General features: G+C 42.2%; 1 protein-coding gene across 5 annotated transcripts; it reads left to right on the forward strand.

Moving 5' to 3' along the window:
* Nucleotides 1-3,189: 3,189 nt before the first annotated feature.
* Nucleotides 3,190-121,324, forward strand: NPNT (nephronectin). 5 transcript variants are annotated; one of them, XM_040418254.1, is made up of 15 exons: nt 3,190-3,487; nt 15,432-15,532; nt 31,701-31,754; nt 61,299-61,391; nt 66,487-66,576; nt 71,595-71,714; nt 76,078-76,197; nt 78,197-78,331; nt 78,921-79,043; nt 85,565-85,615; nt 85,745-86,140; nt 113,787-113,873; nt 117,485-117,583; nt 118,857-119,116; nt 119,692-121,324. In XM_040418254.1, exons 1-15 carry the CDS (start codon nt 3,417-3,419, stop codon nt 119,782-119,784), a joined length of 1,893 nt encoding a protein of 630 aa, XP_040274188.1. In that variant the 5' UTR covers nt 3,190-3,416; the 3' UTR covers nt 119,785-121,324. The 5 variants fall into 5 exon arrangements, with proteins under 5 accessions (XP_040274188.1, XP_040274185.1, XP_040274187.1 ...); XM_040418251.1 differs by having other exon boundaries at nt 85,565-86,140; XM_040418253.1 differs by lacking the exon at nt 66,487-66,576 and having other exon boundaries at nt 3,191-3,487; nt 85,565-86,140.
* Nucleotides 121,325-144,179: the final 22,855 nt, after the last annotated feature.

The following is a 144,179-nucleotide window of genomic DNA, read 5'->3' on the forward strand; positions in this document are numbered from 1 at the left end:
TATTTAAACTTTTTAAATTACAAAGACTTTGAAAATACTTAGATGACCCTGACCGCCGCGTGCTCCCCGACTTCCTCTGGCAGAGGCTCGTCGACCTCTCTGAGAGGCAACGGGACGTGATGGCTGCAAAATACAAAAATAAATTATAATTTAAGAAGTTATAATAACATGTATCTTTGCAATCCTCCACCCCCGACTTCCTCCTCTGTCGAATAATGACACAATATTACAGTTGGGAATGCTACCCAACTTGACATACCGTATCATGTCTGCGACGTCGCCTGCCTATAGAAAAAAAAAAATATTATATTTGCACTTTTACAGAAGACAACAGACCCACTAAAATATTACTTACTTGTCATTTTTAGAAAAAAAAATAAGGCGGACGGCCAAAATAAAATTGGGGAAGGCTGGCAGGCGGGCAGGCTGACTGTCGCATTTAATTTTTTTTTTCTTCTAAAAAATTCATAAAAGGAGAGGTAGTCATAATCTTGTATCTAAGACTACTACTCCTGTCATCCACTATGTACTTATACTATACTACCTGCAGACCCTATGCAAAAGTACATAGGGAATGCAGGTAGTACAAGTACATAATGGATGCTAGGAGTAGCAGTACCTAGTACTACTCCTAGCATCCACTATGTATTTATACCACCTGCAGTCCCTATGCAAAAGTACATAGGGACTGTAGGTAGTACAAGTACATAATGGATGCTAGGAGTAGTAATACCAAGGACTACTACTCCTAGCATCCACTATGTACTTATGCTACCTGCAGTCCCTATGTACTTTTGTATAGGGTCTGCAGGTAGTATAAGTACATAGGTGATGCTAGGAGTAGTAGTACCTAGGTACTACTACTCCTAGCATCACCTACCGTATTTTTCGCCCCATAAGACGCACTTTTTCCTCCCCAAAAATGGGAGGAAAATGCCCCTGCGTCTTATGGGGCGAATGCTGACAGTTTAACATTGCTGGATGCGATGTACGGAGCGGGGGCCGGGGGAGGGACTGGGAGGAGGAGCTGGGGGCCGGCAATAGCGGTGGGGCGGTGCGGTCACTGTACTATAGCCCCGCCCCACCGCTCCGGTATTCTAATATAGAATGTATTATTGAATTAAAAGTTATTAAACATGCCCCCCTCACTCCTAATTAGTACCGTATATCCTAATTGCTTCTGTATAATGCCGGCAGGCAGGACGGGCGGGCGGCAGCGTAACTCCCTGATGTCACGTGCCTCCGCCGCCTCCTTTATGAATAAAGCAGGCGGCGCAGGCAAGTGACGTCAGTGAGTGACGCGCCGGCCGCCTGGCCTGCCTGCCGGCATTATACAATTAGGATATACGGTACTATTAGGAGTGAGGGGGGCATGTTTAATAACTTTTAATTCAATAATACATTTTATATTTGTATACTGGGGGGGGGGCACACGGAATCTGTGGATGGCACAGTTAAGGGGTGGGGGTCTGTGGATGGCACTGTTATGGGCTGGGGGGGGTCTGTGGGTGGCACTGTTATGGGGTGGGGGGTCTGTGGATGGCACATATATAACAGTGCCATCCACAGATCCCCCCCTGTAACAGTGCCAGCCACAGATCCCCCCCGTAACAGTGTCCGTCATCCACAGATCCCCCCCCCATAAGTGTCCGTCATCCACAGATCCCCCCATAAGTGTCCGTCATCCACAGATCCCCCCATAAGTGTCCGTCATCCACAGATCCCCCCATAAGTGTCCGTCATCCACAGAGCCCCCATAAGTGTCCATCATCCACAGATCCCCCCATAAGTGTCCGTCATCCACAGATCCCCCCCATAAGTGTCCGTCATCCACAGATCCCCCCATAAGTGTCCGTCATCCACAGATCCCCCCATAAGTGTCCGTCATCCACAGATCCCCCCATAAGTGTCCGTCATCCACAGATCCCCCCATAAGTGTCCGTCATCCACAGATCCCCCCATAAGTGTCCGTCATCCACAGATCCCCCATAACAGTGTCCGTCATCCACAGATCCCCCCCATAACAGTGTCCGTCATCCACAGACCACCATTAGTTCCAAACCCACCAAAAGCACACCTTTTGGTTAAAAAATTATTTTTTCTTATTTTCCTCCCCAAAAACCTAGGTGCGTCTTATGGGCCGGTGCGTCTTATAGGGCGAAAAATACGGTATATACTTACAACATACAGCTCCTATGTATAAGTACATAGGGGCTGCTTATATAAAATTTTTCTATTGTTGCAACAAGAAAAAACAACAACTTTATACTCCCCTTCAATGGCGTGCTTCTATCTCCCTCGCAGGCTGGAGCAAAGAGACAAACAGGAAGCTGCGCCACCAGCTCCTCCTATATCCCGGCACAGGTGCAGACTGGAAAACCGGTCCGGGGATGCGGCAATTTCCGGAACTAATGCATTTCAATGGAAATTAATGCCGGATCTGGCATTCTGGCAAGTGTTACGGAATTTTGGCCGTAGAAAAAATGTCCGTAAAGGGACGGAACTGAAGACATCCTGATGCAACCTGAACGCTCTCCATTCAGAATGCATTCGGATAAAACTGATCAGTTTTTTTCCGGTATTGAGCCCCTAGGACGGAACTCAATACCGGAAAAGAATAACGCTAGTACCCTTAGCCGTTTTAGGACCTGTGATGATGTCATCACAGGTCCTTGAGCTTCCAGGCCTCTGGACTGCACTGATGATGCAGGGTTTTAATCTTGTGAGGCAGCCCCGACAGACCAGCCCACTGGGTACTTCAATATCAGATCGGTGGAGGTCCAGCACCATGCTGAGCTGCAGTATGCTGGAGTTGGAGAATACATTATAGACAGAGTCTTCCATCCAAAGTGTAGTTATTGGTGCTGGGGGCTGCCTGAAACAGCTGATTGGAGGGTGTCGGTTGTCAGACCCACACCTATCTTTAATATAGATGACCCATCCTGTGTATTTGCATCAATAGCTACATTTTGTAGAGCCCCCCGCTGGTCCAACCTTCCCATCTGGCTCCTGAATGATACCCTGCCCCTATCACTGTATAAAGGTGGGTGACAACCCAAAGGTTCTGTACTGAGGGCCATATCTGTTGTCAGAAAGCTTTTCTATTGCTATAGCTCCATGATAAGAGCTGACAGAAGGGCACAGCTCTAATATGTGCAGGGAGGAGTGTGCATGTCGTGCATGGTGAGTGAGGAGAGCGGGGGTCACGGAGGGAGGCTGAGGAGAAAGTGAAGGTGACGTGCGGCGGCTCCTCCTCACACAGCCCGGGGAGGGAGCGGAGTTGGGCAAGTGTCAGAGTGCTGCTCCCTGCAGGGATCCGCAAGGACGCACAGGCTGCACCGGACTCCTGCACCTCACTGCCCGCCACACTTGGCCCAGCACGGACTCCTACTGGACCTCTCCTCCCTCACCTAGCCATGGAAGTAGCTGTAAAGTTTATGGTCGCCTGCTCCCTGTGCCTGTATGCTGCCGGGGACTATGATGGAAGGTAAGCCCGTGCCATCACCTGTGTGGGACTACAACTCCAAGCCTGATAGATGTTGTAGTACAGCTTCAGATGACCTTGATCTGCAGGTCTGTAATGCTTGGTGGGTGCTGTCCTTATGGGTGTATGCAAAGTTTAAAGGACTTGGGCACCTACCCACCTCCATGCAGTAGATGTACTGTATAGAGAGATGGGGCAAAGTGTATGTTCTCTGGATCTCCAGGTTGCTAGAGGATTGTATGTTTATAGATGTTTCCAGGTATTCTGATGTTGGGTCATTCTTCTGTAGCCCTTATTTCTAGCTCTTCTTAAATCACTTCAACCCAAGTGATCAGAGCAGCTTTATTTTACCCACAGCCTAGAAGTTAGCTTGGGAGAAAGCCTCTGAGGACCTCACTGCCCCTTCGTCACCAGCCAGGTGACCACCTTGTATTGTCCAGGACACATGGTCCCATAGAAGAGATGACACCTTTAGTAAGTGGCCAGTACGTCATGGAGGAAGGAAAAGGCTGAGGGCTGAAAGGTGTGTCAGTCCTCCCGGCAGATGTGCGTGTGGAATGAGGCGTGCAGATGTGATGACAGATAGGACACCTGCAGGTTGTAGTAGTCATTAAGGAACAACAGCTCCTCCCGGATAGATTCCTATGGGCTTTCTTATGTTCTCAGTCCTATCAATGTTTTTTTCTTTTTTGTTCAGATGATTTTAGCTTAGTCTCTTACATGGAGAAGTGATGACTACTACTAAGACACTACTACTTCTGGCAATGAAGTGGAACAGCTAATGCTAGAAGAAAGTATAAATAAGTGGTAGCTGTGGTTACCATGGATGTGCACCCATGCCTGTAACTATACCTTATCATTAAAGTACAAGTCCGTCCAAACTTGGAAGGTCAGGGTGACTAAAATCCACCCTGCACTAATCTTCAGTAGAGGAGACCTATCCCAAAACTGTAAAGTGTCCAGACTTGTTCATCTCTATTCTGTCACTGGAAATCTCTAACCCAACAATCTATAAAAAGTGTCCTCCTAAGATTTGCTTAAACTATTAAGCAAAGAGGAATGGCCACAGCTTCCCACCCCTCATTCTAAAAACTGATGGACCTTAAGTGAAATATGTTACATAAATGTGCTTCATACACAAAAATCTAAATGTGTATCAGTGGAAGCTCTTCTGTAAGGAAAAAACTGTCAGGAATGATCTTCTCACGTTTCAGAGATCAGTGTTCCCCTAACTGCGTCATCTGGATAGTAGTAGATCAAGTAGATGTGGCATAAATGTCTGAATAGTAGGGGTCTGGCTGTTTGACCCCCCTGTTATTGCTTAGAACAACTCAACACAGCTTTGCACGTGACACTGTATTGGAAGGGGTCACAGCACTTTCAAGGGCCACATTCTCTTCATTCTAGGAATCACTGGGGGTTTTAGCCGTTAGATGGACTTACTGAACCCAAAAACGCTACGTATGTAGCCCTCACGATATTCTATCAATTTTTTTTTTTTTAACCAAACGCAGTAAAAACACCATGAAAATGCTGTGTTTGAATTCAGCCTTAACATGTTTTGTCATTTCCCTTTTCTTGTCAATTACTATTCATGGAACTCCCGGAAGTTAAGATCTATCCTGCTGTTTGTAGAGTCCTTATACTTTGACTGTCTGTGATATGAAGGAAGAAATTAAGTAAATTTCTAGATCAACAGAATAGTATGTGTAATGTCTCCTCTGTTCTTCAGCCTCATATTTTTGTTAAAAAATTGTCCCTCCTTTCTGTACACCAAGAAGGTAGTAAAGCTGATCTTCCTGATCTCAGCTCCCTTGACCCTGTCAACATGACCTGGGGAGAGAGAATCTGGTTATCTCCAGCCAAACCAGTTGTCGAGTACCCAGAATATGAAGACATACGGACTATATGTGCACATATACTGGTAGATAACGGCTGATGTGTTAAACATGCGTGATGATATGGAACCCATGGGGGTCAGTTACAAAATGTGGAAAAATGTTTTTAGGCATGCAAGAGTAAGAAAATTGCGCGCAAATGGCATTTTGTGCAAAATTTGAGACTTTTTGAATTTCTATGTGGCTCTCGCCACTTTAGAATGAGTGGGCCTGGCCACCACAACCTGATACATTTGCTATAATTTACTACAGAAGACTGGGTTACATCTTAGTAGGCCTAGCTGGTCTAGATTTCAGTTTTTGGTTCACGGTCATCACTGATGCAGCAAATTTATTAAGAAAAATGCACCTTTTAATAAACTGGCCACATCTTACTCCTGTGGTCTTTTTACTAAGACTGGCGCGTTAAGAAGCCTTCACACGCTATGGATTTTGTTGCAGAATTTTCTGTGGCTGAAAATAATTTCCATTCACTTAAGTGGGGCTTACGAAAATCTATATGCCTGCCTCCCCGTGGAAAATTCTGCAACAAAATATGTAGTGTGTGACGGCACCCTTAAAAGGACCTTTATTAAATGTCCCCCCTTGTGGGTAGATCAGAAGACTTACTGTTGTTCACTTCCTACTACTATGAGCTGGTTCCTGGATTGTTTTTTCCTTCCCTAAACTTTGTAAAGTTGACACTTATGATCATGGCTAGGGTTATATAGTCACAGATATAAAGGGTACATTTGTTAGGAAGCAGTTTGTGTCTGGTTCAGGAGCGTTGTCTGAGCAATAAGCCTCTCGGTTTGCCTTGGCTTAGGATATTGTTACAGTGTTCATCCGTAATGAGGACAGTATATTGTTTGCTGTCAGTCAAGTGTAAACCCAGAAAACGGAAATTAGCTAAAAATGATGGAGCATGAGATAGGAAGGATTTTCTGCTTTTTAGTAACAGCATCACATTCAGTTGGACATTCTGCACTCTTGTCTGGATTATCTATGCTAGACATCTTGGTCTACAACTTGTGGTGACCACAAATGCAAGTCCCTGATATGAAAATTGCAAAATCAATTCTGTATCGAATAAAGTGCATCGGAGAACCAATTCATGTAGTCTGGTGGTGTCAGTAGCTAAAGTAACATGGTGCCATTGGTTTTGCTTTGGTTTTAGATGTTGAGAAACATAACGTAAGCCACAATGACTTGAAACCTTATACCATCTGTAATGACGTAGTGCTGACACCTTACTTTATGATAATAATGTGACTCATCTGTAATAGCTGTTCACCTGAAACAAGTTCATTCAGGGGACACCCTGCCAATAATGGGCCAAGGAGCCATCAAATTCCATCATTCTGTCCACCCATCCAGCATCCTTCCTGCATATGCTTGTACACTGAGCATTTTCCAACCAAAGTGAACCATTTGCTTTAGATCGCAAGTTATTTTTATGATTTCCTTGCTGGGTGTTTAAGTTGGCTTCGAGTTTTTGAACTGGGCCAATAAAAAAAAAATCCAGGATATCCAGTGGATGAGCTCTGACAGCCAAATAATAAGTATTGATTGAAAAGGCAAAAATAGATCATATATATCTATTTGATTTGCTATTTGTGCTTGACAAGACTTTTTCCTACGTAGCTATACAGTATGTATAGGGGTTCGTTTGAGGTACCTACTAGACATCTGTGTTCTGTACTGTGATGATATGGTGGTCTTATTATCATTAAGTCTAATGGATTTTGATGGAGCTCTGAAACAGGTTTTGCACTTTTGGTGGGCACAGTTCCAGTGCTTCGGCAGCAGGCACGGGCCCTGGTGTCTGATGTGTCTTTTAGGGTGCAAGGGTCAAATGCTCCTTTCGTTCTGTGTGTAGTGGCTTCTGCTATATATGTTGTACTGTTTGTCTCATGCTCTGCCTGAGTAATAGGTTTACTAGCTTGCTAAATCGTGCAAAGGTGCTATAATCTGTTTGTCTTCCTGTATACCAAGTTCTGTCTGATTCCTGGTTTCTGACCCTCTGCCACCTGACCTGACCTGTGCCTGATTACTGTACTAACCCTTTGCTGCCTGCCCTGACCTCTGGACTGTTTCTTGGATTTGCATGAACTCTGCCTGCTCTGACCTTGGCCTGTTTCTGACCACGAGTTTTGCCTGTCCATCGGTGCTTTGAACCAGTGTCTCTGGCCTCTATAGGTTAGCTGTCAACCACACCGGGCCTTCTCCAGGAGGTAGTGACCTGGTGGCTCCCCTGCAGTGAAGTTTAGATCCCTGTTTAGCAGTTAAAGAATGAAAGCCAGGGTACTTCTAGGATCCTGCCCTTAGGATTAGCCCAAAGTCAAACCGCTTGGTTGATTAAGTGGTTGCACACCCACTGAACATAACAGTACCCTAAAAAGGTCAAAGTGAATCTAAAAAGGTGATAAATTAGTGGTATCAGATCCATCATAACCAGAACAAGGACTGAATGAGTATTTTCTTATACTCTTGAACAGCCATATGTTAAGTCAGTGGGTTTGCACCAAGTGGCATGTCACTGGGTCACACTGCTTGTGGGACACATCACCACTCCAGCCAGTCATTGGCAGCTACTGCACATATGACCACTGACGCACTACCATGCCAGAAGTTGACGAATGGGTACTGGAGCACTGGCAGGATCTGGGAGAGAGTGGCAGGGAGCAGGTAAGTATGTTTCCCTCCACAGGTCCGGCTGGGAGGAGGGAGGACCCAATTTTTTTTTTAAAAGGTGGAGAAACTTGTTAAGTCCATGCACTTTATCAGTTGTATACCTGAGGAACCTGATATGCTGAGGTAACTAGTTCCAGAGTATGGGGGATGATGACTGTTTGAGGACCGACAGGAGGGCAAAGAAGTGGAGTAGATATCAGGAGAGTAGGTCAAAGATGTATGGAGGGGGCAGGTTGTGGATAGCTTTATATGTCATGGTTAGTTTTTTTAACTGAAGTCGCTGGACAATGGGTAGTCAGTGAAGGGATTGGTGGAGGTGGCTTAACCTGGCATCACATTTGAGCAGAACCAAATCAAATGTTATCTCAAGGCAGCAGACTTGTGAGGGTGGGAATGTGTGGAGCCATTAACGATAATTAATAAGTGGGGGGACTGAGTGAGATGGAGAAAGATGATACATTCAGTATTCTCTATGTTAAGTTTGAAATCGGGATGGAAACTCCTGGAGAAAATGTGGTCTATGACAAGACCGCTTTTTTTCTAATTTTTTTTTATTTATGAGACCCATATTGTCTACTGAATACAGTTGATCAGTTCCATGGGAAGAATATGCTGCAAACATGCCTTGGTAAACAGAAATCATGCCCCTAAACTATACAACAAATCAGTTTTCTCCTTCAAATATATACGGTATATTATTATTAAAAAATATTATAAATAATAAGAAGAATAGCCATGCTAATGGATTTTACACCAACAGGAATACCATTTTGTATTCCACTGATAGTTTAATCATATGATGCAAATACTTGTAGATTTAACTTGTATTAGGCAGCGATAAAGATAACCTGGAGCCTTCTGATTCATTCTTTTCCATGTAAAGAAAACCTTTGGAGGTCATGAACCTGCACATACTTGTCATCTGAGCTTCCCAGGAGATACTATGGAATACTCTACGTATAACTAATGTACGTGAAGCCGAGAGTCATTGACATGTAAGTGACTGTGTAAGATAAGAGTCGCAGTCATGTTGAGACAGGTATAACAGAGACTACTAGACATGGCGGAAGCCTGGAATGCAGGTCCTGTGGAAATAGACTTTTATTCACGCCTCTTGAGTGGCGGCACTGGAATTGTTGGCGTTCAGGTTCTGCAAAATGTGTCGGACCTTTTACAGGTTTCGTTTAAGGATTGTGTAGCCGCCAGAAACAATGACCACATCTGGCCGTTTGCTGACAGTGTATTTAGATATGACGTGAGTGACTCCACTGAACTGTTCTACATATAATGTGGTTCATGATATGGAGAGGGTCTTTATTATCTACCTTGCAGTTTCTATGACTATGTGGCTTCTATGACTAGAGGAATATGCGGTCTTCATTGATTTACATTCTGACTGGCTAGGGATGTGTTCCGCATTGTATTTCATGGCTTGAAACTTTTATGGCAGAATGGTTCCACATGTTTTCACTGGAGATTATCTTTGCCATCATTCATACATGTGTGTGGTTGTTTCCTAGCTCATGCCTCTTGTTCTCAGCATGTGGACCATGAAAACTTCATCTGAGTTTGAGTTTATGCTGTTTCAGCAAGCAGCTACCCTCATGTGCCCATACACATTAGGTAAATGGCAAGCAAATCCACTGACCAGCTGATCTGCGGGGGGGGGGGGGGGGTGCTGGAAGTCATACCTCCACCAATCAGATACTGTGGATAGGGAATCAATATAGATCTCTTGGAAAACCACCCGAAGAGCCATTACACTGGCCTGTGTGCACTCCCACAGTGCAGGCCGCCAAAAGGGCCAGCGCTTTTTCCTATAGTGTGCGAGCACAACCACCACTGATGGATTGCAGGGTGGGTGTAACCACCCTGCAATCGTTCATAGGGTAATCGGCGTCACCTTTACACTGGCAGATCATCACCAACAAACGTTCCTACGAATGCTAGTTAACGATTATCTGACCGATTCTCAACCTGTGTAAAGGGACCTTTAGAGAGCTCAATAATCAATTTGTTTTCCTCCCTAGGCACCTTTCCACTCCATAAAGTTAAAACTCGGGCAGCCCCTGTACATGTAGAAGATATGCTCACCCCTTTTCTCCCCTGCTTCTTACTCTGCTCTGGTCTTCCCTGCCACTGTCTGTTTTCCTGATTGCAGTGGTGACACCCTATACACCTGTAAAGGGAAGATTACCTACCTGCTTCCTGGCGTTCCTCCATCTCCAGGCCTGCGATGCTCCATTGTGCTCTTTTGATCTAAACATCCAGTTTGACATCACCACAGCCAATCACTCACCTCGGCCGAGACCAGATCCCCTTGTGTCATGTGACCATTTGTCATGATGTAAGGTGGTGAGTGATTGGCTGCGGTGATGTCAAACTGGAAGTTTTTATTGAAAGTGCCCAGCGGAGCATCGCAGCCCTGGAGAAGGAGTGGGGAGCCAGCATCGGGAATAAGGTAAGTGATCAGCCCTTTACAGGTCTGGTAAAGTCAGGAGGTGTTTTTTTTTTTTTTTTTGCCAAACCGCCCATTCTTGCACATCTCCTATAAGGGCTTGTTGGGGGTTGTAGATTTCGCAAAATCTTTTGGACCATTTGGGGGTGGGTTTAAAGGCATGGCTTAACAAAAAAAATAAAAAATTCTGCAGTGGAATGCGCATGATATGTCCATATGTCCCTATTTGTCCCTAAGTTGGGCAGAATGAAAGTATATCAGCAGTTTGCAGAACTATTAGTTATACAATAATTAATCTTTACGCACATAAACCAGGGAACCCCATGTACCAGTTACTTGTATGTACATTAGAGTGATCCACAGTTTTATTTCTAGACTGTGACCACAATTGGATTTTATGTAGAGATTGGACCAAAATGCCATCGATAGAGAATGATGCATTTATGATTAAATCAGGGTCGAACTACTGAGCCCCACATTATATTGTGTGCCCACTGGTATGTTATAAATGTGAGAGTACACCAAACAAGTCCATTATGTTCATGCACATTATTATTAATGGAATGTTCCTCAATGGAGGATGTGCAGTACTTCCTCCGTAGCTTCTTACTCCCACTTTAGTTCCAGCAGCTGCTTCTCCATGATCTGTTCTGTATTTTAGGAGGAAAAAGATCCAAGCTCTATTAATATTCACAGCTATCATCTGCTGTGTACTGCGGTATACGTTCCTGATTGCTGGGACATAACCCTTAACACCGCAATAGTTTATTGGGGTTTTACAGTTTTTATGGGTTTTATTTTTTATTAAATCCTTTTCCATGCTGAGACCACATATAACATGTTATGCTTTATATATATATATATATATATATATTTATATATATATATATATATATATATATATATATATAATATATCAGCATCCACAGCCTCACAATTGTCCATCAAAATGCATTGTCCTCTTAAAATGAAGTAAGGTCGATAGTGTTGTTTGAGATTTCCTACCTGTAGCAGTGGTGGTCAGCATTACTTAGCTAAGTATGAGATCTAGCTCTCCTTCATAGTCTGTGATAAATAAGGAAGCATTGAAGGTTGGACCATGCTATTGGTATAGTGAGGTTCCATAGTACTCAGACAGGACGCTGCTACCACCAGTAGGCTTTGCTCAACTGTGTAGATAAAAGTATGTGCGACACAGTGAAGTTCTGTATGTGGGCAAAAATACTGGGACACACCAAACCTCCTCTGGTATAAACATCAGCACAAAAACTATGTGCCGGCCCCTTCATAGCATGGGTTTCCATGGTCGGGCAGCTGCATGTGAGCCTTACATCACCAATCAGAATGCCAAGTGTTGGATGGAGTGGTGTAAAGCATGCCGCCACTGTACTCGTCTGGAGCAATGGAAGCTTGTTCTATGGAGTGATGGATCGCGCTTCTCTATCTGGTAGTCTGATAGCGGAGTCTGGGTTTGGGGAACATTACCTGCCTGACTCCATTGTGCCAACTGTAAAATTTGTTGGAGGAGGGATAATGCTATGGGGTTGTTTTTCAGGGGTTGGTCTAGATCCCTTAATTCCAGTGAAGGGATATTTTAATTCTTTAGCATAGCAAGACATTTGGGACAATTGTGTGCCAGGGACATTTGGGACATTTTATAGAGGTCAACAGTGAGGATATCAGATCCTGTTACTATACTTTAAGGGGTTATCCCATCAATAATGTAAAAAAAAATCTGACATCATATAGTACATGATAACCTCTTTCTAACAAAGCTGGAACCAGCCCTGTACCTCACATGGATCCAGAGATCTCCCCAGTCATTGCTCTGTGGGTATACTATGTTTTTAATTGCAACTACAAAAGTATTCAGATCCAGGTTAGAATATTTTTTGTGAGACAACCCTTTTAATGATGTCCTGGTGTATCATTCTAGTATTGCAATTCTGCCTTTCATCACTGAAGGGGAAGTATTACAATATGTCCCCTGATTCTCCTATACTTTTGCTTTCTACCGCTTCACTGGCTTCCTATTTTTTATCTATATTACCCTATAGGAATGGTGTCCTCTCCTTTTCAGCTCTCCTCCCTTAACTGACTCTTCCCTTAAGGTCTCATGCGCATGACCGTATGTATGTTGTAGTCTGCAAATTATGGATCTGCAAAATAGATACCATACGTAGGGGCGTAACTACCATAGCGGCAGACCAGGCGACTGCTATGGGGCCCAGGGCAAGAAGGGGCCCAGTCTTAGTTGGGACTATCTGCTCTACTACTGGAGGTGAAAACTTGGTCAGGACTCTACCCTCTAAAGGAACAACTTTTAGCAAATTAGGCAGTGGAAAAAATGGTCCAAGGTTTATTAAAAGGGTTTTAGGCGGAAACCCTTCTGTCCTGCGTGTGTGTGTCTGTGGGGGGGGGGGGGGCTTGTTTGATCCTTGCTATGGGGCCCTTACTTCTCTATGTACGCCACTGTTGCATCAGACATTTTTACCTTCAGTGGGTCTGTGGTTTGCATTTTGTGGCCAAGGACATGTTCCATTTTTTTGTGGAATGGTCCGTGTGCTTTCCACATCCATATGTCCATTCTGCAAAAAAAATAGAATATGTCTGCAAAATGCAGACAACAGGCCCATTGAAGTTAAAGGGTCTGCAAAAAAAACCACAGCATATAAACCCCATTTGTATTTTGCAGTTCCGCGGTTTGCGGACCGCAAAAAGGACACGGATGTGTGCATAAGGCCTAACTTGTCTGTTTTGACCCCTGGACACCTCAGTGTCCTATGCATGTCTTCCCTTCACACTACATTTGCTTTCAACTTCTTATGGAGCGATGGTGAGTGTTAGAAATGCCTGTACTCTGGAGGACACCATTTGTAGTCCTTAACATAGTACATGTCAGGATAACAGTGTACACACACGCTGTGACCCAATTTTCAAATATGCCTCCTAATGGGGACGTCCATGTCCCCTCTCAACCTCCCCTGCTGTGCTCCACTGTTCCTAACATATGGTAATTATCAAAATAAATGATTGCAATGAATTGTATAATTACAAATATCAACTATGTATGTATTTAACCAACAGCATGGACTTGTATAAGTATTAGAGCATTGATTTGTCGTGTTTTACTCATATTTATTACTCTTTATATAAAAACTCAGGCAACCCCGGTAAAGAGCCTAAAATAACCAAATGGATGAATACTCATCCGTTTTGTCCTCTGCTTCTTCCTGCTCTGAGAAAGGGCAGGGATGTAAATGACTAAAATGCAAGTTTTATGGAATCATTTTCAGGAAAGCTATATATGAATCTGCTCAGCTCCTCCTGCCCAGGCGCGGTGTTCAGCATGATGGTTCCCTTTAACCTGGGAAATGATAAAGTGTTAATGTTGTGTATCCAGCATATAACATGATGATATAATTGTGTCTGTCTATCTACATGAATGTATGCACATGGTATACAGGCGCCCCCGCTCTCACTATTTCTGTGCTGGAGAGACCAGTAATTAGGCATTAGCATTCCATTTGGTGCAGTAACTCTACGCTGTGTGTGCCAGTCCCATAGGCAAAGGTTAACCGCCCTGCAATTGGTTAATAAGCATTTTCCAGACCTGTTTATGTAGATGAGAACTGCTGCATAGCAAAACACGTGCCTTCTTGTAATTTGTCATCTCTTTATTTTTGGTGCTACCCTGACAAAGGGTTAAATGCATTCCAGTCAACTGGATTACTGCTTTTTTTGAAAGAAAAAAAAAAAAAGTCTATTCCACATTTCCAGGAGCTTTATTGTGTAGCCTGAAACGTCTTAATGGATTTTTAGAGATATGTGAGTCTCCTCGATTTGCTTGTGCTCCAAAAATACTTTCTGCCATAAAGTGATGGCCTTCCGAATGCACATGCTGCTATATGGGTCTAGGACCTTTGGACTGTAGAAATAACGATATCATTATAATAATAAAATAGCAATCTGCAATGAAGGTCCAGATGCATGGTACCAGTTAGAGGGGGGCACAGTCTGACACTGACAGAACTGATTGGTTAATGTCAGACTAGACTATGCAGGGCACACTTCCCAACTGGTTACACCCATCTGGACCTTCATTGCAGACTGCTAGCAGTTTATCCATAACTTCAAGAAGAAATAATAAAGGAATGGCATAACATAGAGCCATAACAATAGATGCCCCAGAATTGTTACTACATGGGGAATGCATATAGTTACTAAAACATGCCAGGAGACATTAGACGTCAGCTAGGACAAGGGATAAGTCGCGGCTAGCCTCTTCACCAAGAATGAGCATGGCATTGCCTGTAGGCACCCATAGACATTAGATCATGAATGGATCAGCTGACAATGAAAATGCGTAATGGGCGCCTTAACTGTAGTAAAGCGGGGTAGTGTATATCGGGCGGTCAATGCAAACACTCAACAAACCTCCTCAGATAAATGGCCTGCTCTGGTCAACGGCATAAGATATATCAGGTTCCAATCAATCTGGTCCACAGCTCTGATGCAAAGGCTTCTAACTATAGCCATAGCAGTTGCATAGCAGGGCCGAGGACACGAGGGGGCCCACTCCGCTGTGTATAAATGCACATTGAAGAATTCCTGTTATCTAGCATTACTGTGTAGATTTCCCTTTGCACGGAAGATCTGATATATGACATGACACCACTACTAGTCTTTTGGTTTCTGCACAAGTAATAGTAGTTGTGGTGCTGTTTTCATTACTGTAGTTCTTTTTTACTGCCAACATAGCGGAAGTGGAGCTACAGCCTCCATAGATGTTACCGCACTGGATACCTAGACATCTGATGTTGGATGTATAGAGCTAATGTACGGTATATAAGGCCATGCTTAGAGTGAATCCCAAGTATGTTCTGGTGTCAAAATAATGGCATATCTCTTCTCACAGGTGGCCCACACAAGTTGCCTCTTCTACAGGACTCTGCCGATACGGCAACAGGATTGATTGCTGCTGGGGATGGGCACGACAGTCATGGGGCCAATGTCAACGTGAGTATTAAAATGGCTGGGGCTTTTGCGATTTAGGTGGGGCTTCTACAGATCTAATCATAGCTTCCATACATCATAGCAGGGCTTAATCCTGGGGGCTTCTGCACGTGCAGCCTTAATACGGTGACTCTAATTCACCCATATAATTACCAGAAATGCTCTATGAATCATTTATAACAGAATACATCTGAGGAACGTAGACTCTAAATACATGAATTAACAGGACATTTCCCATTGCTGAAGCTTCATGTTGTAGGTTTGCCCTTTAGTGCAGTAGCATGGCCTAGAAGTTCTTTCTGAAGGACCAGTAGACTTTAGATACTTGCTGCCTTCACTATAAAACAGTCACAAATACATGACTGTAGATTTAGTCTAGAAGTGAGCTACTGGTATTCTTCTCGTATATGTTCAGTTCAGCAGAGTAACATCTATCATTAGAGGACCACCTATGTATGGCGGCATGTATCTTATGGTATGTGGTACTTTTCACCTCTGTTGGCAAAGGGCATGTGGTGTATACTTCTGCTTAGTGTTCTGTGACTAATTCCTTTAATTCAAGGCCTTTTTAGGGTTGATAAAGCACCCAGTATTTTTGCAGTTTCTGACCCACTAGTTACACACCGGGTGCTCGTGTAATTAGCAGTTGTATTTGCACACTATAGAGAAAAGCACCAGTGGTCCTGGCCACCAGAGAGGCTGGCGCTTTTTCTATAGTGTGCAAGCACGACCACCACTAATGGATTGCACGGTGGTCGTAACCATGGAAACATGCGGTGTATAATGTGATGGAAAAATGAATGCAGCCAGCAAAGTAGGCAATATGGACAAGCATAATACAATTGCCTTGTATTAACTTTGTCTACATGATAAATGCTATTTGCTGAAGTGACAGGGGACTTTCACACTAGCGTTATTCTTTTCCGGTATTGAGTTCCGTCACAGGAGCTCAATACCAGAAAAAAACTGATCAGTTTTATCCTAATGCATTCTGAATGGAGAGCAATCCGTTCAGGAGGCATCAGTTCAGTCCCTCTTAAGTTTTTTGGATGGAGAAAATACCACAGCATGCTGCAGTTTTCTCTCCGGCCAAAAATACTGATCACTTGCTGGATTTTCCATTGAAATGTATTAGTGCCGGATCCGGCATTAGGTGTTCCGGCAAAACAGATCCGGCATGCGCAGACATATAAAAATGCAAAAAAAATTAAAAATACCGGATCCGTTTTTCCGGATGACACCGGAGAGACGGATCCGGTATTTCAATGCATTTGTCAGACGGATCCGCATCCGGATCTGTCTGACAAATGCCATCCGTTTGCGTCCGGATTGCCGGATCCGGCAGGCAGTTCCGGCGACGGAACTGCCTGCCGGAATCCTCTGCCGCAAGTGTGAAAGTACCCTAATGCATTCAGAGTGAACTGCCAACGATGCTGGACAGTTTAATCTCCATAAACTTTTAATTGGTTCAGTAAGGCAAGAGTGAGGTGTCCAGGAGGTTTTCAGATTGCAGTCCTAGTCTTACAGCCATAGATGACACCTTGTATAGACAATTTTCCCGTTGACCTGTATAGCAGTCATGACTTATTGTTCCTGGTATATTACTTATTCTACCAGGCATATTAGTAGAAGCCTCATGTTTTATTACCTCCTACTTTCTAACCAGTGTATGACTGCTTGTATGGCACAATACAGTCTATAATTCAATATACCCAACACTTCACTAAGGCCTCATGCACACGAACGTATTTTCTTTCCGTGTCCGTTGCGTTTTTTTTGCGGGTCATTTCAATGGGTCTGCAAAAAAAAAACACGGAAGGTACTACGTGTGCATTCCGTTTCCGTATGTCCGTATTTCCATTCCACAAAAAAATAGAACATGTCCTGTTATTGTCCGCATTACGGACAAGGATAGTATTGTTCTATTAGGGGCCAGCTGTTCCGTTCCGCAAAATACATATTTTTTGTGGATCCGTTTTTTGTGGACCGCAAAATACATATGTCGTGTGCATGAAGCCTAAGGCTCATGACCTAAGAAAATATTGGACACGATGGAAAGTATTTTGGATAATTCCGTTTTTTGTGTTGCTTTTGAAGTGGACAGTGGCTTTCAAGCATGGTAATTGGCAATAGGCAATTTTTCTATGAATGTACTAAATTACTTTTCATTTATAAAAAGCAGAAATATTAGCCAGTGTTTTTAGGGCACTCTTCTCCTATCTGGGATGAATCCTCTGCCTGGGCTTTGTTCCCCCTTTAGAAGGTTAAGGTCTGTTGTACATCACCTTTGCCGCCTGGACTGTTACTTTTTGGTTGTTTTTGTAATTGCTCGGAGTAACATATCATACTGGTAAGGATATTAACCAAATAAGTAGCCAGTCTAGACATGGGAATAATACAGCTGTCATGGTGGTCATCTATAACTGCTGGATTATGCCTGCTACAAATAGATAGGTGTATGGTATTCACCCTATAAAATGTACATTTAGAGAGGACTGCCATTGCGTTCCATAATATTACTATATCTGTCCATCGGTAGTAAAAGGGCTAAATGAAATACTGAGGGAACCAGAATGACTCTGTGCATTTTATTACCTGGCAGCACAGAACATGTATGCCATACTAAGGCAGCGTTGTGTACCACTAATAATAAAACACATGGGGTAATATGACCCAGAGATTCCAGTCATTTGAGGACTCTCCTTTCACTATAACATATGACAATATGTTGACCTATTTATGCTGACTTAATTTCAGGATGAGATCAACCCTCTTTTAATTGATGGTGTGAAATCCTGCAGAGGACATAACTTTTGAAGGCGAGTCCTATAAAAAGTAATGCACATGACTTGTTGCTTTCATATTGACTTGACTTCATAGTACTGAGGCCAAGCTAAACAATACAACAATGCCACACAGTTGAGTTACATTATTATGACCACCAGCTAATATCCAGAGTAACCGCTGTGTGCAGCATAGACCGCTGCTGGAGGGTGCATGAGGGAGGATCCATAGAGCAAACATGATGATCGAGGTGGTCCACAGATGCTCAATTGGGTTCAAGTCTGGGGAATTAGGAAGTCTTGGTCATGCTCTTTCAACCAAAGTTGGACGTTTCTAGCTGTGTGACTTGTTGCGTTGTCTTGCTGAAAGATCCTATTTGCCCCAGGAAAGACAGTCAGCATGTATAGGTGTACGTGATCTCCAAGGATGGATTCATACCCAAATTGGTTGAAAGTGCCTTACACATGGATGAGTGGGCCCAGAGAATGCCACAAAGACATTCCCCAGGCCATAACACTGCCACCACCAGCTTGTATTTTTCCAGGGTGTTTGTTGTCTGATGTTTCTCCCCTGACACGCCAACGTCCATCCGTTAGATGAAGCCGAAAACATGACTCATTAGAGAAGGCAGCGAAGGCCCAATTCTGATACTGCCGTGAAAATGGAAGCCTTTTATGCTGATACAACTTCATTAGGAGAGGTGCAGTGACCATCATTGTGCTTTCAGAGCCCAATATTCAGTAGAGTTTTCTGAACTATTGTTTTAGACACATGTCTGGTAGCCCCCTGGTTCATTTTGGAGATGAGCTGCTCTACTGGAACATATCGGTCCGCTCTTGAACACCTTCATAGCCAACATTCACCTCTCACATTGATGGCACATGGTGCTCCACATTTTATACATCACTTATTCGCAATGGTGCTATTTGTCCACTCTCTATACACTTTCACCACAGCAGCACCTAAACAGTTCAAAAACTGCACAGTTTCAGAAATACGGCCACCCTTGGTGCAAAAGTCAATAATCTCTTTTTGCAACTCTGATAAATCGCTCCTTTTACCCATGACAGCAACGAGGGATATGTGTGCAGTCAGCCTATCACACACCTTATATACCCACCAAGCCAGCTCACCACATGTGACTTCCTTCGTGAGCTACACATTACCAACGTAGAAAGTGGTCATAATAACGTGACTCAACTGTGTACATCAGGGATGTCCAACCTGCGGGTCTCCAGCTGTTGCAAAACTACAACTCCCAGCATGCCCAGGCTGTCTACAGCTATCAGCCTACAGCAAGGCATGGTGTGGGAATTGTAGTTTTGCAACAGCTGGAGAACTGCAAGTTGGCCATCCCTGGTGTAGATTTACACTTATACTATCTAACCACCCTAATTTTGGTCATAGGACCTTTAAAAAAAATTGCAGTCTTTCACTATAATATGCTACTCTCTGTATGAATGTCCTCTCTAGGACCTAATATGTAGTCCTGTAGCACTGCTCCTTCAGATAAGGAGTGTGTTACCAAAACATTATATTAGGAAACTGCAGTGAGCTAAAAAAAAATTCTTTAAAGGGACTTTAAAATGGAGCTTGCGTTTACGGTAACTCAGTAGTTGCTTATACCGTACATATATCATGAAGATATGTCACCTCCAAACAGCAATACACTTGTGATTATTTATCTGACCCTCGATTTAAAATCTGAAACATAAACTGAAGCATTCTTGGCCACAAATAGCTTGCAGAACATGGATCCAGCTGACACGAGAGCTGTGCTATAGTCCTCTCCTCGGTGGATGGCAGACACATATATGGACTCTATACCAATCAAGAATAAAAGATAAATGGAAACACGTTCTTCTGCCAAACTCTGCAGCACTTTGCCAAATGCAGTTTCACAAATGAGTCTAGGCTATGCACAGGAGAAATGGGGGAGCTCTGTTCTATCAGTGTATAAGCACAGCACACATATATCATTTAGCACTCACTGCAATATTACGTCTACGTTGAGAAATGGCCATGGATTAAACAGAATTACATTATCACTCTGCATTCTCACCTCCCTATGTGGCTGAGAAATTTCTCTGGAAAGTTTAATGACACCAGTAAACATTGAGATTCCAGTATTCGGTCAGGTTTAGACTCAGCTTTAATCTTATAGTAGTGATTTAGTGCACTTGTGAGAGCCTTCTTGAGCCCAATGTCAGTGGGTTCTGCACCTATACTTTTTCTCTCTATTTGGGATGAGCGAACCCGGTGAAGTTCGGGTTCTCCCGAACTTCAGGTCAAAGTTCGGTTTCTCCCGAACTTCAGGTCAAAGTTTGGGTTCTCCCGAACTTCAGGTCAAAGTTTGGGTTCTCCCGAACTTCAGGTCAAAGTTTGGGTTCTCCCGAACTTCAGGTCAAAGTTTGGGTTCTCCCGAACTTCAGGTCAAAGTTTGGGTTCTCCCGAACTTCAGGTCAAAGTTTGGGTTCTCCCGAACTTCAGGTCAAAGTTCGGGTTCGCCCGAAATTCAGGTCAAAGTTCGGGTTCGAGACCCGAACTTGAACCCGAACCCGGACCCTATTAAAGTCAATGGGGACCCGGACTTCACTTTATTATTTTCCGTTATAACATGGTCTTAACGGAAAATAATAGCATTCTTAAAACAGAATGCTAAATAAAATGGACATTGAGGGATTAAAAATAATAAAAAAACTCACCTCATCCACTTGATCGCGCAACCCTGACGTCACCGCAGGTCCTTTTGCAGGTCCTGAAGAAAGAAGACGTGCGCGATCAAGGCTGCGCGATCAAGTGGATGAGTTTTTTTTATTATTTTTAACCCCTCAATGTCCATTTTATTTAGCATTCTGTCTAAAGAATGCTATTATTTTCCGTTATAACCATGTTATAACGGAAAATAATTAAATCACTCGAACCCCGAACCTGAACTTCAGTGGATAAGTCCAGGTTCGGATCCGGGTACCCGAACTCGCAAAGTTCGGTAGGAACCCGAACTTTGCAGTTCGGGTTCGCTCAACCCTACTCTCTATCAATCTGGATTTGAGATGAACTGTCTGACAGTCCAATTTCTCTGGATACACAGTCACAGTCTATTCAGTGCTGTTGTCATGAAGCCTGTCCCTAGTGACCAGTCAGTCTCAGATCACTCAGGTCATCAGCTCAGGGAAAAATGACCACTTAAATTGCCAAATGAACTGATGGGCAGATCGGAGACTAAAAGGCTTGTAAGGCATAAGCTAAAGGCCCCTTTACACGGGCCGATCATCAGGCCAACATTTGGGAATAAACGTTCATCCAAACGCTAATTTCCGTTAATTAGCCTATGTGAACAAAGAAGCAAATGCTTGTTCTTTGGGTGATAGTATCATTGATGCGGACACCAGGATGATAATTTCTGTGCAGCAGAATGTCCTGTGTAAACAAGGATCTGCTACCCAGAAACAATGAATCTTTATGGGGATGAGCGAACTCAGTTGTGGAGGTGATTGTTGCATGTAAATGTAGCTCTCACCTCCACTCAGGATCAGGCAGTTATCAGGAACAAACTGTGTATTCCCAATAATTGCCTGCATATTGGCCCGAGTAAAGGGGCCTGACGGGTTCTCCTTTGCTCTTACTGCAGCCATGTTTCATAAGTGGTTTAGTATGTCATCAAAAACTATGATCTCCTGTCCCAAAGATAAGACAGACTATTAAAGGGCATCTGTCAGCAGATTTGTACCTATGAAACTGGCTGACCTGTTCCAACTGGCAGCTGAAGACATCTGTGTTGGTCCCATGTTCATATGTGTCCGCATTGCTGAGAAAAATGTTATTTTCATTTATGCAAATGAGCCTCTAGGTGCAATGGGGGTGTTGACGTTACACCTAGAGGCTCTGCTCTCTCTGCATCTGCCACACTCTTTTCACTTTGATTGACAGGGCTAGGTGTGATCATTTAAAAGATTATATATTATACCTAGAGGCTCACACAGAGACCAAATGGAGAGTGGGGGGGGTTCACTATCTACTGGGTCACCCAGTCCCAGTACGTAAAGTATGTGATGTGATAAAAAGTCGAATAGGCACTCCCCCATCTTGTTTGAATATTTTGAAGTCAATCATGCCAATTTTTATGTATTTTTATTTGTGATTTTCATTTTTATATTTTTTATCAATACATTTATTTATCCTATATACAAACCAGAAGGGGGGGTGCCTATCCGACTTTTTATCCCATCACTAGGTGTGATCATGTTTACACTGCCTGGCCCTGTCAATGAAAGTGCAGAGGGTTCGGTAGTAGCAGAGAGAGCTGAGCCTCTAGATGTAACGGCAGCGCCCCCATTGGACCTAGAGGCTCGTCTGCATTTATTAAAACTAAATTTTCCCATGTGCACAGAGCGTGTATACTGGTTCACATCTTCACTACTGGTCTTATAAACTCTTTACAGACCACTAGGTAGGTACCCACGCGTCAACCTATAGTGCATCTGTATTCCCCATTAGGATGCAATGCTTCTATGGGCCAGTAGCTGTGTATTTCAGCTGGTCACAATTGAATCCATATCAATCTGTGAGAAAGACCTATAATGTCAGAGGCATAAGGGAGTACAGTTTAGGCCCATAAGACAACAAATACTGGTAAATATAAGGTTCGTACACCTCCTATAGGGGGTTGTCACCCAGACAACTCTTACTAGTTTTTCCATTGATAAGTAAGCAATGGATATATAGCTACCATATTACAGTACCTTTCATTTTAGTAGTGATCCAGAAACATGCATAAGAGGCGATAACACAAATTGTAGGTAATTATCATTTTATCGGCAGAAATGCCAATCCGTTTTCAGGCACAACACAGTAATTCCTAGAAATGGGGTGGTCATAGTAAAGATTACATTCATTCACACCATTTACACTGCTCGATGATTGATGATGAACTCGCTTGGCATCAGGCTGTTACTAAGCAAAGCACAGTGCCTTGAAAAAGTATTCATACCCCTTGAATTGCCAAAAATTACAACCGCTAGATGTAAAAATCTGGTAGATTCATACCCCAAAGACTTGCAGCTGTGAATACAAAGGCATGCCACACTTTCCAGATATTTATTTATTAAAAATTTTGAAAACCATGTTTCATTTTCTTTTCACTTCACACGCACTTGCCACTTTGTGTTGGTCTATCACATAAAATCCCTATATAATACATTTAAAGGGAACCTGTCACCTGAAAAACGCATATTAAACCGACCACAGTACCTTACAGTATCCCCCAGTGTGTTGCTAATCATATTTTTCTTTGCTCTTTGCGTTTCTTCATACTTGTTAAAAACATTGTTTTAATGTCGGTTGACGCTGTCTCCGAGTCAGGCTTGAAGTCAAGGGGGCAGCGGCCTTCTTCTAGCGCATGCGCGGTACGCTGCCTGTTACAGCGCGATCCTCACTCACCCGCCTACATTTTGCTGACTGCGGATGCTCCGGACAGTTTGATTGTGCGCGCGCCCGGCCGTCATGCTGTAACAGGCAGCGTACCGCGCATGCGCTAGATAAGCGCGATCCCGGCAGCATGTCCATCTAATTGTAGAGGAGGGGTAAGGGGCGGGCTTAGCTTTACTTTAAACAAGGAGGCCGCTGCCCCCTTGACTTCAAGCCTGACTCGTAGACAGCGCCAACCGACATTAAAACAACGTTTTTAACAAGTATGAAGAAACACAAAGAGGAAAGAAAAACATGATTAGCAACACACTGGGGGATACTGTAAGGTACTGTGGTCGGTTTCATATGCGTTTTGCAGGTGACAGGTTCCCTTTAAGGTTATTTTCACACTGGCGTTTCTGGGTCCGCATGTAAGATCCGTTTCAGGGCCTCACAAGCGGCCCAAAATGAATCAGTTCAGCCCCAATGCATTCTGAGTGGATAAGGATCCGTTCAGAATGCATCAGTTTGGCTGCGTTTGGTCTCCGTTGCGTTTTTTAGACGGTCACTAAAACGCAGCTTGCAGCATTTTTCTGACCGTCTGACTATGCGGAGCCTAACGGATCCATCTAGACTCTAGACTTACAATGTAAGTCAGGGGGGATGGATCCGTTTTTCACTGACACAATATGGTGCAATTGAAAACTGATCCGTCCCCCATTGACTTTCAATGTAAGTCAAGACGGATCCGTTTTGACTTAGACTTTTATTTAATGAATAATGCAAACGGATCCGTTATTAACAGATACAAGCGTTTGCATTATTCGTGCAGATCCATCTGTGCAGATAAAAGGGCGGACCAGCACAAAACGCGAGTGTGAAAGTAGCCTAAGTTTGTGAGTATAATGTGACAAAATGTGGAAAAGTTCAAGGGGTGTGAATACTTTTTCAAGGCACTGTTTGTGGGGGAGGAACAATTGCTGCCATGATTTTTCCTCCCCCATCACCATATGCCTGATTACCCGTGCAGTTTAATAGGGCCTTAAAGAGTCTCTGAGTTTTCAGAAAACTTTTGGTATGTCATAGAGACTTATCAAAAGTTTTAAATGTTGGGGCCCTAAGTGCTGAGACTCTCCCCAGTCACAAGAATTAGGAGAGAGAAGTCCCACATAGCATGTTCTCTCTCGCACTCACATGAGAAAAGGGGAGGGAGACTCAGTAGAAGTCTATGTCTCTCTTCCATCTCCAGTGGTGAGGAGCGAGAGTGCTCTATACGAGTGCTTCTCTTTTCTCCTTCTAGTGATCGGTGGGGGTCTCAGTGCTCGGACCCCCATGGATCAAAACCTTTGATACGTCTCTATGACATTTCAAACATTTTCTGAAACCTCAGTGACCCTATAAGGCTCATAATTGCTGATGTAAGTAAGTGTATGACGATCCCATGACTTGAATGTATATGGTACAGAAATTGTGTATTTTTCATGCTGGTGATCATTTCAGTTGTCTCCTTTGTTTCAATTCTAAACGGCGGGCAGATGTCTGTTCATACAGGTGGGTGTATGTCAGCATATAAGATGTGAATGACAGCAAACAATCTCCTTTTTGTTTGAGATTGATGAAACAGGCGATTATCGCCCCCATGTCACCCGCCTGTGAGTGTTATCTTATATTTTAAATTGTGCCTGTACTTTGGGAACAATATTATTTCACAGTGACATATCTAAAGTTTCGATCAGTGGGGGACCAAGGGCTGAGCACCCCACAAGGAGAGAGAAACGCTTACATATCATGCTCTCTTCCTTGCTGTAGATTACAGAAGCGAGGACAGACTCAATCAAAAGACTACGGGCTGTCTATGTGAATGCTTCTCTCTCCTCATTCCAGCAATTGGTGGGGTCTCAGAGCTTGGACCAGCACCAATAAAAACTTTTTTGATATGTCACTGTCAAAAGTTTTCCCAAAGTATACTGCCACTTTAAGTGTTATGTTGGATCTTCTTAAGCCATTTATGACCCATAATAATGGAAAGATCATGTGCGGGATTACAGTAAAAGTTTTATTGTTGCATTTTACACTTTTGGAAATATTTTTGGTATTGGCATGATGGCTAAACCACATTGTGTGTTATTTGAGGGCACCGCTTGTGTAAGCCTACCGAAAGTCACAGACATGTCACACAGTATAGGCAAAGGCATCAGAGTGACCAAAAAGCACAGACGGTGTGCGGGCCATATAAGCGGGGCTTAGATTGCTGCATGCGACTGCTGGCTTCTCCATGTAAAGTTATTAAGATGCTTTTGCTGCTGTTTTGATATGCATATCACATACTGTGCACCTTTTCATTTACAGGCACTTTCACGCTTTCAATGGTACTCTACTAAATCCAATGGCATAGCACTGCTTGTTCTGGCAATACAGTGGCATCAAAGTACTGTACTTATATCTGCTGCTCTCCTATATTCAAAAAATTGCTTGCCTTCTGGCAAGTTCTCATTGATCTCTTTAGCGTAAAAAGGGCCATGTCTATCAGGTCAATGTGAGACTGATTCATCCTGCAAAATGGACTGTTCTACATGGATGTTCTTGCCAGCCTGGAGAATGTGATATCCCCCCCCCCCCCCCCCCCCTTCTTCCAAGGAACCAATTTTGCACATACCACAAAAATGTTTATAAAAATGGGTTGTCATTAGCCGGTTAAAATTATCGTTCATAGTCTGATTTCACCTGATGAATGATCGTTTTAGTATGCCACTGATCGTGAAATGAATGATCGTTTAGTATGCCACCGTTTTTTTCAGCAATTTGTATTTGATTTTTGGTGTGGATTTTCGATAGATCTCACTGTTCCATTAAAATCTGCACAAGAAAAAAACGGAACAATAATTGACATGTTGGAGATTTCCAAATCCACACAGCAGGATAATTTCCGCACCTAAGAAAAAGATTTGTCTAATCTCGTACACTTTGCTGGTACTGTATTACACTGCGTTTTTTCGCACAGAAATCAGCGTGAAAAAACCCTGCATGTAATCCACATCTTGTGCAAGCACCTAAATCTTGAGTAATGTTTATTTTTATTTTTATACAAATAAGGTTTTCGGTGCATCATGACGCAGGGGGAAGACAGGTGCAATGAACGGAGTGGCCTCGTCTTCAGTGCAGCGAAAACCTTATCTGCAAAAAAAAATAAAAAGAAGCATTTTTCAGGATTAGAGGTCCATATTTTCACAAGAAACGTAAGATTATGTTTCAGGGCACCTACCCTTTACTTTGAAACAGATTTTGGAGGTGACAGACTTCTTTTAAATTTGTGTTAAAATGTGGCCGAAGCTGTGATCCTGTGAACTATAGAAGGAGGACACCATTGTTTGTGCGATGTGTAGTCGTACCCTTAGAATTGAATTGATGATTGCTGGTCCTCCAGGAAAGTGGACTTTTCAAGAATGTCCACTACATTTTCTGATCTCTCTTGTCTTAAAGGAAATGTGTCACCAACATTTTGACATCTGAGCTGTTCTTAAGAGCATTTAGAAAATATTTAAAAAATTGCTTTACGGCAGCCACATGGGCCATAGACTCAATGGACTGAATGGGAACTTGATTGACTTCTATGGGAGCGTTTTCTAGTCATGCTCTGTGACCTGTGCAGAGGTCATTGTACAAGGAAAGACTAGATAAGCTCTGCCAATCATCTATTGTGAATGGTGGATCCTGTGTTATTTATACCTAGAGGTGATGCCATTCTAAAAGTGGATTTACATGTCCTGATTGTCAGGCAGATTATCGGGAACGAACGTTCCTATGAACACTCGTTCCCGTCAATCTGCCCATTTTAATGTGCCGCAAAATGCTCATTCATCGGGTGATCCTGTCATTCATGCAAGCACATCAATCATCGTTTCTGGGCAGCAGATTGTGCTGTCTAAACAGTGGTCTTCTGCCTAGAAACAGTCCAGCTCTATGAGGACGAGCGATCGCAATGGCGATTCCTCGTCCTTATACTGTGAAGTAGATCCGCTGCATGTAAATGCAGCAGTCTCCTTCACTGAACGAACAGCCAACTGTCGGGAAGGAACACATGCTTCCTGACAATCAGCTGTTGGATCGGAGCGTCTAAACCTGCCTTTAACCTTCCTGTAAAGATAATCAGGTAACTGCAGTAAAGTGATCTGTAAAGACCTATTATAAGGCTGTGTGCAACAGTATTTGTACAGCTGTTTCTCTGCATATTTGTCAGATCGTGGCCGGATCACCATCGGACCTTATCTTACTGATAAGAATGTGGCTTAAAGAAGTATTTATGACCTCTTAGTAGTTTATAGATAAGGTTTATTAGATGACCAGCACAAAGTGAAAGTACCAGTCACACAGCTAGAAAAACAGTTAACCCTTTGTGACAGAATGGCTCAATATTTTTAATAAAGGCCAATTGAAAATATGATTGTTTGCCAAAAATGAGTAAAATGAAATTGTAAATAAAAATTTCCTGCAAAGGTGTACATAGCCTTTAAGCTGGCTTGGCGATAAGCTGATAGTTGCAGATCTGGCTACAGACACTCATGGTAATCAGCAGACATCGCTAGGGGAACTTGAGCCGTTCATAGATAAGTGGCCAACCATCTAACATTGACAGAATGGTTATGTCAGATTAGGGGACTCTGTGAGCACCTCTCAGCTCTGGCTACTATCCTCTCTGTGACATCCATATGCCCTTAAACAACCCTTCCAGTTTATACATTATAGACCAGGCATGCTCAACCTGCGGCCTTCCAGCTGTTGCAAAACTACAACTCCCAGCATGCCTGAACAGCCTACAGCTATCAGCCTACAGCAGAGCATTGTGGGAGTTGTAGTTTTACAACAGCTGGAGGGCCTCAGGGTGAGCATGCCTGTTATAGACTATATGATGGTCAGAACAATTGATTGAAGACTCTGGTCACGAGTGGCATTGATGTCTATACAGCATATACATTGTGAGACATTTCATATCAGTTCCCAAGTCTGGTGGTTAAAGGGATTCCGTCATCAGATTTAACCCCTCTAACCTAAACATATGCTCATGTCCAGACTAATAAGAAGAATCCTAACCTGGCATTATTAAACCTCACTGTTGCTCTATTTGCCCAAAAAACAGGTTTTTATAACCTGTCAATCACTTACTTAAGGTGCCCAAGGAGAGGTCCGTTAATACAGGGTGCCCGGCCGCACCCCTCGCCGTCCGGTGCCCAATGCCGCCTTCCCTGTTTTCAGCGCCGCCTTCCCTGTCTTCAGCGCCGCCTTCCCTGTCTTCAGCGTCACCTTCTACAGCTCAGCGCCGCCTCCGCAATCCTCCCCGTCCCTCTGCCAGATCCCGCGCCTGCGCACTAGGCTCAGCCTTATGCGCCTGTGCGGACTTCTGGCAGCGGCTTCGTTGATCGAAGTGCGCATGCGCCGGCCTGATGCGAAGCCGCTGCCAGGAGTCCGCACGGGCGCATCAGGCTGAGTCTAGTGCGCAAGCGCGGGATCTGTCAGAGGGACGGGGAGGATTGCGGAGGCGGCGCTGAGCTGTAGAAGGTGGCGCTGAAGACAGGGAAGGCGGCACTGAAGACAGGGAAGGCGGCGCTGAAGACAGGGAAGGCAGCGCTGGGCACCGGACGGCGAGGGGTGCGGCCGGACACCCTGTATTAACGGACCTCCCCTTGGGCACCTTAAGTAAGTGATTGACAGGTTATAAAAACCAGTTTTTTTGGGCAAATAGAGCCACAGTGAGGTTTAATAAGGCCAGCTTAGGATTCTTCTTATAAGTCTGGACATGAGCATATGTTTAGGTTAGAGGGGTTAAATCTTTAAATTCTCTTTACCTTGTACTGGATCACAGAATGAAGTCAATATCCCTGGTTGTACATACTATCACAAAGAAAAACTCTGTTCACACTAGAATCATGGTAATGATATTCTACTGAGTAGTATAGCCTAGCAGATTATGCAACTTTGGCTGATAAGGACATTGGAAACTCAATCTAATGTAGAACATGAGTAAAGCTTGCCGGATACAATGAACTCCAGCAGGCTGTTCCTCTGCCGAAACAGCCTGCCTGATATTTTTAACGCTATTGTGAATGTGTGTGGGGAGCACCCGATTCTCTCCCGACAGATGACATCAAGGGAGACAAGGATCAGACAAAATGAATATTTTCAACCAGTAGCGTGCCTAGGTTGTTTGGCACCTGGGGCGGGTCATTTCTCTGACAACCCCCCCTCAATACTTCCAAAATCGTACCCTCTCACAGTAGTATTGCCCTCATTGTACAACCTTCACAGTAGTTTTGTATAGATATGTGCCTGCTAACAGTAAATATGCCCACCTTGTGCCCCCTTAAAGTACTTATCCCTTCACTGTGCCCCCTTCACAGTAGTTATGCCCTCTGTTCCTCTTTCACAGTAGTAATGCCCTATATGTGCCCCTTCACAGTTGTAATGCCCACTTTGTGCCCCTTTCACAGTAATATTCCCAATTGTGCCCCCTTCACAGTAATAATGCCCTCTGTGCCCCCTCCATAATAGAAATTCCCTTTGTGCCCCCTTAATAGTAGTAATGCCCTTTGTACTAGTAATGCCCATTGTGCTCCCTTCACAGTAATAATGCCCTCTGTGCCCCCATCATAGTAGTAATCCCCTGTGGGCATTTCTACTTTGTAGGGGGAAAGTGCACATTGTGCCCGCTTCACATTAGCAATGCCCTCTGTGCCTCCTCCAGAGTAGAAATGCCCATTGTACCCCCTCCATAGTAGAAATGCCCATTGTGCCCCCTTCACATTACCAATGCCTATTGTGCCCCCTCCAGAGTAGAAATGCCCATTGTGCCCCCTCCAGAGTAGAAATGTCCATTGTGCCCCCTCCAGAGTAGAAATGTTAATTGTGCCCCCCTCCAGAGTAGAAATGCCCATGGTGCCCCCTCCAGAGTAGAAATGTCCATTGTGCCCCCTCCAGAGTAGAAATGTCCATTGTGCCCCCTCCAGAGTAAAAATGTTAATTGTGCCCCCCTCTAGAGTAGAAATGCCCATGGTGCCCCCTCCAGAGTAGAAATGTCCATTTTGCCCCCTCCAGAGTAGAAATGCCCATTGTGCCCCCTCTGTGGGGAGCTGAGCGGTTAATGACAGGACCCAGCTCCCTGCGCTCCAGCAATGAGCGCTTCCATCTGTATTGATGAAAGTGCTCATTTCTTCTGGACTCTGGCACCCTCTGAGAGCCGGCACCTGTGGCTTCTCTTAGACTGGTAAAAATTTCCTATAGTTAAAGGGCACATGTTTTTTTTAAGTGAACCTACAAAATGGTCGTTGACAGTGAGCAAGAGAATGACCCTCAATTTTTGGTAATTTAATATAAAACAACTGCGGCTCACATAGCAGTGTGGTTTTTGGCTCACCGGCTGCCCATATGGTCCTACCTTACACAAAGACCCTGGTCAAGCGGAAAGCATATATAACCAGTCTGCATTATGAAGGATCCATTGAAATGATCAGGTACTCGCTGATTTCAGTAGACTACTGTTATCCAGGATGGTGAGGCAGTTTAACTTGGCTGATGAGATTACATGGTGCTTATCTGTGAGTATGGAAATAAAGTCCATGAATGGAATAAAGTACGTTCTGTCTGCAGCCCTGGGAAAGAGAGACACCGTCAGCAGTTTGCACCATGATGGTTCTGTTTGAAATGAGATGCAGCAGTGCTATGCCATGTACAGTACCATGCTACTAACTGCTTTTACCTTTCAGCATGCATTGTGCATTACAATAACCATCTTGTTTTGTGCCATTACTTTAATTTTAAATCTGTCCCAGATTTTTTTTTCTTCTTGCAGACTTTCTCTGAAAGTTGAATGTGTTTAAGGCTGCCGGAATGTAGCATGTTGATTAAGACCCAAGTCCAGCCTACCCAAAAGGAACAAAAAAATAATAAAAATAAAGATCTACAATTCCTTTTTTGGACATTTGTTTTGCAGCTTTCTACTACGTCTTAAGGCAGAGAATAGCCAGCGTAAGGTGCCGTACACAAGGTTAGCTAAACATGTTTCTTACAAATCATTTTGGCAGAATACCGTGTGTGTCTGGGAAGAACAGACTCTAGATAGAATCCGAAATTAACTCCTTTTCAATGCTTTTCACTGACCAGTATAATTACTTTAAATTGTACCTATCACCAAGACATTCACTGTTCCATCCAGACTTCCATTACTCATGAGGTGCAAAGTACACTCCCCAAAGTCCTAAAATTGATCTGCAGGCTAAATTGGGGCTGAAAATGGGTCACTGCATGTTGCGTGTTTCTGTATGACCTAAGCCTTGTCTTGTCTTTTCTTATTATGTCTGAATTGGCATGTTTTACTTTATATGCATGCAGGTGTCTGGTAATATTACCTGTGCCTCCGAGGAGGTGTACAGTGTTTTATTGTCCCCTAAGGATACTGTATATTATACCTATGACACAGAATAGCTGGAATTCCAAGGTGTCACACGTCAACTGTATTCTCACGTCACACAGGTGGCCCAAGCACTAAAAGTGAGAGTACAGTTCTAAAGGTCCCTTGTGTTTTACTACGTGTCTCACTGTTATCAGCCACCAGATTATAGCGCTTAGTTCACATTTTATTGTTACTCTGTTAAATGAAGTCATGAAGAATCCTGTTCCTGCCTCAAGAGGGATTGGTGGGCACGAAACGCTGTGTTGTCTTTAGGCTGAAAACATACAGTATATGCAGTTTTTGATGCAGTTTTAGGTGCATTGATGCCACTTTTTGACCCCCAGTCAGAAGTAAATCCAGCAGGAAGGGGAAGTATAAGTCCAGCCTTTATATTCCCCTAATCCCTTTTGAATTTACTCCTGGCTCTAGCTCTAAAAAATGCTCTTCAAACTGCAACAAAACTGTATGTGTGATTCCACCCTTAGGCTATGTTCACATCGACATTGAAGGCTCAGCTAGGGGCCTCTGTCACAGATTTTGTTAAAGCTGAACCCGGACATAAGCTCCCGTTACACACATTTAGCTTGTATCAGTAGAGCATCGGAGCATTTCTAGCTCCCATGCTCCCCCTTGCCCTGCGCTGCATAGCGCAAGACAGGGGCTGTTTGTTTACTGCCGGTGACGTACCCGATTTTTCTCAGTATGCTAGTCAGAGGCTTCTACTTAGAAGTGTTCCCAGTGATGTTACCGACACAAATGGGTGGTCTTTAGTGCTGCCCTAGCCTGTAAAACAGCCTAGGGCAGCGCTAAAGACCGCCCATTTGTGCCAGTGATGTCACTGGGCTCACTGCTAGGTGGAAGTCTCCGCCTAGCATACTCATGTGAATCTCGGTACATCACCAGTAGTGAAAAAAAAAAATCCTTTGTCCTGCGCCATTCATTTCTAGCACCGATGCTCCACTCAGACATGGTAAATGAGTGAAGGGGAGCTTATGTCCAAGTTCAGCTCTGAACCCGAACAACCGCATGATGGACTAAATAGAGCAGGATGCTGCACTATATTGTCTAGTAAAATGACGTACACCAACGGAAACCCGACAGACCCTATTGTAGTCAATGGGGTCCATTAGGTTCCGTTTGTATACCTCATAAATCAGGTCTGGCACTTCTGTTACGTTCATTGTTCTGTTTCTGTAAAGAAGCAGAACAAAAGAATTTAAAAAATGCTGATTTAAAGGATAACTGTCATTTTTTGATTTTTATTTGCTAGTTTATTAGAGCTAGGCATGTATACCTGAGTTAGTCTGTCAATGATTGCCAAAAGATCTGTAATTACCTTATAATAGCAGCTTTCATTAATGCTCCTTTAAAAGAACGTTGCTATGGCTCATCAGTCTCCGGCTAGGAAGACAAAGAGGCGGTCCTTCACACTGCATGCCTGCATTAGGCTTCAGAGTGAGGAGGTGTGTCTCTCAGTAATCCAATCTGATTGGCTGGCAGGAAGCTGCTGGCTACAGCAAGTTTGTATGTGACCTGAGGGAATGCAGTTTTGGCCTCAGAGAACTGGCAGAGGAGCCATCTTGAGAAGATCCTCATAATGTAGGATTCAAAACAGATGTAACTAAGGGGAAAACTCAAGGAAAACAGTGGTAAGTGAAGAAACTAAAGATTGCTTTATGCACAATGCTGCTGCAGCAGTAACATATGCTAAAATAGATTTTTTTTTTAATGAAAATATGATAGTTATCCTTTAAACCAAGCCTTGAGGGTAGTTTCACACTTCTGTATAACTGATCCAGTAGACTGTTCTGGCAGAAAACAGCCTGCTAGAGTTCATCAGATCCAGCCTAGAAGGATACTACCGTTCAGTGCCAGACCACATTGGCTATAATGGGATGCAGCAGGGATCCAGCGGCTTTCTGGCATGAGTGTCAGGTTTTAGCCGCACAAAAAACGCTGCATGCGGTTATAGTCAGTAGGGTCTGGCTAGGCCGGATCCGGTGAACTGCTGGATCAGTAAAATGGAGACGTGAACCTACCCTAAGGTCTGCCTGCATTGTAAAAGAACTTTTTAATATTACAGCGAAAATATCAAAGGTTTTGATAGTTGGGAGTCTGGGTGCTGAGAATGCTAGACTGAGGATAGAGAAGCGCTCACATAGCACACTCTCCTCGCTGCAGGAGACAAATCAGAACAGCCTCAAAAGGGGAGATTTATCAAAACTGGTGTAAAGAAAAACTGACTTAGGTGCCCATAGCAACCTATCAGATCCCATCTTTCATTTTCCAAAGGAGCTCTGAAAAATAAAAAGTGGAATCTGATTGGTCGCTATGGGAAACTATGCCAGTTTTCCTTTACACCAGTTTTAATAACTATTCCCCAAAGACTTTCTGTTGAGTCAGTCTCCTACAGCGAGGAGAGACAACATGCTATATGAGGACTTTTATCTCCTCGTTCTAGCAATCGGTGAAGGTCTCAGGACTCAGATTCCCACAAATCAAAACCCTTGATATGTCACTATGACTTTTTTACAGTGACATTTTAAGGCGTTGGATAGAATAAAGGATCAAAGCACCACTATTACCCATGGGTCGTAGTATTGCATCCTGGCCACATTCTTTTGAATAAGGCTTAGCTGCACTATTAGCCCACGGACAAGATTTACACCGTATCCAGATAAAAGGGACATTTTTCTCAAAGATCCCCTATAATTATTATATGACAGTTATTTTTATTGCCATTATCTTAGAACAGGAGTGCACCACCTGTGGCCCAGGAGCCACATACGGCCCTCAATGCCATGCCGTGTGGCCCAACTATTTACACACAGAAAAGCATGTCTGCCTGTGGCTACTCACATGTAGTTTCCATGTCAAAGATGAGTAGCACACAGGAGGGACAGGCAAGTACTATGGTGTACTGTGTATCCATCTTTGGGACCCTCATATATGGGGAAAAGGGGGATCCATCAGGCATTTATGCCATATACTTTTGATATTATAGAATTTATCAGATGGTGATGCCCCTTGGATTCAGTGAAGCGTTGCATGGGAGTCGCAATGTGACCTACTGTGACACGATCGTCACAAACATCCAACATTGTCGTTCCAGTCCTTTTGCGACCCTTGGGAGTGGTTCAGTAGGGCAGTGTGGCCCTCAGACTAGAGAAGGTTGCGCATCCCTGTCATGTTTTAAACAAAGGGGGTCATTTATCATTCTGAAATACGCCTAAATCAGGCGCAGATCTGTGACTTTGCCCCGCTAACGCAAGGTCTAAACACGTGGGCGGTGAGGGGACAAGTAGGCCTGTCTCATTCACCATTTTCAACGCCTGTTTCAGGTGTATAAAAAGGTCTAAATGTAAGACAGCTCGGAAGCTGTGTTACATTTAGAATTGGCGCTGGATGCGCCTAAGTTATGGAGAGGCCTGCGCCTCTTCATACCTTTGACGATCCACCGCCAGCGATGGGGCTTTATTATCTAAAACTCCAGTCTTAATAAATGTGCCACAAAATGTCTATTTCTGTTGGCTTATCAGATGAAAATCTTTCTTTTTGTGACCAGTCTTACAGTAACACAAACTATTGGCACTCAGCCCTGGCCAATACTGACGGCACCAACTTTTAGTTTATCCAACCAAGCTTCTAGTATCTACGGACACTTGATGTTATGTTAAACTGCCCTCATATTGTGGTTGCCAATCATACAAATGTAATTTTCACATTATCGATAGGTAGATGGGCTTGTGGCTTCATTACCATTTGATGAAAACTGTCCATGACCAGTTCTGTACTTGCATATCTGTGCTTCTTCTGCTATTTTACAATGCATGTGACCGCTCCCCAACCATACCGTGCTTAGGGCAAAAGCAAAAACGTGTGCAGCTCCCTGGAATCCACTTGAAAGCTTAAAATGACATGGCAGGCCATGGAATCCGTGTTTTGTGGCCAGTCGTGCTGAATGCGTGATGAGAGATGTCACTTCTGCAGATAAAAAGAAGCGCAAAAGTGCTAATCTCCGTCCATCAGTCAGTTTATGATCTGTATAATGCAGCTTATCAAATCGCATTCTGCATCACAGAGAAAACATCTGTTCCAGCACAGAAATAGTTCTTTAGATTCCTCTTTGTCTCCATTTCTTTGTAATCGTGCCAGTATAACCGGACTGATGACAGCTGGACTACAGCACTGTAGTTTTGAACCACAAATGGCAAACAAGTGACCCCTGTACTATGTGTCCCAGATATCCTGAAATGTCACATCAAGCTTGTACGTTGTCATATCCTTATTCTAGGATGAAATCTGGCTCCACAAATGGAAGAGCACATGTTTTTCTGTATTAAAGTACCGTGGAATAATTTGGGCTACTAATTTTTATTTAGTTGTATATCTTACGGGGTCCAAGAGTGTAAAGTATTTGTTTAAAATACAAACTACTATTAAAAAGACAGCTTCCAACACGTCATCCTCATTCTTTACATTGCTAAGCAGCTCACTGCAGGTGAGACCAAAGGCCCCTATACCCTTTAAAGGGAATTTATCAACAAAATTGTTTTCTGCCAGTTAAAAACACATCCTTTTTTTCTAATCTGTTTTTATTTTCTGATTGTAGATTTTTTTATTTTATTTCCTAAAGATGGTTATTGGGGCGGCCATCCCAGGAGGGAGTAGATAAGCTGTGATATCACCTATGGTGGATCCACCGTTGTGTATATATAGGTGATATTAGTCATTCTAGTCCTGCCTGTGATGATAAGCAGATAACTGTAATAAAGTGATCTGTACAGACCAATAAGTGGTGCCTATTTATTAGGCTCAGTGACCAGGAAGAAAACCGCAGGATTTTATATATATTTTCAAAATATAGATATTGACATGGAAAATTAAAAATAACATAATCAAAAATTCTTTAAAAATATGTTTTATGTTAATCAGTAATTTTCTGGTGACACATTCCCTTTAAACTATTGTCAGCCGAACCCACAGTTTTTGGCAGGACTAGTCGACAGTTGAATGTGTATGGAGAATTCCCAGTACTCTTTCTACAGATGGTGTCAGGTAGAGGAGGATTGGACAAGCTGAATTTCACTGCCAATCCTTTTTTTCTACCAGGATATAAACCGTCGCTAGAGATATCTGGCAGCGGCTTTCTCCATTCTGAAAACACACACATACAAACATGTATGGGTGTGGGGGGACTGGGAAGAAATAGCTTTTGACTGTAAATGACACAGTTCTCTGCTTTGTCCACACGTGACTGAAATGCTGAGGATTTGCCTTTGCGGATTTTCATGCAAAAGATTCACAATGTTGTACAGTACCAGAAAAGTGGATGAGATTTTAAGAAACAAATTGCAGATTATACCCTTTGCAATGGATGAAATTCACTGCCGTTTCCTTGGCAAATACTGCACGTAATACGTGTGACTTTTTTGCAGAATTTTCAGACATGTACCCTAAGGAATGCCACTGCATTTTTTGATGCAAATTTCTGCTCCAAAGTCACTTATGGTTTTGCTTAAAAAAAACGACATGAGGACTGCTACAAATCTGCAGCGTTTTAAAAAAAAAAAACGCTGCATGTGACACCACTTAGTAGGTGAATTCACATGTAGCAGATTTTTCAGACTATAAGATACACTGGACTATAAGACGCACCCAGGATTTGGAGAAAAATAAGAAAAAAAAATTTCATCAGACCTCAGATCAGACCCCTAATGCTTATTAGACTCCCAAATCAGACCCTTATTCTTCATCAGACATCATATCAGACCCCAAAATCAGACCCCAAGCTCCATCAGACCTCAGATTAGACCATCCTCAGACCCCGAGCTCCATCAGCCTCAGATCAGACTCTCAAACCCCCAAGCTCATAGCCTCAGATCACACCCTTAGACCCCCAAGCTCCATCAAATCAGATCCCCATCAGACCTCAGATCAGACTCCCATCAGCCTCAGATCAGAACCTATCAGCCTCAGATCGGACCCCCAACAGACCTCAGATCAAACATTAAAAAAAGTAAATGAACTTACCCTGCTTGCTCTGGATGACACTGCCACTCACACTGCTCCCTGGTCTTCTTCCAGCCATCGCTGCACTGTGACCTGACAAAGCATCAGGTCATAGTGCGCGCCTACTGTACGTGCAGTACATCCTGACACTGTATGCAGTCAGGACCAGTGATGGCCAGTTCGCATTGTTCGCCCGCGAACACATGCGGGCTGCCATCTTTTCTGACAAGTCCGGCGAGGCACGGGTAAGCCCTTACCTGTGCCTGTGCGTGGGCCGGTCTGAAATCAAATGCGGTCACCGGGAGCAGGCATTTCCGAGAACAGCCGCCGGGGCCCTTCATCGGGCTGTTCTCGAAACTGCCTGCTCCCGCTGACTGCATTTGTTTCAGACCGGCTCGCGGCACAGGCACAGGTAAGGACTTACCTGCGCCTCGCCGGACTTGTGAGAAAAGATGGCAGCCCGCAGGTGTTCGCCGGCGAACAATGTGAACTGGCCATCACTGGTCAGGACACAGTGCAGAGCAGAACCCGGAAGAAGACCAGAGAGGGTGAGTACCCTCCAATTGCATGCTGATTACTACTTTCATAATGGACTATAAGACACACAGACACTTTTGAAAAAAATTATGCATCTTCTGTTGTCCATGTGCCAGAACTGAATTCTGCTCCAGTTAAACGAGTTGGGTCTTAAAGGTCCTGTCCACAGAGAGCCTCCTGCTTCTCAAGCTCCGGCCCTATTAAAAAGACTGAAGAGACTCAGGGAGGGACCCCTCCCCCTCACACTTATTGACAGTGTGCAGGTGTATAGGTGGCAGAGGGGAGACCCTTTAGTTAGTTTAGTGATGTGGAGAGCTCCCTTAATAAGTGTATGGGTGGTGGTGGGGTGACATTATTTTACCCATTGTTGGGAGCCCTAACCCATAAATTGTCAGAAATCATCAATGTGATCACAGTTGATGATGTCACAGTTGCAATAGTTTTTCTCCTGTCTGAGCTTCCACAGGTCACACAGCCAGCACTAACTTGCATGCTGTGTTGCACTGACCTGACAGCAGAGGGCCTGACCCAGAAAAAAAAAAGAAAAAAAAAAAAGACTAGCATTGATTAGTTGAGGCTCAACCAACCAGCATTAGGCTCATTTATTACAAGTGAGCTGCAAGCTACATATGGCTCACAAGCTTCAGGTTAGGGATCCCTGCCCTAAAGAACAGCATTTGTGAATGCAATGTTCTCTCAGAAACACAGTCATTTTCTGTTTGTTACCTCTAGGCTAAGTTCACACAGTGCAGTTTTGGAGCATGCCAAAATTGGGATTGGATCCCTGAGGGATTAGAAGTACTATGGTTTCTATCTTTCTTCTCCCTTAAAGTGAATGCCCACCTTTTAACACTATTTTATATTTAGGTCCAACATTGTATTATAAATATGGGGTATAATAATCAAGAGCTCTGTTTTTCAGTTACAGAAGTCAAAGTTCCTTGCTCCCCTTTATACAGTTAATGAAGTTGAATGATAATATTCTGTCTGCCTGCAGCCACCACTAGGGGGAGCTTATGATCTTGTTGCATGCATTATTATTATTATGCAGTAGTCTGTAGACACCTCTAAAATGTTATCATTTAGCTCAGTATTTTTCAGTATTTTTAATGCTCCGTGCTTCTGCAGTCTGCATCAGGTCTTGGCTGTCATTCATGAAGCGGATGTCACGCACGGCATCCGCTCGTGTGAAACAGCCCTAAGGCCCCTTTCACACGAGCCTGACGGATTAGGTCCGGATGCTTTCAGGGTATGTTCAGTGAAACTTGCAATATTTTGCAAGCAAGTTCAGTCAGTTTTGTCTGCGATTGCGTTCAGTTGTTCATTTTTTTTCTGCGCGGGTACAATGCGTTTTGATGCGTTTTTCACACACGTGATAAAAAAACGGAAGGTTTACAAACAACATCTCTTAGCAACCATCAGTAAAAAACGCATCGCACCCGCACTTGCTTCCGGATGCGATGCATTTTTCACGCAGCCCCATTCACTTCTATGGGGCCAGGGATGCATGGAAAACGCAGAATATAGAACATGCTGCGATTTTCACGCAACGCTGAACTGATGTGTGAAAAACAACGCTCATGTACACAGACCCATTGAAATGAATGGGTCAGGATTCAGTGCGGGTGCTATGCGTTCACGTCACGCATTGCACCCGCGCGGAAAACTCGCTCGTGTGAAAGGGGCCTAAGGGCACGTTCACATATGGTAGATACATTGCAGATTTACCATCACATATTTTTGTGTGGCAAGTCTACAACATTGTGCTCTATCAGCAAAGTGGATGAGATTTTAAGAAGTTTCATCCACATGCTGTGTAAAAAGTCAGCAGAGTAAATTGACATGTGGTGCAGATTTTAAATCGGCAGCATGTCAACTTATGGCTCATGCACACGACCGTTGTAGTTTCGCTGTCTGTTTTTAACGGATCCGTTGTTCCGTATCCGAGGTTTATTTTTTTCTGTTTTGTGGCCGCATCCCTTCCGTTATGCCAGAAAACATATCCGTGTGTTTTCCATATGCGATCCGTTTTTTGCGGATCGCAAACGGAAACAGGAAGTTTGTTATCATTACTGTAATGTACTGTAATGTTTGCAAACAGTAAACACATGAGCAAAGTGGGCATGGATCCGCAAAATACGGATGACATACGGATGTGTTCCCTATGCATTCCGTATTTTTTGTGGACCCATTGACTTAAATGGAGCCACGGACCGTGATTTGCGGACAATAATAGGACATGCGCTACTTTTTTGTGGAACGGCCAAGCGGACATACGGAAACGGAATGCAGACGGAGTCATTTCCGTTGTTTTTGCGGACCCATTGAAGTGAATAGTTCAGCATACAGTCAGCAAAAAAAACGGAACGGACACAGAAATAAAATACGTTCGTGTGCATGAGCCCTCATACTGAGATTGTCCACTGTGGATTTCACTCTTTGCAATTGTGAGGGTGAATCCACAGCCGTTTAAGTCATGCAGTTTTTGTTGTGTTATTAGCTGCGTTTCTTATGGCAAAATCCACAGTACATCTTTCTGCCGTATTTGACGTCTGGTGGGGATGTACCCTGATGTTCACATGTAATGGATACTGTTTAAATTTTCTGTCGAAGAATTGTGTGCAGAAAACCTTGCAGCGTTTTACAGTACCATAAAAGGGAAGTACCAAGGGAAGTACCCTTATCCTCGCGCAGCGAGTCCGCATCACAGCTCCCGGCCTGACCTCACAGCACTGACGGGATTCACATAGCATTATATTGATTTATGTAACCCTTAGGCCTCTTTCACACAGGCATCGCATGTGAGGGCCGGATAGAATGCAGGTGCTTTGCGGGAAAATGCGCGATTTTTCCGCGCGAGTGCAAAACGTTTTAATGCGTTTTGCACGCGCGTGAGAAAAATTGTCATGTTTGGTACCCAGACCCGAACCCAGACTTCTTCACAGAAGTTTGGGTTAGGTGTTGTGTAGATTTTATTATTTTCCCTTATAACATGGTTATAAGGGAAAATACAGGGAGTGCAGAATTATTAGGCAAATGAGTATTTTGACCACATCATCCTCTTTATGCATGTTGTCTTACTCCAAGCTGTATAGGCTCGAAAGCCTACTACCAATTAAGCATATTAGGTGATGTGCATCTCTGTAATGAGAAGGGGTGTGGTCTAATGACATCAACACCCTATATCAGGTGTGCATAATTATTAGGCAACTTCCTTTCCTTTGGCAAAATGGGTCAAAAGAAGGACTTGACAGGCTCAGAAAAGTCAAAAATAGTGAGATATCTTTCAGAGGGATGCAGCACTCTTAAAATTGCAAAGCTTCTGAAGCGTGATCATCGAACAATCAAGCGTTTCATTCAAAATAGTCAACAGGGTCGCAAGAAGCGTGTGGAAAAACCAAGGTGCAAAATAACTGCCCATGAACTGAGAAAAGTCAAGCGTGCAGCTGCCAAGATGCCACTTGCCACCAGTTTGGCCATATTTCAGAGCTGCAACATCACTGGAGTGCCCAAAAGCACAAGGTGTGCAATACTCAGAGACATGGCCAAGGTAAGAAAGGCTGAAAGACGACCACCACTGAACAAGACACACAAGCTGAAACGTCAAGACTGGGCCAAGAAATATCTCAAGACTGATTTTTCTAAGGTTTTATGGACTGATGAAATGAGAGTGAGTCTTGATGGGCCAGATGGATGGGCCCGTGGCTGGATTGGTAAAGGGCAGAGAGCTCCAGTCCGACTCAGACGCCAGCAAGGTGGAGGTGGAGTACTGGTTTGGGCTGGTATCATCAAAGATGAGCTTGTGGGGCCTTTTCGGGTTGAGGATGGAGTCAAGCTCAACTCCCAGTCCTACTGCCAGTTTCTGGAAGACACCTTCTTCAAGCAGTGGTACAGGAAGAAGTCTGCATCCTTCAAGAAAAACATGATTTTCATGCAGGACAATGCTCCATCACACGCGTCCAAGTACTCCACAGCGTGGCTGGCAAGAAAGGGTATAAAAGAAGAAAATCTAATGACATGGCCTCCTTGTTCACCTGATCTGAACCCCATTGAGAACCTGTGGTCCATCATCAAATGTGAGATTTACAAGGAGGGAAAACAATACACCTCTCTGAACAGTGTCTGGGAGGCTGTGGTTGCTGCTGCACGCAATGTTGATGGTGAACAGATCAAAACACTGACAGAATCCATGAATGGCAGGCTTTTGAGTGTCCTTGCAAAGAAAGGTGGCTATATTGGTCACTGATTTGTTTTTGTTTTGTTTTTGAATGTCAGAAATGTATATTTGTGAATGTTGAGATGTTATATTGGTTTCACTGGTAAAAATAAATAATTGAAATGGGTATATATTTGTTTTTTGTTAAGTTGCCTAATAATTATGCACAGTAATAGTCACCTGCACACACAGATATCCCCCTAAAATAGCTAAAACTAAAAACAAACTAAAAACTACTTCCAAAAATATTCAGCTTTGATATTAATGAGTTTTTTTGGGTTCATTGAGAACATGGTTGTTGTTCAATAATAAAATTAATCCTCAAAAATACAACTTGCCTAATAATTCTGCACTCCCTGTAATAGCATTCTTAATACAGAATACTTAGTAAAATAGGGCTGGAGGGGTAAAAAATAATAAACAAATAAATTAAACTCACCTCATCCACTTGTTCGCGCAGCCCGGCTTCTCTTCTGTCTGGTGATGGATCATGTGATGGACCATGTGATGGACCATGTGATGAGCGCAGTGACGTCACCACAGGTCCTTTTCCTCCCAGGTCATCAAAGAAGAAGAAAGAAGAGATGCCGGCTGCACGAACAAGGATGAGGCTATTTAATTAATAATTATTTTTTTTTAACCTCTCCGTCCCTATTTTACTAAGCATTCTGTATTAAGAATGCTATTATTTTCCCTTATAACCATGAAAATAATAAAGATCGGGTCCCTATCCCGATAGTCACCTAGCAACCATGCGTGAAAAACACACCGCATCCGCACTTGCTTGCGGATGCTTTAGATTTTCACGCAGCCCCATTCACTTCTATGGGGCCTGCGTTGTGTGAAAAACGCACAATATAGAGCTTGCTGCGATTTTCACGCAACGCACAAGTGATGTGTGAAAATCACTGCTCATGTGCACAGCCCCATAGAAATGAATAGGTCCGGATTCAGTGCGGGTGCAATGCGTTCACCTCACACATCGCACCCGCAGGGAAAACTCGCCTGTGTGAAAGAGGCCTTACAGTTCTGGAATGTATTGCATAACACTGGCAGCATTATGCCAGTGTTATCCAATACATTCCAGAACTGTAAGGGTTACATAGCATCATAAATCAATATAATGCTATGTGACCCCCAGCAGCGCTGGGAGGTCATGCCGCGAGCTGCGTTGAGGACTCTCTGCGGGAGGAACGCTCGTCTGCAAGGGGCTTTAGGGTACATGCACATGGGATGGATTGTGAATTTGCTGCAAATTTTGTTTGGCGGATTTGCAGCAGATTTGATCCTATGCATTGGATGAAATCTGTGGTGAAAATCTACATCAAGGACTGACATGCTGCTGATTTAAAATCTTCCCCTCATCAAACCAACAAGACCACACGTATAGTACAAATCCATTCTTTATTACATTATATCAATAAGACATACAATACAATAAAACGTTGTAATTGATAGCTGTGCACGTTGAATGATACTGCCCCTACCGGGCTCCAGGTCTGCCTCATAAATAGTCCCAATATGTACATAATAGTAGACCATTAATAATCGAGGTATGAGTATATCGCTCACTCCTTCAAGTGCTACACCTTAAGTAGACTCCCTGTTGTGGCCACATCATCATGTGTAATAAATGTGCTGTATTTTGCCATCAGATGAAAACATACAAAGTGCCTTGCAAAAGTATTCACCCCCTTGACTTTTTTCGTATTTTGGTGCCTCACAACCTGGAATTAACATGGATTGTTTGAGGATTTGCATCATTTAATTTACAGAACATGCCCGTAACTTTGAAGATGTTTTTTATTTTTTATTTTTATTTTTTTTTTATTGTGAAGCAAACAACAAATAGGACAAAATAACAGGAAAAGTCAATGTACATAACTATTCACCCCCCTAAAGTCAATAGTTTCTAGAGCCACCTTTTGCTGCAATCACAGCTCCAAGTCGCTTTGGATAAGTCTCTATGGGCTTGCCACATCTTACCACTGGGATTTTTGCCCTTTCCTCCTTGCAAAACTGCTCCAGCTCCTTCAAGTTGGATGGTTTGCGCTTGTAAACAGCAATCGTTAAGTCTGACCACAGATTTTCTATTGGATCGAGATCTGGGCTTTGACTAGGCCATTCCAACACATTTACATGTTTCCCCTTAAACCAGTCAAGTGTTACTTTAGCAGTGTGTTTGGGGTAATTGTCCTGCTGGAAGGTGAACCTCCGTCCTAGCCTCAGATCACGCACAGAGTGATACAGGTTTTGCTCAAGAATATGCCTGTATTTAGCACCATCCATCTTTCCCTCAACTCTGACCGGTTTCCCAGTCCCGGCTGCTGAAAAACATCCCCACAGCATGATGCTGCCACCGCCATATTTCACTGTGGGAATGGTGTTCTTGGGTTGATGTGATGTGTTGGGTTTGCGCCAGACATAGTGTTTTCTTTGATGGCCAAAAAGTTCAATTTTAGTCTCATCAGACCAGAGCACCTTCCTTCATACATTTTGGGAGTCTCTCACATGTCTTTTCACAAACTCACAACGTGCCTTTTTGTTTTTTGCTGAAAGTAATGGCTTTCTTCTGGCCACTCTGCCATAAAGCCCAACTCTATGGAGCGTACGACTTATTGTCGTCCTATGTACAGATACTTCAGTCTCTGCTGTGGAACTCTGCAGCTCCTCCAGGGTTACCTTAGGTCTCTTTGCTGCCTCTCTGATTAATGCCCTCCTTGCCAGGTCCGTGAATTTTGGTGGGCGGCCGTCTCTCGGCAGGTTTGCTGTTGTGCCATGTTCTTTCCATTTGGTTATGATAGATTTGATGGTGCTCCTGGGGATCATCAAAGATTTGGATATTTTTTATAACCTAACCCTGACTTGTACTTCTCAACAACATTGTCCCTACTTGTTTGGAGAGTTCCTTGGTCTTCATGGCAGTGTTTGGTTAGTGATGCCTCTTACTTAGGTGTTGCAGCCTCTGGGGCCTTTCAAAAAAGGTATGTATATGTAATGACAGATCATGTGACACTTAGATTGCACACAGGTGACATCAGTTCACTAATTATGTGACTTCTGAAGGTAACTGTTTGCAGCAGAGCTTTCCGCACATGCCAATTTTCTGTTTTCTATTTCTAAACAATAGTTTTATTTATATATTTTTCTCATTTCACTTCACCAACTTAGACTATTGTGTTCTGATCCATCACATAAAATTCAGATTAACAAAACATTGAACTTAAGGCTGTAATGTAACAAACACGAAAAAAAAGTCAATGGGGGTGAATACTTTTGCAAGGCACTGTATAGAGATGTGGTCAAGCAGGGATACAGCTGTTACAACATTAAGGCATATAAACCAAACTTAATAAACCAAATAATAACAAAAAAGCACTGGGTGAGTCAAACATACAGACCCAGAGCCAAGAAGTGCTAGAAACCCCGACGTACGTTTCGCCTCGCTTTCCCCTCTATTTTACTATTTTTCTTGTTGGGTTTTCTGATTTAAAATCTTACTGCATATCAGCTTACGGGTAGATATTTTTCCGCGGAATGTGTGGGTGACTCGATGGAAAATCCAGAGCATTTCTGCAATGTGTGGAGTACAGTATAATCCTCATAAAGATATGTTGTGCAACTAATCAACACCGATTAAACAAAAAAAACAAGACAATGTGGTGCTGTATAGAGGAATTCACTTTCAGGATTCATTTCTGGTGTTGGCTACAATAAACCAAACTACTCAAGCCTTAATCCTGTGACTGGCTCCTCTTTGATGTAATGGAGAGGAAGGTGCCAGAAAATGTTGTTTTTGTGTGTTGTTTTAGAGACTGGATCTGTGCCATGTTGGCCTATATTTATAACTCTGTGCTATTTGATGGAAATTAGCTGTATACCTTTCTTCAGAGTGTTTTCAGCAAATCCAGTTACGGCATTGAGGCTGTTCTGTAAAATGGTTTATTAAAATAGCCATAGAAACAATAGATTCAGTTATTCAGTAAGGTTTGAGCCTTCCATTGGTATATATCTGACCAGTGGGGCCCTATGACACATTCATTAACTGTCCCAGCACTTTTTAAGATCATGTGGGGTCATTTATCAAACTGGTATAAAGTAGAACTGGCTCAGTTGCCCATAGCAACCAATCAGATTCCACCTTTCATTTTTGACAACTCCTTTGGAAAATGAAAGGTGGAATCTGATTGGTTGCTATGGGCAACTAAGCCAGTTCTACTTTACACCAGTTTAATAAATGACCCCAATAGTCTTAAATGCAATCTTATGTTTAGATATGGCACCAGCAAATTCAGCGACTGAAAATCGTATGAGTGGGGCTGAAAGCACATGGATTTCTGCCAGCCCCGTTCAGGTGAATGGAACTGATTTTCAGTCAAGGAATTTTCTGGAACAAAATCCACAGAGTGTGAAGGCACCCTTACACAGTTGACATCCGCCAGCAGTATCCATGATTGGAAACACAGTCAGGGATGCTTAAAGGGGTTATCAAACACCTATAATGACTCCCCAATGCCCGGGCACCTCATATAGATTATACTTACCCCGGGACCCGCGTCATTCCTGATCCCCGCACCGGCCACCGCTGCATCTCTCCGTCGCACGGATCAAAACATATGGGGGGGGGGAGGGACAGTATAGCAGTCCACGACAGGACAAGCATCTCTAGCATCACCCACGATGGTAGGGAGGCTCGTCCCTGTCACGGCCTGCTATTGGCTGCTCCCCGTTCCCCCCTTTTCCGGATGTTTTGATACGCACGGCGAGAAGATACACCAGTGTGGGGATCAGGAGCGACGTGGGTGCTGGGTAGCAGGGTAAGTATAATCTATATGAAGTGCCTGGGCATTAGGGGATCATTATAGGGGGTTGGATAACCCCTTTAACCAATCAGATGCCGTGGTGAATAGTGACCCTCTCTATTGTCCAGCCTCCCACAAAAGGCACAATTTCTTGGTGCCAGTCATTTGTAATAGCAGCCTGAAGCTTGGGAAAGCGGTCAAGCCTTCAGTTGTAATTTTTACATGAATTCTTCACACTCGCCACAGACAGCAATACAAAAGTATTTCAGTGTGTGGGTTATATGAGATCCAGAACCCCATAACCCTTACAAAGATTTGTTGTGAAATTAACACAGAATTAGGATGTTTTTAGATAAATTGACAGGGCTAGTCAATGAAAACATCATAATGGCTGCCCCTATCAATCAAAGGGTAGAGGGTACGGCAGTTGCAGAGAGAGCAGAGCCTCTAGGTGTAACAGCAACGCCCCCGTTGTTCTGTTTCTCATTTACATATAAGCAATGCCGGCACATATGGACTTGGGACCAACACAGATGTCTTCAGCTGCCAAGTGCACATGAAACACGTCAGCCAGTTTCATAGGTAGAATATGTCCTATTCTAGTCCACAATAGCAGACAAGAATAGGCATATTCTATTAGTGCCGGCGATGTGTGGTCCGCAAAATGTGGAACGCACATTGCCGGTTTCCGTGTTTTGTGGATCCGCAAAACAACTAGTGTTTTTTGTTCAGCAACATTATAGTAGTATTATCCAGTCACAGTATGGTGGTATTATTTGGCGACTGGATTTACTATTAGTATACAAAAGGGGCATAAAAAGAATAATAGCATTAAATCACTAATAGATATGAACACTGAACTTGTATCACCTTTCCACACGCAATGAATGTCTGATTACTAGCAGAACCACCGCTTGGGACCCTGGCATTCAGTAGGGGTCCCATTTAGGAGGATTTTGAATAGAGTGTCAGGACTCATGCTTAACCAGCACCTGCCGCTCAAGTCAAACTCAGGACTCCGTTCAGGCTCAGGACCACCATTCTGGTGATCAGTGGGCCCAGTGATCAGACATTTCTCACCTGTCGACTTTGGCACAACCCCTTTGGTAAGATTTTCTTTTCATACTGGACCTAGGGAATTCAACATTGAACGTTTAAATCCCTCCTCCAACGCAAATTGCCGGGATGAGAAAAAGCTCAGATCCTTACCGTTTAACCCTTTGTTTGCAATGTGATCAATGCAGATTGCTGACAAAGAGAGGAGCCTTCCTTTGTCACCTCACCACCAGCCCTGGTACTGCAACTATAAGAACTGGTGTTGCCGACGGTAGACATGGCAGGGTCCAAAATGCATGAACAGCCCTGGGTCTGTGGTACACTTAATCTGCCACTGTGTTGCTCAGTCTTATCGTCCCATGTAAAAGGGCCTTGATTCTCACCCCCAGTAACCGAAGGGTCCCTTTACACAGTCTGAGATTGGGCCAATTATCAGGAACAAACGTTCCTACAAATCCTCATTCCTGATAAGGGGCCTGTATAAATGTCCTACTGGCTACCCAACAAATGAGGCCAGCTCTATCCGTCCATGTAAAAGGGCTTAACGTTAGTCCTCTTTCACATAAGCATTTATTATTTCCGTTATAGGAGCAGAACAACAGAATAACGGAAGTGCCAGATTTAGCACATAACTGAAGCAACAGACCCCATTGACTAAAATAGGTTCCTTTTGGTTTCCGTTCAGGAGAACGCTTTTTTTTGGAGAGAAAAAACTCCAGCATACAGGACTTTATTCTCAGTTTTTTTTTTACGAATTCTGTGACGGGGGCCCTGAATGGAGCCTACAAGGCGGATTTGAACATAGCCTTATCTTGCGGATTCTGGAGTAAAAACAGCTTATATGAGGTTATTCTTTACCCCCACATCTACTATTGTTTTAGCAGACCATCATATCTAATTGATCTTGGCTCTTGAAAAATAGAATTCCTCTATAACATAAAATAATCTTCTGTCACCTTGTAATCAAAGAATAGAAGGCAGTGTTTAAATCATAGTTTGGCATATTAAATGGAGTAGACTTCGTGTCTGCTGATTTGCTACACTGTCTTTCCTATCATTTGGCACTAGTTCACACAAAAGAGTGTGACAGCTTATCTTATCCTGACATTAAGAACTAGCTATTAGACAGCCGTGTACTGATGCTGTCTAATAGTCTGGGGAACTATGCACCCTTCTATTTCAGGGGACGCACTGAGTATAGCACAATAAACATAGAGTAAATGTACTTGTATAAAGGGTACAGCGTTTACTAATGGAGAGCTGAAGTCTGAGCTGAAGATGAAGTTATGAGTCATGAGACCTATTACTGTTGGGCAATGTTTCATTAAAGGGGTTTATCTGAGTAATGGGAAAAAAAAAACTTATAAAACTCATCAGGACATTAAGTGGATATGAAAAGTCTACACACCCCTGTTAAAATGTCAGGTTTCTGTGATGTAAAAAAATTAGACAAAGATAAATCATTTCAGAACTTCTTCCACCTTTAATGTGACCTATAAACTGTACAACTCAATTGAAAATCAAATCAAACTGAAATTTTTAGGTAGAGGGAAGAAAAAATATTAAAAATAAAATAATATGGTTGCATAAGTGTGCACACCCTCTGATAACTGGGGATGTAGCTGTGTTCAGAATTCAGCAATCACATTCAAAATCATGTTAAATAGGAGTTAGCATACACCGGCCATCATTTAAAGTGCCTCTGATTAACCCCAAAGAAAGTTCAGCTGCTCTAGTTGGTCTTTCCTGAAATTTTCTTAGTCGCATCCCACAGCAAAAGCCATGGTCCACAGAGAGCTTCCAAAGCATCAGAGGGATCTTACTGTTAAAATGTATCAGTCAGGAGAAGGGTACAAAAGAATTTCCAAGGCATTAGATATACCATGGAACGCAGTGCAGACAGTCATCATCAAGAGAAAATATGGCACAACAGTGACATTACCAAGAACTGGACGTCCCTCCAAAATTGATGAACAGACGAGAAGAAAACTGGTCTGGGAGGCTACCAAAAGGCCTACAGCAACATTAAAGGAGCTGCAGGAATATCTGGCAAGTACTGGCTGTGTGGTACATGTGACAACAATTTCCCGTATTCTTCATATGTCTGGGCTATGGGGTAGAGTGGCAGGACGAAAGCCCTTTCTTACGAAGAAAAACATCCAAGCCAGGCTACATTTTGCAAAAACACATCTGAAGCCTGTGGGAAAAGGTGTTATGGTCTGATGAAACCAAGGTTGAACTTTTTGGACATCATTTCAAAAGATATGTTTGGTGCAAAAACAACACTGCACATCACCAAAAGAACACCATACCCACAGTGAAGCATGGTGGTGGCAGCTGGAACTGGGGCCTTACTTAAGCTAGAGGGAATTATGAACAGTTCCAAATACCAGTCAATATAGGCACAAAACCTTCAGGCTTCTGCTAGAAAGCTGAACATGAAGAGGAACTTCATCTTTCAGCATGACAACGACCCAAAGCATACATCCAAATCAACAAAGGAATGGCTTCACCAGAAGAAGATTAAAGTTTTAGAATGACCCAGCCAGAGCCCAGACCTGAATCCGATTGAAAATCTGTGAGGTGATCTGAAGAGGGCTGTGCACAGGAGATGCCCTCGCAATCTAACAGATTTGGAGTGTTTTTGCAAAGTGGGCAAATCTTGCCGAGACAAAATGTGCCATGCTGATAGACTCATACCCAAAAAGACTGAGTCCTGTAATAAAATCAAAAGGTGCTTCAACAAAGTATTAGTTTAAGGGTGTGCACACTTATGCAACCATATTATTTTATTTTTTGATTTTTACTTCCCTCTGCCTAAAAGATTTCAGTTTGTTTTTCAATTGAGTGGTACAGTTTATAGGTCACATTAAAGGTGGGAAAAGTTCTGAAATGATTTATCTTTGTTTCATTTTTTTACATCACAGAAACCTGACATTTTAACAGGGGGTGTGTAAAACTTTTTATATCCACTGTACATATACATTATTTAAGCTTGATTTCTTAAGAGAAAAAAAACATACTTACACCTTTGAATAGTTGTATGTTTCTATGTTAGGCTACTTTCACACTAGCGTTCGGAGCGGATCCGTCTGATGTTTCATCAGACGGATCTGCTCCGATAATGCAGACGTTCGCATCCGTTCAGAACGGATCCGTCTGCATTAAAACTTAGAAAATTTTCTAAGTATGAAAGTAGCCTGAGCGGATCCGTTCAGACTTTACATTGTAAGTCAATGGGGAACGGATCCGCTTGAAGATTGAGCCATATGGTGTCATCTTCAAGCGGATCCGTCCCCATTGACTTACATTGTAAGTCTGGACGGATCCGCTCGCCTCCGCACGGCCAGGCGGACACCCGAACGCTGCAAGCAGCGTTCAGGTGTCCGCTCACTGAGCGGAGCGGAGGCTGAGCGCTGGCAGGCAGATGCATTCTCAGTGGATCCGCCTCCACTGAGAATGCATTGGGGCCAGACGGATGCGTTCGGGGCCGCTCGTGAGCCCCTTCAAACGGAGCGCACGAGCGGACACCCGAACGCAGGTGTGAAAGTAGCCTTATTCATGCTTTGTTTACAAGCTGCAGCAAAGCTGTGGGGGCTGTAACAACAATGCCTGAGCTCTCCCTCATGGATATTTGTGGGTGTGAATAATCTGCCCTTCCCCGCCCCCTGCACTGCACAACCTAACCTGACATACAAAACAGTCACATGATCATCTCCTAGCTCACACGGGCAGAAGATCTTCCTGTTACATTGCATATTTATCTATCCTATCTATTTATCTATCTATCTATATCTATCAATCATCTATCTATCGATCTCCTATCTATCTATGTACAGGACAGCAGTATATATATATATATCCAGCAGTATACAGGACGGGAGTATATAATGTATATATATATATATATATATAAATATATACAGTATATCCAGCAGTATACAGGATGGGAGTATATAATGTGTGTGTATATATATATATACAAACACACACTATATACTCCTGTCCTGTATACTGCTATATATATATATATATAACGGGAGTATATATATATATATATATATATATATACACACTCACCTAAAGAATTATTAGGAACACTGGTTCTATTTCTCATTAATGCAATTATCTAGTCAACCAATCACATGGCAGTTGCTTCAATGCATTTAGGGATGTGGTCCTGGTCAAGACAATCTTCTGAACTCCAAACTGAATGTCAGAATGGGAAAGAAAGGTGATTTAAGCAATTTTGAGTGTGGCATGGTTGTTGGTGCCAGACGGGCCGGTCTGAGTATTTCACAATCTGCTCAGTTACTGGGATTTTCACGCACAACCATTTCTAGGGTTTACAAAGAATGGTGTGAAAAGGGAAAAACATCCAGTATGCGTCAGTCCTGTGGGCAAAAATGCCTTGTGGATGCTAGAGGTCAGAGGAGAATGGGCCGACTGATTCAAGCTGATAGAAGAGCAGTGTTGACTGAAATAACCACTCGTTACAACCGAGGTATGCAGCAAAGCATTTGTGAAGTCACAACACGCACAACCTTTAGGCGGATGGGCTACAACAGCAGAAGACCCCACCGGGTACCACTCATCTCCACTACAAATAGGAAAAAGAGGCTACAATTTGCACGAGCTCACCAAAATTGGACTGTTGAAGACTGGAAAAATGTTGCCTGGTCTGATGAGTCTCGATTTCTGTTGAGACTTTCAAATGGTAGAGTCCAAATTTGGCGTAAACAGAATGAGAACATGTATCCATCCTCTGATGGCTACTTCCAGCAGGATAATGCACCATGTCACAAAGCTCGAATCATTTCAAATTGGTTTCTTGAACATGACAATGAGTTCACTGTACTAAAATGGCCCCCACAGTCACCAGATCTCAACCCAATAGTGCATCTTTGGGATGTGGTGGAACGGGAGCTTCTTGCCCTGGATGTGCATCCCTCAAATCTCCATCAACTGCAAGATGCTGTCCTATCAATATGGGCCAACATTTCTAAAGAATGCTATCAGCACCTTGTTGAATCAATGCCACGTAGAATTAAGGCAGTTCTGAAGGCAAAAGTGGGTCCAACACCGTATTAGTATGGTGTTCCTAATAGTTATTTAGGTGAGTGTGTATATATATATATATATATATATATATATCCAGCAGTATACAGGACGGGAGTATATAGTGTGTTTGTGTGTGTATATATATATATATATATCCAGCAGTATACAGGACGGGAGTATATAATGTGTGTGTGTGTGTATATATATATATATATTTATACATACATACACACACTATATACCCCTGTCCTGTATACTGCTATATCTATATATATATACAGTACAGACCAAAAGTTTGGAGACACCTTCTCATTCAAAGAGTTTTCTTTATGTTCATGACTATGAAGCCATCAAAACTATGAATTAACACATGTGGAATTATATACATAACAAACAAGTGTGAAACAACTGAAAATATGTCATATTCTAGGTAAATATGTCATATTCTAGGTTCTTCAAAGTAGCCACCTTTTGCTTTGATTACTGCTTTGCACACTCTTGGCATTCTCTTGATGAGCTTCAAGAGGTAGTCCCCTGAAATGGTTTTCACTTCACAGGTGTGCCCTGTCAGGTTTAATAAGTGGGATTTCTTGCCTTATAAATGGGGTTGGGACCATCAGTTGCATTGAGGAGAAGTCAGGTGGATACACAGCTGATAGTCCTACTGAATAGAATGTTAGCTGCTTTTTTCTTGCCATAATACAAATTCTAAGTAAAGAAAAACAAGTGGCCATCATTACTTTAAGAAATGAAGGTCAGTCAGTCAGCCGAAAAATTGGGAAAACTTTGAAAGTAAGGGCTATTTGACCATGAAGGAGAGTGATGGGGTGCTGCGCCTGATGACCTGGCCTCCACAGTCACCGGACCTGAACCCAATCGAGATGGTTTGGGGTGAGCTGGACTGCAGAGTGAAGGCAAAAGGGCCAACAAGTGCTAAGCATCTCTAGGAACTCCTTCAAGACTGTTGGAAGACCATTTCAGGTGACTACCTCTTGAAGCTCATCAAGCAAAAGGTGGCTACTTTGAAGAACCTAGAATATGACATATTTTCAGTTGTTTCACACTTGTTTGTTATGTATATAATTCCACATGTGTTAATTCATAGTTTTGATGCCTTCATAGTCATGAAAATAAAGAAAACTCTTTGAATGAGAAGGTGTGTCCAAACTTTTGGTCTGTACTGTAGATCTCTATATATTTAGATATATATCTTTGACATCTATATATCTTTTCTATCAAGGGCAAGGATTTAATTGGTTTTGTTCGTGGGGGTGGCTTAGGGGTCCGATGGCCAGTGGATCAGGGCGATACTCTTTTACCTCAGGCTGCCGGCACTGGTAAGGATCGCCACAGGAGCCAGCCGGCAGCCAGACGCAGAGGGAGGGAGGCGGGCACACAAGGTTCTGACGTTTCGTGTACAGAGCTGGGCCACTCCCTAATGCAGGGATAAGACTGTACACGAAACGTCAGCACAGGGAGCTGGCTGGATGACGTCAGGGGTCACGTGACCCGCATCAGCACAGAAGAAACAAGATGATATAGGTAAAGAGAGTAATTTACAAAGGTATTATTAGATATGCTATAAAGCAGATTGGCCTATATTTATATAACTCTGACAACCCCTTTAAGGCCTCATGCACACGACCGTATGTATTTTGCGGAGGACATCCGTGTGCATTCCGTATTTTGCTGAACGGAACAGCTGGCCCCTGATAGAACAGTACTATCCTTGTCTGTAATGCGGACAATAATAGGACATGTTCTATTTTTTTGCGGAACGGAAATATAGACATACAAAAATGGAATGCACATGGAGTAACTTCTGTTTTTTTTGGCGGACCCGTTGAAATGAATGGCTCCGTATACGGTCCTTAAAAAAAACGGAACGGACATGGAAAGAATATACGTTTGTGTGCATGAGGCCTAAGACAATTTGCTGTCCCCAATGCACGGGCAACGTCCATGCGGCGGCCGGGACGGATCGAGAACCATTTAACTTGAATGGGTCCATGATCTGTCCGCACCGCAAAAAAATAGAACATGTTCTATTCTTTTGCGGTGCGGAGGCATGGACAGAAACATCACGGAAGCACTCCGTAGTGCTTCCATGGGCTTCCGTGGCTCCGTTCCACACCGCAGCTCTGGATTGCGGACCCATTCAAGACAGTGAATGGGTCCTCATCCGTGATGTGGTGAGCACACGGCCGGTGCCCGCATATTGCGGACCTGCTGTTTGCGGGCCGCAATACGGCCACAGCTTGGCAACGGCCGTGTGCATGAGGCCTAAGGGTGTTCCGTGGTGTTCATGAGGCCTTACAGAAAGGATAATGTTTGCTTTTAGCTGTAATAATAATTTCTACAAAGACAGAAAGGAACGGTCTTATGATGGAACTTTTGGGGTGTTTCTTTAAAGATAAACACACACAGGTTATGTTGTGAAAGATTTGCTAGTAGAAATCATAATTCTTAATAGATAAAATAAAAAGTTATAGCTCTATGTTAAAGATAAACCAACAAGTAGTTTAAACAACACATACTGTATACACCATGCCCTGCTGTAGGCTATTCAGGCATGCTGGGAGTTGTAGTTTTGCAACAGCTGGAGGGCCACAGGATGAGCATGCCTGGTATACTCTATATGGGCCAAAGGATTGGGACACCTACACATTCCAGCTATAGGATTTTTTAGGACATACCATTCTAAATCCACACATTACAATAGAGTTGATCCCCCTTTGTACTTAAAAAGCTTACACTCTTCTGGGAAGGCTTCCTACAAAATTTTGGAGTGTGTCTGTGGGAATTGTTCCTCATTCATCCTGAATAGCATTTCTGGGGTCAGATACTGATGATCAACTAGAGGGCTTTGCTTTCAGTCTCTGTTCTAGTTCATCCCAAAAAAAATTGATAGGTTTGAGATCAGGGCTCTGTGCAGGTCCAGTTCTTCCACGTCAAATTCACCAAACCATTCCTTTATGGACTTTGCTCTGTGGACTGGGGTGCAGTCATGCTGGAACAAAGAGGGTCTTCCCTAAACTGTTCCCACAAAGTTGGAAGAATACAATTCTCCAAAATGTCTTGGTATGCTGTATTAAGATTTTCCTTCACGGAAACTGAAGGAATCTAGGCCAACCCTTTAAAAAAAAGCATAGTACTATTTACAGTTGGCACAGTGCAGTCAGGCAGGTAACGTTCTCTGTAGGCATTCGCCAAACCCAGACTCGTCAATCAGACTGCCAGATATAGAAGCATGATTCATCTCTACTCCAGAGTCCTGTGGTGGCATGCTTACCTTATACCGCTCTATCCGATGCTAGGCATTGTGCTTGGTGATTTTAGGCTTGCATGCAGCTGCTCGGCCATGGAAACTCATGTGATTAAACGCACCATTTTTGAGCCAGTGTTATTGCTAGGGATGAGCGAATCGACTTCGGATGAAACATCTGAAATCGATTTGCATAAAACTTTGTTCTAATACTGTACGGAGCGGGAGCTCCGTACAGTATTAGAATGTATTGGCTCCAATGAGCCGAAGTTATTGCTTCGCGAAGTCTCGCGAGACTTCGCGCAATAACTTCATAAATTAATTTCTACTGTAAAAAAACATTTCACGAACTCGTGTTCGTTTCTAAGGTAACTTCGGCTCGTATCGGAGCCAATACCTTCTAATACTGCATAGAGCTCCAGCTCCGTACAGTATTGGAACAAAGTTTTATGCAAATCAACTTCGGATGTTTCATATGAAGTCGATTCGCTCATCCCTAGTTATTGCCAGAGGAGGTTTGGAGGTCAGTTATTGAGTCAGCAGTGCATTGGCGACTTGTATGCCCTATGGTCCTCAGCAACCCTGCTCTATAACTTTATCTGGTCTGATATTTTGTGACTGAGTTGTTCCTAAACACTTCATTTTGCAGTAATACCATACACAGTTAATTGTGGAATATCTAGAAGGGAAGAAATTTCAGAAACTGACTTGTAACAATTACACCCTATCACAGTACCCCATTGGAATTCAGTGAGCTCTTTAGATCGACCCATTCTTTTACTAATGTTTGTAAAGGCAGACTGCAAGGCTAGGTGCTGGATTTCATAACCTGTGCCACTAAGACTGAATTTAGCAGCTTAATTCAATGATTCAGAAGTGTGTCCCAATACTTTTCTCCATATAGTCTAAGTAGTATACCATATAAAGTGTAGTGTGCTCACAAGTTAAATGTAAAAATCATTCAGACAGACGCAATTCTGCTGAAATTACAGTTGCAAGGACAGGCTGTCTAATTACCTGAATCAACATAGAGCTCAACGGTCAGTTTGGGTCATTAGACCCATGGAAAGTCATGGCTTGTGGCCATAATATGAATGCTAAAATGCATCAGAGATTGCACCTATTTTGTAAGCTAAAGCTATAGTGGAACCAAAGGAAGAACTTTTTGTAAAACTGTGTTTAAAAACTATGCAGTTTTGGGAAAATGCCGCAAAATCACAATAAAATGGAGTGGAGTTGCAGGCAGCTATAATGCGGCAACTATAAGAGGCTCTGTTCTCTACTTTACCCTTGTATTCCTTCACTTTCACACATAGACATACCAAAATGTTTTAGATTATATGGAACCCCGCCAAAATAAAGACTGTGCCATGTCTCATTGGATGCTGTATTGAGAAGATATTGAGTAACCACAAATGTAAATTATTTCCACATTTGAAAGTGTAACTGTCACTTCAAGTATTTTTTATGTGTAGGGAGTATTGTACTATATTTTACTAAGTGAATTTTGTTAAGTTTTTATAAAAAACAAAAAAAACAGGCTCTGAAGTCATTCCTTAGGAAAAAATCATCTTTAGTGTTCAGTGTGTACTGTACACTGAAGACAACTCATTGTCACCTGCAGAGGCATGCTCCTGAGCCTGCCTCTACTCCCCTTGCTTCAAACATCAGTATAACTGTCCCTATATAGTGTATGACTGTTTCTCTCTGTCTACCTGCCTATTATACTGACTGTCCCTGCTGGTGACCAAGTAGTCGCTGGTGAGGTAAAGGAGAGGCTGTCATCACTGACAGTCAGTGTAATAGTCAGGGAGAGAGGGAGAAGCAATTTTATACTACATAGGAAAGATCTAATAAGTAATCTAATAAGAAAAAATTAATTAATAGACTGTTTTCCTTTATAAAAACTCATCAGACCCCCTGCCATCAGTCCCCAACACCCTTTGTTCCCCCCTGTGCGATCTGCCCAATTGCATCAGTTCCCCCCAGTGCCATCAGCTTCCCCCTCAGTGCCACTAGCTGCCACCCCAGTGCCATCAGCTGCCCCCTAGTGCTATCAGGCTCCCCCCAGTGCCAACAGCTTGCCCCCCCAGTGCCAACAGCTTGCCCCCCCAGTGCCACCAGCTTGCCCCCCCAGTGCCACCAGCTTGCCCCCCAGTGCCACCAGCTTGCTCCCCAGTGCCACCATCTTGCTCCCCAGTGCCACCAGCTTGCCTCCCCAGTGCCACCAGCTTGCCTCCCCAGTGCCACCAACTGCCCCCCAGTGCCACCATCTCCCCCTCCTAGCCATGTCCCCAGCGACAGTACTTACCTTTCCTGTAGGAGCGCCGCTCCACAGCTCCTCCATCTTCTTCTCTGTGCACTGCACTGTCATCCTGACGTCACACAGCGTCGGGTCATAGTGCGCTCTTATGTGCACTGACCTGACGATGTGTCAGGAAGAAAGTGCAGTGTGGTGCGGGCTGGCGGGTGACCACGGAGCGGTAAGTAATAGCAAGTGCTTCACTAGCGCTCCGTGGTCACATGACACAAACAAATTCTTGATGCAAAAAATTTGCATCTAGGATTTTTTGGTGTCGAATTACTCGATTCAATTGAGTAATCGTTTCAGCCCTACTAAAGTAAGTACACCATTTCTCAAATATTTTATTATATCTTTTCATGGGACAACACTGAAGATATGACACTTTGATACAATGTAAAGTAGTCAGTGTACAGCTTGTATAACAGTGTAAATTTGGTGTGCCCTCAAAATAACTCAACACACGCCGATTAATGTATAAACCGTTGGCAACAAAAGTAAGTACACCACTAAGTGAAAATGGCCAAACTGTGCCCAATTAGCCATTTTCCCTCCCCGGTGTGATGTGACTCGTTAGTGAGGCCTTTTTTAAAGATGATGCACAAGAAAGCCTGCGAACAGTTTGCTGAAGACAAGCAGACTAAGGACATGGAGTACTGGAACCATGTCCTGTGGTCTGATGAGACCAAGATAAATTTATTTGGTTCAGATGGTGTCAAGCACGTGTGGTGGCAACCAGGTGAGGAGTACAAAGGCAAGTGTGTCTTGCCTACAGTCAAGCATGGTGGTTCTAGTGTCATATTTTGGGGCTGCATTAGTGCTGTCAGCTATGGGGAGCTACAGTTCATTGAGGGAACCATGAATGCCAACGTGTGCTGTTATATACTGAAGCAGAACATGATCCTGTCTCTTTGGAAACTGGGCCGCGGGGCACGTTTCCAACATAACGACCCCAAACAGATCTCCAAGACGACCACTGCCTTGCTAAAGAAATTGAGGGTAAAGGTGCTGGACTGGCCAAGCATGTCTGCAGACCTAAACCCAATTGAGCATCTGTGGGGCATCCACAAACAGAAGGTGGAGGAGCACAAGGTCTCTAACATCCACCACCTCCGTGATGTCGTCATGAGGAGTGGAACAGGATTCCAGTGGCAACCACTGAAGCTATAGTGAACTCCATGCCCAAGAGAGTCAAGGCAATGCTGGAAATAATAGTGGCCACACAAAATATTGACACTTTGGGCACAATTTGGCCATTTTCACTTAGGGGTGTAGTCACTTTAGTTGCCAGCGGTTCAGATATTAATAAATGTGTGATGATTTATTTTGAGGGCACACCAAATTTACACTGTTATACAAACTGTACACTGACTACTTTACATTGTATCAAAGTGTCATATCTCCACTGTTGTCCCATGAAAAGATAGAATAAAATATTTACAAAAATGTGAGGGGTGTGCTTTTGTGAGATTCTGTATGTACGTGTAACAGATTGAAAAAAAGGATTGTTTTACTGGTTTACATTGAAATTCTTTTTGGTGGAATGGATTTTAGGTTTGTACATATTTTTATACTAAACGATTGAGCCCATACATACAGTTTTCCTAATATTATACCGTGTGTGACCTTTCATGTAATGATTCTGACTGAAATTAACAAGACTGCTATGAGACAGAAGAAACTTGTTAAGAAATGATCATTACTTCCCTTTGAGTGAAGAAATCTCTGCCCGGTGCTTACTATTCTCGGGGCAATGTAAGGGATTCCTGCTGTTATCCAAGTGTTTGCACTGTGTGACTGAATCTTCAGTAAAATTGTGGGGAATAGAATATCTGACTACACATCAGTGGCCTGTCAATGTTAATCTTTTGTATCTCTGTTTCTGTAGCCGTTTGCCAGCCAGGATGCAAACATGGGGAGTGTATAGGCCCCAATAAGTGCAAATGTCACCCTGGATACACTGGAAAAACCTGCAATCAAGGTATGTGTGCTCTTTCTATATTGCTTAGATATTGTATAGAAATGCTAGTGAGTTTTGTGTGTTTTTTATTGTATTGACATATTACTCAACTACAAATATAAAACATCATTTTATTGTGTTGATTAATACTAGGGATAAGCGAATAGATTTAGGATGAAACGAGCGCTCCGTACAGTATTTGAATGTATTTGCTCCGATGAGCCGAAGTTATTACTTCACAAAGTCTTGTGAGACTTCGCATAATAACTTCAGAAATTGATTTATACTGTAAAAAAACATTTCCCGAACTTGGGTTTTTTACAGTCTAAATCATTTTTGAAGTTATTATGTGAAGTCTTGCGAGACTTTGTGAACTAATAACTTCGGCTCATCGGAGCAAATACATTCTAATACTGTACGAAGTTTTATGCGAATCGACTTCGGATGTTTCATCCGAAGTGGATTCGCTCATCCCTTATTAATACTACAGCATGAAACTATTATCATATCAAGAAATGTTTGTAGTTTTGGTTTCCACACTGCCATTCCATAAGGTAATCTCTTTTTTTAGACCTTGGGTGAGCGTGGAAAAGTCGCAGATTGCAGCGCAAATAACCTTATAGACATTAATAGGCCTATTATAGGCGTATTTCTGTTTGTAAATGACCCCCATTGTTCTTATGCACACAAAATTGTGATCCATGTAACTGTTGTCATCAGCATATACCATTCCACTTATTTTTGGAATCATGGATGGTGGTAGCAGCTTTTTCTGTGGCATGGATTGCAATAGAGAGTTACCATCTGCTTATGTAGACACACAAATTCTACTTGTAGTCCACCGATACTAGTCATGTCTGATCTGTGTACATTTGTTGACAATATGATGGTTGACAAAGGGTCTTTTTAGACAGGCCGATGCCAAACGAGACAGGCAAAAACGGGCACCAATGATTATCTAAAGACGATGGGTGATGGATACAGCTTAGCGAAGCAGGAGCCCGCTCCGCTCAGCTAATCCTGGCATAGCACATGGGTACAGGTTACCCATCTGCTATGCCATCATTTAGTAAACGTCAGGGGCACAGGCAGGAGCAGCAATATGCGCTCCTGCCCGTACTCACTGCGCTGCGGCCCCATTGATAAACTTCACAGTCCGTAATGCGTACACTGCTGAGAAGTCAACAGTGTGGAGGATGGTGAATTTAAAGCGCGCAGGAAATATGCGCTTTAGGGGGGAACATATCTAGTAAAAATACAAAATCCATTAATAAAATACATTCGAAAAATTATTATTAGGGACATTTTAAAAACCAATCATTAAAAGTTTAGTTACTCTTTAATTTTATTTTCAAAACTCCCATTCTATAGTTCTTACGAACAGTTAACTAATAGAACACTGTGGGGGTAATTTATCAAATGATTTTCACTACTTTTTAGGCATTAAACAATTGCACATTTTTGTTCAAAACATTTTGGCTAGAAATTCATCAAGTCCAGCACTGTAGAATTTTAGCTTCAAAAAATTGCAAAATAAGGCTTTGCGACCTTATGGGCTTATTTACGCAAAAATGTTCCAATACTGTGGATTTTTACACCACTCATGGTTAAGCCTGTTGTGCTTATTTAAGCCAAACTTATCAGCTGCGACTTTGACAAAATAAACCAGCTCATAGCTGATATATATTTGACTTTCTGGTGCATTGAGGACCAGAGATGTGCCTAAATTGTTAAGAGGTCTGTGTCTCTTAATAAATTAGGAGCATCTTACTCCAGGACAAACTAGATTGCATATGAAACACGAGTCTTGATAAATGTAACTCTCTTAACACCTTTTTCCCCTACAAAATACTTGAAAAAATACGGTATAACTGGCAACACCGCAACTATAATAACCTGTTCTGTACAATTAAAGGGGTTATCTGTGAATGATTATCTGAGTGGGACTGCTTGTTTCCACTTTCACAGTTGCCTAGGAGGTGTAAGGAGATGTCACCTCACTATACACTACACTGCTCTACAATAGATGGTAATGATGTGATCCTGCCTAGGATATTCCAGTGTGGCTGAGCAGCCTGACAGAAATGCTCACCAATGTGCAGTATATGCAAGTGCCAGAGCATAGTGTGTAGTGAGGCCCTGTGCTCACATCCCCCCCTAGGCAAGTCTGCAAGTGGAAAATCAGTCTTGCTCACATTCTAGGATAGGCTGCCTATGGCAAATCATTCCCAGAGACATAAAAAACATAGCTGTTTTTGTTTGTCCCGTCTCTCATAAACAGTGAGCCTGGTTCGTCTTTGCCTTTGCCCTGAGCAATTTAGCGCAGGGCAAAGGAGAGCATCGGAGCATGAACTGCTCCGATGCTCAAGTCAGGGGGGCTGCCTGGGTGAAAATGGGGATATGTCCGGGTTCAGCTCTGCATAAAATGCTACTTTTTTTAAATATTAGTTTGCTCCTGCTAAGTCAGCTTCAGGAATCCAGCTGTTTTGTGGGTGTTCCTATGGAGTACATTGGTTTTTGGCCTTATTTGTCATAGGGGAAGTCTCAATTATTTATCTCAACTGCACCCCACCCCTGAAAATAAGTCAGAATGTTAGAGTTTTGCCTGTGCCAAATTTAACAACTGCTGTGCACCACCTCGATAAATTCTCACAGAATGTTACCGTTACACAAATAGACAAATATGAAGACAAACTTCAAATTGTCTGCTGTTGATAAATCAGGCCAATGAGTTAATAAATTATATGTACCGCAAAATGCAAGCGGCAAAAGAAGCCCTTGTGGCTTCATCCAAGGTAAAAAATAAAAAGTTATGGATATTGAACGTGCTGATGAAAAACTGAAAAAAAATTTGCTTCATCTTTAAAGTGAACCTCCAGTTCAAGAAAAAAAAAGCACAAATTAACTGGGAATGAACAGAATAGTCCCCAAGGAACTTACATGGTACACTGCTTTTACTAATTTCGGTTGCAGGTCTGCTAATCCTCAGGCTCCTCTTCTGCCGTCCATCTGATGCAAACCATCTGATGCTACCATCTGATGCAAACTGTGCACTGTAACTCAAGACACTTCCTCCTTGTCCAACACTGATCTTGGATTGATCCATTCTGTGAGCAGTGCTATCCAATCCAAGGGCAGCAGGAAGTGTCTTGGGCGGCCGAATGCACAGTATACATCAGGTGGTCTGAGAAGCATCCTTGGATGGTAGAAGAAGAGCCAGGGAATTGTCAGATCTATAGCTAAAAAGATGAAAAGGAGGGCACCTGTGTTCTGTTCATTCAGGATAATCAGATTTTTTTTTTCTTGCACTGGAGGGTCTCTTTAAAGCCCAAGATAGCTACATCTTTAAAGGGGTTTCCCAAGATTGGGAATTTTCACATGGTCAGGCAGGGTGCAGGAGTTTAAAAAAAGACTTACCTGTCACTAGTGCTTCGGTTCCAGGACCAAACACCAGACGTGTGACATGCCATCTAAATGCACGTCACCACTGAGGATATTGATTGGCAAGCAGTGGGGACATGTTTATAGACAGCACGTCACACTGGACCAAAAGCAGGGTAGATGGGAGCTCAGCAGTGGAACCATAGTGCAGATGACAGACAATCCATGCACCCTGCCTGGTCATACGAAAAGGAGTTCCCAGTCTCAGAGAACCCCTTTAAGAGGTTAATGCAAAAGTTGACATTTTTTTCTTCGTTTCTAATATTACGTGATGCTTATTTAATAAGTTTATCCCTCAGCCATCAATTGATGACAGTTCTTGTTTACACAGATGTACATGGGTAACAACTCTATTATACAATTTATATTATGAAGCAACTTCTAGAGAACATCTTATGTTTTTTCGCTATCAAAACATCTGAGCAAAAAGTTCACTTGTGAGACATCTCTGATGGTTCTATCATTCTTGACAGCACATTGTGCTGTATTCATTCTTGCACTAGGTATATAAAGCTAATTCTGAATATGGTTAAAGGGGTTGTCCCATCTCGGACATTGGGGGCATATCACTAAGATATGCCCTCAATGTCTGATACTTAGAATTGAGCCAGCAAAGTCGCAGAGGACGCACTGTACATGCAAGGCTGCCCTCCATTCATTCCCATGGGAGCGCCAAAAATAGCCAAGCGCTGGTTTGGCTATTTCCGTTAGCCCCATAGAAGTGAATGGAGTGGTGGCCGTGCTTACACAGTGTGCTTCCGATTAATTTCAATAGGACTTCCAAAAATAGTCCCATTTTATCTCGGCACTCCCATAGGAGGGTGGCCACAAATGCGAAGTGCACCCTCCGGGACTTTGCAGGTTCTCTTCTAAGTATAAGTGCAGGTTCCAGAGGTGGGACCTTCACCTATCAGACATTAGGGGCATATCCTAGTTGTATGCCCCTAATGTCTGAGATGGGACAACCCCTTTAAAGGGAACCTGTCACCTGGATTTTGTGAATAGAGCTGAGGATATGGGCTGCTAGATCGCCGCTAGCACAACCGCAATATCCAGTTCCCATAGCTCTGTGTGCTTTTCTTGTCTCAAAACAATTATTTGATAGATACGCGTGAAGGAGCCCAGCACCTCATCCTCCGAATCTCCTCCTTGCTCACCGACGTCACAAAGCTAGAGCGATGTAATCTCTTGCGATGCGCGAGCTAGCGCATGTGCAGTGTCGGCATAGTGTTCCTTCCCTGTGCTGGCATCAGCCTCAGGGAACGAACTGCACATGCGCTAGCTCTCGCATCGCGAGATTACGGCGCTCTAGCTTTGTGACGTCCGGGAGCAAGGAGGAGATTCGGAGGATGCGGGGCGGTGCTGGACCCCTTCACGCTGGAGTCATCTCACGTACAGGACTCATCTCAGGTTAATTTGCATATGTATCAAATAATTTTTTTACACAATAAAAGCACACAGAGCTATGGGACTGGGTATTGTGGATGTGCTATCGGCCATCTAGCAGCCCATATCCTCAGCTCTATTCACAAAATCCAGGTGACAGGTTCCCTTTAAGTATTCATTTTCCTCTTATACAGTGTAAGTGGCGAAACTGTGTCATATTCTGTTGGTTTTGTTATGTGCTCCACAATACACCCAAAAGAACTGTTGACCGTATCTTTTTCATATGAAGATGAAAGCCTATTGACCATCCAGCCTGACTGGTACCATGAAGTGCCTGTTTTCTATCCTGTGGATTATCCGACAGAGTTCCCTCCCGGGGGTGAGAATGTTCGTTGTCTGCTACGCCAGTGCATTCCTCGTTACCGCATGGCTGTAGAAGAATGAGCAGACTTTTTGGCAGAAGGCTGCCTCTTGTAATGTGGGACTGGTGGCTTTGCCTTAAAGACCAGGCTTTCATAGGCATGCAAATCAAATGTGTAATGCAAGAACCTTCCTTTTCTGAGAATGATGCCTGTTCTGTAAATCTTCTCTATCTACTCCTAGAGCACATTCTGCTTGTTGCATTCACACTCATAGATGACTACTTTCTTATTATAAATCCCATATACAATATGAGAACTCAAAGCTGTATGCCCAAACATATCCTGCCATGTGCTGGTTCCATGCCATTGCTTGTAGGATCATATTCCTCTGTAATATATGGTAATATCCAGACAAGCATGCCACATTTTTCTCATGGACTCACGCTCCGTAGAAATCCTCTTTGTACAGTGTGGGTCCATAGCAAGCTAAAGGTTCTATATTACATATCCACACAGCAAACTTTAGTAATATTGCAGTGAGACCTGCTTGTATTGCGGACTGCAAACTGCGTTTCCGCTATATACAGAAACCAGCCGTGTAAATCTCATATCACGGATGCAGACCCATTGACTTGGATGGGTCCGCATTCCTCGGATATGGCACAGTGCGGAGCGGAGGCATGGATCTGAAGCCCACAGAAGCACTCTGAAGAGCTTGCATGGGCTTTTTGGTCTGTACCTCCGCACAGCAAAAGATAAGAAATGTCTTATCTTTTGCCATATATTGCGGATCGCAGACCCATTCAAGTGAATGGGTCCGCGCCACAATACGGGATTCATACAGCCGGTGCCCATGCATTGCAGACTGCAAATTGCGGTCCATCGCACGGACACGGGGCACACATGGTCATGTGATTGAGGTCTTATTCCTATGCAAAGGTTTTCCCACAAGTGACATTTATCACCTGTCCACATAGTTGCCAATAGTCCTGAATTTGCAGGGACTGTCTCTTATTTTCAGCAACAGTCCTGGCAAATTTGGGCTTTCCCGGCTGAAAATAAGTGGGGCTTATGCAAGTCGTGCCCACATGTGGGTGGGCCCAAATTGGTTTGGGGGCATTCCCTGGGGCAGGGCATACATGCCTTGAATTTACCAACTACAATGTTAGTAAGTATGTGTCCTCAGGATAGGTGGTAAATGGGAGTTCAAATCTCATCCTCACTACAGGACTCCAATGAGAAGTTGGAGTGATGGTTGAGCCTCCATTCAACGTCTATAAGACTGACATAAGGTAATTAGTGTTCTATGTGAGGAAACCCATTTAAAGAGGACCTGTCACCATAAAATGCAGTGCAATCTGCAGATAGCACGTTATAGAGCAGGAAGAGCTGAGCAGATTGATCTATGCTGAGCTCAGGGGCCATGTGGACAGTCTTATCAGTTACTGCCAACCTTCCCTGTATAGGTAGGGTATACAGAGATAGTTGTCACGCACTGATAGGACCACCTACATGGCGACTGAGCTCAAATGACCAGGGATTTAAATGAATAAATGACACATTTTGCCAAATAATATTCCACATTTCCCCTTGTCTTATTACTAGCCAGTAGTGCGTCTTTCTTCTAGGAACAGTCTCATCCAGGAAAATATCAGTTGGATATGACTCCTAGCAATGTATCCCAGAACACCATGACCTTGGAATGATATTGTCGTGATCTTGCCATGTTTTTAAATGGCTTGTCTGTGAGTGGGATCTGGGCATCCCTTTATTAGAAGACATCATATAGGTTAATGTATCACACACAACTTCTGCATCAAAAAACGTGTAGCCCTAACACACGTTCTGGGGAAGCTCTCCTGTTTGTACCAGTGTCGGTCTTGTACAGTTTGTGCCTGTGCTTTTCCTCTGTCTTCACCTAAAGCACCTTTTTCTGAATTCTGGCTGAACACCAATCTTCATGGAAGAAACTTGCCTCTCAAAGCTGATTTCTGTGCATTTCCCACGTGCAGCATGCTAATCTGTTTAGATGAGAAATCTAAGTACGTTGACATATCTGACATTTTCTAAAATCAATTAGTTTTGGGTAGATCGTAGTTACGCAGTTTGTCAAATGTCATGATACTTGCGGCCTCACTTGTAAACAGATGCTCCCGGTAAATGGAACAATAAGTCTGTGCAAACTTACAAGTGTTCATTTGAAGTTCCAGGTCGCACTTTTTTTTTAAATTAGGTTTTCGTTTAGTTTTTTTGCCTAAAGTGAGAACCATGGTCCATGTGTAACCGAGGAATTTGCATCTACATTAGAGGTTCAGAATCTATACCGAGAGCTGCAGCCAGTGATCACATCCATTTCAGTGACCAGAATTGAGCTGGAATACCAAGCAGGGTAATGCCTGGTATAGTATGAAGGGGCAGTAGCATTCGTCCAAGCTCTGCAGACTTCAAATACAGTAGCTGATTGGTGGAGGTGCCAGGAGTGACATCCCCACTAATCAAATATTAGTGATCTGAAGATAAGCCATCAATATTTAAAGTGTAACTGTCATGTTTTCACCAAAAAAATCTATTTTAGCATATGTTACTGCTGCAGCAGCATTATGCATAAAGCAATCAATTTAGTTTCTTCACATACCACAGTTTTCGTTGAGTTTTTCCCTTAGTTACGGCTGTTGAAACATTTACAATATGAGGATCTTCTCAAGATGGCTCCTCTGCCAGTTCTCTGAGGCCAAAACTGCTTTCCCTCAATTCACATACACACTTGCTGTAGCCAGCAGCTCCCTGCCAGCCAATCAGATTGGATTACTGAGAGACACACCTCCTCACTCTGAAGCCTAATGCAGGCATGCAGAGTGAAGGACCGCCCCTCCGTCTTCTGTGTACATTAAGTTGGGAGACAGACAATTCATAGCAACTATCTTTTAAGGGAGCAGTGGAAAGGGACAGAGGATATTAATAAAAGCTGTTATTATAAGGTAATTACAGATCTTTTGACAATCATTGACAGAAAAACTGAGATATACATGCCTAGCTCTAAAAAACTAGCTGTCACGAATCGATAGGGATAGTGCAGCCCTAAGCTCTACCCATACCACTATCCCTACCTACTTGCACGATCCGTCCTTACCGACGGTGCGCAACTGGACGGCAGTCCCTGGCTTACGTACGTGCAGGGGCCTACAGGAAGGGAACAAGGTGGGAGAAAATGAGAGACAAAGACAGCAAACACAGAAACGTAAGCTACCAGGCTGGATCAGAAACCAAATAAGTAAATAACCAATCGTAAGCAACAACCAGAACAAAAATGGAAGCCGAGGTCAAGAGCCAGGAGGCCACGTCAGCACAAGGGAATAACACAGGATCAAGGTCAAATACAAGTCAAGGTCAGAAGCCACAAGGTCACGTCAGTGCAAAGGGATTACACAGAATCAAGAGTCAAATACAAGTCGAGGTCAGAAGCCACAAGGCCACGTCAGTGCAAAGGGATTACACAGGATCAAGAGTCAAATACAAGCCGGGGTCGAATACACAAAATCACGCATGCAGGCAAACGCTAGTGGTGTAGTAAGACCAATCACAGGCAACTTGTGGCCAGCAGGTTGCCTGTTAAATAGGCTAGACTGAATGGTCACATGACGTGACCATCGTCATGTGACCCTGCGTCAGCCCCAGCCAAAACCCTGAGTGCCGACTCATACCCGTCAGCGCTCGTTCATGCCCCTGCTCGTTGCCTAGGGGATGGAGGATGCCGGCCACGCTGAGGAATTGTGCGCCGCCGGGTCCTCCCTACCCCCTTGTTACGAGGGAGATGAAGACGCCGGCCACTTCGACTCCGGCTCCTCCTCCCTCATTATTAGCGGGACACCAGCGGTGCTGCAAGGAGGGGCGCACCGCCGATTCCCTGTTACACTAGCAAATAAAAAAAAATATAACAGTTACACTTTAATCCCCAGAAAACCTATTTAAGGTTGCTTCCACACTTGCGCCAAAGCCATACGGTAGGCTGCTCCGGCAGACGAGCAGCCTGCTGGAAATCTTTGTAAGCCTAGCTTAAAATCGCTATTTACAGCCAAACCCCATTAACTATAATGAGATCTTTCAGGAATCCAGTCAGCTTCCAGCAGAAGTGCTGGATTTTTGCTGTACAAAAACCTGGTCAATGAGGTCTGGTTGTGAACGGCAGTATCCAGCAACTCTGGCAGGATATTCCTCTGCCAGAAAAGCCTACCACATAGCTTTAGCGCAGGTGTGGAACTATCCTAAGTCTGTAACCCTGGAAATGCAGAGCTCTCCATGGGAGCTGTAGACAAAAGTGTAGAGTAAAATCAAGACTATTTGTAAAGATGTGCAACATCTTTATTAAAGACGTTATAGAACAATTGGTTGCAAATTGGTGTGCATATCCTTTAGATAAGTGATACTACTTGAAACTAGCTTATATATCCGTGATATTTTGACAGATTTCTGAATTTATAAATGTGTGACAGCGCAGTCCTAATATACATTTAATTAGGGTCCATTCACACGTCCGTTTTTTCTTTCCTGATCTGTTCCGTTTTTTCAGGAACAGATCTGGACCAGATCTGGACCCATTCATTTTCAATGGGTCCTGGAAAAAATCTGACATTGAGCTGTCCGTTTTTTTCCAGGACCCATTGAAAATGAATGGGTCCAGATCTGGTCCAGATCTGTTCCTGAAAAAACGGAACAGATCAGGAAAGAAAAAACGGACGTGTGAATAGACCATTGAGTGTGACTTATCTAGCAAGACTTCTTTAGGAGGTTTTTTTGGTTTTCTGGTAGGTAAAGAACACACCAAATGGTCACACAAATCAAAGCTGATCCACATAGTTGGATCCTCCTGAGCTGTCATATAGTTACATGGGAGTTAGTGACTATGTTTTGGGGAAACTGTAGTCATTTATAGGTCATTGTTCTTCTGCTACATTCCCATAGAGGTACGTAATTAAAACATGTTGAGCTGTTTGACATTTCTAAAAGGAAATTAGTAATTTTTTTTAACTGCTTTCAGATCTAAATGAATGTGGACTGAAGCCTCGACCTTGCAAGTACCGCTGCATGAACACGTATGGGAGCTACAAGTGCTATTGTCTGAATGGATACATGATGATGCCCGATGGAACATGTTCAAGTATGTCCATGCACTTGACTGCCTCCCATTGTTATTCCCTCATTAGTGTGACTGCTGACATTCAGTTCTGTTCTTCATGTTCCCATTTTTCAAACACTGCAAGTGGGTTTGTTCTGTGTGCCAGTCACATTAAGACACTTTTATGTATCCAAGAAAAAAAGAGCAATATCATCCCTGACGTTGGTCAGGATGATATATGCACTGAATAGCTGACAGTTTATTAAATGGACATGTTTCATGTAAGGTGAGATTTCATTCACTTTTTTTCTAAATCTGTAAGTAGACTGCTCCCTTTCAGGACCAGGCCATTTTTCATGATTTTGTTTTTTTCCTCCCCGCTTTCCAAAAACCTTTTTTTTACTTTTCTATTCACAAATCCATATGAGGACTTGTTTTTTGCATGAAGATTTGTATCTTTCAATGAAACCTTTACATTTGCCATATCTTGCAATATTTCCACGATTTTTTTTTTTACAACAATTATTGTGTGCTAAAAATGACATAACAATTTTTTTTCCCCATCGTTATATTCTGATGTCCATAACTTTTTTTAGATTTCCATCTACAGAGCTATATTAGGGCTCATAGTTTGTGAGTTGAGTTGTAGCTTTCATTTATATCATTTTGGATACATATGACTTTTTGATAGCTTTTTATTAACTTTTTTTCAGCGGATGAGGTGAATAAAAACAGTGGTCACTTTTTGACCACTGTTTGATTTTATTTTTTCCTGTACAGCGTTAAGTGTACGCGATACTTTTATATTTTAATAATTCAGACATTTTTCAGATGTGGCAATACCAATTATGTTTATTTTTTTACTGTTTATTTTTATATGGAAAATCTCAGATGACCAAGGCATCTGAGGGGTTAAATGGTCGGGAACAGAGTTATCTCCAATCCCCATTATTGGTGGCACATGCTCCCTATGGGTTTCAAGCTACGTGTCTGCACATTTGTTAGAATGTGACATGTGGGTGAGGTTGGTCAGAAAAGTGATGTGAGTATAGAGGCAGAGCCAAAGGGTTGTGGCTTGAGAAGCATTTTGCTCATGATGTCTGAAGCATGGGGGGCAGTTTCCGGGGTGTCGAGCCCAAGATGAACTAGCACATTTCCAGTCTCTCAGCAAGGGGATGAAAATGACAAAATGTTTAACCAAGGCATATTACAGATCTGCATATCTTCAGAACAGTCATTTTAAAAATAAATGTATTTCACTGGACAAAAAACTATATCCAGAAAACCAACCATCCGTTTTTTTTTTTTTTTATATATATATATATATATATATATAGCAAACAGGAAATAGTAGCAGCACACCACTATATGCACTAAGATTGAGTAAACAGGTGAATATGTGAACAGGGTCAAATACATGACGCCACAAAGTATAATAGTATATAGTCACTGCAAAGGCAGTGGAGAAGTTCTTAGCGCATATTATTGATCAAAAATATGTCGGGCCCACCTACCAGACGGCAAGGTAGCTTCTCATCAGGTGGGGACCTACTCTAACATGGAGGGTCCAGCTCCATTGTTTCTCTGATTAAAAGCACCAAGGGGTGGGGGATGGGCGAGGAGTGCAAAGTTCCACAGAGGATGCCCAGTCCTCTATATTATATATAAACCAAGCAATAGAACAGCAGGTCCCCACCTGATGAGAAGCTACCTTGCCGTCTGGTAGGTGGGCCCGACATATTTTTGATCAATAATATGCGCTAAGAACTTCTCCACTGCCTTTGCAGTGACTATATACTATTATACTTTGTGGCGTCATGTATTTGACCCTGTTCACATATTCACCTGTTTACTCAATCTTAGTGCATATAGTGGTGTGCTGCTACTATTTCCTGTTTGCTGTATTATTGCCAGGTAGCTTGCACCTGCGTTTTAACTTAGGAGGTGCTGTTCTATTGCTTGGTTTATATATATATATATATATACACTGCTCAAAAAAATAAAGGGAACACTTAAACAACACAATGTAACTCCAAGTCAATCACACTTCTGTGAAATCAAACTGTCCACTTAGGAAGCAACACTGAGTGACAATCAATTTCACATGATGTTGTGCAAATGGGATAGACAACAGGTGGAAATTATAGGCAATTAGCAAGACATCCCCAATAAAGGAGTGGTTCTGCATGTGGTGACCACAGACCACTTCTCAGTTCCTATGCTTCCTGGCTGATGTTTTGGTCACTTTTGAATGCTAGCGGTGCTTTCACTCTAGTGGTATCATGAGACGGAGTCTACAACCCACACAAGTGGCTCAGGTAGTGCAGCTTATCAATGCGAGCTGTGGCAAGAAGGTTTGCTGTGTCTGTCAGCGTAGTGTCTAGAGCATGGAGGCGCTACCAGGAGACAGGCCAGTACATCAGGAGACGGGCAAGAAGGTTTGCTGTGTCTGTCAGCGTAGTGTCTAGAGCATGGAGGCGCTACCAGGAGACAGGCCAGTACATCAGGAGACGTGGAGGAGGCCGTAGGAGTGCAACAACCCAGCAGCAGGACCGCTACCTCCTCCTTTGTGCAAGGAGGAACAGGAGGAGCACTGCCAGAGCCCTGCAAAATGACCTCCAGCAGGCCACAAATGTGCACCTGTCTGCTCAAACGGTCAGAAACAGACTCCATGAGGGTGATATGAGGGCCCGACGTCCACAGGTGGGGGTTGTGCTTACAGCCCAACACCGTGCAGGACGTTTGGCATTTGCCAGAGAACACCAAGATTGGCAAATTCGCCACTGGCGCTCCCTGTGCTCTTCACAGATGAAAGCAGGTTCACACTGAGCACATGTGACAGACGTGACAGAGTCTTGAGACGCCGTGGAGAGCGTTCTGCTGCCTGCAACATCCTCCAGCATGACCGGTTTGGCATTGGGTCAGTAATGGTGTGGGGTGGCATTTCTTTGGAGGGCCGTACAGCCCTCCATGTGCTCGCCAGAGGTAGCCTGACTGCCATTAGGTACCGAGATGAGATCCTCAGACCCCTTGTGAGACCATATGCTGGTGCGGTTTGCCCTGGGTTCCTCCTAATGCAAGACAATGCTAGACCTCATGTGGCTTGAGTGTGTCAGCAGTTCCTGCAAGACGAAGGCATTGATGCTATGGACTGGCCTGCCCGTTCCCCAGACCTGAATCCAATTGAGCACATCTGGGACATCATGTCTCGCTCTATCCACCAACGTCACACCACAGACTGTCCAGGAGTTGGCAGATGCTTTAGTCCAGGTCTGGGAGGAGATCCCTCAGGAGACCGTCCGCCACCTCATCAGGAGCATGCACAGGCGTTGTAGGGAGGTCATACAGGCACTTGGAGGCCACACACACTACTGAGCCTCATTTTGACTTGTTTTAAGGACATTACATTAAAGTTGGATCAGCCTGTAGTGTGTTTTTCCACTTTAATTTTGAGTGTGACTCCAAATCCAGACCTCCATGGGTGGAAAAATTTGATTTCCATTTTTTTATTTTTGTGTGATTTTGTTGTCAGCACATTCAACTATGTAAAGAACAAAGTATTTCAGAAGAATATTTAATTAATTCATATCTAGGATCTGTTATTTTTGTGTTCCCTTTATTTTTTTGAGCAGTGTATATATATATATATGTATATATATATATATATATATATATATATATAAACATAGAATAGCAGGAGCACACACAGTCAAGCAGACAGCTGCTTTCTTTTACAATCATAAACATCAATACCTCTCTGTAATGTCCTTGGGGATGCTTCTGAGAGACTTTGAGACAGTTAGGAAGCAAATTCACCTCTACTTTATTTGTGTAGCTGGTCTCTACCCACCAAGTCTGTGAAAACTGCAAACTAGACATTTATTCTTCCATGTTCAGAGGAAAACTGCTAAAAAATGCCAGCTACAAGTGATATAATGCCAGAAGCCATATAGTGCCAGAAGTAGTGTAATTCCTTGTGTACACACACTACTATTGTGTAATGCAGAGTTTGTTGAAAGGCTATTTACGCATTAATAGAGTAAGCATCAATACTATCTATAGACCGGATGACCTTCTATTACGTATGGGAGTTTACCAACTGTCCCACAGCGGTAGATATCGGGGGAAAGTAGGGTTAAGCATGTGGATTTTACCAATGCTTGATCCGTTTTTGATCCGTTTTTCTGAAGGAAGGTAAGTTGCTACCAGGGGTGTCTGGCAGAAGCTTTTTTCCCTATTCCTATTGAGAACAAATGCAGGGCTGAGCATCTAAAGTATGTAGATATCTTTAGTAGCTGAGTATCTGAGTAAAAGAATATCACATTTATAATAAATAGCTGTACTTTATTAGAATACGAAGAATACTACAGATCATGAATATAATACTGTATATATCTTCCTATAGATGCACTTACCTGCTCCATGGCAAATTGCCAATATGGATGTGACATTGTAAAAGGAGAGGTCCGATGTCGCTGTCCTTCTAATGGTTTGCAGTTAGGACCAGATGGCAGAACTTGCGTGGGTAAGTGGTACCTGAAATTCATTCTGTAGTTAGTAAATGTAGGAACATTTACATTTCTATGTAGATTTTCACCAATCCACTATATTAGCTAATAACTGGTTGTGATTGGTCATTTAGTGTTTTGGCACTGCCATAGAGTAACCAAAGCACTGTGCAGTTTTATCCTGACCATCAGTATAGGCAATGACTGTTTGTGGCCATCCTAAGAATTATTCTTTTCAGAAATCTCATTGCTACAACAAGTTTACCTTGTACTGTAATGTGAAATGAGTGAGATAAAATGTTCTGGGTTAGGGTGCTTTTAAACATAGGCTGTTTCCTGCCGTTTTTCTGCACTTTTGTGTTTGTTGTCGCATTTTTTTGCACCAGTGTTTTTTGCAGTGTTTCTTGAAGGTCTATGGGCAGTATAAAATACTGGACACTATTGTTTATTTTTTTTGCTAGTGGTGTTTTTGCCCATCTTAGGTGGCATTTGTCTTTCTTGCACTTGCACTAGCACTTTCCATTTTTTCAGGCGTTTGCCAACACCTTCTAAATAGGGGGAAAACACCATGAAGAAAAGGCTAGTGGTAAGACATGCTGGCCCAGATTTACTAATCCTAAAGGTGGCGTAAGCTTAGAAAGGCTGTCTAGACCTGCACCATATTTATCACAGGGGCTCAGGCTAGATGAGAAATCTGCTGCCAGGATAGATACTCTAGGGGAGATTTATCAAGACTGGTGCTTTCTGTGACGGTCTTGATATCCCCTGCACTGCCGGAAGTGTAAATGAAGATAAACTTGTCTTGGCTGCTGGTCATGCCCCTTTCTCACTCTTGCCACTCTTGAGGGTGGCGTAAAGAGAGACACTTGCGATTTTTTCTCTCCAAAAATTGCATTTAAAAAATCACAAGTACACTGCTTGCAACATTTTAAAGCCACTTTTCTGGCACAAAAGAGATGATAAGTCTCCCCCTCTGACTCTATACCAACTATTAGTTAGGATTTTTATGCCAGAATTGTTGCACAATTTTCTTATGAAACGGCATATCTTAGGCCCACCCCTGCCCCATTCTGCTAAGCCCCACAACCTTGTTGAGTATGTTGGAAAAAATGGTAAATACCCTTCATGTGCCAAAGTGCGCCAGTTTTTAGGCAGATTTTTGACACAGACACTTCAGTAAATCTGGGCCACTGTGTGAAAAAGACATCAGAAAAAAAAAAAAAAGCAGCATTTGAGCATTTGAAAGTTAGATGCTAGCAGTGGTTATCCCTGCAATTAGCCCTGCAATGTTCTCCCTGTGTTTGCATGATTTCTTCCGATGCTCCAAAAAAATACTGATTGGGTAATTCCCTTCCTTTGAAGTAGTTTCAACTTTGTTTAGGTCTTTATACTTGTTAAAGAGGTTTTGCAGGAGTAGAATTTTGATGACCTATCTTCAGGGCAGGTCATCAATATCTGTTTGTTGGGGGTCCGACTCCTGGTACCCCTGCTGATCAGCTCTTCAAAGCACAGAACTGTACATTGTATAGTAGCTATGCTTGGGATTGCAGTTAAATGGTACTGAGCTCCACATAGGCCATTTGACCGATGGATGTGACATCGATGGCCTAGGAAGAGGCTGTAGTGCTCAACGGCACCTCAGCCCCTTCAAACAGCTGATCAGCAAGGGTTGGACCCTCTCCAATCAGATATTGATGATCTATCCTGATGATAGTCATCAGTATTCTACTCCTAGACCACCTCTTTAAACTATGAGTTTCCCTTTTATCCATTATGTTACACGCAAATTAATCGCTCAATGAGCACTGTGTACACAGATCAGGACGCACTTCAAACAGGTTGAACTTTTTCGCACGTGAATCGAATCTGCCAACTGGTTCATTAGAATCAGACCAGAAATGAATTTTAAGAAATTTGCTCTTCTCTAGCTATGGTACATGCATTTCCATAAAATCTTATATGTAAGTAACTGTGTAAGTAACTAAGGCACATTTTTCTATAATTTCTCTTTGCTAGATGTTGATGAGTGCTCTACAGGAAAGGCTGTGTGTCCCAGATTTAGGAAATGCGTAAACACCTTTGGAAGCTACATTTGCAAGTGCTATCCAGGATATGACTTAATCCATGCCCATGGGAAATATCAGTGTTTTGGTAAGTATTGGCATGGGTGGACTGGAAAATGAAAGTGGTCTTGGAAAAAACCTAAAAGTGTCCCGATATTGTAGTTAGGTCCAAATTGACAGAAGGCGGGCCAACACAAGTAGGTATGGACAATAGAAGTAGAAGGGTCCAGCAATACTGTAGTGCAGCACAAATACCACCCCAGTAGAACCAAATACCACCGTGCAGGACAAAATACTGGCGTCCTCACCACAGTATTCAGGAGGGCACCTGCCGCTGTTAGCGAGGTGCATAAGTACCTGATTCTCCTAGCATTCATTAATGCTGAGATCATCAGATCATTATGTATCCAGCCAGCAACTACGATGAGGGCTTGGGCGGCCTCCTGGGCATCGGCCTATCTGTAAATTTCCCTGTAGGATCTGTGACCAGTCCTCCCCTTAGTATTGGCTTTTTAGACTCTAGGTTTTGAGGCTTGGTAATAGTCAAATATAGAAAATGATAAGAAGGGATATACTTCTATTAAAGCTATTTCTTTGGTTAATGTAAGGTGTTGTGATGTATTATTTTGTCATGCTAATGTGATTCTTACATGCACGTTTTTTCTCTCTGTGGATAGATATTGATGAGTGTTACACTGGGGAGTATCAATGCAGTAATTATGCAAGATGCTACAATACACCGGGATCCTACAAGTGCAAATGCAATGAAGGCTATCGGGGAAATGGAGCTGACTGCACATGTATGTTTTATTTAAGTGTTATCCACTATATTAAGGATTTTATATGGAAAAACAATGCCTTATACTGTAAGCAAGTAATCAGATTTATTGTTTAACCATTACAGAGAGACTGGCAGCATGGGCTAATATGGACAGTGTACCATTGACTTGAGTCAGTGAATCACAGGTGACAATAGCCTATACTGCACTGTTCCCCAACCAGTGGCTCTGGAGCCACATGTGGCTCTTGGGTCCCCTATTCTTTACAGCTCCATATAGTATTTTGCACTAGTGGTACAATCTAGGTCAGGCATGTCCAACCTGCGGCTCTCCAGCTGTTGTAAAACTACATCTCCCACCATGCCCTGCTGTAGGCTGATAGCTGTAGGCAGTCTGGGCATGCTGGGAGTTGTAGTTTTGCAACAGCTGGAGAGCCTCAGGTTGGCCATCCCTGATGTAGGTCATAACATTACTTGGCACCAGGTTCAAAACCAAATCACTGGTAGTTAACAGTAGGATAAGTGTGATATCATTATATTTTATGAAGCTTTTCCCATTCCATATTCCATGCAGCTGAGTGATTTTCAAATCAAAACCTATTTTTTTCTCATGGTAAAAGCCTCATTGCTGCCATAATGACAACTGCAGGCACACAAATAGCATACATTCCCTAATATTAATAATTCAGATCAAATCTGGTTCACACGTACCAGTAGTGGTGTGGTTTTCACCTCTAGTCACGGAGAATGTTCTTAGGAGTATGTTCACATGCATAAATTATGCATTTCACAGATCCGTCACAAGTTTACTGCAGGGTCCGTGGCAGAAGTCCGAGAATGTCAGTGGGATTTCTGCTGTGAACGTGCAGTTTAAAGTGGTGCAGATTTGCGTAATTAATTGCCCCATTCAATGGGTCTAATCCGCATTGAGATAATCCACAGTTTTTTTCTGTCCAGAATCTGCTGAAATAAGTAGATTGCCTGTTTTTGCAGACTTTTTTTTTCTGCAGCAGAGACAAAAATCTGCATGGAAATATTCCATAGTAGGTTAGGTAGTTTGTAGTGTAAACTCCAATCACATGCATGGGATGTGGATTTGCAGTAAGCCCTTCAGGAGCCGGAGCGGAGGATGGGTGGTAGTGGCTCTAACCATATGATGTGTCACAATGGTCTCCCTCAGGCCGTTGCTCCTAGGACCGGTACAGCTAATGGAGGGTACACCTGTTCTTCTCTCGGGCACACCCTAATGTTGGGGTTCTCTGCCTGATGGTAAAAGGGGTGCCTGTGATTTTAACTGTCCATGTGGTTGCCGGGCAGGGCATTTAGTGCAAGGTGCAGTTGTCAGCGGGGGTGTAGGAGTAGGAATAACCAGGCCAGAGGTGGTGAAATAAACATCTCTTTTTACTGAGTGGAAAATAGTGGTTGTAATACATCCAACAACAATCTGGACACAGTAAAAAAAAAAATCCCCAGCTAGCGAGGTATAGAGGCTGGCAAAGTTGCAAATGATGGCACTATTGGTATGCTATCTTGCCAAAGTCTCTCTCCATAGAATCTCTGGCTGGGAGCTGTAATATGGCAGTTATGGCTATAGTGTCCACTGCAGATTACAGATGTTTAGAGGCACATCTGGCTAGGACATGGTTAAGTGTGTCTTAAACAAACAGTAAAGTCTGGCTAGCTGTAGTTGCAGCTTACCTTGCTGACAGGGGCGGATTAAGTGCATGATAGGCCCGGGGCTGTCTACCCAACTTGGGCCATCCCCCCTCCCCCTCCATTTTAGTTGGTTTTTTTTGTATGAAGAGGCTGCGGTGCTTCATGGGCGCCAACAGTCTCTTCTTAGGCCATATGACATCTTCAGACTAAAAAAAAAATACCCCAAATTGGGTCCTAAACTGAAAAATTTGGTCACCAAATTTAAAATACATATAATTGTAATAAAAAAGACATGTAGGAGAATACAGCACAACATACCTCTTACATCCAGTGACATCTCCTGTCATGTAGACCTTCTCTTTCCTCTTCTCCTCCATTTGACCCAGACCACCATGGCAAATTCTTTCAGCCGCATCTCGTCTCTACAGTTTGTAACACAGACACGTTAGATTTCTCAATTTTTCCATCAACCTCCTCATCCTGGTGTCCCCACAGCGTCATCCTGCCACCCCCAATACTGTGCTCGTTGTGCTTCCCAATGCCCCAGGAACTATACTGCTGAAAAAATAGTGACCCTAATAGACATAATTGGGGTAATTTATCAAACTGGTGTAAAGTAGAACTGGATTTCAAAAAGAGCTGTCAAATATGAAAGGTGGAATCTGATTGGCTGCTAGGGGCAACTAAGCCAGTTCTGCGTTACACCAGTTTGATAAATTACCCCAAATGTTCCTATAGTGTCTACAGCAGTTATAATGTCCCCTAGAGACCCCCAGTAATAATACCACCCTCTATTGTGCTCCAGGCAATAATCCCTGTATAGTGTCCCCAGAAATAATAGAATTTCCCCCCAATAGCAACACCCCCATATAGTAATTTCCACCACACTGCCCCCACATAGTAATCCCCCCATAGTAATTTGCCCCCACACAGTAATTTCCCCCAAACGTCCCCCATATAGTAGTTTTCCCCCCACACAGTAATTTTCCCTACACTGCCCCCACATAGTAATTTCCACCACACTGCCCCCACATAGTAATTTCCACCACACTTCCCCCACATAGTAATTTCCACCACACTTCCCCCACATAGTAATTTCCACCACACTTCCCCCACATAGTAATTTCTACCACACTGCCCCCACATAGTAATTTGCCCCCACATAGCAATTACCCCACATAGAAATTACCCCACACTGTCCCCACATGGCAATTTCCCCCACACTGCCCCCACACAGTAATTTGTCCCCACACTGCCCCCACATAGTAATTTGTCCCCACACTGCCCCCACATAGTAATTTGCCCCCACACTGCCCCCACATAGTAATTTGCCCCCACACTGCCCCCACATAGTAATTTGCCCCACACTGCCCCATATAGTAATTTGTCCCCACACTGCCCCATATAGTAATTTGTCCCCACACTGCCCCCACATAGTAATTTGTTCCCACACTGCCCCATATAGTAATTTGTCCCCACACTGCCCCCACATAGTAATTTGTCCCCACACTGCCCCATATAGTAATTTGTCCCCACACTGCACCCCCCCCCCCCCCCCCCCCCAAGTAGGCACATGAAATAAAAAAACGTAAAATGAACAAAAAAATGAAAAGATAAATACTCACCTATGTCCAGGGCCAGGCGCTTGCTCGCAGAGGAAGGCGGGATGAGTCAGGCGCGTCACAGTGCTGCGTCCCGGCACAGGCGCGCGATGATGACGTCATCACGCACGCCTGCGCTGGGATTTCTCTACCACATAGGCCTCAGGCCTACAAGGCCTGAAGCCTATGGCGGTGATCGCGGACGGGACAGGGAGCTATGCGCTCCCGTGCCCCGCCGCAGTATGTGGGCGTTCGGGTCAGCGTTGGGTCCCCCAGCGGTGCTGGGCCCGGGGCTGCCGACCCGAACGTCCCTATTGTAATCCGCCACTGCTTGCTGACTCCCATGCCTGGTCATGCAGATTCTAAATTATTCTTTCTTTTTTGCTATAGCAAAAGCAGTAACTTTCACAGAGATGCTTCCTCCCTCCTAACACACTCATCTTTTTTTCTCTCTCTAGTCAGGAAGTAGGACCAGCCCATTCCTTCCCCTTCTGAGAGGGGTGAAACAGGGTGGTTAACCCTGTCCCTGACAACCATACCATGCCATACTAGAAGTACATTGCATTAAATAACATAACATTACAAAACATTTACAGATACCCCCTGTACTGGGGTACTACTGATTGTCTTCAGCTTTGATGTGGATTGTGGCATGGAATCCATGCTGAAGACCATGTCAAATCCAACATGTGTGAACAGTTCCTAAAACTGCTTCTATGAAAAACCCCATTTACTTTTTAACCCCTTACTGACCAGCCTGTTTTGGGCCTTATTAACCAACACATTTTTTTCATAGTCACATTTCAAGAGCTATAACTTTTTATTTTTCTGTAGCCTTGTGAGGTCTTTTTTTTTTTTTTTAAATGGCACCATTTTGGGGTACAAAAAACGTACATGTTAACTTAACTCTGTCTAAAGGGGGAACAGCAATACTGCCGCTGAGTGTTTATGCTATAAATTTTGCATTGTGTAATTGTGCAGATACTTTAAAGGGGTATTCTATATATTAGATATTGAAGACCTATCTTCCAACACCTGACATCACAGTTCGCTTGAATAGGAGATTAGCTGCAGTATGCTGCCCAGCCACTACTCAACAGACGAAGCCTTATGCTTCCAGTTCCATACACTATGGGTGTTAGACCCCCACCGATCTGATATGTCATCAGTATCTAAAAGCCAATATCTGCACTTGGCAGAAGTTGACACTAGCACAGACTGATCGAATAGCACTGGTCAAAATGATTATTCTGCCTATTGTGTTGTACCCGATGTGTGCTTCCCCTATCTGGATCGATGATATCTTCTTCCATAGATTGGAGGTTCTTATCAACGATCTATAATGGGGAAGGAAGAGGGTGCGTATAAAACAAAGATATCTATGGCTGTCGGAATCGGAGGGCGGATTATCACTACCTTTTTTTCAAGGATACTTCTTATGTGCACAAATTCAACGATGTTGTAAGTTTAAGGAGAGTTTACTTGCACAATACTTGTCACACGTTATGGATAAACCAATAGATAATATTTTCACATGCCTGGAAACTTGTTGTTTGGGTTTGAAGAAGTCCCTATTGATACCTTGGACCCTACAGAGGGTTTGGGAGAAGCTCAAGATGATACTTAAAGTTTCTCATACTTTTGCCTTTACACCTCTGTGGGAGAATAGGAATCTGGTGGAATTCTTCAAAATCACAAACTTCACCTACTGGCTTCGTAAAGGTGTTTTTAATGTATGTCACCGTTTTTATTCGGGACATTTCAAGTCTTTTTTGGAATATAACTTCACTAATAGCTCACCATTAAATATGTTTATGTATTTAAGCTTAAAACACGCATATGAGGCCACTAGTAACAAAAGTCATATTTTGTCACGGGAGAACTTATTTTTTGATTATTGTTTTCTTCAGGCAGATGAGAGGGTCAAGATAGCTAGACTGTATTCTAAACTCCGAATGACATTGGCAACTGTTACTGTATTTAAGAGTCCGGGCAAATGGGAGCAGGAGTTGCACTTCCCTCCACTGCATTGGGCTAGTATTTACAGAAATGTTAGAAAGGCCACAATATCTAATGCCCATAGATTAATTCAATTTAAGATCTTACAACGACTGTATTATACGCCTAAAATCCAAGCGAAGTTCCCTCAAAATAAAGGCCGCGAGTGCTGCTGTCCGAAGTGTGGATGCCCGAATGTGGATTTCGGCCATCTACTTTGCGACTGTAGCAAATTAAAATGGTTCTGGGACCAGGTCTTTGTAACCTTAAAAAAGGAGTCCTCCTCTTCTTATAATCCTGGGGCCTTGACGGTGATGCTGGGATATTTTGCTCCAGAGACTGTAATTTCGGCCCGGGTTAGACAGACCTGGATGAGGGGTCTGATGGCAGCAAAAGTTATTTTAATTAAAAACTGGGGATCTGCCTCCCTCCCCTCACTAAACGAATGGACCCAGTACTCCCGACAAATTAAAATATATGAGGATATGGAAAAAAAACGGAGAGCAGCACGTGTGACCAATTACATACAGTTTAATATCATTGTTTTTGATAAAGTTTCTGTGACGACAGCCAATAGGGGGTGAAGGGGGGAGGATATAGGTCGTTTTCCGTATTAAATTGAAATATATTGTGATATGCACAAGTTATGCAGGATATTGTTATTCTCCGACCTGGCATCGATTATTTGCTATAATAGATATCCTGTTTTAGCTATTTTTCTACTGTAATGTGTATACTTTTTATTGTGAATTTTAAAAAGTAAAAAAAAATATATAAAAAAGTATCTAAAAGCCAGAATACCCCTTTAAAAGAAAAGGGAGCCTTTCCAGGAAATATCTTGCTTTTAAATAATTATAGAGTTAACCTTTTCTGGAAAAGCTAAAGATATACAAGAAGTTTCAGCATACTTTCTAAAAAACAAGCTTCATTTCTGCTTCTCATCTTAACATTGAAATGTAATAAACATAAAAACTCTGAACTATTTTCTATTTACAAAATTTTCTAACTTTTTTTTCTCAAGCTTACAACTAGATTTCTGGTGCAGTACTTGTTTGTGCATACATTGTATATATACATTGTATATAGGTATATAGTGTAGAGCTCTTCAAAGGGGGTATATGTCTTATTATATTAGGCACATTATATTGAGAAATACCTGTTAATGTTTTTATTTTTTACCTACCTTTAAACCTTGTCTGTTCTGGATACAATTTTTCATATAATCTTTGGTAATAGGTACTTAATAATATAGAGATGGTAGATAATACTGTGTTGTTTTTTCTTACAGCAATCCCCCGAGTGATGGTTGATCCACTTGGCCCACATAATTTTCTACCAGGTAAAGATAATATGAGAAACATACTTAAAGGAAATGGCAGCACATTAAGTGGTAGTGAAGGAAGCAGCAACAGGATCCCAGACTTTGGCTCCAGAAATCCTAAGTGGCCTCCCTCACCCTCTATTACAGCAAATCCGCATCCAAAGACACCCAAGACCACAACCAGACCACCTGTAACACGGCCAACATGGAGTCCTGTAACTAGGCCAGCACCAAAACCAGTAACCAGGCCTCCACAGCCAGTGACCAGGCCTCCACAGCCAAAGACCAGGCCTACACAGCCAGTGACCAGGCCCCCACAACCAGTCACAAGGCCACCTCAACCAGTCACAAGGCCACCTCAACCAGTCACAAGGCCACCTCAACCAGTCACAAGGCCACCTCAGCCAGTGACAAGACCACCTCAGCCAGTGACAAGACCACCACCAACAAAGCCACCGACAACCAAATCACCCACAGTTGTTACCAGAATACCAGATAGTAACAGGATTGATGACCAAGGAAAACAAAGAGGAGATGTGTTCAGTAAGTATTCTAATGCATATAAAAGCCTATTAAGTCAAAAGGTCATGAAATGTTTTCTTGTAGCCAGTGGGGATATCGGTTCCTAGACCCCAACCAAAGCAATTTATAAAGGGCAAATTAATTTCAAAGTATATAATGTAAACCACAGAGTTTTAAATTTTAACACATTTACATCAGATTAAAGCTTTGTTCGTGCTTGTTAAATAAATAAACCCTATAGTTTCAGCAAACGTTGCATAAATCAATATTACAAATGAATATAAGAAACTTTGCAGAATACCTTATTAAAAGAAAATGCTCTTTTCTCCAATTTTGAGCCACTTCTTCGTCTTCCCCCCAGTTAAAATCCATCATAGAGGGCAAGACGTGTTATCAGCTTATTGAGAGATTATATTGCATGCTGCCCATATAAGTCGAGGGAGTGGGGGAGGAAGAATAAGCTTCTGAAGGGAGACAAAGATGTCTGTAGTAAACTCTCTATATAAACCCAGTGTGAAGATAAAATATAAAAAAGTGCTGTGGGGCTTGCCCAAGGATAGTGGGCAGTGGCACAGGGGCGCCAAGGTGAAGAAAAAAAAAAAAAAAGGTGAGGGCGGTGTAGTAAGTCTATGGAGGGTTACTACTTTGCTAGTTGGATTTGTGCTTCTGCTTCACAGCATCGATATATTGCAAGGGCATATATATCACTGTGTCTATATAGTTAGCGGTTCTATTTCGCAGTCTCAGTATATGGTAAGCCTATATATCACTGTGTCTCTTTATATTTTGTTATATTGGTTCTATTTCACAGTATCGATATATGGCGACACATGTATCACTGTACGGGTATTTAAAAGATAATAAATAATATGGATAGTAATAAATAATGTTAAAAGATTTATATGAGAAAGAAACGGAAGGCGACTTACTTCACCAGGGAGGGAGATATAGGATAAGCAAAATACACCTATACCTGCTCCTCCCCAGCCGAGATCGCTTGTCAGGTAGTATAAACTTTCCTCCACGTCCCAAATGATGGTAGTCAGGGTTCCAAATGGAGAGTTTTTTATTGCATAAATAGATAAAAGCTCAACGCGTTTCGGGGTAGCTTCCCCTTTCTCAAGAGCAGTGTTGGTTAAAAAAACATAACATAAAGTGCATGTAGCCAGGAATATATATAGGTATCTTAATTAAACAATCAAATTTTGATTTGATACAGGTGGGGCATACACTGGAAACACTGAATAAGCAAGAAAAGAATTTCATCCTAATAGAATACCCGTCCACCCCCTATTTTTTATTTTTCTCCCGAAGATACACAAAACACTGCACAACCCCCCCCCCGGAAGGCCTATCATATCCGGTATTGGTTCTTTAACATCTAACCTCTCAGCTTATGTGGACAACCTTTTACAGAAATATGTTGTCCATCTCCCAGCGTATCTTAGAGACTCGAGCCACCTTATTACACTATTGGATGACATCGCCTGGTCAAATGACATGTTCTGGGTTACCCTAGACGTAGCAGCACTATATAGTAATATCATTAATGAACAGGGCATAAACGCAGTCGACAGGTTCCTTTCAGCAGATCCATTTATGCCTTCGACACAGAAAAAGTTTATTTTGGACTCCAAATCGTTTATTCTTAATCACAATTATTTTAAATACGACAACACATTTTACATTCAACAACGAGGCACGGCGATGGGGACAAATTTTGCCCCATCCTATGCAAACTTGTTCAAGGGGGCCTTTGAAGACACAATTGGCCTCCTACACCATCCCAATATATTGTTCTATAGACGTTTTATTGATGACATAATTTTTATTTGGAAAGGTGAACATAATATTTTAGACCAATATATTTTTAACCTTAATTCCAACAATTGGAATCTGGCCTTCACTGCCCATGTAGACGCTAATCATGCCACATTCTTAGATCTGGAGCTAACGATACAGGACAACCAAATCGAAACACGTACACATTTTAAAACAGTTGATGCTAATAGCTACCTCGATTATAAAAGTTGCCATTATCATAAATGGAAACGAAACATCCCGTACGGTCAGATGCGAAGGATAAGAAGGAACTGCTCTAACAATCAGGTGATGCAGAAACAGCTGGAAACCCTCAAGACCAGATTTTTAGAAAAGGGCTATCCAAAAGGCCTAATCGACGACTCTCTTAAAAAAATAGAAAAAGAAAATCAAGCCGACTGTCTGATACCTAGGAATAAACAATCCAAAAGTAATAACTTGTCTACAACGCCACAAACAGAGGATGAGAATAAATATAAATATAACTTCATAACTCGCTACAACTCAGCACACCACAAAATCAGGGAAATATTAAACCGTCACTGGTCCATCCTACAGAAGGACCCCATCTTGGGCAGAGCAGTGGCCAGCCAACCAAACTTAACTTTTCGTAGAGCGAAGTCACTAAAAGAGATGGTGGCTCCATCATGCCCCAAACTTAATGTATCCATCCATACTATCACCACCATAAGGGCCAAGAGCAGGGGTTCCTTTAAATGCGGGCACAAACGGTGCAAATGCTGTTTAATAATTAGTGACGGGCTGCAGGAAGTTGAGATCACTGCCGAAAAGGAAAAAAATCACATTTCGGAGCTACATGGATTGCGGCACATCCAATGTAGTATATATGCTCAAGTGCCCTTGCGGACTTCAATATGTGGGCCGGACAACCCAGAACTTGAGGGACCGGATAAATTCCCACCGCTCCAACATCACCAAAAAATATACATAACATAGTGTATGTAGACACTTTGCAGAAATCCACTCCGGCGATGCATCCCTTCTGAAATTGACCCCTATCAAATGGGTCCCCAACTCCTTTTCACTACTGTGCCGCAAAGAAATGTATTGGATTTTCCGTTTTAATTCTCTTACCCCCCTCGGCCTTAACGAATGTCTAGAACATAATAATTATTAGTGAACATTGGGAAATTGTATTTATTTTTTTATTTTTTTTCTATGATTTATTTTAGCTTCCATGATACTGTGCTCAGTGACACCTGTTAAATTTGATTGTTTTTTTATCCCTTTTTAACGAGCGCCACTGTGCCTATAATGTGTATTTTCATCCATATATATATATACGTCAAATTTTTTTTTTATACATTTTTTTTTTATATATATATATATTTTTATATATTTTTATATATTTCTGTATATTTTTTTTATATATATATTTATATATTTATTATATTATTCTTTAATTTTCCTTAATAATTATTATTTATTATATTGTAACTATACTCATACAATCACCATCCACGATGTAATTTCCCAGGAACATTCCATATGTGAATACTTCAGACTACTTATTACACCCTTTCCATTATAATACTTTATAATATTCTTTGGTATAGCACCCATGTAATTTGTCCTTTTATACATATCCGGACTTTTATTTACACATATTTGGCTTTCTATTTAATATAAGGACTCCATGTGAGCCCATCCCTAAATGCCTATAGTCCCTATGGACTCCCCATTCTCCATTCACGTTCGGGTTTCTCTTCCTGACTTCAACTGATGCCTCTGCGTTCCAGCCTGGAACGCACAGACGTCTGCTCCTCCCTGCCCTGCCGAGCGCCCCGCCCCTTGGTGCGCTCCATACAGTATCTCCAAACAGCCCCACCTCCGGCCGGCACCTTTTCTTTGACTCCTCCTGCATGGCGCACATCCGCTCGAGACCCCGCCTCCTCACCAGGGTGCTTGCGTTCCACAGTGGAACGCACCAGGAGCGATCTAAGCCTGATAGAGGTTCTCAGGCTACAAGAACCCTGTGAGGCACTTTATAATTCCCTTCTTAAGATACTCTGAAATGCATTAAAGCACTATACATAATCGGACCATGTATTTTGAATGACTGGGGGGGATGAGAGGACCGGAGGTGACGCTCCGCCCACTTCCGGTCCCCGCCAAAACTCTTGGTAAATTGTTTTTTGATTGTTTAATTAAGATACCTATATATATTCCTGGCTACATGCACTTTATGTTATGTTTTTTTAACCAACACTGCTCTTGAGAAAGGGGAAGCTACCCCGAAACGCGTTGAGCTTTTATCTATTTATGCAATAAAAAACTCTCCATTTGGAACCCTGACTACCATCATTTGGGACGTGGAGGAAAGTTTATACTACCTGACAAGCGATCTCGGCGGGGGAGGAGCAGGTATAGGTGTATTTTGCTTATCCTATATCTCCCTCCCTGGTGAAGTAAGTCGCCTTCCGTTTCTTTCTCATATAAATCTTTTAACATTATTTATTACTATCCATATTATTTATTATCTTTTAAATACCCGTACAGTGATACATGTGTCGCCATATATCGATACTGTGAAATAGAACCAATATAACAAAATATAAAGAGACACAGTGATATATAGGCTTACCATATACTGAGACTGCGAAATAGAACCGCTAACTATATAGACACAGTGATATATATGCCCTTGCAATATATCGATACTGTGAAGCAAAAGCACAAATCCAACTAGCAAAGTAGTAACCCTCCATAGACTTACTACACCGCCCTCACCTTTTTTTTTTTTCCTTCACCTTGGCGCTCCTGTGCCACTGCCCACTATCCTTGGGCAAGCCCCACAGCACTTTTTTATATTTTATCTTCATATATAAACCCAGGGCTGGATTCCCAGCTACACTACTTAATACTGTTGGATAATGTCTACCATGTTGCTGCTGCTGCTTCTGAGGGTGTGATAGAGAGAGATAGGGAACAGGATCTACTCTTCTCTGTGTGTGCTGTGTATAGGAGACATCATAGTAGCTAGCCTTCACCTACTAGCTCATAGAAAACTGACAATTAGGGATAGATGTTGCAGAGGGGAAAGAGTTAATAAAATACTAGTAATGTAATGTTACTCTTCATGTATGCACTCACACAGCTTATTTTGAAAAAGTGACCAGAAGTGACAGGTATGCTTTAAATTCTTCTCCCATCAGATTTTATTTGCTGTTTGATGGCCAGAATAGTTTCACATATTAGTCTATTATATCTAGGAAAAAAAAGAAACCTTATGCACTTGAGGGTTTCTGTTAAAAACAAAATTGGCTAAAGGTGTGAGGCAAGTGGTTGGTTGCAGCACTTATGTCTTGTTGGCATGGCATCATTGCTGCAACCTACCCTGGGGAGCACTGGAGAGAACGCACTGGAACATCGGGAAAGTACAGCATCTATTGTTGTTTTGTACAATTTTATACCTTTAAAGGGGTTGTCCTGGTTCAGAGCGGAACCCGGGCATAAGCTCCCCTCCACACATTTAGCCTGTATCAATGGAGCATCGGAGCATTTCTTGAAATGAAATACTGCTATGATCTAAGACTATCTTTAATTAATTTATGTTTTGTTTCATATTGTATTGATTTTTTTTTGGGGGGGGGGGGTAAATCCCTCCCCCAAAAAGGATATAAAATAAAATTCTTCTCCCATAATGAGCCATGTCTTATCTCATATTACCTCAAATTGTGACATTTTATCAAACCTAATGGCATCTAATCTTTCTCCACATTTATTTAAATTTATTCATTCTATCACTCCTTCTAACTCAATTGCAGAGCATTTCCAATTCTTTGCAAGAAATACTTTACTAGCCGCATAAACATGTTAAATCAAAGTATTTGTCTTCTTGGAAACTCCATCTAAATGCATCCCCAAAAGACAACTCTCATGGGACATTGTCACATCTCTTCCCAATACCTTATCCAACATCTTACGTACTTCCTCCCAAAATCCCCTATCACACAATCCCACCACATACTCTTTAATGTTCCTTTCTCATCACATCCACTAAAACATTTATCCTCCTTAACGTTATATATCTTGGTATTTTATCTGGAGTTAAATAAGCGCTATGAAACAGTCTTAAAGCTGTTTCTGCCACTGACATTTGTTTACTGGCTCACCTCAACTTCTCACTTATATCATTCCATTTCTGCCTTTTCCAGTCAATCCCTAAATCCTGTTCGCACTTCAACATAATTTCCAATGTATCACCCTGTGGATCATTAATATCAGAGTAATTTCTCATGCCATGTTTCTCTAGCCTCCTCCTTATAAACCTTTTTCACAAAGATAAAAAATGTAGTGGCCTATAATTTCCCATCCAACCCTGGTTTAAACAAATGCTTTTCAAAAATGTTCATTAATAAAGACCTCACTGTTCCTCAGTTTCCTTAATTATTTTCTCCCATTAATTTAAAGTCAATTCCACCAGTGGAGCTCTTCCTAGATGCTCTTTTTTATGTTTCTCCTATGCCCATACCACCACCTCCCATCTCAAAGAATAAATGAAGTCTTCCTCCAAATCCACCCACAATGGCCTCAGCCCTACAGTACTTGTCGTCCTCATGAGCTGTGCTACCTGTGCCGCTTTATAATCATTTATAAAAGTATATACAGACAGCTTCCACCTTCTTGTGCGCAGAACAGGAACAGGACTGGCCACCAAACGTAATCCAGAAAAAGGGTGCAATGTTCCAGCACTAAGCCATTAAAATCTCTTTATTTAGTACAGGGGTGGGAAACCTTTTAGCTGCCGAGGGCCATTTGGATATTTGGAAAATTGTTCTCGGGCCATATAAAATTCTCAACTTAAAAATTTGACTGCTGTATTTGGTCAAACATATAATTGACTTAAGTGTAAGTTACAGAAATTATGCTACATTTCAAAAAAATCTAGAGTGCTGTATTTTTGCAGCACAAAATGGCGCCTGCACTATATATATTACATATAGTACAGGTGCCATTTTGACCACACATAGCAGTCAAATTTTTAAGTTCAGAATGTTACATTACTTTATTTGGCATTAATGACAGCCAAGATCATCCCAGGGGGGTCCAGAAAGGGACTCATCCAGCTTTTACTCTCCCTGCCACTGTCCCTGCCTCTTTCTTTGCAATTGTCCGTGCCTTTGTCCCTTTCTCAGCCTCAGATCTGCCCCCCACCTCCATCAGCCTGCCTTCAGATCCCGCAGCCTACATCAGCCTCAGATCAGACTCCCATCAGACCTCCCAGCCTCAGATTAGACCCCATCAGATCCCCCAGCCTCAGATCAGACCCTCAGACCAGACCCTCATCAGACCCTCCCCATCCTTTGATCAGACCCCCAGCCTCAGATCACACCCCCATCAGACCTCCCAGCTTCAGATCAGACCCCCATTAGACCCTCCCTACCCTCAGATCAGACCCACATCAGACCCTCCCTAGCCTCAGATCAGCCCCCATCACACCCCGCAGCCTCAGATCAGACCCTCCCCAGCCTCAGATCCGACCCCCCAGCCTCAGATCAGACCCCCAATAGGCACCCAGCCTCAAATCAGACTCCCCCAACCTCAGACCAGACCCCTTGCCACAAATCAGACCCCCCCAGCCTCTGATAAGCCCCCCATTAGACCCCCCAGCCTCAGATCAGACCCCCATCAGACCCTCCCCACCCTCCATTAGCTTCAGATCAGCCCCAATCAGACATATAAATAAATAAACTTACCCTCCCTGGTCTTCTTCCCACCGCGCTGTACTGTGACCTGACAGGGAAGGCCAGGGAAGTTGAGTACAGACATTGCAGTTCTCACCTTCCTGTGCCTCCCACATGCTAATGACCGCTTCCATAATGGAAGTGGTCATTAGCATTTTCACAGTATGTTCTGGCAGGGCGCCAGGGGGCCATATGAAATGATCCCGTCCCTCGGGCCGGAGGTTCCCCACCCCTGATTTAGTATATGACTAAGAGAGGTTTATACACTCAAAATGCATAGGTTCTACAGTGTTTTTAAACTTGTTATTTTCTATGGACTAAATAAAGTAATTTTAATGGATTAGTGCTGGAACATTGCAACTTTTTTATATTAATTTCTCAAATTTTGAACTGACCACCCTCCCTTGATACAATTGATTCAGTTCTTCAAATCTCCCCTTATTCTTTGGAATTACCCCCTAAAATAATACCTATGTATCTCCTTTATCTCTGTATATAAGATATTTTTTATCACCAAATACTGGTAGGTCATATATTTGTCTTTTTTTATAAACCCAAAATGTATGAGCTATGAGCTTCTGCGTACTTTTCTCCACATTACAATACAGTATTTCAGATTTTTCAACATTAACTGGTAATCTTGGTAATATCCCAAAATATTCTAAAATCTTAAAGTGTAACTGCCATTAAATGTTTTTATTCCCTAATGGTATAGTACACCCTGCTGTATAAGTGCTTTTGTGATTTAAAATTTGATCATTTTCAGTTTTACCTGCTAATAACTCCCACAAATTCATGCTACTTTCCTATTCAGCAGCTCTCATCTCACAGCATTGCCATGTGCAGTCCATCTTCTCAGTATTATAACAAGAGACTGATGAGGTCTGGGAGGAGGAGCTCAGCCCTGACAGGCTGGAGCTGGGCTGAGGCAGAAAGTGGAGGGGGGAGGGCTGCTTTAGATGGTGATATCTTCTCAATGGTAGCAGCTAGAAATATGCCCCTGGTCTTGTCTTAAAGCTGACAGTCCAGGCTTTCATACAAGACCAGGATGATCTAGTCCAAGCAACAGAGGAGAAATCACTGTTAGAAATAGAGTCGGGAATAATCGCAGGTAAAATCTGCTTTTACTTTTAGCTTCATTCACAGCATCCTGATTTCTATCATTGATATCTTCCCCTGTACTGAACAGAGTTATGTCATTCTGGTATTGTCTGAAAGCTTGGAATGTCAGTCATATTTATAGCTGGTACCAAACCAGAGATATAAGCAGCTAAAGCATCCTCCCCCCCCCCCCCCCCCTGTCAGTCTGGAAGAGAATTAGGGACAGCTGGCTATTAAGAGGTTACAAGAAATGCTTACTGATTTAATGTAATTGCAGGGCTTGTATCTGGTTAGCTGTATGTGAGGATAGACACTGCTCTGGGTACTGTGGGAAGTTATCTGCGTTCTGATTGGTCCTGCTAGTTCATGTGAGGAGAGCAAGGGCTTATGGGAAGTGAGGGAAATACAGGATGGCCTCAAGGAAGGGCAAAGATCATCATAGGAAGAGCAGCAGAGGCCATCTTAGGAAGTTGCTGAAATAAAGGCACATAGAAATATGGTTGCTAAGGGCTGAATACAGACATCAAAAAAGGTAAAATTAGCTAAAAAAAAAAAGGTTCATGAATATCTTCCCTTCAGCATCACATATGTTAAGAATTTCATTTTTGGTAGTGAAATGGCAGTTACACTTTAAATAGATTAGGTAGTAAAGTAAAAAGTGAGGACAATGTAAAAAATTATAAACCGCAAACAATCTTAACTTCGACTCCCTCTCCCTAACACTAACACCTGAGATATCCATACACAACACAATCCTTTTAACCACTGGTTCCATTGCCAAACCAAAAATAGCCAGTGAGACGGGACACCCCTTTCTTCGTCCTCTTTTAACCATAATTTTCTCTTTCTTATTAGTACGTAAATTTAGCTTAGCTGTTGGGTTAGAATATAAAGCTTTTAAAGCATTAAAAAAAAAAATTCACTGCTACCTTACCTAAAACACAAAATAAAATGGGCCAGCTAATAGAATGAACCACAGACATTGAATCAATAGCCTTTCTAACGTTATCTGGGACTTGTATCAATGGAACAAATCCAACTTGTTCACATCCAGTTAAAGATCGCATAATCCCATTTAATGTTTCTGATAAAATTAATGTAAATAACTTCAGATCTACTGTATTTTTTCGCCCTATGAGAAACACCGGCCCATAAGAAGGTTTCAGAGGAGGACAATAAGAAATAAATATTTTTCATTAGACCTCAAATCAGACCACCAATCAGACCCCCAATGTTAAAGGGAATCTGTCACCTATTTTGACCATATAAAACCATTAACATAGCAATGTGCAATAAAGTACCTTCTTACCTACATGTGTTTTCTTTCTTTTATTCAGCTTTTCATTCTTATTAAAAAGCGATTTTTCTGATATGCAAAGGAGGTCTCAAGGTGCCCAGAGGGGCGTTATTACTCTGCTCTAGTGCCCAGTAACGCCTCCCTGCAGTGCCCAGCCCGCCTTTCTTCAAAGCCCAGCACGCCTCCTCATAAATAAATGTCCTCCCACATACTTGCCAAACGGCGCCGCCCCCTCCTTACTACGTCATTTCATTTATTCACTGATTCGTCTGTGCTCCCTCCTCTCTTTGCCTACGGCGCCGCCCCCTCCCCACTACGTCATTTAATTTATTCACTGCACGCACCGGCCCTTGCTTCCTCCTCTCTTGTCCTCCGAAATCCCGTGCAGGCGCAGTATCGCTGAGTGCCTGCGCCTGCACGATACTCCTGCTCCAGAGGGCAACAGCCTCACTAGTGTCACTGGGCATGCGCCGAGCCCAGTGATGTAATCAGAGCGCTGTTGCCTCTGAGAGATTCTAGAGGAGGAAGCAAGGACCGATGCGTGCAGTGAATAAATTAAATGACGCAGTGGGGAGGGGGCGGCGCCGTAGGCAAAGAGAGGAGGGAGCACAGACGAATCAGTGAATAAATTAAATCCCATAGTGGAGGGGGTGGCGCCGTTCGGCCAGTATGTGGGAGGACATTTATTTATGAGGAGGCGTGCTGGGCTTTGAAGAAAGGCAGGCTGGGCACTGCAGGGGGGCGTTACTGGGCACTAGAGCAGAGTAATAACGCCCCTCTGGGCACCTTGAGACCTCATTTGCATATCAGAAAAATCGCTTTTTAATAAGAATGAAAAGTTGAATAAAAGAAAGAAGACACATGTAGGTAAGAAGGTACTTTATTGCACATTGCTATGTTAACGGTTTTATATGGTCAAAATAGGTGACAGATTCCCTTTAACCACCTCAGGACCGCCGTACGCAGGATTGCGTCTTTGCGGCGGTCCTGTTGTTCTGGGTGGACGCGCCGGTGCGTCCTCTCGCGAGACGCGAGATTTCCTGTGAACGCGCGCACACAGGCGCGCGCGTTCACAGGATCGGAAGGTAAGCGAGTGGATCTCCAGCCTGCCAGCGGCGATCGTTCGCTGGCAGGCTGGAGATGTGATTTTTTTAACCCCTAACAGGTATATTAGACGCTGTTTTGATAACAGCGTCTAATATACCTGCTACCTGGTCCTCTGGTGGTCCCCTTTGTTTGGATCGACCACCAGAGGACACAGGCAGCTCAGTAATATGTTGCACCAAGCACCACTACACTACACCCCCCCCCCCCCGTCACTTATTAACCCCTTATTAGCCCTTGATCACCCCTGATCACCCCATATAGACTCCCTGATCACCCCCCTGTCATTGATTACCCCCCTGTCATTGATCAACCCCCTGTAAAGCTCCATTCAGATGTCCGCATGATTTTTACGGATCCACTGATAGACTGATCGGATCCGTAAAAATCATACGGACGTCTGAATGCAGCCTTACAGGGGAGTGATAAATGACGGAGGTGATCACCCCATATAGACTCCCTGATCACCCCCCTGTCATTGATCACCCCCCTGTAAAGCTCCATTCAGATGTCCGCATGATTTTTACGGATCCACTGATAGACTGATCGGATCCGTAAAAATCATACGGACGTCTGAATGCAGCCTTACAGGGGAGTGATCAATGACTGTGGTGATCACCCCATATAGACTCCCTGATCACCCCCCTGTCATTGATTACCCCTCTGTCATTGATCACCCCCCTGTAAAGCTCCATTCAGATGTCCGCATGATTTTTACGGATCCACTGATAGACTGATCGGATCCGTAAAAATCATACAGACGTCTGAATGGAGCCTTACAGGGGAGTGATCAATGACTGTGGTGATCACCCCATATAGACTCCCTGATCACCCCCCTGTCATTGATTACCCCCCTGTCATTGATCACCCCCCTGTAAAGCTCCATTCAGATGTCCGCATGATTTTTACGGATCCACTGATAGACTGATCGGATCCGTAAAAATCATACGGACGTCTGAATGCAGCCTTACAGGGGAGTGATCAATGACTGTGGTGATCACCCCATATAGACTCCCTGATCACCCCCCTGTCATTGATTACCCCTCTGTCATTGATCACCCCCCTGTAAAGCTCCATTCAGATGTCCGCATGATTTTTACGGATCCACTGATAGACTGATCGGATCCGTAAAAATCATACGGACGTCTGAATGCAGCCTTACAGGGGAGTGATCAATGACTGTGGTGATCACCCCATATAGACTCCCTGATCACCCCCCTGTCATTGATTACCCCTCTGTCATTGATCACCCCCCTGTAAAGCTCCATTCAGATGTCCGCATGATTTTTACGGATCCACTGATAGACTGATCGGATCCGTAAAAATCATACGGACGTCTGAATGCAGCCTTACAGGGGGGTGATCAATGACAGTTGGGTGATCACCCCATATAGACTCCCTGATCACCCCCCTGTCATTGATCACCCCCCCTGTCATTGATCACCCCCCTGTCATTGATCCCCCCCCCCCTCTGTAAGGCTGCATTCAGTCTTTTTTTTGGCCCAAGTTAGCGGAATTTTTTTTTTTTTCTTACAAAGTCACATATTCCACTAACTTGTGACAAAAAATAAAATCTCACATGAACTCACCATACCCCTCACGGAATCCAAATGCGTAAAATTTTTTAGACATTTATATTCCAGACTTCTTCTCACGCTTTAGGGCCCCTAGAATGCCAGGGCAGTATAAATACCCCACATGTGACCCCATTTCGGAAAGAAGACACCCCCAGGTATTCCGTGAGGGGCATATTGAGTCCATGAAAGATTGAAATTTTTGTCCCAAGTTAGCGGAACGGGAGACTATGTGAGAAAAAAATAAAAAATATCAATTTCCGCTAACTTGTGCCAAAAAAAAAAAATTTCTATGAACTCGCCATGCCCCTCATTGAATACCTTGGGGTGTCTTCTTTCCAAAATGGGGTCACATGTGGGGTATTTATACTGCCCTGGCATTCTAGGGGCCCCAAAGCGTGAGAAGAAGTCTGGTATCCAAATGTCTAAAAATGCCCTCCTAAAAGGAATTTGGGCCCCTTTGCGCATCTAGGCTGCAAAAAAGTGTCACACATCTGGTATCGCCGTACTCAGGAGAAGTTGGGGAATGTGTTTTGGGGTGTCATTTTACATATACCCATGCTGGGTGAGATAAATATCTTGGTCAAATGCCAACTTTGTATAAAAAAATGGAAAAAGTTGTCTTTTGCCAAGATATTTCTCTCACCCAGCATGGGTATATGTAAAAAGACACCCCAAAACACATTCCCCAACGTCTCCTGAATACGGCGATACCAGATGTGTGACACTTTTTTGCAGCCTAGGTGGGCAAAGGGGCCCACATTCCAAAGAGCACCTTTAGGATTTCACAGGTCATTTACCTACTTACCACACATTAGGGCCCCTGGAAAATGCCAGGGCAGTATAACTACCCCACAAGTGACCCCATTTTGGAAAGAAGACACCCCAAGGTATTCCGTGAGGGGCATGGCGAGTTCCTAGAATTTTTTATTTTTTGTCACAAGTTAGTGGAAAATGATGATTTTTTTTTTTTTCATACAAAGTCTCATATTCCACTAACTTGTGACAAAAAATAAAAACTTCCATGAACTCACTATGCCCATCAGCGAATACCTTGGGGTCTCTTCTTTCCAAAATGGGGTCACTTGTGGGGTAGTTATACTGCCCTGGCATTCTAGGGGCCCAAATGTGTGGTAAGGAGTTTGAAATCAAATTCTGTAAAAAATGACGAGTGAAATCCGAAAGGTGCTCTTTGGAATATGGGCCCCTTTGCCCACCTAGGCTGCAAAAAAGTGTCACACATCTGGTATCTCCGTACTCAGGAGAAGGTGGAGAATGTGTTTTGGGGTGTCATTTTACATATACCCATGCTGGGTGAGAGAAATATCTTGGCAAAAGACAACTTTTCCCATTTTTTTATACAAAGTTGGCATTTGACCAAGATATTTATCTCACCCAGCATGGGTATATGTAAAAAGACACCCCAAAACACATTCCCCAACGTCTCCTGAATACGGCGATACCAGATGTGTGACACTTTTTTGCAGCCTAGGTGGGCAAAGGGGCCCACATTCCAAAGAGCACCTTTCGGATTTCACTGGTCATTTACCTACTTACCACACATTAGGGCCCCTGGAAAATGCCAGGGCAGTATAACTACCCCACAAGTGACCCCATTTTGGAAAGAAGACACCCCAAGGTATTCCGTGAGGGGCATGGCGAGTTCCTAGAATTTTTTATTTTTTGTCACAAGTTAGTGGAAAATGATGATTTTTTTTTTTTTTTTTTTTTTCATACAAAGTCTCATATTCCACTAACTTGTGACAAAAAATAAAAACTTCCATGAACTCACTATGCCCATCAGCGAATACCCTGGGGTCTCTTCTTTCCAAAATGGGGTCACTTGTGGGGTAGTTATACTGCCCTGGCATTCTAGGGGCCCAAATGTGTGGTAAGGAGTTTGAAATCAAATTCTGTAAAAAATGACGAGTGAAATTCGAAAGGTGCTCTTTGGAATGTGGGCCCCTTTGCCCATCTAGGCTGCAAAAAAGTGTCACACATCTGGTATCTCCGTACTCAGGAGAAGGTGGGGAATGTGTTTTGGGGTGTCTTTTTACATATACCCATGCTGGGTGAGAGAAATATCTTGGCAAAAGACAACTTTTCCCATTTTTTTATACAAAGTTGGCATTTGACCAAGATATTTATCTCACCCAGCATGGGTATATGTAAAAAGACACCCCAAAACACATTCCCCAACTTCTACTGAATACGGAGATACCAGATGTGTGACACTTTTTTGCAGCCTAGGTGGGCAAAGGGGCCCACATTCCAAAGAGCACCTTTCGGATTTCACTCGTCATTTTTTACAGAATTTGATTTCAAACTCCTTACCACACATTTGGGCCCCTAGAATGCCAGGGCAGTATAACTACCCCACAAGTGACCCCATTTTGGAAAGAAGAGACCCCAAGGTATTTCGTGATGGGCATAGTGAGTTCATGGAAGTTTTTATTTTTTGTCACAAGTTAGTGGAATATGAGACTTTGTAAGAAAAAAAAAAAAAAAGAAAAAAATCATCATTTTCCGCTAACTTGTGACAAAAAATAAAAAGTTCTATGAACTCACTATGCCCATCAGCGAATACCTTAGGGTGTGTATTTTCCGAAATGGGGTCATTTGTGGGGTGTTTGTACTGTCTGGCCATTGTAGAACCTCAGGAAACATGACAGGTGCTCAGAAAGTCAGAGCTGCTTCAAAAAGCGGAAATTCACATTTTTGTACCATAGTTTGTAAACGCTATAACTTTTACCCAAACCATTTTTTTTTTACCCAAACATTTTTTTTTAATCAAAGACATGTAGAACAATAAATTTAGAGCAAAATTTATATATGGATGTCGTTTTTTTTGCAAAATTTTACAACTGAAAGTGAAAAATGTCATTTTTTTGCAAAAAAATCGTTAAATTTCGATTAATAACAAAAAAAGTAAAAATGTCAGCAGCAATGAAATACCACCAAATGAAAGCTCTATTAGTGAGAAGAAAAGGAGGTAAAATTCATTTGGGTGGTAAGTTGCATGACCGAGCAATAAACGGTGAAAGTAGGGTAGGTCAGAAGTGTAAAAAGTGGCCTGGTCTTTCAGGGTGTTTAAGCACTGGGGGCTGAGGTGGTTAAACAGACCTCAGCTCACAGCCCCAATCAGACCCCCAATGTTAGTAAGACCCTCAATCAGACCTCAGATCAGACCCCCACTGTTAATAGGACCAGACCTCAGATGAGACCCCATGCCTCATATCAGCCCCCCATGCCTCATATCAGCCCCCCATGCCTCAGATCAGCCCCTATGCCTCAGATCAGCCCCCCATGCCTCAGATCAGCCCCCATGCCTCATATCAGCCCCCCATGCCTTATATCAATCCGCCCCATGCTATTTATCAGCTCCCATGCCATTTATCAGCCCCCATGCCTTATATCAATCAGCCCCCATGCCATTTATCAGCCCCCATGCCACAGAACAAATAAAATAAAACACTTACCCCATCTGCTCCAGACGCCAACTGCAGAGAACCAGGAAGCAGAGTACAGAGCCTTCACCACTTCCCAGTCCTCCGGTACTAATGAGCACTTTCATAATGGAAGCGCTCATTAGTATTTGCCCCATAAGACGCAGTGACATTTTCCTCCACTTTGGGGGGAAAAAAGTGTGTCTTATAGGGCAGAAAATACTGTCTATTCAGTAAATAAATTGGCTTAAAGTTCTTAACATTAGTACGATCGTTTGCCTATTTTGGGATAAATTTAATCATAGCCTATACAATTCTTTAGTTATCTCCCCACCCCTCATGAAAATGTTTTAAAGAATAATCAAATATGGTAATAATAATTTCTTAAATTTCTTAAAATAACCAGCCGAAAACCCATCCTGGCTTGGAGCCTTACCTAATTTTTATTTCTTAATATGATGCAAGACTTCTTCCTCTGTGAGCTCCTTATTCAACCTTTCCAATTTCTCCTTTTCAATCCTAGGCAGGGGTAATCCATACAGAAACCCCTTCACTCTATTAAGCCTTACCTCTCCCAGATCACTGTAAAGCTTTTAATAATATCTATGAAACTCCCTATATGTTATATCTGGATTTGACGCACATGCCCCTGAGGAATCTCTAATTTTAAATGTCACATTATTATTTTTCTTAATAATCTCGCCAAAGGCCTATCTATTTGCATATTTACTTCATATTTATGATACCTCACTTTCATCCACCTAATTGTTTTTTCCACTTTTTCAGAAACTGTTATAATTAATTGAGACTTTATATCCATAATTTGTTTCCATGGGAAATGTGAAGAGGACCTTGATTCTCTCTAACCATTTTTTCCAATCTGGCCTCTAAACCACTTCTTACTCCTTTTCTCTCTCTCCCTTTTCCTTCTTGCAGCTAGTTTCAAAACAGTCCCCCTAATAAAGGTCTTGTGTGTTAACCAAATTGTTACTAAATCTTCTTCATTTGTCATATCCAATTCAAAAAATAATTTAAAGAGTCACAGTACTTTCACACAATTACATTTCATAGACAATGGTGTAACTAGCACATTTGTCAATCACTTCATTTAAAAATGTGACTGCATCCACCTGAGAAAAAGCTGTAAAGTCATGGCCACTAGGGTCTCATTTCCACCTAATCTGCAGGCCACTGCCTGTTGTCAAGAAAAATGTAGTTGTGTCAGAGCTTCCTAAGATACTGAGCCTGATAAAAGAACTGCTTCAATGCAGCTTTTGAAGATTATCGGAACATTCTGTGTGTCTGTAAGTGTGATTTTCCCCTCCTTATCTGTCCTGTGAGCTCCAGAGTTCAAAACAAACATAGTGGGAAGTAACAGAAAGGATGTCACAGCAGTACAGTACTGGCAGATTCCACAGAAGGGAGACGTCCCCTGTTTGTGAGAGAAATGCATCTACCTATGCCTTTTGAAACAGGGAATAATTAGGCTGAGGAAGACATTAGGGAAGCCCAAAAAAATATCTGTTCCGGAACAGTTATTATTGTACAAAGAAGCACAGCCATTATGCAAACTTTTCTGAAAACTCAGGTATGCTTTAATATCTTCCTTTTATTGCTTCATAATCACTCAATCAATTATCAAAGTCTAATTTAATCTCCAGTATTTTATCCCTCTTCCTACTGGATTCAGATTCAAAGCAACTAGGACTATTATACATCATGGTCTAACCAGGCATACAGCAAGTGGCTAGAATATACTAACTGTTAATAGCAGAAGGAGTCTAATAAATCATATAAATTCTAGAATAACTTCTATCCATGGGAGAAAATTACATATACCCACTATAAATCCCATTACATTCCCTCCATGAATCTACTAATCTAACCTCATTTAAAAGATCACCTAAACTCCTCTCTCTGCTTCTGTGACACAATTTACCATTCCCCAAATTACACCTGTCCATCCCTGAATAAAATGTATAATTAAAATCCTCTGCCTGGATTATTTTATTAAAGCTTAACATGCTCAACGGTCTACATACCAATCTGAATGTACCAAACGCCTCCTCAGGAGGTGCATACAAATTCACCATGCAGATGCTGAACCCAAACAAATCAATCAAAACAGTGATATATCTCCTCTGTCCATCCCTAAATGAATCCACAATCTGCCCAGGGAACTCATTCTTAAACACTATCACCTAACCCCTATGTTTCCTGGAGGCTGAGATACAAACGCAATGATTATACATACTGTTCATGAATTTGGGAGATGACTCTTTTGAAAACATTGTTTCCTATAGAAACAATAAATCTAAGTGAATATTTCTTGTAATATTCCAATGCTGATTTCCTTTTTTTAGGCAAGTTGAAACCTCTGACATTATAGGACAACGGTTTACACATAATAGTATACGGTAATTAATAACAGCTGAATAGAAGATTGAGCGAACGAGAGATAGAGGAAGAAAGAGGAGAAAATAATAAATACCTTTAATTTAAAACAGAGTTAAATGCAATACGATAGGGCAAATGTTTAGAGCATCAGAAAAAGCCAATTTTAAATAGAACATTAATAGACACTTCACTGGTGGTTTGCCAGTTTCACTTGGAACATACCAGAAATGCCATTCTCATTCAGCCTTGAGCTAGATTGCTTCACAGGCCATTCAGCCTCCTTTTATTAATTATTATTGCAGGCTACAGTAGTAGGGAACTTATTGAATTGCGTAACATTGCAGAGTAAACCTTACTAGACTGTGACCAAAGGTGGCTTGAGGAAAATGTATAACCTGAATAACAATGAACAGTGGTTGAATTCTTGACTATACAATGTAAATGCATTCGATTTTTGCGGGAATCTTACTCTTCCACCTTGAGGTGAAAGTTAGTTTTTTCAAAGTAAAAGTTACTTATGTTTTGTAGGAAGGTAAAAGTTTATTTCTGTCTTTCTTTTCCTGACCCTCAAAGTCAGCAAATCCTTCCGTGGGTTCACTTCAGTGATTTACAGCCTCTGAACAGGTTTGGTGCGGGTTTTGGAATGCAGCCTTGTTTTTCTAATCATGGACAACCCTTTTAATGTTGAGGTTCACTCCAGAAATGAACAGTTCTTGTGTTTTTGTTCCTAGTTTTAGGGGAGATGTTCTAATAAGATTTAGGTGACTGACTTTGTTGTAGCTGATATTTGCTTTTAAAGGCATTCAAATATTTTTGGTTTTACTTTGCCTCAAATGTTTGCCTTTCAGGTCAGGAAATGAGTTGACTTCAATCTCAATCTCTTAGCTTTTGAATGGACTCCAAAAATCCAAAACAAAATACCAAACTATTGAAGGGTAATGTCTAGAAGAAGAGCAGGAGGGTGTTGATAAGGGCATCTGCTGCTGGCTATGGGGGCTTAAGTCAAGCATGGATTCTGTGTTAAATAGAAAGCGATGTGATAAACAATGTGAAGCTAGCAATATGAACTATATTATAACAAATTTAGCTTTCTGTAAATGTCAAGTGGTCTATGGGAATTTACTCTGCTATTGTATTTTATTTCGTTTCTATAAAACCAACTTACAGGCAGTCCAAATATATGATATTAATAATTTTTCCTAGTTTTGGAACCTGGAAGAATCTGCTTAACCTTAAATAGTTACCAGATGCCTGAACTAAACAATTACTGCAAGAAAGCATGCCCTCTATGCTAATTGGGCATCTAGTAGGTCGATTGGCATCCATGACTCTGTAGTGTCCAGGAGCAGTGCATCTTCATGTAGCAATTTAGCAGAATTTGGCAGTACCCTTATAGAAACTACAGGGATTCAAGTAATTTGTCTTAGTTATGGCGTGAAAGAATTACTGACTGGTGTACCTAGGATTAATTACCTGCTAGCATAATCTTTGCTTACTGATTTTTACTGCAATTTTTTAAGCCAAAAACTAGTTTCCTTCAGTATCAGCATTATTTAAAAATAACAGCTAATACCGGTATTACTTTCTGGAGGTCGATCTTCTTCCAAAATGACTTGTACTTTGCTCGGATACTTTAGAATTTCTTGTTTATAATCCAAGTCTAAATCCAAAATGAGAATTTCTTGAGAATACACATTGCTATAAAAATTTGGGAACTTGCCTGCATGTGGTTAGCTATCTGCTGCCAGTGACTTGTCAGATACTTTCCGTCACAGCATGACTTACCAGTATATTTATATATTTCCCTCTATCTATCACTGCTTGTTGACTGCATTCACCATACAAGATGCTGTTATGCTGCAGGGGTAATTTGTAGAACTTTATAAATTTGGCGCATCTTTAAATTAAATTTTACACTGTCGAAAGTAGTGAATTTGCCCCAAAGTGTGGTATTGCAATTGCACAATATTAATTTTACTCACCTATATAACGTTGACAGTTTCTGCAATGAAGCTCACTATCAATTCCGTATCAGTATGTCTTTGGAGTGTGTGAGGAACTCAGAGTACCCGGAGGAAACCCACGCAAACATGGGGAGAACATAGAAACTCCATACAGATGTTGTCCTTGGCTGGATTCAAAACTAGGACCCAAGCACAGCAAGGCACCAGTGCTAACCACTGAGCCACGGTGCTGCCCTAGCAAAACATCTTATCTGTTGGCAAAGGCAATCTTTACACCTATAAATATCTATACATTTGGCAGAAAGCAGAGTTAAAGGGGTATTCCCAATTTACACATTTGTGGCATAGTCATAGGTATGCCATAAATGTCTGATAGAGAAAGGTCTCATACGTATCCAGAACATTGTCCATTGGACCCTCTTCCACCTGGTGAGCCAGCTACTGGCACATTTGGGCAGAGAATGGGGAGTAACAGTTGTTTGGCTGGCTCCCATAGAAGTGAATAGATGGACGTGTGAATACGGCCACCACTCCATTCTCCGCCTTGAGGCATCTCACCAGGTGACACACTTTTTTCCCTCCAAAGTAGGGGGGAAATGTCAGTGTGTCTTATGGGCGAATACTAACCATTATAGAAGCACTCATTAGTACAGGAGGACCGGGAAGCGGTTAATGCAGCACTCCCCGGACTCTGTACTCACCACTTCCTGGTCCTCGGCCGCTCATTGTGCTGTGACTGCGCACAGCGTTAGGACATTGGGTCACAGCACAGCCCGTGGCAGGCTGAACTAGAAGAATGTGGATGTGAGGAGCTGTGGTGTCTGGAGCAGGAGAGGTAATTTAATTGGCAATAGTTTTTTAATGTTTTCTCTGAGACTGGGGGTCTGATCTGAGGTCTGCTTGGGGGTCATTCACATTGGGCTCTGATCTAAGGTCTGCTTGTGGTCTCATTCACATTGGGCTCTGATCTGAGGTCTGCTTAGGGGGGTCATTCACATTGGGGTTCTGATCTGTGGTCTGCTTGGGGGTCATATTCACATTGGGGCTGTGATCTGAGGTCTGATTGGGGTTCTTATGAACTTTGAAGGTCTGAGCTGAGGTCTGACTATCATTAGGGGTCTGATTGAGGCTCTGACGTGAGGTCTGATTAACATTGGGGGTCTGATTGGGGCTCTAAGCTGATGTCTGATTAACATTGGGGGTCTAATTGGGGCTCTGAGCTGAGGTCTGCTGAAAAATATTTTTTTCTTATTTCCCTCCTCTAAATCCTAGGTGCGTCTTATAGGGTGAAAAATAAGGGTAGCTTGTTTTATTTACACAATAGTCATAGAGGGGTAAGGGGTGTACCTATACTCATAATGGTATGGCGTATGCTACTGAGCTAGAAACTGGATTTAGGGGTCTCATGATTAATAAAAATGTCGTAAGTGACTTGTAGGACGTAGAACATCTCCAGTGACTCCTTGCTGGAAACCTGCTATTCTCCAACTCAGTGCAGTTCTACTGACCATGATTCCTAGTTTTCTGCATTGATGCGCATAGTTAATAGCTGATAGAGTCTTACTGGCCAATACAATTGAACATATTCTGGTGAATTGTCATATATTACAAATGTATACTATAAAAGCACTAGTTGTGCAGTAAATTTCAATGTGCTGCAGTCCTGTGAGCATTCAAGGGCATGGTTATCAACAACTTTGTGTTTTTCTGTTATAGGTTCAAGGCTGATCTAAATCAATGTGTTTGGTATTTGGACAGCAGATGGGAACATTGATTCCTTGTCAGTGAGAGTAATATTTCATGTTGGTAAAATGAGCAATTTGTTGTACCCACATTTCTTCTAGCGGCATGAAGGATGTTTTTCTGAGATCTGCATTTTTAGCCCTTTTTGTATCCACGTCCTTATTTCTTAGGAATTATCTCCAAGGATTAAAGGAAATAAACATTCTGTCTTTAAAATTACAATTTACTATATAGGTGATTACATGTGCAGTTTTCTCATTACATGTGCCAGCCAAAACTTCTTACATAGATCTTTATAGAAATACGATCATAAGAGGGTGAAAAATGTTGATTGCTAGGTAATTTCAAACTTGCTATGTATTTGTGTACTCAGCATCAATTATGCAATCTTTTTTCTTGAGATTGGCAATGTATAGTGTCATGTACAGTACATACTCACGTGACCTTGGAGGGACTGCAAGACATTGATCTATCTCTTCTCTGTTTTGCACTTACCTTCCAGTCAGGCTGCAAATTACGCATAAATCTTACTCCAAGCACAGTCCATGCACCCCAAATACTTGTTATCACCACCCAATACTATGGCCAACGAGATCCGTTCACCCAGGTACACTAGGACACACACTGCTTTCAGACATCAAACACTTTTTGAAAAGTTGTGAGTTATTGGAGCTGCGAGGACTGAAAATTAAAGGGGTTGTCTCACTTCAGCAAATGGCATTAATCATGTACAGAAAGTTAATACAAGCCACTTACTAATGTATTGTGATTGTCCATATTGCCTCCTTTGTTGTTGGGATTCATTTTTCAATCACATTATACACTGCTCATATCCATGGTTACAACCACCCTGCAATCCAGCAGCGGTGGACGTGGTCGTTGATGTGCATTGCAGGGTGGTCATAACCATGGAAACGGGCAGTGTATAATATAATGGAAAAAAGGATGAAGCCAGCAAAGGAGGCTATATGGATAATGACAATGCATTAGTAAGTGCCTTGTATTAACTTTTTCTGCTGAAGTAACACAACCCCTTTAAAGTTGGTAAGCTTTAAAACTAAAAGGTACAATGCTTACCAAAATATCTAAAAGGAGACAAAATAAAAAGACATACAAAAGGCAAAACAGTTCTAACATAAAAGGGAGAAAATAACAGGATACTATTGCTGTGAGGGTAGGCAGACAAAATAATTCATACTTCAGTCTTAAGTGAGCCTCAGAAACTTTGAACCGCAATTTTGGTTTTGAGCATGTTTTATACCTTCATCATGTGGTTTAGGTTTGAGAACCAATTAAATATTAAATAGCTGGTTGTCCTATAACTATATTCCACCACTGTTTAATAGGTTTTGTTTTTAAAGAGTTCCCTTCATTTTCTGGATCTGTACGATTGCAGAGAATGTTTTCATATTGAACAAATTATGCATTTTCCATACGAGATAAATACATTTTAATAGTTTGGGCATTTGCGGACATGTTGATGCATGTGATGTTTATTTTTTTGGGATGGTTTATAGTCAGCCTAGGTGACTATAACATGCAATCATCAGATTGCAATTTGTAATCTTCAATGGATTTTTTTTTATCCATTACAGAATTCAGTATATTCCAATGCAGTGCTGCCACCTGCAGGCCAGCATTGGAATATGCCAGTAATAGGCCTGGAAGCCTTGTACAGGCTTAAGCCTAATATTACTACAACTGTCACGCTCGTGTGTGGGAGGAAAACACCACACCGGGCATAGGAGGGAAAGGGGATACCGGAATAAGGCCTGGAAACTAGGGAAGGAAGATGGACACCTCCTAGAGAAAACCCTAACTCCAGTCCTGACAGACTACCAGTATGAACAGGCCCAGAGGTAGGCTGGTTCATACACCAGATACCTAGAATCCTATCTCACCCTATAGGACCCTGGAACTAATGTCAGGACAGAACAGGGAAGGATGAACAGGAGTGTCCCTCAGGCCTAATGACAAATAACAGGGAAAGGCAACACACACATATATAAAAACAAATACAAAAGGGAACGAAAACACTTATCTTCAGTGAAGCTTAGGTAGCACCAGGAACTCAGCCGAGAACCAAACAGCCATATCCAAATGGTCAGGGTATGACACCCCGCACCACCACTGATCAGCTGTTCCCTGCAGCCCCCGGCGCTAAAAACTAGCACTTGAATGAAACAGGAAGCACAACTCTGTGTAGTGGTCGTTCTCGGTACTGCAGCTTAGCTCTCACTTTAGTGAATGGGGGAATGGCTGATGGGGTGGGGTTACGGGTGCCAGAAAATCTAGATGAAGGCATGTCTTCATCCCATATGCCTTCATTCAGATTCGGCTTGACAAAGCTCTTACACTATAGACCAAAAGAAACATTGCACAATTAAATCTGGAGTTTCCCTTTAGGTCTTGATGCTGAATTGGAATGGACATTTATTTTCTTTTACATAGTGTAGATCATCTGCTTTGATTTCATAAAATAAGATCCCACCTATTGTGCATTTTAAGAAGTGTGCCATGGATTTTCTGCATGATTTATGTACTTAAAAGTCCTTCTGCGAGCACCTTCCTGTCATAAGTGCAGTACCATTTGTTTACTACAAATTGCGTTTCTTCAGTGAGCCAAAATGACTTTTCTGACTCTCAGAAATCTTTTTATTAGATATATGAAAAGAAGAAAATATATTAGATTTCTCTCTAGTGATAATAATTATCACTATTACTGTAGCATGTAACAGGTATGGCTAGAGAAGTGGTCCACGTGTTGTATAGTAAAGATTGGATAGCGAGAGTGTAAAATGGAAACTTTATTAATGTTTGTGTCTGTCGGGGCAAGAGTTTGATGTGACTTACTTAACTCTATAATCTGATAATGAGAAATGGCATCAATAAACGACCTAATTAGGTGCAAAATGGGGATTAGATTGATGAGCAGTCATCTTCGCTTTCCTTTCCTGGAAAAAAAGACCCCCATATGTGACCATCAGAGAGGAAGTATGTTCTCTGATTGATGGAGGAGATGGGGCAGATAACATGCATAGTAGTCCATGTTACCCTCCCCTGGGATAATATACTGTTATACAGGGAGAGAGGATCTCTGTCTCTTCTCTGTCAGCACGTTCCCCAATAGCTCCCCCTCCTCCATTCTGGCTAAGATCACAGCCGGCTCACATCTGTAACTGTTTCAAAGTCTGAAATATTAAGGGATAATCCAGTCCTTCCACCAGCTGCCTAATTTCTGCTGTTAGGTCTTTTTTTTCAAAGTCAGAGCAGAACTCAGGTAAAACAGTTTGGTGGTTAAGCGATTAAGCTCTATACTTTAAGTGCTCGTAGAAGATTACTTTGGAGCAAATTTACTAATGTAAATGCACTTAGACCTTGTCGTAAAATGTGCCGAAATTTGGAGCCTTAAAGTATTACACCTATGTATGAAGCAAACGTGCCAAAACAAAAATTCCACTGCACCTAGCTGATTTGGTTTTATAGCTCGACAAGAGGTGTAGCTTAGTAGAAAGGGGACATGACTTAAGATACAACATTGCAAACCACAAAACTTTGTGTCTGTTACATTTAAAATAACTGATCAAAATTTAGAAACTTCTCATATGTAAATCCTTTATTACTTGTAATTGAACAAAAAATTGCTTCCTGTAACTCAGGACTTTTTTGGTTGTATTGTAGGAATGGTTAAAAGCAATATCTAAACTTGACAACTTTCCACCTGTATTTGCACACACAAGGTGTGAGCTGCTGTAACATTCCTGCATTCATTATGTAACAGGGTACATTCTTTTACGAGGATTAATCACAGCTTTTTTTTGTTGTTGAGAAAACTATGTGATAGGGTTTTTGCAGGCTTATTGTGGGAATCCCTCATGTTCTGGCCCCGAACACCTGTCAGTCTATGCACCTGCAGGTGAGAAGTACTACATAGTGCTCACATTCAGACCTCCCAGATTAAATTGAACACGTCTAGAATGTCTGATTTTAGAATTCTTTCTTAAACATAGTGTCGGTGGAATGAGGAGTCTTCTCATATAGGATTACTGCTATGCATAGTGAAATAAAGAGGTCCAAGATTAAGTAACATGGAACACAATGCAATCAAAATTGTTTAGATAGTTTTGCTTCTTATAGGACTCTATTAACAACCTTGTAAAATGTTCTCACATTCTGTGCTAGAGGAATAATGAGAACATTAGTTCTTTATTTTTTACTTTTGAGATCTAAATTTCTCTCTCCACTAAAGCTGTCATTACCTAATTTTATTTGTTATTTTTTGAAAAGTTGTAAAGTCTGTTATAGGAAATGGCCCTTTAAGGGGAACCTGTCACCGGGATTTTGTGTATAGAACTGAGGACATGGTTTGCTAGATGGCCGCTAGCACATCCCCAATACCCAGTCCCCATAGCTCTGTGTGCTTTTATTGTGTAAAAAAAACCATTTGATACATATGCAAATTAACCTTAGATGAGTCCTGTCCCTGACTCATCTCAGGTTAATTTGCATATGTATCAAATCAGTTTTTTTACACAATAAAAGCACACCGAGCTATGGGGACTTGGTATTGCGGATGTGCTAGCGGCCATCTAGCAACCCATGTACTCAGCTCTATACCCAAAATCCCTTTGACAGGTTCCCTTTAAGAATACTTACTGTCAGTGGCAAATACATGAGGATCATCTCACACAAGCAGTCAAAGTAAAATAAGGGAAGATATAGTCATACAATTAAAAGAACAAAAAACATTGTTTTCCTCCTTTCCGTTGATCCTACTTTGTCAACCTCCTTTTCCCTCTCACTGGCCTGTGTCTGGCTGTAAGATAAATGGCTGGAGCAGCAGCCTCACTACTGTACCCTGTCTGTAGTAGGACAAAAGATGGTGGAGCCCCACGCCTTGGTTAAGCACTGCATAATCTCTCAGTCATTTCCCAGTTGAAAATGGAACAGATCAGCAGGTGGATAATTCTTGTATTCGCTGGGGGATTTCTACTAGTCTGTTTATGTCACAAACATGCAGAAAATGCTAAAGACTTATAAAACCCGAAAAAAACTTTATCCCGTTTACTTGTATCATTCATTTCTAGGTCTCTTTAAGTAAGTTGTATACATTCAGTGTCTATACGGACACTTACAAAGGTCCTCTAACCTCCTTTGGTCCAAGTTGCTCAGATGTTAACTTTCTAGTTAACTTCCCATTACCACAGTGAAGTAATTACTGTAGTTTCCTTAATATTTGGTCAGTAACACAGTTCATGGAATTGATTCAACTGCAAGGTATTTGGGGCCCCTGGAATTTAGTTTGCTCTGGATAGTTTTTTATTTTTCTTTGTTTCTTTCTTTTTTTTTTTTTAGCTAAAAATCAGCACATACATGCAGCTTTATGTATTATTGGTTATCATTAAAGCACTATGCCAATGTACTTCTTTATTTTATTTTTTATTTTGACCCCTGAGTTTATTAGTCCAATCTAGCCCAGAATTATAAGAAAACCTCTTTTTTTATATTACAGTTCCACATCATGAAAATAAGATATTTTTCAACTTTGATGTTGAGAGGGGGCTGAGTGCTGATGAATATGAAGAAAATGATGATCCAGGTAAGAATGTAGAATCAAGTGTAATTTTCATGATATTACTGTATGTGTGAAGTTGGCTTTTCTTTCTTCATTTTTTAATACTGTACAGTATATTTGAAGAATTAATCAAGATAGTGGGTAATACCCATGATAGACACAATATAGCAGGTATGAATGCAGTTATTCTCAAACTTCTTATCCTCCCATGTCATATCCAGAAAGATATATCCAACATCCAATAGTCCAACAATAAAAAATTTTTGTTTGTTTCCTGTAGTAAAATTGTCTGATAATCTAGAATCTTGTGAACCAAAAGTATGATTGATGTGATAATTGATATACTTACTATATTTTAATTGGGTTAAACATTTTTTATATTTATGTGATTGTTCAGCTGGGAAAAGGTCATACAACCCTCACCGATCCTCCACTGCTCCCGTTCCTACACTTCCCGGGTCCCCTACCATGGCCTCCACTTCCTGGTCCATGTCAGCACAGGAAATGTGACTCTCAGCCAGTGATTAGCTCAACTGTCATATTTCCATGTTGAGATGGAACAGGGAGTAAAGACCTGGGGCAGTGGGTGATCAGTAAGGTATTACATTTTAAAGCTGTTCTGACATTTTTTTTTATTCCTGGCCAGACACTCTTACTCTGCATGTCCATCTCATAATCTAGCATCTGTCAAAATACATTAATTAAAACATTTTAGTGCCAGGTTTTCTATATACATATTTTCTTATATTTTACATCACTTGTAAATGTGGCATTACTTAAAGAGGACCTGTCACCTCTCCTGACATGTCAGTTTTGGTTGTTGTTGCATCCGTCTTAAATCTGGAGCATCTATTTTTATGGCTCTGTGATAAATCTGGAGCATCTATTTTTATGGCTCTATTCCTTTATTATTATTCTAGGAGTTATGAATGAATTGCTAGCAGTTTGCAATAAAGGTCCAGTCGAGTGTTACCAGTTGAAGTGTGTTCTTGCACTGCATCTGCCATTGGCAGCACTGATATAGGTTTGACTATGCAGGGACTCGCTCCCAACTGGCAACACTCATCTGGACCACCCTTGCAAACTGCTAGCAGTTCTTTCATAACTTGTAGCAGTAATAATAAACAAATGTTACTACAGTCGTGGGCAAAAGTTTTGAGAATTACATAAATATTGGAAATTGGAAAAGTTGCTGCTTAAGTTTTTATAATAGCAATTTGCATATACTCCAGAATGTTATGAAGAGTGATCAGATTAATTGCATAGTCCTTCTTTGCCATGAAAATTAACTTAATCCCAAAAAAACCTTTCCACTGCATTTCATTGCTGTCATTAAAGGACCTGCTGAGATAATTTCAGTAATCGTCTTGTTAACTCAGGTGAGAATGTTGACGAGCACAAGGCTGGAGATTATTATGTCAGGCTGATTGGGTTAAAATGGCAGACTTGACATGTTAAAAGGAGGGTGATGCTTGAAATCATTGTTCTTCCATTGTTAACCATGTTGACCTGCAAAGAAACGCGTGCAGCCATCATTGCTTTGCATAAAAATGGCTTCACAGGCAAGGATATTGTGGCTACTAAGATTGCACCTCAATCAACAATTTATAGGATCATCAAGAACTTCAAGGAAAGAGGTTCAATTCTTGTTAAGAAGGCTTCAGGGCGTCCAAGAAAGTCCTGCAAGCGCCAGGATCGTCTCCTAAAGAGGATTCAGCTGCGGGATCGGAGTGCCACCAGTGCAGAGCTTGCTCAGGAATGGCAGCAGGCAGGTGTGAGCGCATCTGCACGCACAGTGAGGCAAAGACTTTTGGAAGATGGCCTGGTGTCAAGAAGGGCAGCAAAGAAGCCACTTCCCTCCAAAAAAAACATCAGGGACAGATTGATCTTCTGCAGAAAGTATGGTGAATGGACTGCTGAGGACTGGGGCAAAGTCATATTCTCCGATGAAGCCTCTTTCCGATTGTTTGGGGCATCTGGAAAAAGGCTTGTCTGGAGAAGAAAAGGTGAGCGCTACCATCAGTCCTGTGTCATGCCAACAGTAAAGCATCCTGAGACCATTCTTGTGTGGGGTTGCTTCTCATCCAAGAAGTGGGCTCACTCACAATTTTGCCCAAAAACACAGCCATGAATAAAGAATGGTACCAAAACACCCTCCAACAGCAACTTCTTCCAACAATCCAACAACAGTTTGGTGAAGAACAATGCATTTTCCAGCAGGATGGAGCACCGTGCCATAAGGCAAAAGTGATAACTAAGTGGCTCAGGGACCAAAACGTTGACATTTTGGGTCCATGGCCTGGAAGCTCCCCAGATCTTAATCCCATTGAGAACTTGTGGTCAATCCTCAAGAGGCGGGTGGACAAACAAAAACCCACTAATTCTGACAAACTCCAAGAAGTGATTGTGAAAGAATGGGTTGCTATCAGTCAGGAATTGGCCCAGAAGTTGATTGAGAGCATGCCCAGTCGAATTGCAGAGGTCCTAAAAAAGAAGGGCCAACACTGCAAATACTGACTCTTTGCATAAATGTCATGTAATTGTCGATAGAAGCCTTTGAAACGTATGAAGTGCGTGTAATTATATTTCACTACATCACAGAAACAACTGAAACAAAGATCTAAAAGCAGTTTAGCAGCAAACTTTGTGAAAACAAATATTTGTGTCATTCTCAAAACTTTTGGCCACGACTGTACATAGAATAGGTGCTCCGTAATTGGTATTACATGGGGAATGCAAGTAGTGGCTAAGGCTACTTTCACACTGGCGTTTTGGCTTTCCGTTTATGAGATCCGTTCAGGGCTCTCACAAGCAGTCCAAAACGGATCAGTTTTGCGCTAATGCATTCTGAATGGAAAAGGATCTGCTCAGAATCCATCAGTTTACCTCCGTTCTATCTCCATTCCGCTTTGGAGGCGGACACCAAAACGCTGCTTGCGAAACTGAGCCAAACGTCTAAGACACAATCTGGCACAATAGAGAAAAAAAATGGACATGTCAGGAGAGGAGAGAGGTCATCTTTAACTCACTGGCATTACTCATTCATTATTGGCACTAAGCCAGGTTTCTATACAATCTAATTTTGACAGATGTCCTATTTATACGTGGTTTAGTAATACGCTGGAAGATGCAACATATGGCTTTACTCCAGTTACACATGTAGTAGAGATGAGTTGGAGTTAGTATGGAGGAATGACTGAATGTAGCCTGTATGTTCGTTGTTGGTGCATTTCCATTATGTGTTAACTGGTTTGAGGCCTGTATTAGACCTGAAGCGTTCCTTCCCTTGTCTGTGAGGGAGGCCACTGCTATTACATGCAATCATCTCCTCCACAGTATGGAGAGGAACGATCGGTAATGCCATTGCTCGTCCCATACAAAATCATTGTTTGCTAGACAGCACGATCTGCCTCTGGCAAACTATTTTTTAGCCAGCTTAAAAATTACGATTGCTCGTTCATCAGGTAATCGGCGGCACTTTTAGCAGATCATCAATGACGAGCTTTCCTACGAATACTAGTTAGCGATGATCTGCGTGACCATCTCCAGGTCTAATGCAGCCCTAACTCTCATTATCTGTTTTATCTTGGAGCTTTCAACCTCAGCATTAACACTATATCCGTGTTACTTTGCAGGAGTTTTGGTCCATAGCTGTAACTTTGACAATGGCTTATGTGGCTGGATTAGAGACAGAGAAAATGATTTGCATTGGGAACTGGTCAAAGATGACTCAGGTAAAATGTTGTGGCATTGTCCACTGGACTTCCATCATGGATTTACCATATCACATGAACAGCATAGATAACTAATAGTCAGACAACCGGTTGGGCATGTCCCTAGGAGATCGCGGGTAAAGCTATACCCTTCCCGACTCTTCTTTGTTTATAGACATTTTTACTATTTGATGGTCAATTTCAGATACATTATTGCCCCTTCTACAAACAGAACGGTTAGAAATTGTAAAGCCCATCTTAATATTACAAAATATTTAAAAGCATACCAAAAAATAGTTTTTTTTATTGCAGTACTACAGAAAACAAAAAGTACATTATTGACATGGCATCACTTCAGTCAGTTCTTCAATTTACAATAGTGCGTGCTGTAACTACGCAGTAGTTTGTCCCTCATACCATGCCATTTCATACCACACACCAGGCCTTGGCACGGCCTGCTTCTTCCCCCCCACTGGGTGCCATGTTAGAAGAGCTCAGCCCATATATACATAAGCTCCTTAGCCAGCTGCTAGTTAAGCCCCATTAACCACCCAGTTGTCATAAGAACAGAGAGAAAAACCCTACTTTAACAGACTTTTCTTTCATACCCAACTTTTTAACAGCACAAATATGTCACTCTGACAGCTCCACTGACGAAATATGTAACCTAGTATTTTTTTAATCTCTCATTCTAATGATAGACGGTCTGCGAGATATAGTCAAGAAGCTATCATGAAGGCTTTACGGTTACTGTGCTGAACAGATATGTTGTTAGCGCCTCATACTTGACAGCAGCAGAACAGGGTTTTTTAACTTAAAGTTCAGGAATCAAATCATTCATTTATAAAGACATTTAGAGGGATCCCCTGCCATTTCCTCTCCACAAATGTATTATGTACTGCCACCTCATAAATTATATACTAATCAAGTTATATTGAAATTATTTATAACAAGTTTCCAATTTCCATTTCATTATATTTCCAGCAGCATGCTTCATTTACAGATAACACGGGAGTTAATAAAGTTAAAGAAGACTAGTGCATTAATGGAAAAACTAGCATAAGTCACAGACTTCATTTGGAGTCTGGATGAAAATGTACGACCTGTGGGTATTTTTCTTAAATTGCTGAGGGATTATTCAATCCATTCCCCATAGTCTTAGTCTAAACTCAGCCATACAGTGTATAAAAGAAAGGAATAAAATGCATAATAATAAGTGTTTTTTTTAGACAACTTAAATTTACTGAAACTTTTCTTCGTTTGTATATATGACAATTATCATTGCCTTGTTTAGGGGGAAAATATTTAACAGTCATGGAACCCAAGGCATCCTCCGGGAAGGTAGCGCGACTGGTCCTTCCACTTGGACATCTTTCCTATTCTGGAGACCTCTGCTTGTCATTTAGACATTTAGTGTCAGGAGAGAGTTCTGGTAAACTTCAAGTCTTTGTAAGAAGATTAGGCGTTCATGGTCCTGCTGTGTGGGGAAGAAATGGAAGTAGCCATGGATGGGGTGAAACGCACATAACTTTGCCGGGGGCAGGTGTCAGAAATGTAAGTGAACCATTAACTAGTGTTATTACTTCTTATGTTTGCAGGTTATGTATTTATCCAGATCTTGATTTGTTGCAACCAGTCTCAGTCAGATGTTCAGCAATCTTAATGGTATTAAAGGGGTTGTCTGCTTTTTTATATATTGATGACCTATTCTGATGATATCAGATCGGCAGGGGTCCAACTGCTGACACCCCCGTCGATCAGCTGTTTGTAGAGAATGCAGCGCTTGAACAACTCTTCGTTGTTTTCCTGCTCTCCGTCGCAATTGCATCAGTGAGCAGGTACAACTCACTTCACATCAAAGGGACGGCTCCTTGCTTTGCTAAATAGCAATATACATGAACATTAAATTATGGGAGTAATACTTTGAGGTTATGTATCTACTGTAAATTATGCAAAGACAGAAGCTCACACGGCCAATCTTTACTGGACTTGTAAAACAGAACTTTAACCCCAATACAAGCAGTGTGTGTATACAGCTCTCGTGCAGATCAATTTGTCTCCACGGTTTCAGACTACATCTGCCCCCTGCATTTTGCTAACATACTGTCTGATATTTTTTTCTTTTACAGATTGTCTTTAAGGCAGAAAGAGGGAAACATCGATCAGGAAGTGTTGGTCTTGATGATGTCAGTATAAAGAGAGGGCGCTGTGCTAAAGCTTAAAACTGGTCAAAGTTTTTGCTGCAATGTGTGACAACCCACCTTGCGAGTATGGCAGGAAAACCTGATGTGGGGCTGCAAGACATATTCACAAAAAAGTGAAGGCCTGCATTCTCGCAACATATAAGATGACAACGAGCACAAGAACTTTCTTCCAGACAATGTTTGTTGCTTCCTAAAACTCTTTTCACACTACCAAAGAACTTGACCTGAGGAAATGACTTGAAGAAAATCAAAAAGAACATGTCTAGTCTGGTGCAGAGCTAATTCTTGAAATATGTGTGCTCGAGCTTCTGAGAATTGAGAAAACTCTGATGTTAAATGACTTTTGCCAAGTCAAACTCTACTAATAGTGGAGCTGAAAGCTTTGTAAATGCAGATTGTGTACCTATGTATTTATCGGAAGATTTTAACTCCACAACTTTTTATAATGGGTATAGCATTTTATTTAATTATGTTGAATAGCTCTTAAAGTCAAACACTTAGTCACGTCCCCGAGTTTTTTTTTTATAAAGAACATATAAATGGTGCTTGTTAGTAGATTTTATTGGCCACAGAAAAGTTTCTTTGAAGTTTTTATGAAAAGTAAATATATTAGTGTTGCTCTTTTAGCATGATATATATGTACATTCTTACGTATGAAAACGGTTTCATTGATATTTTTGTATCATGTTTAATAATGGGTCAATGTTGTATTTTTTTATTATTACTTTCACATTAGAAACTGGTTTTCCATGCAAGACCATTAATATACAGATGTAGCAGGCATTAAAGTAACTCCTGTTAAAGTAATGCTGGCTTCGTATAACAATGTGCAAAGCTTGTTACACTGTTGGTTTAACCGAGTTAATGCTTTAACCCACTGATGTTGGCGCTTGTAGATCTATATGGAGATTAACTACTTATGTCATTGAAGAGACAGCGGCCTTAATTTACTGTGACTCTAAAACTTGGTGGGAATGCACCCGAAAAACTGAAAATACCGGATATATACATCAACGTTGTTCAAAAATATCTTTATGACCACAATTAAAACAGTATTGACTACTTTTATTATTGGCCTAATGTTTCCTGGAACTGTGTCTAGCCTAAGAACCATTTTTACTCTTTACTAACACGTAAATGTAGATTTATTGCTCGACATTGCAGGACCTTTTTTTTGCAGCAAACGTGTCTAAAGGTATTCCATTCCGAGATAACACTGATTTATTTTGCCAATTTAGATTTTATATTCAGGTAAGTCATATATAAATGAATGGTTTGGGAAATCAAATTTTATATACTTTTTTTTTTTAGAGTATACTCAGTAGAGTTGCCTCCCCAAATACCGACTTTCATCTATTAGCCGGAGCAGAGAGAGGTTACAAAGATCATCTCTCATTCTGTAGGACAAGCTGTGTCCACGGCTTAACTTAAAATTCCATTGATTTGACTGTGAGAACAGTGCAATGGCGCTGCAGGGGAATTGAACTCTTACTGTTGGATTCTCCTGAGAAACCCTGTGATCATTTTATCGTCAAGAGACTCTTGTAACAAAAAAAAACTAAGCAGACAGCCTTTTTTAAATCCTGTAGCAATATAGCTACACACTGTAGTTTATAAGGCTGAAAAAAGCACAGGTTCAAGTCCAAAGAAAGGCAAAACCCCTATAAGGAAGATGGTAATTGCCCCACATTAGGGGGAAAATTCCTTCCTGACTCCAAATATGGCATTCAGAATGAATTCCTTTATCAGTGACCCATGTCTAGAAACCTTACACCCATTGGCACACTTTTGCTTATGTGAGTACTCCTAGATTTTGGCATAAATTGCACCATAAAGTAGAACAATTAGGCACATTTGAGACTAAAGAACATTTCAAGAAAAGGATGGGGACCTTGCGGAAAAGGGTGTGGCTTAAGATGCAATGTTTTGTACCAGAATTACGCCACAATTCTGGTGCAAAATTTTGTGTCAAAGAAGGCAAACCAATAGTTGTTATAGATTTACACAAAAGTGTCTATCCTAGGGCCAAATATATCATCCAGGCTCAGCCTAGTGCATTTCTAGACAGCCCGTCTACATTTATGCCATCTATAGGATTAGTAAATCTGCCCCATAATTTTTAATATTATATTTTTTTTAAAAGGCATCCACACCCATTTTGTACTTGTTCAACAAATCAATCAACATAACTTTGTGTGGTTACAGTAAAGAATCCTTATCTATGATGAGGGTAAAATATGTTTCCCTCTAGACGTAGAGGATGTCCCCTTTTCATGGTTATTACTTAGAAATATCTTGATACTTTAAAGGAGTTGTCTGACTTTTTTTAAGGGTCAGAATAACAAAAAAAAACAATAAAAGTGATATTGCTGGTCTCTACTTCCTAGTGGTCAAGAGGGATCAGGAAGTAGAGTAAATTAGGAAATTGCAAGGCTTTGGAACGGGATTGGTGAGATGAGTATCACTTCTTTTATCTTTTTATGCCATTCTGACCCTTTAAATTACTGATAAGCAATCCTTTTAATCAAATGTACTTACTGTACAAATAAGTGTATGTACATGGCATTTTCAGTGTTCTGGGTTTATGATGGTAATTGTGCAGTCTGCAGTGCTAGTCTTTGTATAAAAATGAATAAGGAAACACAATATAAAAAAATCAGAAAGCTGAGAAAACCTCATCAGGATTTGCTAGGATCCAGAACGGATCTGTCTTACACAAAGGGGCAGACATAAACAACAAAGGGCCCCAGTTCAAGGCCCCTTGCTCTCAACTTGTCATAGAGCATGCCCTTATGTCTCTCAAACAATCTACTAGTAATTGCGAGGTATGACATTTATTATCTCAGTCCCTTAAGTGCAAATCTTATAGCTTTCTATTGGCATATATTCTACCTCCATGTGGCTTTGATTTTATATATGCTCTGTAAAGTACCATGGAGGTATTCCGCTTACAAGCATTTCTTCTAATGGGGATATGGTGCCTCACTGCAGTACTTGTAGTGCCTATGGGGGTCATTTATTTTGACTGGCATTTTAGGTGCCGCTCTTGATAAAGCCCCTGCGCCGGCCTTTACATAACTTCAGGGCATCCAGCACAGATTCTAAATGTAAGGGCTCTTTCACACGAGTGGATCCCATGCGTGGAATCCGCTGCATGAAGGAGAGCCAAACCCTGTTCCGGACTGCAGAGAAACGGAGTATTAACATTGTTGATAATGCCCTGTGCCTTTCTGTGACCTTATTACTACAAAATCACAGTGAGATAAAGTTGTCACTGTGATTTTGTAGTAAAAAGGTCACAGAGAGGCACGGAGCATTATCAATCATGTTACTGCTCCGTGTCTCTGCTGTGCGGAACAGGGCCTGGCTCTCTTTCACGCATAGAAAATGATGAATGAGATGGGCGTGGCACGCGCCACGCCCACTTTTTTACACCTGGCATGAGCTGGGAACAGTCGCAAATTGCGGCACAACTAACCATTGTGCCACAATCTGTGCCTGAAATTGCCACGTGCACAGGTCTAAAGGCCTCCACATACATTAGACTATTGTTGTCCAAACTCACAGTTTTTAGCAGGATGAGCTCACAGTCCAATGTTTATTACGGAGCTCCCTACTCTCCACCAACAGATAATGTCAGGGGAGAGAAGGATCAAGCACGTTGAATTTCAACACCCGAACCTTTTGTTCTCCAAGGACATAAGCCACCATCAGAGGTGTTTGGCAGTTGCTTTCTCCTCTCTCCCAAATGAAAACATGGCACATGTATGGGAGTGTCGGGAAAGAAAGCTGTCAGCCAAAAGCTGTTGAAGGTGTATTGGCATCTTTAGGATCACCAGGATGTAAAAAATGAAGCAATGCTAAATCTGATGTGCTTCACACAAGCAGTTCTGTTTTAAAAACTTGATTTATTTTCATTTGTTTGTATTTGTATTCTTTGTGTTTGTACTTGTATTCTATTTATTGCTGATCTGCTGCCTGGTGTTCAGTTGTTTCTTTGGTTTTCACGTTTTCTGTTTTGCATAGCTTTGTGTCCTTTTGTCATCTGACATTCCGGTTCACAGTTATGCACCAAAGGGATTTATTTGTATAGCCAGAACCTGTAATAAAAGTAATTTTCACTTGTCATATTTTAATGTAGTGTTTTCTGGCATTTTTGTAGCATATTTTAATAATCGGACTTGCATGAGCTGCCCTATAGTCCTGGGACCACACACAGACAGCTTCAATAGCAACTGTCAAAAAACAGTCCTAGACCTTTGACATTTGCGTGATTTGCATCTGCATTATTTTGTCCCTGCGACATTTTATTCATACTTTAACTTGAAATAGTTGCATAAAAGCAGAGCCAGTTTATAGAAAATGGGGACCAGGGAAACAAGGCAGGTTGCCTTTCCCACTTGCTGTTTGCTATTTGGGTTTCTGACCTCAGGGACCCTCTACTACAGAGGTCAGCAACCTTTGCACTCCAGCTGTTTTGAAACTACAAGTAGTAGTGGCATGCACACTTCCTGGGCTGTTCTTGGAACTCCCACAGAAGTGAAAGGCACATATCGGGAGTTGTAGCTTCACAACAGCTGGAGTGCCAGAGGTTGTTGATCTCTGCTCTATTAAATGCGTACATGCTGCAGAAACATCTCAGTTCATATATAGTGAACAGATATCTCGCTTGTATAGCATTAAGGGCACTGCTTCTATTGATATATACAAAATAGCATCATCACTTGAGGCATGCAGTGTTACCATTCCTCTTTACAATTATTTGGATTTCCAAACTATTCTTATTCATTATTATTCCTTTCTCGTCTTTACATGTATAATGAGAATTCATTACAAGGGATGACATGTGAGACCTTTGACAACATACATCACACAGAGCACAATGTAAGGTGGCACATGCAGCCTTGGCACGTACTTGACAAGAAAATCCTCCAAGACTGGGATTGTCAGGAACATTCTTTGTCTGTGCACATTTCGTTTTTGGCTCATGCAGATTTTATGACCAGCCTGAGACATGTGGATGGATATTCTGTGAAATGTTTTCTTTATACCTAACATTGTTGGCCAAAGCACTTATCATATAAGTTGAAGTTCATGCATTTCCATACATAATGCACTAAGTCTGGACTGGCTAAGAAAACTTGTAGAAGGAGAAACGCTGGAGGCTGAAAAGCATTCTTAAATAGTGTTGAGCGAACTTCTGTTTTAAGTTCGGCATCTAAAGTTTGGCTTCCGGTTAGCGGAGAATCCCGATATGGATTCCGAATTCCGTTGTGGTCCGTGGTAGCGGAATCAATAATTGGTCATTATTGATTCCGCTACCACGGACCACAACGGAATTCGGAATCCATATCGGGATTCTCCGCTAACCGGAAGCCTCATTATTGATTCCGCTACCACGGACCACAACGGAATTCGGAATCCATATCGGGATTCTCCGCTAACCGGAAGCCGAACTTTAGACGCCGAACTTAAAACAGAAGTTCGCTCAACACTATTCTTAAATGGACAGCAGCATTCAAACAAAACAAAAAAAAAAAAACAGCACCTGTAGCACTCTCAACAAACTCATAACCTTTGCAGGACAAAAATGGGGATTCAAAGACACTACATTCTGGAATCCCCATACAATATATTGTCCAAAACATTCTTGAGAAGGACCCTGCATGGTTTCAAATAGAGCAATTAAAACCAAGTGGATTACTTTACACCTGTTTGGAGGCTGTTGCCCTTTAACAGTGTATACACTTTTGGCATAGATCTGGCCCTCAGAAGTCAATAGAAACTGTATTGTGTACATCTGGATACTCTCCAGACTTGAATGTAGTCACAAACTATATGTAAAGAGTTTCTTAAGACACATATGTCTAAACAGTGATGAACTGCATTAGCAACACATGTGATCTTAATATGAGGTGGTTGCTGGATTTCACAAATGCTCTTTTACAGTATTGTTGCACCAACGGTGCCAGTTATGGTCTCCTCCTCAGGTGGGTCAGATTGATATGAAATAGATAGATCTCATACGTCTTCTCTGATTGTAGACATTCTCTTTCCTCATCTTCTCCATTCGGCTCAGAGTGCCATGATGACTTCTTCCAGTCACAGGTCATCTCTGCAGACTTTTCCACAGAGACATAACTTTTCCATCATCCTCCCTACCGTCTCAACACTAACTTCTTATGTTGGTGCCCCATCAGTGTCATCTTAATGCAGTGCCTGCTGTGCTCCCTAATAATGTAGTGTAAAAATAATAGTGCCATACAGATAACCCCCCTGAAAATACTAGTACTACATATACTGTATAGTGTCCCCTTCAAAAATAATTGCCACTCAGTGTGGCATGATGCCCAGCAAATATTACCTATGAATGTAACAATGCCTCTAACATAGTGTTCCCCAAAAATAATTGTGCCTAGCTCTTTGATTAGTAATAGTAGTGTCCTTAGTGTTCCCAATACTAATAATGCTTCCATATGGCCCCCCAATAGTAAAAATAATCCCATAGTGGTAAAAATGTTTCCCATTTTCTCCATAGTCCCCTAGGAATAATAAGGCCTCACATAGTGTCCCAGTAGTAATAAATACCTTCACAGTCCTTCTAGTAATAAAGGCCCCAGAGTGCCCAATAGTAATAATGTCCCCTATAGTGCCCCAGTAGTAATCTGCTGCGTGAAAGACAGCCAAGCCCCGTACTGGACAGCAAAAACACGGAGCATTAACATAATTGATAATGCTCCATGCCTCTCTGTGACCTTTTTACTACAAAATCACAGTGACAACTTTATCTCACTGTGATTTTGTAGTAAAAAGATCACAGAGATGCACGGAGCATTATCAATCATGTTAATGCTCCGTGTCTCTGCTGCCCAGTGCGGGTCTTGGCTGTCTTTCACGCAGCGGATGACACGCACGGCACCTGCTCGTGTGAAAGAGCCCTTATAGTGGCCCCAGTTGTAATAATGGCTCCCCTATGGTGCCACCAGTGATAATAAATCCCCACATAACTCCCCAATAGTAATTAACTCCCGCACAGTAACCCCAGGAGTAATCACCTTCTATAGTTCCGCCAAGTATGCTCCCACTAAGTGGTCCCATTACAGATGAGGAAAGGGAAATAAAAATAAAATACTCACCTGATGTTCCATGCTGCCATCTGCGATGAGGTGCAGGCTACAGGCATTCCAGCTCAGATGGTTATGATGACATAATCACTAGTGTTGGGCGAGCATGCTCGGCCGAACACTAGTTTGGCTCAAGCATTGCTATGCTTGGCCGAATATCGCGTGTGCTCGAGCGCGATGCTTGAGTCAGTGTATTTAAATCTAATTTAGCATCTATTTCTGAAAAGTTTCTGGTAGGATTCGAAATCACAACCTTCTACGTTACAGCCAAGAATGTTAACCACTACACCGTAGAGCTGCATGGCCAGTTTCTTAAATAAATAAATAAAAAATAAAATATATATGAGACTTCTGCTGTATAGGAATACTTACTAGTAGTAAGTATTTCTATTGCAGCAGAAGTCTCTTTTTTTTTATTTTAAGTAACTGGCCATGCAGCTCTATAGTGTAGTGGTTAAGGTTCTTGGCTGTAATGTAGAAAGTTGTGAGTTCAAATACTGCCAGAAACATTTCAGAAATAGAGGCTAAATTAAATTTATTACTTTTTTAGTAATTGTAAAAAATGTGTAATTACTAAAAATATATATATCATACTTATGATATATATGAATGCATAATATGTGGGAAACTACTACTGATGTTTTAGCCATAATATATTTACATATATTATAATATATTATATATTCTAAATATATAATAATATATGTAAATATATTATGGCTAAAAATGTATATATATGTTTATATTAAATTTAGCCTCTATTTCTGAAAAGTTTCTGATGGGATTAGAACTCACAACCTTCTACATTACAGCCAAGAATGTTAATCGCTACACTATAGAGCTGCATGGCTAGTGACTAAAAAATATATATATGAGACTTCTGCTGTATAGGAACAATTGCTACTAGTAAGTATTCCTATACAGCAGAAGTCTCATATTTTTCTTTTTTCTAAGCAACTAGCCATGCAGCTCTATAGTGTAGTGGATAAGGTTCTTGGCTGTAATCTAGAAGATTGTGAGTTCAAATCACGCCAGAAACATTTCAGAAATAGAGGCTACTAGTATGATTTTATCTATCTATATATATATATATATATATATATATATATATTAGTAATTACAATTTTTTTTACAATTACTAAAAAAATAAAATATATTACTTTAGCTTCTATTTCTGAAATGTTTCTGGCATGATTTGAACTCACAACCTTCTACATTACAGCCAAGAACCTTATCCACTACACTATAGAGCTGCATGGCTTGCTGCTTAAAAAAAAGAAAAATATGAGACTCCTGCTGTATAGGAATACTTACTAGTAGCAAGTGTTCCTATACAGCAGAAGTGTCATATATACATATTTTTTTAGTAACTAGCCATGCAGCTCTATAGTGTAGTGGTTAACATTCTTGGCTGGAATGTAGACGGTTGTGCGTTCGAATCCCAACAGAAACTCTTCAGAAATAGAGGCTAAATTAGATTTAAATACACTGGGTGTCCCCAAGCACTGACTCCATATGTGGACATAGCTATATATGGAGTCAGAGCAGGGACACCTAAGCCGAACTAGAGTCCCCACACCCTCCCCTCTTCAGAGCAGGGGGTGCCTGGTTTAATGCTTGGGTTCTCCCATTGACTTCCATTGTGCCCGGGGGCTCTGTAGACCAACACTAGTAATCACGTCACCTGTGCCATTGGTCTGTCTTCAGGACTAATGGTGAAAGGCATGGTAGACAGCCATTAACTAACATGTTCCTCCAAAGTAATCCAATATATTGATGTCCTAAAGATGGAGATACAGTTGACTTTGGGGCATCCGATACATTGTGGGCCTGGACAAAATGTCTGGGCCCAAGCCCTGGATGTTTTTGGACTAGTGATCAGTGATGGTCAGTTCGCAGTGTTCGACAGCGAACACATGCAGGCTGCCATCTTTAGTAAGGTAGACTCACCCGTCCGGCGATGCACAGGTAAGCCCTTACCTGTGCCTGTGCTGGGAGCCGGTCTGAAATCAAATGCAGTCACCGGGAGCAGGCAGTTCCGAGAACAGCCCAATGAAGGCCCCCGGCGGCTGTTCTCGGAACTGCCTGCTCCCGGTGACTGCATTTGATTTCAGACCGGCTCCCGGCACAGGCACAGGTAAGGGCTTACCTGTGCATCGCCGGACGGCCCCTAGATAGATAGAAAAATAGATATCACATAGATATAGGACAGACGGATCGACCACTTTAATGGGAGCAGTGCTGCATCAACCAGTTCCATCAACTACATAGTGGATGGCGTTTTATAGTTCAGAAGTCAGACCTACTGAACAACAGCTGATTAATGGAAGTGCCAGGAGTCAGAGCCCCACCAATCTGATAATGATGGACCTATCCTCAGGCCAGGCCATCAATATAAAAGTTCTAGAGAACACATTTAAATACCATATTGCCATTCACATAAGTAAGTATTTAAATTACATTAACTTTTGTTATGAGTTAAATGCAGAAAAAAAGCAATCTCCATGAATAATATATAATTGCATTGTGTGGGCTGTTACAGAGATACTGTATATGTCATATACACTCATTGACAAAAAAAATATAACGCATCCAGATAGAAAAGTCAGCTGCAAAACTTGGCATGCAGTTATGTCTCAGGCAGATATGTAAATTATTACAGGTGTGGTCTGATTAGACAAGAGTGAGCAAATAATTGCATACACTGCTGCCCTATAAAAAGGCTTTTAGAGGCCACTTTTGGGTAGTGCACTGGTGAGAGATTGTTGCTAGACATGCCCTTATAACGCACTCAAAGACACTTTGCCCAACTGACAGACTTTGAGAGGGGGCACATCATTGGACTGAGAGAAGCAAGATAGCCGTTTTGACAATTTGCCCTCCATATAGGTTGTTCTAACCTAGTTCTGATTATGTGAGGGCCCACACAAACATGGCGAACAGGTTCAAGATGGCCCATACAGACCACAGGTAGAGAGGATCATTTGATCTGCCAACGAGCATTGCTGTCACTGCACCCATTATCTGCCATTGACAGCCAGCCACCATCACCTTCATTTGCAGTGGGGTCGTGAATGAGAAACCTGAAATGTTAGGGTATGACCACATGGTGAGGCCGGCTTCAGTCGAGAACCATGAGCTGCATATTATTTAACTAATGAAGACCACACTGTATAGCTGGTTTTTATTGTTAACACAATGCACCTTTCTTCAATACCCCATGGCCATTAACAATGAAAACTGGCTATTCAGTGCAGTCTTCTTTAGTTAAATAATAAGCAACTGTGGCCTAATTGGCTCTGCGGTTCTCGAGCACAGCCGGCCATGCCCCAACGGGCTCATGACTGCGTTGTGTGGTCGTATACTTATGGACTGGAACGCTATTGTCTTTATTAATGAATCCAGAGTCTGTTTAGGATCCGATGATGGTTGGGTTAGATTATAGAGGTCTCCTGGTGAGCGCTACAGTCTTGTCTTTGCTGTGGAGCAGTGATGGTCAGTTCGCAGTGTTCGCCAGCGAACACATGCGGGCTGCCATCTTTAGTAAGGTTAGACTCACCCATCCGGCGATGCACAGGTAAGCCCTTACCTGTGCCTGTGTCGGGAGCCGGTCTGAAATCAAATGCGGTCACCGGGAGCAGGCAGTTCCGAGAACAGCCGCCGGGGGCCTTCATCGGGCTGTTCTCAGAATTGTCTGCTCCCGGTGACCGCATTTGATTTCAGATCGGCTCGCGGTACAGGTAAGGGCTTACCTGTGCATCGCCGGACGGGTGAGTCTAACCTTACTAAAGATGGCAGCCCGCATGTGTTCGCTGGCGAACACTGCGAACTGACCATTACTGCTGTGGAGTGACACACTGCCCCAACTGCTGGTGTGATGATCTGGTCACCCCTAATAGGGAAGGACACTAACAGCACCGCAATATGTGCAGGACATCCTGCGGACACATGTATTGACATTTTTCTTGTCTACACCCACCAAGGGTTTCCCAGAATGTCTCCACCAGATTCACACACTGTATACCTGGTCTCCATTGTTAACACAATGCTCCTTCCTTCAATACCCTGTGGCCCTTTACAATGAAGACTGGCTATTCAGTTCAGTCTTCTTTAGTTAAATAATAGGCAACTGTGGCCTAATTGGCTCTGCGGTTCTCGACCACAGCCGGCCGTGCCCCAATCGGCTCATGACTGTGTCGTGTGCTCGTACACTTATGGACTGTCTACACATACCAAGGGTTTCCCAGGAATGTTTCAACCAGATTCCAACACTGTATAGCTGGTCTTCATTGTTAACACAATGCACCAGATTCCAACACTTTTATGGCCTGCCCAGTTGTCAGATTTATCGCCAATCAAGCATTTATGGGACCAGCTGGGACACCAGCTTCAGCAATCTACAAGGGTGGAGGATCTACTGGTCCAGCTGCAACATCTGTGGGCAAACATTCCACAGGATACCATATGGGAACTGTATGCCTCTATACTCCAGTAAACCTATCCTTTTGCGCTAATATTGTAATCACTTAATACAGAGACATCCCCTGAGCACTGTCAAACTGCTGGGAGTGCCAATCTCAAAATGCCCTACAGGGAAGAGAGATGAGTACACAGCAGTGATGGGTCCCATCACTTAGCATCGATGCTGGGGGTACCATTAGTGTATTTGGTCTGGATCACTAGGGAATAGAAGAGGCAAATATATATATATATATATATATATATATATATATACACACTGCATGCAGAATTATTAGGCAAATGAGTATTTTGACCACATCATCCTCTTTATGCATGTTGTCTTACTCCAAGCTGTATAGGCTCGAAAGCAATTAAGCATATTAGGTGATGTGCATCTCTGTAATGAAAAGGGGTGTGGTCTAATGACATCAACACACTATATTAGGTGTGCATAATTATTAGGCAACTTCCTTTCCTTTGGCAAAATGGGTCAAAAGAAGGACTTGACAGGCTCAGAAAAGTCAAAAATAGTGAGATATCTTGCAGAGGGATGCAGCACTCTTAAAATTGCAAAGCTTCTGAAGCGTGATCATCGAACAATCAAGCGTTTCATTCAAAATAGTCAACAGGGTCGCAAGAAGCGTGTGGAAAAAACAAGGCGCAAAATAACTGCCCATGAACTGAGAAAAGTCAAGCGTGCAGCTGCCAAGATGCCACTTGCCACCAGTTTGGCCATATTTCAGTGCTGCAACATCACTGGAGTGCCCAAAAGCACAAGGTGTGCAATACTCAGAGACATGGCCAAGGTAAGAAAGGCTGAAAGACGACCACCACTGAACAAGACACACAAGCTGAAATGTCAAGACTGGGCCAAGAAATATCTCAAGACTGATTTTTCTAAGGTTTTATGGACTGATGAAATGAGAGTGAGTCTTGATGGGCCAGATGGATGGGCCCGTGGCTGGATTGGTAAAGGGCAGAGAGCTCCAGTCCGACTCAGACGCCAGCAAGGTGGAGGTGGAGTACTGGTTTGGGCTGGTATCATCAAAGATGAGCTTGTGGGGCCTTTTCGGGTTGAGGATGGAGTCAAGCTCAACTCCCAGTCCTACTGCCAGTTTCTGGAAGACACCTTCTTCAAGCAGTGGTACAGGAAGAAGTCTGCATCCTTCAAGAAAAACATGATTTTCATGCAGGACAATGCTCCATCACACGCGTCCAAGTACTCCACAGCGTGGCTGGCAAGAAAGGGTATAAAAGAAGAAAATCTAATGACATGGCCTCCTTGTTCACCTGATCTGAACCCCATTGAGAACCTGTGGTCCATCATCAAATGTGAGATTTACAAGGAGGGAAAACAGTACACCTCTCTGAACAGTGTCTGGGAGGCTGTGGTTGCTGCTGCACGCAATGTTGATGGTGAACAGATCAAAACACTGACAGAATCCATGGATGGAAGGCTTTTGAGTGTCCTTGCAAAGAAAGGTGGCTATATTGGTCACTGATTTGTTTTTGTTTTGTTTTTGAATGTCAGAAATGTATATTTGTGAATGTTGAGATGTTATATTGGTTTCACTGGTAAAAATAAATAATTGAAATGGGTATATATTTGTTTTTTGTTAAGTTGCCTAATAATTATGCACAGTAATAGTCACCTGCACACACAGATATCCCCCTAAAATAGCTAAAACTAAAAACAAACTAAAAACTACTTCCAAAAATATTCAGCTTTGATATTAATGAGTTTTTTGGGTTCATTGAGAACATGGTTGTTGTTCAATAATAAAATTAATCCTCAAAAATACAACTTGCCTAATAATTCTGCACTCCCTGTATATTGTGGGGATTCACTCTGGTAGGCAGATTAGTGGGTGCAGTACAGGGGCAAAACAAAGTCTAACTTAAACAGTTCAGTGTTTATTCTCACATAAACAAAATGACAGTTCGCCGTCTTGGTGTTCATTCACACCATCGCAAGTCCACAGAACAAAAAACATTCTCCTTGTCAGCAGTTTTGTCAGCAGCAGTCCACAACAGGTTTTTAGGGGCCTGGAGCCACCCACCCAGCACTTTAGCTACTCCCAGTAAGAGCCGTCCCGGATCAGCTTTGCAGCCATACTAAACAGCAAACAGTGTCAATCAGCACTAGCTGCCGCTGACACTTGAAACTACCGGCTCTTACCTCACCAGGGCCAGGAACCTTGGTGACACATACCTTCCATCAATGACGGACCCTTGCGCCTTCCTACTATATATATATACACTCACCTAAAGAATTATTAGGAACACCATACTAATACGGTGTTGGCAGTGGCGTTGCAAGGGGGGTGCGGGGGGTGCGGACCGCACCGGGTGACACCATTGATGGGGGTGACACCAGCAGGGCCGGCATTTACGAACCATTTGTATTGCCGTCCTCAGGAGAGGGAAAGATGTGTCTGGGATTCGAACCCACGACCTTCTGTATCAGAGGCAAAGCACTGCGATGCAGCCTCTTCCTGTATGTCCATATATGGAGTTAGTGCTTGTGTATTTCAGAAAAGCTTCTGCTGGGATTCAAACCCACGACCTTCTGTATCAGAGGCAAAGCATCTAACCACATGGCCATAAGAAGAGCCTTGCTACTAACTGAAAATATATGAGACTTGTACTGTTATAGCTATACATCTATACACATGACAGCTGCCCTAACACACCCAGCACTGCTATATCTCTATATGACAGCTGTCCCAGCACACTCAGCTCTGCTATATCTCTATAAATGATAGCTTCCCCAGCACACCCAGCTCTGCTACATATGATACACATGACAGCTGCACCAGCACACTCAGCTCTACTATATCTCTATATATGACAGCTGCTCCAGCTGTCATGTGTATTAGATGTAGCAGTGCTGGGTGTGTTTGGGGAGCTGTCATGTGTATAGATGTAGTAGAGCTGGGTTTGCTGGAGCAGCTGTCATATATAGAGATATAGTAGAGTTGTGTGTGCTGGTGCAGCTGTCATGTGTATCATATGTAGCAGAGCTGGGTGTGCTGGGGCAGCTATCATTTATAGAGATATAGCAGAGCTGAGTGTGCTGGGACAGCTGTCATATAGAGATATAGCAGTGCTGTGTGTTAGGGCAGCTGTCATGTGTATAGATGTAGCAGAGCTGGGTTTGCTGGAGCAGCTGTCATATATAGAGATATAGTAGAGCTGAGTGTGCTGGTGCAGCTGTCATGTGTATTAGATGTAGCAGTGCTGGGTGTGTTTGGGCAGCTATCATTTATAGAGATATAGCAGAGCTGAGTGTGCTGGGACAGCTGTCATATAGAAATATAGCAGTGCTGGGTGTGTTAGGGCAGCTGTCATGTGTATAGATGTAGCAGAGCTGGGTTTGCTGGAGCAGCTGTCATATATAGAGATATAGTAGAGTTGAGTGTGCTGGTGCAGCTGTCATGTGTATCATATGTAGCAGAGCTGGGTGTGCTGGGGCAGCTATCATTTATAGAGATATAGCAGAGCTGAGTGTGCTGGGACAGCTGTCATATAGAGATATAGCAGTGCTGGGTGTGTTAGGGCAGCTGTCATGTGTATAGATGTAGCAGAGCTGGGTTTGCTGGAGCAGCTGTCATATATAGAGATATAGTAGAGCTGAGTGTGCTGGTGCAGCTGTCATGTGTATTAGATGTAGCAGTGCTGGGTGTGTTTGGGCAGCTGTCATGTGTATAGATGTAGCAGAGCTGGGTTTGCTGGAGCAGCTGTCATATATAGAGATATAGTAGAGCTGAGTGTGCTGGTGCAGCTGTCATGTGTATTAGATGTAGCAGAGCTGGGTGTGTTAGGGCAGCTATCATATATAGAGATATAGCAGAGCTGAGTGTGCTGGAACAGCTGTCATATAGAGATATAGCAGTGCTGGGTGTGTTAGGGCAGCTGTCATGTGTATAGATGTAGCAGAGCTGGGTTTGCTGGAGCAGCTGTCATATATAGAGATATAGTAGAGCTGAGTGTGCTGGTGCAGCTGTCATGTGTATTAGATGTAGCAGTGCTGGGTGTGTTGGGGCAGCTGTCATGTGTATAGATGTAGTAGAGCTGGGTTTGCTGGAGCAGCTGTCATATATAGAGATATAGTAGAGCTGAGTGTGCTGGTGCAGCTGTCATGTGTATCATATGTAGCAGAGCTGGGTGTGCTGGGGCAGCTATCATTTATAGAGATATAGCAGAGCTGAGTGTGCTGGGACAGCTGTCATATAGAGATATAGCAGTGCTGGGTGTGTTAGGGCAGCTGTCATGTGTATAGATGTACAGCTATAACAGTACAAGTCTCATATATTTTCAGTCTGTAGCAAGGCTGTTCTTATGGCTGTGTGGATAGATGCTTTGCCTCTGATACAGAAGGTCGTGGGTTCGAATCCCAGCAGAAGCTTTTCTGAAATACACAAGCACTAACTCCATATATGGACATACAGGGCGGGACACAGGAAGAGGCTGCATTGTATCGCTGACAAGTAGAAGTGTTTATTTTATTTTTTTTAATACCCGACTGTTACTGCCATGGGGGGAGCAGGAGGCACTTGATACTGGCACATGGGGGGAGGGGGGTTGGCACCTGATACTGGCACATGGGGGGGGGGGGGAGATGGCATGGCTCTATGATACTGGGACATGGGGGGGGGGAGAGGCACTTTATACTGGCACTTTTTGGGGTGGATGGAATGGCACTATGATACTGGGACATGGGGGGGAGGCATGTGATACTGGCACTTTTGGGGGGGGAGATGGCATGGCACTATGATACTGGGACATGTGGGGGGAGGAGAGAGGCACTTCATACTGGCACATTGGGGGGTAGATGGCACTATGATACTGGGACATGTGGGGGGGAGGATAGAGGCACTTCATACCGGCACATTGGGGGGATGGGAGATGGCACTATGATACTGGGACATGTGGGGGGAGGAGAGAGGCATTTGATACTGGCACATGATGGGGGGGCATCTATGGGGACACTTACTGGCACATTATTGGGGGGCATCTATGGGGACACTTACTGGCACATTATTGGGGGGCATTATGGGGGACACTAGGCCGGCAGCCTATAAGAGGCCGGACACTGAGGGGCATCTACAGGGGCACTATATATGGGGCATTTTATACTGGTACATTATGGGGGGCACTAGCAGGAAGAAGGGGGAAAGGAGCACTATGGGGGAATTCACTGGGGGCACTATATAGGGGTATTTTATACTGGGACATTATGGGGGCACTATGGGGACATTAGCTCAACTGGGGGCATTACAAGGGGGTATTTTTTGCACTGTCACATTAAAAGGAGAATTATTTCTACTAGGGGGGGAGGGGGCATTATGGTGGGCTTTATTACTCCCACATGGTATGACCCCCTAGTAGCAGCACCAGCCTCTCCCTGCTCTGCTATCCCTCTGCCCCTTCTCCAAATCCTTATTATGAAATCTTTCTCATTAGGATAAAGCACATCAGCTCCGCCGAGCCCCCGGCCAAAGTGTTGAAGTGGCGTCCGAGATCCCCAAGGGCCAAGCCAAGTAACTTAGTTTTTATGTGAAATATGTTTATGTTATACACATATAGCCTACACTGTGCCACAGAATATACAGTATACCTCTACACTGTGCCACACAATATACAGTATACCGCTACGCTGTGCCACACAATATACAGTATACCTCTACACTGTGCCACACAATATACAGTATACCTCTACACTGTGCCACACAATATGCAGTATACCTCTACACTGTGCCACACAATGTGCAGTATACCTCTACACTGTGCCCCACAATGTACAGTATACCGCTACACTGTGCCACACAATGTACAGTATACCTCTACACTGTGCCACACAATATACAGTATACCTCTACACTGTGCCACACAATATACAGTATACCGCTATGCTGTGCCACACAATATACAGTATACCTCTACACTGTGCCGCACAATATACAGTATACCTCTACACTGTGCCGCACAATATACAGTATACCTCTACACTGTGCCACACAATATACAGTATACCTCTACACTGTGCCACACAATATACAGTATACCGCTACATTGTGCCCCACAATATACAGTATACCTCTACACTGTGCCACACAATATACAGTATACCTCTACACTGTGCCGCACAATATACAGTATACCTCTACACTGTGCCGCACAATATACAGTATACCTCTACACTGTGCCGCACAATATACAGTATACCTCTACACTGTGCCCCACAATATACAGTATACCTCTACACTGTGCCACACAATATACAGTATACCTCTACACTGTGCCCCACAATATACAGTATACCGCTACACTGTGCCACACAATATACAGTATACCTATACACTGTGCCCCACAATGTACAGTATACCGCTACACTGTGCCCCACAATGTACAGTATACCACTACACTGTGCAGTCTGTTCTATAAGCACCATTGTTTTGTGGTGGCGGACAAAAAATAATCTGGAAGTGCCCCTCCCGAGACCAGGCTCTGACTCCATTTTCTACCGCACCGGGTGACACCAGCCCTAGCAACGCCACTGGGTGTTGGACCCCCTTTTGCCTTCAGAACTGCCTTAATTCTATGTGGCATTGATTCAACAAGGTGCTGATAGCATTCTTTAGAAATGTTGGCCCATATTGATAGGATAGCATCTTGCAGTTGATGGAGATTTGAGGGATGCACATCCAGGGCACGAAGCTCCCGTTCCCCCACATCCCAAAGATGCTCTATTGGGTTGAGATCTGGTGACTGTGGGGGCCATTTTAGTACAGTGAACTCATTGTCATGTTCAAGAAACCAATTTGAAATGATTCGAGCTTTGTGACATGGTGCATTATCCTGCTGGAAGTAGCCATCAGAGGATGGATACATGTTCTCATTCTGTTTACGCCAAATTCGGACTCTACCATTTGAATGTCTCAAAAGAAATCGAGACTCATCAGACCAGGCAACATTTTTCCAGTCTTCAACAGTCCAATTTTGGTGAGCTCGTGCAAATTGTAGCCTCTTTTTCCTATTTGTAGTGGAGATGAGTGGTACCCGGTGGGGTCTTCTGCTGTTGTAGCCCATCCGCCTCAAGGTTGTGCGTGTTGTGGCTTCACAAATGCTTTGCTGCATACCTCGGTTGTAATGAGTGGTTATTTCAGTCAACGTTGCTCTTCTATCAGCTTGAATCAGTCGGCCCATTCTCCTCTGACCTCTAGCATCCACAAGGCATTTTTGCCCACAGGACTGCCGCATACTGATGTTTTTCCCTTTTCACACCATTCTTTGTAAACCCTAGAAATGGTTGTGCGTGAAAATCCCAGTAACTGAGCAGATTGTGAAATACTCAGACTGGCACCAACAACCATGCCACGCTCAAAATTGCTTAAATCACCTTTCTTTCCCATTCTGACATTCAGTTTGGAGTTCAGGAGATTGTCTTGACCAGGACCACCCCCCTAAATGCATTGAAGCAACTGCCATGTGATTGGTTGACTAGATAATTGCATTAATGAGAAATAGAACAGGTGTTCCTAATAATTCTTTAGGTGAGTGTATATACTGTATATATATATATATTTTTTTTTAAACAAGATATCCAATGCATTTAAAATAAAAAATTGAGCAGCTTTGAAAATATCCTTGGTCAAAACTTCCCTACTGTTATGTGTCTATAGTCACTATGCAAATCTCCATGGTAACAGACAACAAATAAATCTTGTGTTCTGCCTGATTCAATAGTCAAACACCCTTACATCCATTAACTACTTCTTGCTAATCTGCTGAATGCAAATACTAGGAAGAAATACAAGATAGATGGAAAAGGCTTCAGGATCAGACTACACAGGTCTAGCTTGTTTGCCATGACAGAAATGGTGGAAATTTTTTCAAGATTATTTACAATATTAGGTAATTTTTAATGTCTATGCATCAGAGGAATGTAAAAAAAAATGTTGTGAAGGTAGAAATAACCTTTAGAAGTAAACTAGATTGTTTTCCTTCATTGATGGCCAGGAGAGAACTTTAAAATGGTGAATGAATTAAACCACAAAGAGGGAAATGTATCAAGAATGGCGTTCCCATACTCTATTCTTGATCCCCCTGGCTGGTGTAGATTTAATCTATAGTACAGTTTTTGGCATAAGTTATAGTAAATCTGGCAAACCGTGGGAAGCCACTCCCACATTAAGCCCTGCCCCTTTCTCACCACTTTAGAAAAGTGTTGAGAAGCTCAAAAAGTCACAAATTAAGGCACAATTATTCATCCACAATAACGGGACGGCAAACATGAATCAGATGCAATTAGTTCCTTTAGTGTAAATCCAACATTTTTAAGTATTCTAGGGAAAAATTCATGAAGCAAAATTTCAGGCTAATAAAGAAAGCCCTTTGTCAAGCAGGCAAGTGATCCACTTTAAGATGGTGGAAGTTGCAGGAAGGCTTACTTTGGGATTTGCACCCAAGAGGATAGACAGTGCTGTTGCATTTGTGTTATTTGAATACATTCTTTCCTGCAAATTATGGTGCAAATACTCTGTGCGTTATAATTTGTGACTTTTTTTTAATGCTATATTAGTGGAGCATTAGCTTTGATAAATGCCCTCAAAGGATATTCTAATGTGGATTATATTTTATTCTACTCATTTCCATTCTTCATATCCATCACATGGCATGTGCTAAAATAGATAGGGATTCACTGGGATTTGATTTTATGATAAATATATACAGGAAACGAGGAAAGAAATCGCTTATTTTCTCCCGAGGTTTAAGTGATTGCACACGACAAGTCATCATAGCCAAAAACAAGATGCTTTCCTATTGGGTAAGAACCGCTTGTCTCCGTACAAGAGATTAATTAATTAATAAGGATTCTGCCCACCACGGATAGTGTATAATTAATCCCACTGAAAGCACAGCAGAACAATCCTGTTAACCCTTGTCTATCCATGTACTAAATACCTGATACAGTCATCTTCATGCCAGTTAAGCAGCGTTGCATTTAAACTTCTGGGGTCTTCAAAGTAATTCTCCTGGTTCATTTTGCTTCTCTTAATTAAGAGCAGAAAAGTAAATTGACATCCATGATGTGCGCCCTGAATGTTTAGAGGTGCAATAAGCCTGAGATGCCATCTTCCCCGCATAGACTTGCACAGGAATATGACACAGCTAAATAGCTCAATTACATGCAAAGCCACAGCTCTTGTTTAAATGCAAATTTCTCTATTCCCAGACATCGTTATTGTCTAATTAAAAGCCTCATTAAACAGCCAGGGATTCATTCACACACGTACATCAGTGCTGAATTATAGGAAATTGGATGTGGCTTAGCACCAAAACAGATGACCATTTGGAAAATTAAAAATGTAATGTTCTAATCGCACATGGTGCGCATAAAAAATGAAGCACTGCTTGCACAGTGCCGGGAGATTCATCATTATTATTAAAGGAGTTAAGTATTGCAGTAATGAGAATCCAGTAATCCGATTGGCTAAATGTACGCGGCAACACTCTTCCCCAAATGGGTCTGATTATTCACATGCTGCACATTACAACTATGATTGGGAAAACTAAGGAAAGGACATTACAACTGGGGGCATTTTGTTTCACAAAGAGGGAACAATTGTGAAATGATGAAATGTTCCTTGTAAAACTAGATGGTATTTATTTGCCGGTTAAAATACACTTTCGGAGCCAGGAGACTATTGTAAAGAGTATTCTAAATCCATAATTTCTGATAAAGGCACAGACTAGGGGCAAAGATAAAAATCACATTGGTGCCTATAGTTAGGTTTTGAAATGCTAATCATTTAGTTTCCCTATGACCTGAAAGCCAAATTAGATGCTGCATTAAAAGAAAGTTTTGGTCATACACATCATCAGCAAGAGCAGAACTCTGACAAGCAATTACGGATTTGTTGGGATATTGCTTTGTTCAACTTTTTCAGCAGAAAGATTGAATTTGAACTAATTCTTAATTTTCAGCGAGATATCAAGATATTACATTGTTTTCATTACACTCAACAAACACTTTAGACAATTGAATATCAACGTCCAGGTCCTTGCCCATTTTGTTCAGATCTGATTGTTTATGTGTGCTTTTACAGTCATGTCCCCAGGCAAATGAAAAGGGGCCCCTGGGCACTAACTGTCCAAACCAACTACTATAACCATGATGCACTTGATTCAAAGTACATAGTAACATAGTTTGTAAGAAAGAAGACATCTGTCCATCCAGTTCAGCCTTTTATTCTGAGGATATGCTCCAGAGGAAGGATAACTTTAGGGGAAAAAATTCCTTCCCGACTTCAATCAGGCAATCAGAATAACTTCCTGGATCAACGACCCATCTCTAGTAACTATACCCTGTAATATTATTAGACTCCAGAAATACATCCAGGCCCCTCTTGAACTCTTTTTGTGAATTCACCATCACCACCTCCTCAGGCAGAGAGTTCCATAGTCTCATTATTCTTACCGTACAAACCTTCTTTCCTCCAGAAGCAAAGGATGTCCCCTTGTCACAGTCAAAGTCCTGGGGATAAATAGATAATAGGAGAGATTTCTGTACTGACCCCTGATATATTTATACATAGTTATTAGATTTCCCCTTAGTCGTCTTTTTTCTAAACTGAATAACCCTAATTTTTATAATCTTTCAGGGTACTGTAGTCCACCCATTCTAGTTAGTACCAGCTCTGCTATGTCTGCCTTGTTCACAGGAGCCCAAAACTGTATACAGTACTCCATGTGTGGTCTGACTAGTGATTTGTAAAGTGGCAGGACTATGTTCTCATCACTGGCATCTATGCCCCTTTGAATGCCCCCGATAATCTTATTGGCCTAACACTGGTTTCTACGGCTTAGTTTTCTATCCAATCAAATTCATAGGTCCTTTTCCATGTTAGTGTTACCCAGTGTTATACCATTCAGTATGTACTGACTGGTGACTTGCATTATTCCTGCCCATGCATAACCTTACATTTGTCAGTGTTAAACCTCTTCTGTTACTTCTCTGCCCAAGCCTCTAATCTATCCAGATCCATCTGCAGCCGTATACTGTCCTCTTCTGTGTTAATTACTTTACACTGTTTAGTGTCATCTGCAAAAATTTATATTTTACTGTGCCAGCCTTCTAAAAGATCATTGATAAATATATTGAACAGAATAGGGCCTAATACTGACCCCTGTGGTACTCCACTAGTGACAGTGACCCAATCTGAGTGTGTACCGTTAATAACCACCCTCTGTTTTCTATCACTGAACCAGTTACTTACCCACATACAGACATTTTCTCCCAGTCCAAGCATTCTCATTTTATATACTAACCTTTTATGTGTTACAGTGTCAAATGCTTTGGAGAAGTCAAGATATACGACATCCATTGATTTGCTGCAGTCAAGTCTAGAACTTACCTCTTCATAGAAACTGATTAAATTAGTTTGACATGACTAATCTCTCATGAAGCCATGCTGATATGGTGTTATTTGCTTATTTTCATTGAGGTACTCCAAGATGGAATCTCTTAGAAAACCTTCAAACTGTTTACCCACAACAAATGTTACACTTACTGTCCTATAGTTTCCAGACTTAGTTTTTGATCCCTTTTTGAATACTGGTACCAGATTTGCTAAGCACCAAACCTATGGAACATGCTTCTGTCAATATAGAGTTCTTATATATCAGAAATAAGGGTCTGGCTATGACATTACTTAATTATCTTAGGATACGAGGGTGTATGCCATCTGGTGCCAGCAATTTGTCTATTTTAATCTTTTTAAGCTGCACTTCTTCCTGGGTCAGACAGTGCATTTTTTATGGGGAATTTACTTTTACATTCTGCATTTCATCTAACAGTTTATTTTCCTCAGTGAATACAAAAGAGAAAAACATATTTAATAGTTTTGCTTTCTCCCAATTGCTCTCTGCAACTTCCCCCTCATCACTCTGTAAAGAGCCGACACCTTCAAATTTATACGTTTTACCATTTATAAAACTGAAGAACATTTCAGGGGTAGTTTTACTCTCTTTGGAAATGAATCTCTCTGTCTCCAGTTTGGCTGCTTTTATGTATCTTTTACATATATATATTTTTTTTCCTTATAGTTTTCAATGCATCCTTGCTATCCTCCTGTTTTAGTGATTTTAGATGCTTTTTTCTTGTACATTTAAATTTCTACGTATCCACATCGGTTTTTTTCTTGTTCCAGATCAGGGCTAGCCTCCCTTGCACTCTCTCCTCTACCCTCTTTCTAACTTTTACCCAGATAGCTACCTCATTTTCCTGATCCTCCATACTACCACCAACCCCAGCATCTACCCCATAGAGTGCCTGCTCTGTGATCAGCAAACTCTTTTCTAAATTGCCAAGGCTTCTCAGTGTTGAAATTTGCTCATTTAGATACAAGATGTGCAATTCCAAATGGAAAATTTGCTCACATTTTGAACAAAGAGATGCACCCTCAAATGGCTGTTCCAGGACTGCATACATTTGACAAGATGTGCACTGTACTGCGTTGTCAATAATGAAACACATTTGAGTTGTACTATAGGTTGAATTTTAGGGTACTGTAATTAACCAAGGTGCCATGGGCCTCTCTAACAATGGTCCCTATAGAACTTCCCTAAAGCTCAAATGGCTATTCCACCAGTGGTCAAGTCTGTGACTCTAGTTCACACATTGTGTCACTGGTTGCTTACATATACGGTCATCAGAAAAAAGTATACTCTCTATAAAAAAAAAATGGTCCTCAGAAGGTCATAAAATTTTCAGGGCATAATAAAAACACTGGTTAGAAAGTCTTAAAATTAAGTAGATATATC

The sequence above is a fragment of the Bufo bufo genome, chromosome 2, assembly GCF_905171765.1.
Source record: "Bufo bufo chromosome 2, aBufBuf1.1, whole genome shotgun sequence".
In the NCBI taxonomy this organism is placed as follows: domain Eukaryota; kingdom Metazoa; phylum Chordata; class Amphibia; order Anura; family Bufonidae; genus Bufo; species Bufo bufo.

Coding starts and splice junctions, on each gene's coding strand:
- NPNT (XM_040418251.1), top strand. CDS start 3,417: ATGGAAGTAGCTGTAAAGTTTATGGTCGCCTGCTCCCTGTGCCTGTAT. Junction 31,755..61,298: donor CGTAAGGTGCCGTACACAAG/GTTAGCTAAACA, acceptor CTGTTTCTGTAG/CCGTTTGCCAGCCAGGATGC. Junction 78,332..78,920: donor TGGGAAATATCAGTGTTTTG/GTAAGTATTGGC, acceptor CTCTGTGGATAG/ATATTGATGAGTGTTACACT.